At 38.8% G+C, this 137,187-nt stretch overlaps 2 protein-coding genes across 4 annotated transcripts; one reads left to right on the top strand and one right to left on the bottom strand.

Moving 5' to 3' along the window:
• Nucleotides 1–14,672: 14,672 nt before the first annotated feature.
• On the bottom strand, nt 14,673–23,655 carry LOC143882238 (serine/threonine-protein kinase BSK5-like). 3 transcript variants are annotated; one of them, XR_013252142.1, is made up of 3 exons: nt 23,497–23,655; nt 22,271–22,413; nt 14,673–16,289 (listed from the first exon to the last, which is right to left on the bottom strand). XR_013252142.1 is itself a non-coding variant. In XM_077385727.1 (3 exons), exons 1-3 carry the CDS (start codon nt 23,577–23,579, stop codon nt 16,107–16,109), a joined length of 420 nt encoding a protein of 139 aa, XP_077241842.1. In that variant the 5' UTR covers nt 23,580–23,654; the 3' UTR covers nt 14,673–16,106. The 3 variants fall into 3 exon arrangements, 1 of the variants encoding a protein (XP_077241842.1); XR_013252141.1 differs by having other exon boundaries at nt 22,271–22,491; nt 23,497–23,652; XM_077385727.1 differs by having other exon boundaries at nt 22,271–22,424; nt 23,497–23,654.
• Nucleotides 23,656–26,620: 2,965 nt separating this feature from the next.
• On the top strand, nt 26,621–122,862 carry LOC143882236 (transcription factor jumonji (jmjC) domain-containing protein). Its single transcript, XM_077385726.1, has 25 exons — nt 26,621–28,480; nt 30,557–30,614; nt 31,582–31,704; nt 32,018–32,075; nt 32,201–32,337; nt 56,478–56,636; nt 56,756–56,842; nt 61,343–61,540; nt 67,996–68,148; nt 68,418–68,662; nt 68,729–68,738; nt 70,217–70,312; nt 94,397–94,483; nt 94,630–94,746; nt 95,174–95,381; nt 95,695–95,759; nt 96,079–96,137; nt 96,240–96,371; nt 96,460–96,619; nt 97,010–97,342; nt 118,361–118,420; nt 119,547–119,642; nt 119,738–119,833; nt 119,917–120,125; nt 122,462–122,862. Exons 1-25 carry the CDS (start codon nt 27,147–27,149, stop codon nt 122,697–122,699), a joined length of 4,518 nt encoding a protein of 1,505 aa, XP_077241841.1. The 5' UTR covers nt 26,621–27,146; the 3' UTR covers nt 122,700–122,862.
• The last annotated feature ends 14,325 nt before the right edge of the window (nt 122,863–137,187 follow it).

The raw sequence follows: 137,187 nt of genomic DNA, 5'->3' as shown, positions 1-137,187 counted from the left end.
TATTTGCTTCAGGGTGCTCCTATGGAGATCATGCTGCAATATCTTCATATAGCTTTCATGTTTTAGTAATTCATTAGTTTTTAACATTATGTTGTTTTAATGATCTTGCCTGCTTCCTGCATTGATGGCAAATTCTAAGATTCCCTATTTTTAGTAGTGTTGTACGTGGTAGCGAATGTGGTTTACGAAAAATGTTCTACTCACATTGCCTGTCTGCTATTCTGAACTAGATCTGTGTACATTCAAAGTTTATGGGGATTCCTCTATTAGGTGATGAAGTGTATGGAGGAACAAAGAACATGGATTTGTCATGTTATTGGCCAAGACTCCATCGAGTTATCACAACCACCTCTCACTCTTGCTCTCAAAATTACAAAGGCCCTGCCTCCATGCCTTGTCTCTTGGGTAAAGTCTTGTTCCCTCTAAATTTCTCTTAGGCTTTGTTTCTTTTGACGTAAAATGAGCGTAAAACAAATTAATTTTACGCCCATTCTTTCACTTTGGTTTCTAGATGATCAACACAACATGGGTTGATTTTACATTTGCCAATGGAGGTATAATCTTGGAAAATGAGTTTTACTGTATTAAAATTTTAGATGCACAAACATACATCATGTAACTCTCTCGCCTTGCTGAATTACCCGTTTTTTCAAATGATACACTTATGGGGAGAAATTTCACAGAAAAGTCCTACTTTGGTTGACATAAAACAGGTCCAAAGCTACTTCAACTTCATTTTAAAGATCGAAACGAGAAATTTCGCAGCTGTACTAAACCATGTTGTAAAATATCTTGGTCGCACATGCATTTGCACGTGCATCTTTTACTAGAATTCATAAAATTGTCAGTGGTAGAAAAATTATCCATTTAAAATTACCTGCACTTTTATGTCGTAAAATACCTCAGTCTCACCTTATCAAGCAATAGTTTGAGAAAGTACCTGATAATGCAATAACTAATGAAGATTCTCAATCTGTTCTATATGATTCACAAATATCATGTCTTTCTTTATTTGTTAGTTGTGGGAAGCTTGCATAAGCAGATTAACTACATGACATTGGCATGTCAATGATTATTTAATTGCATCGTCTGCCTTTAGCGAAGTGAGAATGATGGGACATCACCAATCATGATGCACATTTTAGAGAAATTTTGTGCAGTTCTCTCCTCGCAAGGATTTTCAGCGATTGAGGGAGGGGTTGGAGGCAATATCACCAATTTTATTGAGTTCTGGAGGAGGGTAGGAAAGAAATGTTGTGTCAGTGATTCCAGGGCATTCTGTGGATTCCAAGAGCGGCAAGGCTGGGTGACAGCTTCAGATTGAATTTCCATGAGTGCTAAAGATAACCATTTGTTTTTCCTGGCCCAAATTGTACTTCTACCTTGTGGAATGGAGCTATAATTTTTGTATGGGGTCATAACCTTTGGACTAATGGGTATGCGTATAAGTGATCGGATTTCTCTAATGTAGCCTTTGCAATTTCATGGGTTCAATGGATTTTTTTGGTTGTGAAACTATGCTTGAATTTAGTATACCTCTGTTTACTGCGAATTTTCTGAAATTTGAGTTAATGGGTATGTGAGAAAGACTGGTTTTCATTGATTTTGTGCTTGCTTTTAAATTTGTTGTATTTAAAATTTATGTTCATTGGGTCTCCTTGAATTTCAAGGGTATTGAGGATATAAATTCATGAATTTAAGTTTTATGAGTAGGCAATATAATGAAATGATATAATAAAAAATACAATGAACTGTTGTTGCGTGTTTCATTTTCATCTCATGGGGAGCTTGTAGAGGAATTGGGGTGAAAGCAATTGGGGAAGGCCAAAGTTTTCGATATTCATGGAGTGGCAGACCAGTTGGAGATGGGATGAGGTTTTATTTCATCGGAGTTTCTATGGGTGGTTATTCTATTGCCTCAAATATATACCGCACACGCATGATAACACTACGTCACTATTGCTTTCTTTTCTTCTTGGAAGTAATGTTAACATGAAGGTGCCCTTACAAATTGAAGAGCAGAATCTATTCACTCGGACGATTTTATATCAATTAAATTGTGAAAATTTCTAGGAAGAAAATCTTACTAAATTTTGTTATCAAATACCTTAGTTTCACATTCAAGCGTACATGCACTTTTACTAGTACAAACAAGAGCAAAAGGCAAAAGGCGACAGTTTCAAGTAGCAGTATCACCCACTATGCATATAATCTCATGCTAAGTTACAAGTTTACAAGGAAAGCTTTGAATCAAAATTGGTGATGTAAGATGGAACATTCACCAACCAATAAGGAAATATTTTATTTCTCTCCATGGATCCCAAGCCCAAGAAATCTGTCTCTAATTCCATGCACATCCTTTGCAACATCTCCCATCTCCATTCGTTCTCTCGGCGATTCTGCAGAACATACAATTCCAATCTTCAACAAAGACACCAAGCACTCTCGCAATTGACACATCATTTCTCCACTAATTCTAGCGTTGTTGGCACCTCTTTCTTCCTCATCTTCCAATGGCAATAACGGATCCACAATCTCCATCACTCGTTCAGGCAAAGCCAACTCTGTAAACTTGCGAATGCTTAGACCATTGTTAAACATGTCATCTGTGGGGCATTTCCCAGTGAATAATTCTAATAAAAGAATCCCATAACTATACACATCCCCGGATGTGGAGGCATGGCCACCTGTCCCATATTCTGCAATTTCACAGATCTCTTATACTTTTGTTATGAGAAAGAAAGCTAGATACTATTTAGAAATTAAAAGAAGATAGGCGATTGGCTTTAAGAGACAAGAGGGGCAGGGGAGGAGCTACATGTAGCTTAAGGGGGGCAGCTGCCCCTCTTGAGTTGGGCCAAACTCCTTTATAGGCCCAACGCAATTGGGCCCAGTCTTATGTATAACCTGTCCCCCTTATCAATAAATGCTGGCTCCGCCACTGAAGAGGAGAAATCTTTTTCCTTAAAAGCATTGAAAGAGTTTGAGTATTAAGAAAGACAAATAATGCATAAGCAGACATAAACTATGGACCGATTGGAATTGATTTAGCACAGTGAAATAAATGATTGTCCATATTTATAATTAATGAGTAGATGGTTAAGGACTCATGACACTGAACTAAAATACACTATATATAATTGAAAAAAATCAACAAAAACATTTTGGGCGTAGCATTTTTGAAAATTTTTATGATTGTCCTTATTTTCTAAAATGCATCTAAAAATTAGAAGGTTTGAGAAACTAAGAAAATTGTTACCTGGAGCAATGTACCCAATAGTTCCCTTTAACCCAATCGTGCTACTTTGATCTTCAGAGGAGTCGCGAATGATTCTTGAATAGAACCTGGCTAACCCAAAGTCACCCAATAGACCATTCGTGTCTTCATCAAGAAGAATGTTGCTTGGCTTCAGATCACAATGAACGATTGGCATATGACAATGATAGTGAAGATAATCCAATGCAGAAGCCACATCAATTGCTATGTATAGTCTCTCAATGAAGTTCAAAATCCTCAATTGATGTTGCTCATCTACTTTTGGATGCAACCACTTTTCTAGACTCCTTTACTGGGCAAAAACACAATCTGGGGATAAATTTCTTCATGCAGATTGAACCGCCCTTTCAGTTTCAACAAACACAGACATTCCAAAACAGCAAGAGACACACAAGTCCACTATGCAGTCCCATACCAACACAGTCAACTCATATGCCATCTAAGCTCACCACACTGTCCCATATCAGCACAACAAACCCATTGTCGATCTAAGCGGCCTTGCCGTCAGTTCCAAGGTCTTTCGGAGGTGACCATCTCGCATGCTCCATAATTATTGTGAACTACCATCCAAGTACTTCAGTCATTGGCCAGCTCTTTACCCTGAGCATGTCTACTAATTCGTCGAGGTCGCAAACACCTTCACCCTGCAGACCCCAGTATGAACACCCTTCTCGTGGGTGCTACCTTGACCTTGGTTCGTTGGTGCTCCATCTTCACCCTGAGAGCATACTGCTAGTTCGTCAAACTGGTTATGCCATCACATTGAGTAAGCAATTTCACTTCTGTAAGCGCTTTAGTGCGAATACGTTCAGCACCTCATTTGGTAGGGGAAGGCTTCTACCAGCAAACCAACCCTTTATCATAGCAAGCCCTTAGGCCATATGCAAACACGTCACTGTTTAGCCAACACTGCAACATAGCATTCACAACTCCCAAACTGCCATTTCCGATCTCACACATCCGTGGGTCATTGAAACATGGCAACCCATTCGCTGATGGTTGCTGCTCTTCTACTGTATCAAAGCTTCGACCAAATCCATTGAGCAATGCTTAAACTGTTAGAAAAACTGATGTGCAAATCTGTAATTTAGGATTCGAGAATAACTTATAACAAATTAATCTCACAATTTGAAGACAGAGATCAATAATACTATTTTCTACAATAATAATCTGTAAAGGAAAAAGAAATCGTTAGATCACTTATCGAATTGAGGCACGAAGAATCTTCGTTGTCCTTAAGGCAAATCTCGCCCCACTATGACGAATCAACGGTGCAGATGGGCGTCTCGGCGTATGCCTCCAGGATACAACAACTCTCGCTCCAGGGGTGTGCACTCACGCAGCCCGGATGCCTAAAAACTCGCTTATATTTGCCAAAAGCCTTGAGCAGAAAACCAGAGAGAAAACCATAGAAGTGAAAGAGTAGAAGAAGAATCCGTGAAGGATATCTTTCTGTTTTCTCTAAAACCGATTTATATAGAAAGGTAATCGACATGTTAGGGTGAAACGTCGCACTCTTTTAGTGCGTGAGAGACGTTTTCCAAATGGTCACTAAACCACGATTAAGGAATCTCAAACGGTAAAAGAAGAGTTAAAACAAAAAATAAATAAATTCTTGACCGTTAAAAGGAAAAAATAAATAAATAAAAAGAAAAGCCTTAGGTCCACGCGCGAGGCCGGGCGTTGCGCGTGTGTGTGGTAAGATCAAAAGTCCACCGGACCCAAGTGGGCGATCCGTGCGCGTAGGATCCCCATGACCTCTTGCTTATTCACAAGGTTAAGAGAGTGAAAGTATATATATGGCCACTCTCATCCTCTCACACTTCCCATCTAGGACTAAAGTTTTCTCATGACTTTAGTCTTTTTGGAGGGAAGCCCAAAAGCATACATGTAATGACTAAAAACACCCCATTGTAAGTTTGAATTACAAAAAGACTTTTTTCACATAAAAAGTCAACAATCCCCCACTAATTCAAAATTACAAGAAATAAATAAATCATAAACGTAAATAGATTTGATCAAGGCAATATGTGTTATGCATCAGTAGAGGTGTCTTTTGGACTTGAACCTTTACTTAGTGTAGGTATATCGAGTTTATCAAGTACTTGGTGAACATACGTCTTGAAACAAGCACTTTTAGTAATAAACTGAGACAACATACCACACACACAACACAGAAGGCATAAGCAAGTTCATACGGTGTCGCACTTTTCGGCCATGTGCTATGTCCTGTTTTCATGAGCGCTCTAGAGAAATTAGCCCATTCTCATATGAAGCGGCCACACTTCCACACTCATATAAGTGTATCTATCAGGAGTGCCCTGTAACTATGCACCCCACTGACAATCAGCTAGTTAGCTAGTCAGCTATAGATAACATTAAGAGTCCTACAACTCATCCTCTTTTTGTTACAGTTTGCACCCACATCATAGGGATAGGCTTAGTGAACTTAATTCACTTACAACTTGGTGCAAAACAGATCACTCAAATAACTTGTTTTTCTCATTGAACCTACTTCTTGGGATCTCCAGTCAGATAGGTTGGGTTCCTGTTATAGGTGATCTAAACAGTGGGCTTCAGCCCCATCCCCCTCGATGTGCTCATGACTAAATTTTTATTTAGTCCTTTTGTAAGACAATCTGATATATTATCACTTGATCTTACATAATCAATGGTTATCACTCCATTCTTTAACAACTGTCTTATGGAGTTATGCCTCCGACGAATCTGTCGAGATTTACCATTATATACATTGTTACCTGCTCTTCCAATAGCAGCTTGACAATCACAGTGGATTATAATACCCGGTACTAGCTTATTCCAAAATGGAATATCAGTCAGAAGGTTTCTAAGCCATTCAGCTTCCTCACTTGCTTTCTCTAAAGCAATAAACTCAGACTCCATAGTCGATCTGGCTATACACGTTTGCTTGGTTGATTTCCAAGAAACTGCTGCACTTCCTAGAGTGAAAACATATCCACTCCTTGATTTGGTCTCAAATCCAGATACCCAATTTGCATCGCTATACCCTTCTAGTACAACAGGATATTTAGTGAAATGCAAACCATAGTCTATGGTTCCTTTAAGATATTTCAATACTCTAATTAGAGCTTCCCAGTGATCACTACCAGGATTACTGGTATAGCTACTGAGTCTACCCACTGCATAGGCTATGTCTGGCCTAGTGCAGTTCATCAATACATTAGACTCCCGATAACTCTAGAGTATTCAAGTGGATTTACTCCACTTCCTTTATTCTTACATAATCTTATACTAGAATCATATGGGATAGCCACAGGTTTACAATCAAATTGATTAAACCTTCTAAGAATTTTTTCTACATAGTAAGACTGAGATAGAATTATTTCTTCTGTGTTTCTATTAATTTTGATACCCATGATTACATCTGCCTTTCCCAGATCTTTCATATCAAAATTATTTGATAAAAATTTTTTAATGCCTTTAATTACACTGATGTCTGTTCCGATGATTAACATATCATCTACACACAGACAAACAATAACACCACTATCCCCACTAAATTTGCTGTATACACACTTATCTGATTCATTTATTATGAATCCATTTGATAGCATCACACTGTCAAACTTCTCATGCCATTGTTTTGGGGCTTGTTTCAAACCATATAGAGATTTTATAAATTTACACACCTTTTGCTCTTCGCCTTGGATTACAAAGCCTTCATGTTGATCCATATAGATCTCCTCATCTAATTCACCATTCAGAAATACAGTTTTGACATCCATTTGATGGATTTCCAGGCTATAGATTGCAGCTATGGCAATTAAGATTCTTATTGTAGTTATTCTGGTTACAGGTGAATAGGTGTCAAAGAAGTCCATTCATTCTTTTTGCTTGAACCCTTTAGCTACTAATCTAGCTTTATATTTATCTATAGTTCCATCAGTTTTTAATTTCTTCCTAAAGATCCACTTGCAACCAATAGGTTTGCAACCATGAGGCAGATCTGTCAAGATCCATGTTCTATTACTCAAAATGGAGTCAATTTCACTATTGACAGCTTCTTTCCAGAATGAAGAATCTGGAAGGGACATTGCCTCTTTATATGTCTTTGGATCTCCTTCTAGAAGATAGGCAATGAACTCTGGACCAAAATTTTTCTCTACTCTTGCCCTTTTACTTCTTCTAGGCTCTACTGATTCTTCAGACACTAGATGGTCTTTATCTATAGATTCAATGGGTCTTTTAATTGTGTTCTCACTTAGACTAGTCTTATAAGGGAATAAGGTTTCAAAGAATTCAGCATCTCTGGATTCTATTATGGTGTTAGGTTGCAAATCAACATGATCTGACATATAAATCAAGAACCTATATGCACTACTGTTTTGTGCATATCCAATGAATGCACAATCAACAGTCTTAGGACCTAACTTAGTACTCTTAGGATCTGGAATCCTAACTTTAACTAAGCACCCCCACACTTTAAGGTATTTAAAATGAGGTTTTCTATTCTTCCATAACTCGTAAGGAGTTTTGTCAAAATCTTTAAAAGTTATCTTGTTCAGAATATAACAAGCAGAGAGAAGAGTCTCTCCCCATAAATTTTGAGGTAATCCTGAACTTCCTAACATAGAATTTACCATGCTCATTAGAGTTCTGTTTTTACGTTCAGCAACTCCATTTTGCTGTGGAGAGTATGGTGCAGTAACTTGATGTATTATGCCTTAGTTTTCACAAAATTCACTAAAAGCATTAGAAGTGTATTCACCACCTCTATCAGATCTTAAAATTTTTATCTTCTTTTCTAACTGATTTTCTACTTCAGTTTTATATGTAATGAATTTATCAAAAGATTCATCTTTATTTCTAATAAGATAAACAGTACAATATCTAGAGAAATCATCTATAAATGTAATTAAATACATTTTACCTTATCTAGATAAAACATTGTTTAAGTCACATACATCACTGTGAATTAAATTTAATAGTTTTGTTTTTCTTTCTTCTACTTTGTGAAAAGGCTTCTTAGAGTACTTTGATTGCACACATACTTCACATTTCTCTACTACTTGATCACTTTTAGGAATTAAACCTATGGTCATCATTTTCTTTAAAGATGCATAGTTAACATGACCTAGTCTACCATGCCATAAACAAGAAGAATCAGTAATATAAGCAGAAGAAGATGAAGCTTTATTCATAATGTTCTCAGTTACATTCAGTTTGAATAAGCCCTCACTAGAGTAACCCTTTCCCACAAATTCACCACTTTTAGTGATTACAAATTTATCAGCCTCAAAAACCAGTTTAAAACCTTTCTTGATCAGAAGTTACCCAGACACCGGATTCTTTCTTATATCTGGTGCATGAAGGACATCACAGAGCTTCAGAACTTTTCCAGATGTAAGCTTCAACAACACTGTTCCTTTACCCGTCACAACAGATGAGGACGAGTTTCCCATGAAAAGCTGCTCTCCATCCCCTACAAGCTCGTAGGAAGAAAATACACTTCTGTCACTACAGATGTGTCTGGTGGCACCAGTGTCCACCCACCAGTCCTTCACGTTACTAACCAGGTTCACTTCAGATACTACGGCCGACAGATATTGACCTTCAGCCACATTAGTCTGAGGCGCATTGTTTCCTTGAGGGTTTTTCTTCTTATCATTTTTCCGACAGTTTTTAGCATAGTGACCTGCTTTCCCATACACAAAGCAATTACCCTTCTTTTTCTTGAAATCCTTATTATTTTTCTTGAAATGACCTTTTCCTGATCGAGATGCAGGTTTAGAAAAAGTTTTCTTTCCAGATGAAGATTCAGTGAGATTTGCCTTAGAGTTAAACTCATAGGCCTTAGATTTCTGTTTTCTGAAACGATTTTCATCTTCAGTTCTAAGATAAACAAACAAGTCTTGAAGAGAAAAATCATTTCTGTCATGCAATAATGTGTCTTGGAATTTTTCCCATGAAGGTGGTAGTTTTTCAATAATTGCACCAATTTGGATCTGTTCTTCTATTTTGATCCCTCTAGCAAGAATGTCAGAAATAATCAATTGGATCTCATTCACTTGATCCATAATGGATTTTCCATCTACCATCTGATATCGAAAATATTTTCCAATTAGATGTTTCTTTGAACCCGTTGCTTCGACTAGGTATTTCTTCTTTAGAGTTTCCCACAACACTTTTGCAGACTCAATTCTAAAAATTACATCAAATAATTGATTACTGAGACAACTCAGTATATGACCTTTACAGAGATAGTTATCTCCTTTTCTTTTCTCAGTGAGATGAGTTCTAGCAGGTTCTTTCTCATCAGGTAATGAGTCAGGATCACTCAAGATATAGTCTAGGTTTAGAAAAGTCAGAAAGAATCGCATTTTTTGCTGCCATCTACCGAAATCCGATCCGTTAAATTTCTCCGGTCTTTCGGTTTGGGAAGCCATGATGATTAATTTTCAATAATCGAAATTCCAAAAAATTACAGATCACAGATCGAAGATTTGCCTTAAGATTGTTAGAAAAATTGATGTGCAAATCTGTAATTTAGGATTCGAGAATACCTTATAACAAATTAATCTCACAACTTGAAGACAGAGATCAATAATACTATTTTCTGCAATAATAATCTGTAAAGGAAAAGGAAATCGTTAGATCACTTATCGAGTTGAGGCACGAAGAATCTTCGGTGTCCTTAAGGCAAATCTCGCCCCCACTATGACTAATCAACAGTGCAGATGAGCGTCTCGGCGTATGCCTCCAGGATACAACAACTCTCGCTCCAGAGGTGTGCACTCACACAGCCCGGATGCCTAAAAACTCGCTTATATTTGCCAAAAGCCTTGAGCAGAAAACCAGAGAGAAAACCATAGAAGTGAAAGAGCAGAAGAAGAATCCGTGAAGGATATCTTTCTGTTTTCTCTAAAACCAATTTATATAGAAAGGTAATCGACACGTTAGGGTGAAACGTCGCACTCTTTTAATGCGTGAGAGACGTTTTCTAAACGGTCACTAAACCACGATTAAGAAATCTCAAACGGTTAAAAAAGAGTTAAAACAAAAAATAAATAAATTCTTGACCGTTAAAAGGAAAAAATAAATAAATAAAAAGAAAAGCCTTAGGTCCACGCGCGAGGCCGGGCGTTGCGCGTGTATGGTAAGATCAAAAGCCCACCGGACCCAAGTGGGCGATCCGTGCGCGTAGGATCCCCATGACCTCTTGCTTATTCACAAGGTTAAGAGAGTGAAAGTATATATATATGGCCACTCTCCTCCTCTCACACTTCCCATCTAGGACTAAAGTTTTCTCATGACTTTAGTCTTTTTGGAGGGAAGCCCAAAAGCATACATGTAATGACTAAAAACACCCCATTGTAAGTTTGAATTACAAAAAGATTTTTTTCACATAAAAAGTCAACATAAACAAACACTGATGATGGTACAAGTCTTTCCAGGCCATCACTCCTCTATTGTGCGACTCAAGTTATATAGGGGAGAATTCAAACTTCAAAGCTTCCATACTTAGTCACTTTGTTTGCCGAGCTTACAAAATAACTCATGCCACCAACACGGCTCAATGATGTCCCACACACAACACTGAGAAAGCTTTGCATCACTTTTCAGAAAGAAATGTCCCCACAGTTTCAGCTCTTCTTCGGCTGACTAATGGACTTTTAAAATGTTAGATTCAAAGACATCTGCAACATAGCACACCAAGCTGCCTCCACTTGGTTAACATTCAAGCTCTTAGCAACTCTACCATAACTGAAAGCGTTTCCCGTTCTTTTGTGCACTGCAACATGCACTAGAGATGCACTAGCCATAGCCACAAACACTGCAATTGCTGCAACTATGCCAGCACAGACACCAACGGTATCATAACTCCTTGACAAACTATTGCATTCACAATTTGCTCTGATCTGCCATTTGATACCATCTGATACCAACCATCAAAGCACACTCTGAATTCAGCTTGGACCAATTTTGCTTTGATACCAACTGATGTGTTTAGAACATGGTTTTAAATTTTGGATTTCGGTGGAGACCGACACCGAAATCGATAAAAACTGAAACGGTCATTTATTTCGGCCGAAATTTCAGTTTTTCCGAAATTTGACCCAAAAAATCTTTTTTTTTTATATTAATTTAATATTTCACCGAAATTTTGACCGAAATTTAATATTGAATAAAATATTGGTTTTGGGTTTTGTACCAGATTTCGACTGAAATTTCAAAATTTCGGGGTCCGAAACCGAAATTTTAAACCTTGGTTTAGAAAAGTCTACCGCCATCGAAAAAAATCCCACCCACGGCCATTCGTTCGTCAACCTCTAAATCATTCAAGAAAGACACAACGAAGTAGCATTGATGAATGCCACGATGAGATCGTTTTAAAAAATGGGGTTGTCTCAACCATTGATGATGACATACCGCAAGACAAAGAGAAGAAGACAATGCGGGAGACGGAAAAAGACTTTTGGAAAATGCGCAAGATCTGATTTTTCATCAATTGGTTCAAAATCTCAACCTTGAGGATCAGGTTGCTTTCAAGGCGGGTGGAATGTTACGTACCAAAATGGGTCCCACTTTGGGTAAAATAATTTAGTTTAGATATTCATTATATTTAGATTTGTTAGGAGTCTTAGAGATAAGGATTATCTAGATTGGTTGGTGTTAGGGAGTTTTAGAGAAAGTGGTCACGTGAGTTTTTTATTTATAAATAAGATGTAAGCAATCTTTGGAAATCAATGAAGAAAACTTATTCAGAAATTGTGTTTTGTGCACAAAAGAGGATTGATCCTTCCTTCTAAGTAGATCAAGAGGCCGATCTTCCCTCCGAGAAGATCAATCAGTTGCAAACCGATCTAGGTTCGTAACAGTACTGTGCATATATGGTTTCCCTTCCAACGTATCTACACTTCAATTTGAATGGGCATGGCAACACCCGAGAAAATCCTTGGCAGTTAGAAAAGTAGCTGAGAGTTTCAAATCCCTCTCTGGGGTTGGCAATAAGATAAAGCTCGCTCACACAATGCTAACTAGGGCTGGTTATTCGGTTATAACTGAACCGAAATACCCATTTTTTTGTTAACCGAAATTATTTCGGTTAGTGAAAATCACTAACCGAAACTGTAACCGAATTTTGTCTGGACCTATAGTAACCGAACCTTAATAATTTTCCGGTTAGTTCAGTTATAACCGAACAACCAGCAAAGTTTGATTTTAGGAGTTTTTATATGAAAAAATGAAAAATGAAAAATGAAGCCATGATATTTTGATCCAACAGAAGAAGCTCCATAATTTCAAATTTTCAACAGCACCTCCATGACCATCATATCCATTTTGAATTTTTGATCAAACAAGGAGGAGTGAGTGAGCGAGCTGTTGTTGGATAATCGGTCCCCAAAATTAGGGTTTCTGATTTTTTATTACTGGAAAAATGAAAAATGGGCTCCACATCCAACAGCAGCTCCTCAATGGCTCAATCTGAAACCCAAAATTAGGGTTTAAGATTCCCTTAAGATGTTGATGCCCTATCTTAAGAACCATCGTTCTATGGAAAAAATTCAAATAAAACCCCCTTCTATTTTCTTTATGAAATGGCAAAAATGCAAAATAAAATCAGATTCCCTTCTTCATAGTTCATACAAATAAAACCCCCTTCAACTTACATCAACATATTGTTGTGCCTGAAAGTTTCTATGACTTTACCTGAAAGTGAATGTTTTTATTCCCTTCTTCATAAAAATAAAACCCCCTTCAAGGTTTGATGGATCGCCGGATTCTCACAAGCTTTAATGGATCCCGAAGTCGGAGAGGCAGAAACGGCGGAGTCGGAGAGGCGGTGACGGTGAGTAGAGACAGACTAGAGAAGAAACATAAAAACTGAAAACCCTACACTCTCACGGTCTCACTCTCTATTCTCGATTTTAGATTTTTAAGTCTTTTATTTACAAACAAAATTTCATCTTTTTTTTGCTCGGTACAACACCCATAAACTGCATAAAGTGAATATGTAAATGAGTGGGGGCTGTCCCGAGTAAAAAAACAGGGTTAAAAGTTAAAACATATTTGTTACCTAGTTTAATAGTTAATGACTTATCCGGTTAGTTCGGTTAACCCGAATTATTTTCACAACTAACCGGTTCCGAAACCGAAAACCGAATTCCAATCTTTCCCAACACCGAAACCGAACCGAACCGACCAACAAATTTCTGTTCGGTTCGGTTATTCGGTTAAATCCGAATACTGCACACCCCTAATGCTAACGCTTCCAGCTTGGAAGAGCTTAGAACTTACTGTAAATTTCTTTTCAAGAAAATATATGGAGCATACTGCAGGGTGTCCAGTATTGCCGTAGCATATGGAGGTGCGGGTCTGTTGCCTGGATGAACTTCCTTGCTACACCAAAAGTTTGATTTTCGACGATAAAGACGATGAAAAAGATAGGGGTCTTGATGGGTTTGAAAAGACTTCAATGGATGTATCAGAGGGATGGGTAAAGCATGGAGAAGACTAGCTCATGAGCTTCTTCAATAGAGATCGAAGATGGTTTCGGACGTCACTGTGATGGGTCAGTCCTTCAAACATTGTTTCAAAAACAGATGATCGTCCATCATTTTCTCTTTATCTCCTAAAGTCACCGTTATGGCCTGGTTGATAATCCTGGTATGGGACAGGTTTAAAGGGCCTAGCCTTATGTGTTCCATCAACTCTAAAGCTTTTGGCATATTGGCTAAGCACCTAACATTTTGTATTAGAGCTGCCACAACGTGAACGAAGGAGAAACATGCAGACTGAAAAAATAGCTAAATTGTAAGTGACAGCGGTCATAATGATGTGATACCAGTATACCACAAAATGGGTTGGAGCAGAAGAGACGACTTGTGGAAAGGGCTATCTGAAATGTTACAGTCCTAAGTAAGGCCCTGCTTAGGCATTGAACTACATGAAACCCACGCTGGAATGAGACATTCAAACGTCTAGCTCAACACTATGAGGCTTCTGGCATATTGGTAGGGTACCGAATGTTTCGTATCAAAAACAGCATCATGTCATGTGTTACGAGTCACGAAATCCGCAACCCATGGATATGACTACTTGAATAGAGCTAACCAGTAAAAGAGGAAGCGTGAACACCATTGGAGTGAAGTAACCAGTTAGCACAGAGTGGGCCATCGCAGACATTCGCTTTTGCCTTACTGGGTAGGTACCTATCTGTAGACACTCCAAGAGCTGAATATAATGCATCAGTTGATCTTATCCCTCCTGAAGCCATTGTAACAAATGCGGTCGTCATCTAGCCGCATAACTCACTCCTCTAAGCGGTTTCCAGAGCATCCGGAGATTATTGATTTGATCAATGCCTCGCCTTTTGTCATTCAATTGTAGAGCTATTTGAGCACTGGAATAATGTTACAAATACATGCACACAGATACATATAGAAATCCAATTCCCAAAAATACAACACGATAGTCACAACATTGGGAGAACACCAAAACAGTTGCTTTACACAAATTACATGTTTCCCCAACAACATTGCCAGCACATACACATCAGATGCTCAGTTAGAGAAACAACTTCTTGTCCGGAGAAAAAAAATGATATTCACACTCCTATTATGTAACCATCTCATTTTTCAAACTGTTGCATCACAGAAGCCTAGAGCCCACTCAATAGAGATGGCACATTTATTTCACTTGGTGAAAAAACGGAAATGTCATTTGAATTGGTTTTACGCTCATTTCTACACTACCTTCTATGTGTTGCGTGTTGCCGAGTTATTCTTACTAGCAAACCTCCGTTGAGAAAGTGAAACCGCCAACTTTCGGTCATCTGAAAGGTAAGTCACAACATTATTTTACTTCAATCTTTCTAAAAATGAACGGGATCGACGGTGAAAAGAGTTCTAATGCAAAAAATCCACTTAAAGTAGTTGATCCAGTATAAAAAATTGTGAAATTTGGGGTCAGCTTGGGGTCGACTCGGTAAAATTTGGGGTCGACTCGGTGAAAGTTGGGGTGATGTTGGTGAAAGTTAGGGTCGTGTCAGTGAAATGTAGGGTCGTGCCGGGAAAATGTCGGGTCGTGTCGGCAAAAAGTGAGGTCGTGTCTGGCACGACCCGACATTTCACCGACACGATTAGACATTTTTCCGACATGACCCGATATTTCACCGACATGACCCTAACTTCCACCGACATGACCTCAACTTTCACCGAGTCAAACCCAAATTTAACTGACTTGAAACCAAGTTGACCCCAAATTTTACTATTTTTACACTGGGTAAACTAATTCGAGTGGATTTTTTGCATTAAAACTCTTTTTCAACATCAATTCAATTCATTTATGGAAAGAATGAAGTAAAATAATGGTGTGACTTACCATTCATATGGCCGAAGGTTATTGGTCTCGCTGTCCCGATGGAGGTTGCTTGCAAGAAAGGCTCGACAACACGCAACATATGAAAGCTGGATCGTCAGGAAAACAACGGTCGAAGAGGAGCAATCGAAACATTGTTGCGACAGAAGGGCGACGGCACGGAGAAAACACAATGAAAGTGTCGGTGAAATGAGGAAGAAAGACGTAAAACCGCATCGAAGGGCATTTTCATCTTTTTTCTCCTATAGACGTGAAATCAAAATATGCTGATTTCAGAAATAAAACCCAATTTCTGGGTCATTTTTTTTGTCATTTCAGAACAGAAGTGACGATCTCTCTTTGCTCAAAAGTAGGGAGGTTCTACATATTCGCCCTTCATTTCATGTTTTCCATTTTCACTACTGGCCCGAATGAGTGTTCTTTCGAGTTTCCAATCACGAACCAACTTTGAGTGCCTCTCAAGATTTCATTTTCCACACAGTGCGAGAGGAGCGGCTGCCTGCAGATAAGATGCAGTTGGCCATGCTGGAGAGATCATTTGGGCTGGCATTGCGTCCTTAATAGCTTCTTGCGGCATGCCATTCATAAGATAGCAAAGGTAATGGCAGACAAAAACAGTTGGAGAAACCATAGTTCCATCATCGATGAACTGCAAATATTACAAAATAACTATCAGCTCCATAACAGATGAAATTTCTTCAATAAATAATACGGTAAGGGTAGGTAATCTAAACAATGCGGGCATAATTCCAGCAAGTTAAAGTCTGAACAATGTGCAAGTCAATAGCTGGACATGAATAAAAAATGGAACTTAAATAAGACATTCTAAACAATGTAGGAATCAAACTGGTTCAAAATACCTATAAATTATGTTGAACTGTAAAATTAAAACTAGGATCATGGCATTGGATTAACATACAAAATATGACGTGATCACATACACAATAGATCTAATCAATACTATTCCACAGATCTATTGAAATCAATCTAATCTAATCTCCAACCGTTCTTCAACACTCCACAGAAAGAAAGCCTAGGATTACAATCCTGCAGAATGCCAACCCATAATGAGCGAAATACATAAAGCCTAACGGCAAAATAAGGGACGACAGAAACTCTGTGGGTGATACTATACTTACATCATCAAATAAAATTCTACAGGCATTAAGGTCATTAATAAGGGCACGCCCTTTTGCTAGAACAATATTCTAAAGCTTGGCCATTTCGTAAGTTGTGCTTCCCCAGCATATGAAGTTATCAAGGATGTCTGGACTCTAGAACATGGAACCACACAACCAATAACGACACAGAAAGATTCTTGATTCTATAATCTGACCAAAATGAAATCTGAAGTTCTAAACAGTGAATGAGCATCTAAAGTGGTGTAAGAGTTTGGGGAGCGCATCCAAGGAGACCTCAATAAAGTTGGCAATCATTCAAAAAAAAAAAAAAACTCCAAGAAGGAGACTTGTGACTTGAAGTTACAGAGCAATTTGCGTCAATGACGCCAAGATTTACACAGTTTGTAGTTTGTTTTTCAGTTCTTTATGACAACTCAACTAAGCCTTTGTCCCAAACTAGTTGGGGTCAGGTCTTTATGACAAATAGAGATAAATAATTGAGCATGGCATCTAAGAAATTCTATTAAGAAAGAGAAAGTTATACAATAGATAACTTGACCAAGCAGGTCATTGGGTTTATCAATTAACCCTCTCTACCTGATGAGTCCACCTCTAAGTTGGCTTCAAAATGCACACATGATGAATTAGTGTGTGTGTCTAAAGAAGCTTCAAGAGGTTTTCGAGTATGAATCCAATTTAGTAGGTGAATTATTCAAATGTTTTCGTAGTGTTCCTCCTAAGGTGCCGGTAAGGATATTGGTCTTTGGAGAGGATGGTACTTTTGTTGGAAGGGTCCCCTTTTTGGATTGGGAGTGAGGTTGTCCGGATAATAGATATTCTGTTTATTGGGGTCATTGAAATCCCTTTGGAATGACAATGTGAGAAAATCAGAAAACTAAACAATGAAGATCCTCGCTAAGCTTGAGTGACTTTTGGTCGTTCGCCTAATGACGCATTTCTTTATGGTTTTCATGTATTTGAACTGAACGACCGAGACGTTGTACTAAAATAGTCTAAGAAAAAGTATCAGGAGTGAATGAAACAAGGTAAATCTTCACTATAGCAGAGGTGGAGTATCAGTAATGACGGAGAGTCCAGTTGCTTCGATAGGTCCGGGTAATTCACCTTTGGAGGCCTATGGAGTTACTGATAAAAAGTTTATTAGTCCAGTAGAAAAGTCGTAGCCTCATTCTTAGTTGTTTTTTGTAGTAGAGTTGAAAGGAGGGCTAAGTAGTGTTATTACTTTTTGAAGTGGCATGTAATTCGAAAGTCTACACTCCTTATGATTCAGGAGTATTTCCTTGAACGGATGTTTAGTGTAAATGTAAGATGGGACCCCTGGTCCCTACTGTAACTCTTACAAATAAATATATAAATTTTTATTGTCGCCTTTCAAAAAAAATGCACATGATGAAAGACAAACTTGCATGAACTGCATAGATGAAAAATTCCTCAATAGGATCCATTTGGAGAAAACTTTTCACCATTATTAGCATGCCTAAAACGAACAGGTCCTAAGAAAGATGGAATTACTTTCAATATCAAACGGTTTTGCAACAAAGTACAAATGGCTCTCTAAAGCCCTAAACTAAGCAATAAAATGATCCTAGACCTTGGCCTTCCCTCCCTAAAAACAACCTAACCTAAGGAATTGGTTCTCTAATCTCTAAAGAACTCAACTTTCTCCTCTCTTATGGAGGCTTCATTTCAATGGAAGTGCTGCTTTTGGTTCAGATACTGGGAGCTTTTCCATCTAAATTGGTGCCCTAGTATTCTTTTATTGGCTCGTTTTGTCACCTTCACTCGCTGGGTAGGACTACTACGAATGACCAGGAACGAGGGAGAGGCATGCATGGTACCGATTCGATTCACCATACCACCATTCTGCAAATGCTGTGGGGTTCTGAAAACACACTTAAAACAATTAGAAAATGACTAAAATACCCACAAAACTTAAAGAGGGCTCACTAAAATTCAGTAGACTTCCTGAAACACCCCAAAAGTATCAAAAGGGAAAAAAGGTCGCAAATTTCAATTGTCTTGTTTAAGAAATGTGACTTAATTGATAACGCACACTTATGTCGCTCAAGTGACAAACACCAATTTTCCCCTCTTCCCTTCTCCCCTTTTTCTTTCCTCTTGTTTTCACTTTCTAATTCATCTTGCCTCTTGGCTTGATGGATACGTGACATCACTGGGTAGCCAAAAGTACAACCGCCAAAGTTAAATTATTGTTCAAAAAACAAACCCGTCAAATTTAAATTGTAGTGGTCAATGGAGGGATTTACCTCTCAACCACAACAACTATGTATCTTCTTCCTTTTGAATATATCATTCACTATTCAAAAACAAAAATGCATGAAGCTCTCCCTAACTTCTCCTAATGTTATTTCCCCATATGCCTTGAAACTCATTACCTTGAATAATACATGTCTTGATGTTCTTTCTTACTCCTATAGTGATTCTCTATTCTATTATAATATCTATTGTTGCATTCTAATTGGCCAAGCTAAAAGTAACTTCCACAGTATATGGCTCTAATTGAAACAATACCTACAAAAACACCATCCACAAAACTCAAAAAGGTTGAAATCAAAGCTCCACAACTTAAACGCTAAAGGGTAATCGATAATCAAATGGTCTTCTGGTTAGAGATGGACAAGTTGGGAGTCCATGATCAACAAAGGGTTAGATGGTCAACTATTAAGACCATGTCCAAACATATAGTCCAACAAAAAGTAACAACTATAAAAAGGCAAGATAAACAACAACATACTACCAGGAACCATGGTTTTAAATTTCAACCGAAGCTGACACTAAACAACCGAAATGTTTCTGTTTCCATCCCCACTTAAAAGCTTACCGAAACCAAAATGCATACTGAAACTAAAACTGTAAGTGTCTTAGGGCTATGCTATATTAATATGCATTACATAAATATATATTATGAACTAATAAATTGAACAAAATATATTATAAAACGCACAGCAGCAAAAGGTTATACCAACAAATACACCATGGTATCAACAAGAAACTAACAGTGAAAAAGGTATTATGCAAGTGTATCATTGGACAGATATTCTGCCATGAGCAATCTCTCATCATCTTCACAACAACAACCAATTAAATTTGCCAACCTATTGTTGCGTAGCTTACCAACAGATCTTGCTTCCTCCTAAAATTGTAAAAGAAAAATAGAGTTATGGACAACGAAGACTGAAAACCAAAGTATATGAACATCCACAGGCAAATCCAGTCGCAACCAACCAAGAATCACAGCCAGGTCACATTGAAGGTAGCCAAGAAATATTTCAGATTACATATCATATATACGCTAAACCAATAGTTAGGCAAACCTCAGCAGATCGGAGGTTTAGGACCATTCAATAGATACGAAGGAGTTTAAAGGTTAGTTTATTCTGTACCCCTTAGGTCTTGGAGCTGCTACTGTACAAAGGACCAGCACTTGTTGAATCCACTTCCACCTAATGAGCTTACAGAACTGTTGAACTTGGGAAACTAAAAACAAATAGAGCGTGTTCGGATCACCGGAATAGGGAATAAGAATCGGTATACCTTTCACACTGCGAATTTAGGAGTTTGGATTGATATTTGTTGTCAGAATGGGGACCACTGTCGGAATTAAGATGGGAATATCGAGCGGAATAGGAAACCCACCCGAGAGGTGGTACTCTCTCTCTCTCTCTCTCTCTCTCTCTCTCTCTCTCTCTCTCTCTCTCTCTCTCTCTCTCTCCAACCAAAAATGTCTCTCGCCATCCGCCCCTCTAGCTTTCACCAAGACCCCCATGTCCCCCTAGTTTGTCACCATGACCATATCAAGAAGCGAAAGACATCAAGATTTCAATATCCAGGATTTGGGGCCGTCGAGAGAGGCCTTCTTATCACTTTTGAAATTGCAGGATGTGAGATAAAGGTAAGGATGGTTCCAAAGAAGATGGTTCAGAGGCAGACTTCCAGTGGTTCTTCTCTCTTTAATGGAAATGTTCCATTTTTTAAAACATATCAAGATTGGAAAAATGACTGAAAACGGGTGAAAATGATAAAAAAAGAAAAAGAAAAAAGCAGAGATTCACATCAATCCGCTTCTCCCTTTAATGTAAAACTTCCATTTTGAAACCCTAACCCTATGTTACTCGAACCTCTTTAATTTGAAAAAAAAAATGATTGCAGATATCGTCTCCTCTATGGAGCTTTTTCTTTCTTTTGATGTTATCCAAATAGGTATGATTTTTCAAGACAGGGAGAAGAAAAATCCTCTATTTTATCTTCTAGACACTGAAACGAAAGAACTCTTCTTTTGTAAAAATCTTGCACTTTGTATCTTTAAAAAGGCAGCAAAAATCAGGTGGAACCATTTCCTTCTTGACGAAGTAAACCAAAACATAGGGTTTTTTAAGTAATCGGGTTTCTGAGCTTGTAAAGCTTGATTACTTCATTGATGTGATAGAAGAAGCTCCAATTCTGCTTTCTCAAAAAAAAAAAGAAGAAGCTCCAATTCTAATATCTGTTTCATGGAAGGAAGCATAATCAACTTCTTCTTCCATTCTCAACTACTCATCCATCAACAATGGAACATCCAATACAACATCTACAGAAGCAGAGACTCAGATAGAAAAAATCAAACCGTACATGAGAAAATGGATCACTGACGACCAAAACGAGAGTTTCTCCTGTTGACTTCACTCGCCAACTAGCAGCCAGAACCTGAGAGTTTTTCCTGACGTATCCATTGCCAGATTTGTTCCAGCCAACTGATTCCCTTGATGAATTCCAATGGCTTACCCAAACGCTAGAATTAGAATTGCCATTCCATTTACAAAGGGAATTGGAATATAAATAGAATGTGATGTCAATACCGACAAGTGATTTCGGTAATCCAAACACACCCATAGTGTTCATAAAAAGATATTAGTCACTTTTTCCTACAAAATCTTTACTTTTTATATCCATTTCTTTATCTTTAGCAGATTTCAACTTTTTATTTCTCAATATTTTAGTTATCAAGCACCAAACTATTTCGGTGCTCGAGTAACAAGCTAGTTACCAAATGAGAGGGAGTTGTCTAGGAAAATGAATGCCTTGCTAATTTAGAGCAACTGCCTTTGTTTAAACGCTTTCAGCAGTGGTTCATACTCTGGATAGACCTTCTATGGAACAACTATAAACAATTCAGTTAAGACTCTTATAATAGGTTGTTTTTTTGTATTAAATTGGTACAGACTTCAAAGAAAAAAATATTGAATAGGAAATTCTGAATGACTGTAATCTCATGTGAGTCCTGACCCAGCTGTCCTGTTGTCTACTTCCAATGTAAACTGAAGATTTCCTACACTAAGATCCGCTTGGTAAAATCCTACTGATACTTATCGTTCAAAGTAACCTAGTGATACTTAGAAATGATCAAACAACAGTAGAGAAAGAAGGAGAATAGATCTCAAAAGATAAACAAAAGATGGAACTGTCAGTTTACATGGTAAGATGGGTATACCAAGAACTGTCGTGAGTCGGGCCAAGCCACTCTGTTAAAGCATTTAACAGCAACACACCTTTGATTCTCCAGCTTGCCTTTATAGACAACATTGGGTGCTTTTTCCCCATGTTCAGACACGAATTTCTCTAAAGCAAAACCATCTGTAGCAACCCTAAGTTTGTCAAAAGAATATCAAAAAAATGCGGGCAAGTTATCAACCTCACTCTTCTCCTCATTCTCTGTAACAGAAAACAACGCCATCATACTCATGCATAGAGAATCAATAATCGCACAAAGAATTCACTTTCAATATCACAAGACAATTGCATTTACCAATATATCCTCCCTAAAAGAAAATTTTCACATCAAATACTCGTTTCCTAATCTCCTAATTTCTAGATGAAGCCTGAATTTAAAAGTTCTCGAGCATAACACACCAAAAACAAACTATCAAGTCCACATAGAATAGTTTCAGTAACAATCCACATCTGAGCTTAATAAACGAACAAATTAAAATAACAGAGTAAATGATTAGCCAAGCAGGTCAATCAGACCACCATTTTTCTTCTTCTTTTTTCAAGTTTGTGTTCCACTAAACACGCATTTTGCTTCTATACAGCATATTAAACACAGTGAATCAAACTACCAGTAGCCCATGAGACACAAAAGGATTTTTTTAGACCCTGTTTGGATTGCAAGAATTTTGTGGAAACGTTTGGAAAGGAAAATATTTATAAAATTTCCTACTATTTTAACACACGAAAAAAAGATATTTGGAAGTGAGCCTATTCAATTTTTATTTAGAGGGAACTTCTATTTATCATGGTATCCCTATAAATTTAAAATAATCATATCATTTCTCTCTCAACTGTGGAAAGAACAAAAATATTCAAGAAAATTTTTTCCGTCAGAAATATTTTTCTTGCAATCCAAACAGGCCATTAGTTAACAAAGGGGAAATACCTAAGAAACCCTAATACGAACATAATAAATCAGCTTTCTGATTCAGCAATTCTTACCCTCGCGTCAAAAACCCTAATAATCCATCTCCAGATGAAAGGTAACATTGAAAAAAAAATACAATTCGAAAGATCGTCATTGATCCAAATAAAAAAGAAGCTTCCATGCCCTAATCCCTCTCTTTCGATCCAAATCAAACACAAAAAAAGAGAAACGAAAATCCGTTTACTAGAAGCTCGGTCGAACAAAAAAGGATCTGCTGTAGGAAGATTTGTAGAGCTTACCAAGAGAGATCAGATCTAATCTCGTATGGATCTGCTGTAGGAAAATCCTCCTGTTTTTTCCATCTTAATTTCACTGATGCCATTTTTTCCAAACCCTAGAACCCCGATTTCTTGGATCGATTTTTTTCCAAACCCTAGACTAGTTCTAAATCATAAGTCATGACATTTTGCAATGTGTGTGTGGCACTGTGGCTGTAAAGTAGTGGCAGGGCCCACTTCATGGGAAGATCCAAACCGTTCATTTGTGGCCCACGATAGAAGATCCAAATTGTGGCCCGTTCATGGGAAGATCCAAATTGTGGTTCACGTTAGAAATCTTTTTCTCGTTGTTTTGGCTTTACATGAAATGACAAAACTACCCCTATATGATCTATCTGTCTATAAAATGGGATTTGCTAGGGACCATCACAAAAAGGCATTTTGCGGTTGGCTGTTCCATGTGAGAAGCAGTCACATAGGCCCACTCACATAGACCCACTTTTCAACAGATTATGTCTCGCGTTCATTTAATTCACAGGTTGCTGCTCTCACATGCAACAGCCAGCTGCGAAATGCCTTTCTGGGATGGTCACTACCATATCTCGTCTATATAACTGTCAATAAGCTATCTATCTATAATCTATAAATACATAAAGGCTCTGTTTGGTTAGATGAGATTTTAGTGGAAGTAGTAGTCAACAAGGAGGTGACAAGGGTGGGATATGTGGACTTGTCTAGAGAAGATTAGAGGGAATTTTGGGGAGGCATTGGAAAAGTAAGGGAGGGGACAATCCCGCTACATAGGCGCCACCTAAGCAAAAAGCTAATAACGATGTCTCTTCCATGTCTAGTAGTCCAATGGGATTTGAGCTAAAAAATGACAACCAAACAACATTTGCTCAGCCGTCTTCCCTACTTTTTGCAACCAAACAGATCCAAAGGAAATTGCTAGCGTCCATCTCAAAAGGGTTTTCACCGCAGGTTTGTCTCACGTCAGACCAGCCACCTCGTTAATGAAGACAACATCTTTTGTCTCCATTCATGAGGCAGCTGGTCTGATGTGCAACAGACCAGCCACGAAAAGCCTTTTGTGATGGACCTTAGCAAATCCCAAATATAAATATAGGGAAATGATACCAACACTCCGGTGTTTTCATATGACACTCTACTAGTTTGTCTTTTAGTTTTTAAAAGGCTGTAAACAAGTTATTACAATTCCCAAAAAGCTCTCACAAGCCCATTAAATACTAAAAGACAAGCAAGGACAGCGTGCATATCAAAACATTGAAGTGCTGATATCATTCCCCCAAATATATACTCATCGGGTGCGTTTGGATCGCCTGAATCAGGAATCGGTAATGGTATCACATTCCAATCCAATTCCAATCCCCCCCTATAAACGGATAATGACTCCAGTTCCAGTATTTGTGTAAGCACATGAATTTATCTAGGGAATCAATCGTGATTCCCATTCCAGTGTTTGGCATTGTCAAAACCAACGCTAGAATGGAACTAAATTTTAAATAATTATTTCAAACAATAATACTTGTTTTTTATTCATTTCAATAACTAGTGCAAGGCCCATTAAGCTATTTGAAACGTACGAGAGAAGGGAAGAAGTGTAGACTGGATTGGATAGAGATGACAAGGGATTAAAACTTGAATGTCGGCCCACCAAGAAAGGGTTCCGGCGAGAGTAAAACATGGGGGTCCCTGTGTCTCTCTCCTCAGACAAGAGAATGTTGACCTGCAAAAGCTCACAAGGGTATTACCAAGACAAAGGGTTGGAATATTAGCTCAATGTGTGGGTCCACATGTACAATGATCCATACCATTTATCTGCCAGACCATGCTAGGGTTGAGCGGTAAATCAAAATTCTCCAACATTGGACTATTCTAAACCAATGATATGTGTGGAGGCTTTCTCGATGAATGTAGACCGAAAGTAAGATTGGCTCAAATGCTCTATGTGCTGTGTGTAGTAGAGAGAGAGAGAGAGACTCATATCTAGGTTTCAACAAAGAAATAGAGTGAGAAACCCATATTTGAGAGTGCAAGACTGAATGAAAGAGAGAGAGAGACCCATATCCGAGGGTGCAAAAACTGAATGGAAAAATAAAACACAAATTTCAAGAATATAATTGAAAAACATAATTTTCCCATTTGACAACTAATTGAAAAATATAAATTTCTTCCCTACAATATTTCAGTGTGACCATAAACATAATTCAACAAAATTTACAAGAAAAATGAATTCAAATAAAAAACGCAGTAAATAAAAAAATTAACGCCCTAGAACTAGAATTATTAATTTCCAAACCAAAACCTTACAGAAGCCCATGGGCTCAAACGTCTATCACTATATCTTCACCCTACCGCGTGCTCGTATTACCATCATGAGTAATTTTCTTTGAAAAACTTATTTTGTATGTAGAAATTTTTTATTATGAAGGAACCCACCATTATACACCTCATATTTTTAGGGAAGTAATATATGGGGAAAAATTTATTCGAAAATGTTTTCCATGAATAGCTGGGGCAAACCATTTTACAACATGTTTTGACAATGTGGGTCGCACAACTTCACTTAAGGCTATGCATCAATGGGCCCCACCATTTAACCTCATGTTTTGATGAGGTGGGTCCCACAATATCCACCTAGCCCATGCATAGGATGGGGCCACAATTTTACACCGTTTTTTGATATGTTGGGGCCCATTATTTTGATGGGCGGGGCCACCGTTTTACACCTCATGTTTTGATCGGGTTTGGCACACCAATTTACACCCATGCATAACATAGGTGGGGCCCATTTCCACATGTGTGGGGCCCGCCATTTTACACCTCATGTTTTCCACCCAAACTTTGTATGGGTAGGCCGACCATTTCACACCAGATGGGTGGGCCCCATCATTTGTTTTACACATAAAAAAGGTAGCTAAAGTTTAATACTCTACAAAAGAAAAATTTAATAGCTTCTAAAAGCAAATTAGAGAAGTGCAAAGTAAAGTTTGGCGTAACGTTATGGCAATTCAGTAAATTCCGGGAAATACCGCACTATTTCCAAAGATTCCGGTCTTCACAGATGCCCTCGTTCTATGCTCTTCACACCACAATCTCTTTCCCCCACGCCTTTCTGCCGTTTATTCGTTAAACTTAAAACACAACCAAACATACTTCTCAACCATCAAACCTCGATTCTCACACTGTCAATCTCTTTCAAAATACAGGAAAAAAAGGTACGCAGAAGAAACCCTAGAATCTTTCCTTTTCCTAGTTTGAGTTCTTAAATTCTATTTCCATCAGTTTTTCCTACTTTTTTGATGGGAAAAGAAAGACCTAGGGCAGTCGAAATAGGGGTTTTAGGGTATCAATCTCTTTGAAAAATACCGAAAAGGTACATAGAAACCCTAGAATCTTGCGTTCCTTTTCGTAGTTTGAGTTCTTAAACTCTATTTCCATCAGTTTCCTGTTTTTTGATGGGGATAGGAAAACCTAGGGCAGTCGAAAAAGGGGTTTTTGGGGATCAATGTCTTTGAAAAATACGGAGAAGGTTCATAGAAACCCTAGAATTTTTTTTTTTTCAATGGTTAGAAACCCTAGAATCTTGCCCTTTTTAGTGTAGTTTAAGTCCTTAAAACACTATTTCCATCAGTTTCCTACCTTTTTGAATGGGGAAAGGAAGACCTAGGGCAGTTGAGAAAGGGGTTTTAGGGCACTGCCCTGGTTCCTCTCCCTCCGCGTCATTAAACATACCCCAAGCCCCTGTTTATTACCCTACAGAAGAGGAATTCAATGACCCTCTAGAGTTCATAGATAAGATCAGATCGGAAGCGGAATCATACGGGATCTGTCGAATTGTTCCGCCGAAGAGTTGGAAACCCCCTTTTGCCCTAGACCTAGAAACCTTCACATTCCCAACAAGATCACAAGAAATTCACCGGTTACAGGCACGCGCGGCTGCCTGCGATCCGGAGACGTTTGAATTGGAATATAACCGTTTTTTAGAGAATCACTGTGGGAGGAAGCGGAAGAAGCGGGTCATTGTCTTTGAGGGGGAGGAGCTGAATTTGTGTAAGTTTTTTAATGCCGTGAAACGTTGCGGGGGTTACGATAAGGTTGTCAAGGAGAAGAAATGGGGGGATGTTTTTCGCTTTGTTTGTTCTGTGGGGAAGATTTCGGAATGCTCGAAGCACGTTTTGTGTCAACTGTATAGGGAACATTTGTATGATTACGAGGAGTATCATAATGGGTTGAATCGTGGAAAATGGGTGAAGAAACGCAAGAGGGTGATGCGTGGGGATGGGAAGAAAGTGGAGGAGATGGTTATTTCAGATCTTAAAAGGAGGAGGAATTCTGATGGAGAGAGCAGTAAGAAAGGGCATTTAGAGGAGGATGAGTTTGACCAGATATGTCAACAGTGTAAGAGTGGGTTGCACGGAGAAGTTATGCTTTTGTGTGATAGGTGTGATAAGGGTTGGCATTTATACTGTCTTTCACCTCCTTTGGAACATGTTCCACTTGGGAATTGGTATTGCTTGGAGTGCGTGAATTCTGCGGAGGAAAGCTTTGGTTTTGTTCAGGGGAAGTATTTCTCTTTGGCGACTTTCAGACGTTTGGCAGATCGAGCTAAGCGGAAATGGTTTGGGATGACTCCTGCCTCTCGATCACAAATCGAGAAACAGTTTTGGGAAATTGTAGAGGGGTTGGCCGGTGAAGTCGAAGTTATGTATGGTAGTGATTTGGATACTTCTTTGTACGGGAGTGGTTTCCCACGTAGCGATGATCCACTGCCATCATCAATTGATCCGGATGTATGGAAAAAGTACTCTGCTAGCCCATGGAATCTCAACAACTTGCCCAAGCTACAAGGATCGATGCTTCGGACAGTGCATGATAATATTGCTGGTGTCATGGTTCCTTGGCTATATGTGGGGATGCTCTTTTCATCCTTTTGTTGGCATTATGAGGATCACTGCTTTTATTCAATGAACTATCTACATTGGTATGCATCCTTCCTTATACGATTCTTTAGCATTGTCCCTTATTGACCATGCACATCTTTAGTAAGAAGTATACCAATGAATAATTTTGCACCTTACTAAGTTAGTAATTTCCAAGTTTTTAACATTAAGGGATTAGCATGTGCTACGATATGATGCATTGTTCTATTTGGGACATCTCATTCCATTTCGTTTTGTGCTGTATACGACTTTACGTATTTGTTGCACAAAAAGTGACTGTTTCTGTTCAAAGAAAAATTGGTTTCCAATTTTGATGTTATCATCCAAAGAAGTTAAACTTGTACGAATATGTTGAAATATTTGCTCCATATAGTTCAACATTTTCAGTTGCATTGGTGATCTCTTCTGCCACTCACACCTTTCAAGACCTTCAGAGGTTAGTGCATTTTCGAGGCATTGCCTTTGTGAATTCTCTTGACTGGGGAAAAGATTGATTTTTTGTGTGGCTCGAATTAGTGTATTTATTAAAGGAAAAAAACCTTTTCATAATTTCGTAGTTTTATTGAAGCCCTTTTGGCTAGTTGTTGGTGGAGACTATTCAACAACGGTGGGGAATTATAGGTTCAGGTTATCTACTCTAAATACTAAAAAGCAGGCATAAACCTTTGACTTTGAGAATGGGTGACCGATGAGTCACCTATGTGGAAGAAATGGAAGTTGGAGTTTCATTCCTTTTCACTCTACATATCTGAATGGGTGACCGATGAGTCACCTATGTGGAAGAAATGGAAGTTGGAGTTTCATTGCTTTTCACTCTACATATCTCTCTGTGCTAGCAATGAAGCAAATTATTTTTGGTTGGATAATTGGTGTGGTAAGCCCTTGGCCTGGTTTTTCCCCAATCTATTTTCTTGGTTCGTCAACACTAGGGCCGTGATAGTTGACTATGTTGATGGAGAGGAAATTCGGTTGGTTATCACCCCATTTTTGCCAGAAGGGAGAGCCCCCCTTAGTGCTTCTAATGATTTCTTGCATTTTTCTGCCCTTGTCTACAAGCATTACTTCTTGACTGTGGATTATGTTGGTGTGTTTGTTTGGATGCCATAGCAAAATGGTACCTTTATAAAGTCCTATGCATTAGCCAATTCTCCTTTCCCTAGTCCTAGTTTCCCCAATATTTGGAAGTCTTTTGCCTTCTCTAGACCCAATGTATTCATTTGGTATGTGATCCATGGTAAAATCCTTACCCGGGATCAGATGGTTAAGCGGCATATTGTCGATAATTGCGATTGTATTCTGCGGTTACCTCTGTTATCTCGATGACTTTTAATAATTTGTCCAATCCATGGATCTAAGTGGAATTGGAATGGTCGAGTCATGTGTAATCTTATCACTTATTATGGAATTTTTTCCAGTTTAACTCAGTTCATAACTTTTCCGCAACCCAAATAAGAAAATTGGGTTCACTTTTGCAAGCGCTTTAATTACTCTTTTTATAAATAAAATTGTTTTGATAACCCATATTGTTTTTTCTTTTGAGGCCTTTATACACCATTTCACTATTTCTTTTAAAATTCAGAAAACTTGAAAATATTTTTTTAACTCTTTTTATTGAGTTTTTTTTTAAAATGGGTTCAAAATGTAACGTCCTTTTCGTGGAGAACCAAAAGATAATTCCGTTTTGTCGACGATCGCCCCAAAGTCGTACTTTGATCTTCGAAGATACTCCTGTTTCGTTCCTTCCATACCTTGGAAAAAAAAGTTACCCTTGCATTATTGGAAGAATTAACACTTGGTAGTCGGTTGTCAGATTTTTTTTTTGATTGGCGTTGGTTGTCAGAACTCAGAAATTTAGAACCTGTCTGTCGAAAGTTGAAACTAGAGGAGTTGAAATTTAAGGATGCCATTATTTGATGGAAGTTAATAGTATATATTCTTTTATTGATCAAATTATCTCACCTAAGACCTACAGTATGACTTGTATTGATTTTCATTTGTTGTTATGGTTTACATAGTAATTTTTGGACTTGTGGAGCCCATTCAAAATTTTGTATTTCTTCAAGATTTATTTTTTTATATGCGGTCGTGACCATCATAATTGTTTCTTGTGTATTCAGGGGAGAGCCAAAGTGTTGGTATAGTGTCCCTGGTAGTGAAGCCCATGCTTTTGAGCAGGTAGTCTACACGTATTTTTATTTTTTCTAAAATGGATTTTTATCAACTTTGTATATTTATGAACATACAATATCCAGTTGCGGATTGGATTTTGTCTCTTTTGGATGTCATTGATTTTTTCTCTTTTCCCTGCCCATGTTATGCTACTGATCAAGCTGAAAAAATGCCATTCTTTTGTTTCCATGTCCATGCATTCTGCTTCAGGTATTGTGAACTGGTATTTGGAAAGAAAGTCTATATTGAATTTCATGGCATCCATCAATTTGTAATAAGTACTCCGTCTTTTCTTTTGATTTACTTGCATGGTATGAGCTGCTGTTTATATAATGCACATCACATCTATTCATATGGGGGATTATTTCTCAGCTTTCTAATGCTTTTATATGGTAAGAAAATGATATTCTCAGAAACGCGAGCCTTCTCTGTAAGTGGTACACATGCACATTGATTTGGAGGGCTGCCATGAGACCCGTCCCATTGACACCGTTCCCATCGTGATTGGATGATACTAGTCCCCTGACCAAGAGTGATGAAAAATAGACTTTTCGGGGCAACGTTTAAGTATTTTTTGTTTTCAGGTATTTGATCTATAGAGTGGGATCTCCTATTGACTTGGGATTAGTCACTGTCTGACCTGGTTGACGCCCACTAGGTCTAGGTTTCCAATCAGCAACATGTGTGCCAAATGTATGGTGGGGACAGACTAATAAGATATCACGAGTGCTGGAAATGATGCAGAGCTCTTTTAGTAAAATAGTATTATGGATGCGGAGGTTTCTTTTATTATTTGATGTGTAAATCCAAAGAACAGTCTTTTTAGGATTAGCGACGGTACATATTCCATATATTCCACTTTCCTGGGCTTGGCGGCAATTTCCAATTGTGCTATATATGTGAAGTATGAATTACACTGGGTTTATGCTTACTATTACAATGGAATTCTGAGTCCGTGTTTCATTTCATGTAGGTTATGCGGAATACTCTTCCAGATCTGTTTGAAGCGCAACCAGATTTACTGTTTCAACTTGTCACCATGCTTAATCCATCTGTTTTGCAAGAAAGTGGTGTTTCAGTCTACGGCGTATTGCAGGTTCGACTTAATATAGCAATAAGTTCATATTTGTATTGGTATATTCTTGTTAAGTAAGTTCTACCTGCCTAGGATATTTCATCCTAAATTATTTCAGAACTTGGCTGGATGTTTTAACAGCTATAGATTTTGTCTTAGACTCTTATTTTCTCAATTTATCTGATATGGACGTTATTTTTTCAAGTGCATTATATATTTGCATTACTTTCTAGCTTTCGGGAATGATTCATTCTTGCACCATAAATTGGTTACCTTTCCTCTTGATGTCAGTGAAAATGCTCTATTTAAATTGTCATTTTGTGCTCTTTGGTAGGAGCCTGGAAACTTTGTCATCACTTTTCCCAGGTCTTTCCATGGGGGTTTCAATTTTGGTAAGCCTTTTATGAGTATATTTGTGATTACTTCAAGAAGAACCTGAAACATTGCATGTTAAATTGATCTGTAACTAGCACTTAAATATGGAAAAACACTTAACCATCTATTTTGGATTTTTCAGGCTTTAATTGTGCCGAGGCTGTCAATTTTGCTCCTGCTGACTGGCTGCCTCATGGTGGATTTGGAGCAGAGCTTTATCGGTTGTATCACAAACCTGCTGTTTTATCTCATGAAGAGCTTCTGTGCGTGGTGGCCAAGGTTTTGAACTTATAAATCTCTTGTTTTTTCTGATCTTAACCATTTTTTCATGCCTATTAGTTCTTGGGACCCCACTTCCCACTAGCAGTTGGTGTATGATTCATGGTGTTGTTTCAAAAGGGACTAATTCTTTCCTCCTCGAGTCATTAAGCCCTAGGGTATATTGGTAATCACATGAGATTGTTTTTCTTGCTAATTAATGAGGTTTTAGTTTTACTCTTTGACAATGGTGTAAAAATTGCTTTAAGATGAACACAAGTATTGAGTGAAATATTGATAAGAATATTGATAAGTGGAGAAATATGAAGTTGGGAACAGTTCTATGCTTTTATTAACTACAGAAATAATGATTACTTTCTCTTTTATACGAATCATTGTCAAATGACAAAAATACCCTTGGACAATTTGTCTATTTTTAACCCTCCCCTTCAGGTTGACATGTCATGTTCAGCTTGTCAACCAGATAGCGATTAGCTGATTATGATATGCTATGAGGTCCTTTGTCAATACGTCTTCTCCTTGTTCTTTATTGGAAACATATATATCCTATGTTACATGGATTCTTCCAAGTGGGCGAAGAATATGTGTCAGACACATCTCGGATTCCACTACTTCAGGATACTCTGAGACACTTCTAGATCTCTTTTATTTCTTTTTTTCTAAATACTGCTAACACAACTTTACATTTACTGCATGTTTTGAGATTTACACATCTTAATAGTAAGTTTCTTAAATGAAAATAAAACATTATATCTACATAACCTACTAAAATTTTCATCATATTATTTTTTTATAACAATATTATTATGTAAAAAATAAAATTTGAGAATTGATTAAAAGATTTTGGCAAATTCACGAATCATTCTTTTTGAGGTTTGCCGAATCCGACACTTGATACCTCGTCGGATTCCATCACTCGTATCCGTACTGATGCAATATAGGGTATATCTCACCATCCTCTTGCCTTTTTCATGTACGAAATGGTAAGTGTATCTCATTATGGTTTGTCACTTTGTCCTTGCCTGAAAGATTGGGTTTTGAGATAGTTTGATAGCACACTGGTTATCGCAGTAAAGCATATGTATTCCTGATGTCAAGCGTGGCTAAAAGGTGTCTCAACCATGTACGTTCGTCTGTAGTGGATGCCATGGGCCTATACTCTATCTATGCAAGCTATGAAATTGACTTTGCTACAATCTTTTGCTTTTTATTGCTCCAAAAGATGAGGCATTCACTATGAAGAATGAAATTTCCTGAAATTGATCTGCATGTACCTAGGGTCACTTCCCATTCAAAAAAAAAAAGAAAGTATCTAGGGTCACTTGCATAGTATGCGTCTGAATAGCCAACATCCTAACTGTCTTATCCTATGTTGCATGGATTTGGATTCGCGTGTCGGGATCCGACATGGATTCGAGGTCTTTGATTCGACAAGCCCCCAAAAGTAGGATTCGGATTCGGTAATTTTTAAATGAAATAAAATTTTCAAAATTAAAAATTTAAATGTGGCTATATATGTGTGTGCATGTATATGCATATGTATATATATTAAAAATTGAGGAAGGGGTTGTGCACTGGGGTTTTTATTAAAGAGTACAAGCTGTGCTTTCGTATAAATTTTTTTAAAAGAGACAACAATGAATCAAATTCGCCTGAAAATAACAGGATTCGTGTGGAAAAGAGACAAAGATGAATCTGATTCGCCCGAAAAAGAACAGGATTCGTGCGAGACACAGCTACGACAAGAATCTGGGTGTGTCCCATGTGAATCCATGTCCGATTGGCATGTGGAGACGTGTCGACATTGATTCCGCATAGGGGGGCAAATAATCCATGCAACATAGGTCTTATCTTGTTATGACTCTCTCTTGGCAGTCTGTAGGTGCTTCTCTCTGGGATTGTGTAGATTCCGACTGTTGGATTAATATCTAGGGTTGTAGAGATTGATATTGAGAAGAAGAAGCAGTATACAAGAGGATAGAGAGAATTCGAGAGAGAGTCACTCCCTCCTCTTGTATACTGCTTATTATATATATATATATGAAGATACATGTAAAAGTACAATAATCACCCTATGTCTCTAACACTCTCCCTCAAGCTGGAATGTATATATCATACATTCCTAGCTTGATACATGCGTCCTTTAATTTTGCAGCTCCTAACGCTTTGGTGAACACATCAGCCAGATGATATGTGGATCTAGTAAACATGGTGCAAATCTCTCATCTTTGGATCCTCTAATGAATGAAGTGACAATCAACTTCAATATGCTTGGTTCGCTCGTGGAAAAATGGATTGTTTGCAATATAAATAGCTGACCGGCTATCACGATACAACCGTGATGGTCCCAAAGGAGTAAAACCAATCTCAAAGAACGCAACCAAATTAAGTCTCCCGTCGTATAGGACATAGCTCTGTACTCAGCTTCTGCACTAGAGTTAGACACAATATCATGCTTTTTACTTCTCTCGGACACCAAATTACCACCAACGAATGTACAATAACCAGTTGTAGATCTCCTATCTCTTGGAGAACCTGCACAATTAGCATCAGTGAATCCTTCTATAGTCTCATTTCCATTCTTCCTAAAGCATAATCCCTTTTTTGGTGTGCCTTTCAAGTATTGGATAATCTAAAGTACTGTAGCCCATTGAGATGTGAGGAGAACTCATAAACTGATTGACCACTCCTACATCATATGAGATATCAGGTCGGATAACAGTCAAATAAATCAACTTTCCCACTAGTCTCATGTATCGACCTGGATCGTCCAATAAATCTCCTTGATCAGGAAGAAGTCTGACATTCTGGTCCATATGAACAGATGCTGGTTTTATTCCCATGGAGCCTGTCTCTTCTAGAATATCTAAAGTATACTTTCTTTGTGATTGGGAAAGACCACGTTTAGAGTGAGCCACCTCAATTCCAAGAAAATACCTGAGAACACTCATGTCCTTTGTCACAAATTCTTCCCGAGGAAACATCTTCAGTCTATGTATTCCGTCTTGATCATTTCCAGTAATAACAATGCCATGTACATAAACTATTAGGAACACATATCCTGTACTGGAGTGATGGCTAAACACAGAATGATCAACTGAGCACTGTTTCATACCAAACCACATAATTGCACCACTGAAACGACCAAACCAAGCCTTAGGAGATTGCTTCAATCCATAGATTGCCTTCCTAAGGCGACACATTGAGGAACCCATCTCCTCCTGAGCAACTGATGTAGGACAATACCTAATTTAGGGAAAATTCTATACTTCTATTGGGATTAAGACTTTAGGACAGTTTAGGGTTACGCGGAAAACTAAAAGAACACTTAACAACTAACCTAGGGTTGAATTAACGCCTAATTAGTCTATGGACAACATCAATAATGAAACTTAAATAGCATAAATAATTGTAAATATTGTAATTAAGCATGAACTAAACCTTATACAAATCAATTGAAGTGATAAGATTCGTAAGATGCATTGATAATAGAAGGATTAGTCCGAAACTAGGCCTACGCATGCAACCAATTAAAAGAGCTAAAAGATAATGTAAGATCTATCAATTAGATGTAACAAAAGCATGAGAAATTAATAATAATCAATGAAGAAAAACAAAAATGAATGTCCATCAACAGGAATTGGGTCAAAACAGTCCAGATTTAGGCCGTAGGGGTATTTTGGTGATTTCTGCAAATCTGGAAATTAAAGGAAACTTCTGTCCAGATCTTACGTCTGATTTGATAGTATGTTTAGGCTATGGATCTTTAAAAAGGGTTTCCGGGCTTAAAAAGGATAAAACTTGCAATAGGGTTCAAAAATGTTTGAAAGTTGAGATTCTTGTGAGTTTTAGATGAGGTTTAATAACTAAAACAATCCCTCAAAATCTCAAAACAAGATCTTGAAGAACAAGGGAGATCTATGGATTTTGGGTTTTTCTAGTTTTAGGGTTCAAGAACAAAGAAAATAGAAAATCTGATTTACTAACCTTGTTTGTGCTGGTTTGATTGAAGAAATAGAAGAGAATAGGTGAGAGGAAATGTGTGAAGATGGTTCCAAACCACCAGAAGAGAAGAGAAGAAGTTCCAAGCTTAAATGGCTCACAAAAAAATGTCAATTTTATTCAATATTCAAAAAGTCCCTTACATTGCTTTCGTAAGATATATTTATAAGAAAAGAAACCCTAGAAGATAACTTAAAACCTAAGCAACTAATCTCAACCATTCATCTAATCCAAAGTAAACTAAATAAAGTTCTCAAAACTTACCAAAAATACTATTCCCGTAATAGACCTATACTACTTCCTAAAAACACTCATAACTTGCTCAAAACACATCCAAATTATGTGATCTCGGGCCCATTAGATAGGTAATTGAAAAACCTTTCTAATAATACAAAAACACGCCAAACAAATGAGATTTGATGCTTAAAAAGTAGGCTACAAATAAAATGACGAAAATAGAAAGTAAATAATAAAAAGACGCCCATGTCTGTGGCCCATGCTAGAGTCTCTACCATCAATCTCGTCTACTTCTGCTCTTGTAAACCTTGAATCCACTCTCATTGTCGATGTCCCCATCAGCAACATACCTAGGAGGTTGCTCATGTGAACTTCCTCAGTTAGGTCACCGTAAAGAAATGCATTCTTCATGTCCAGCTGATAAAGTGGCCAACCACAATTAACTGCAATGTAGATCAACACTCTGACAGAAGGTATTTTGGCTACTGGGGAAAATGTTTCCTGATAGTCCTACACCAAACGTCTGAGTATAACCTTATGCAACTAGCCTCGTGTTGAGGCGCTCAATTGTCCTATCAGATTGATACTTAATAGCAAACACCCATCTAAAACCAACTGACTGCGCACCAGAAGGTAGTGGAACAAGTTACCATGTAGGATTTAACTGTAGGGCATCCATCTCTGCATCCATTACAACTCTCCAGCAAGGATGAGCCATTGCCTTTGTAACTGATTTTGGAATAGAAATAGTAGAAACACTAGAAACAAATGAGCAAAATTTGGGTAAAAGATGATCATAAGGGACAAACTTTGAAATAGGATGAGTAGTTGTACACGAACGAGTACGAGTAGCAATAGGAGAATCAGAGACAAGAAGGGGATTACCTGAAGGATGTTCATTAGACAAAGCAGTAGGATTGGCTGGTTGAGGAGATGGAGGCCGAACCACCTGTCTTGGACGTCGGCTGTATACTTTTGGCGCATGCACGGGAGGAACAAACGGAGAATCTCCCATAGGTTCTGCCGGAGAGGAAGAATCTTGCATCGGCTCAGCCATAGGTGATTTAAGACTGAATAATCTCATCCGGAGCAGGGAGAGGTAAAATTAAACCTGGCGGCTCAGCGGTAGAAACCTGAGAGTCTAAAAAATAGGGAGTATCCTAAAAAAAGGATAAATTTGCCGAAACAAATGTTTTCCGCAAACTAGGACTATAGCATTTGTAACCTTTCTGAGTTTGTGAATAACCCAAAAAGATACATTTTTCCGAACGACGGTCTAATTTATCCAGTCCCGTGGCTAACTTGTGAACAAAGCAAGTACATCCAAACACACGAGGCAATAAAGGGAAATGATTACCCAGAGGATAAATGAGTGAGAATGGGCTGTCACCAGAAACTACAGAGGATGGCATTCGATTCCCTAAAAAACATGCTGTGAGGACGACATCACCCCAATATACCTTTGGAACTTGCATTTGGAACATGATAGTGCGAGTTATATCTAAAATGTATCTGATGTTGTGCTCGGCAACCCCATTCTGTTGGGAAGAATAAGCACAGGAAGACTGATGAATAATCCTTCGAGAATCTAAAAATTGGTTGAAACCACTACTACTGGAAAAATACTCCTTGGCATTATCAGTACGCAAATAAGCGATCGATCATTTAAACTGGTTCTCAATTTCAAAATAAAAACTACGAAAAACAGTAAACACATCAGAACGCTGCTTGAGAAGATATAACCATGTAGTGCGAGAAAAATCATCAACAAATATAACAAAATACCTATAACCATATAAAGAAGTAGTTCGTGCAGGACTCCATACATCTGAATGAATAAGCTTAAAAGGTCTAGACGGCCATCGACCACCACGCGAAGAAAAAGACACTCGATGGTGCTTTCCCAACTCTTGTCCCAACTTACAAGACTCACATAAAAACGACTCAATAGACTTATTAATAAAAGGAGATTTCTGTAATTTGTCTGCAGGAGGATGATCCAGACGACAATGTCACTGATAAGCGTCAATAGATGTACGAAGAGCAGCGCCAGTAGGTACTGAATCGAGGTTATATAAGCCACCCATCTCACAGCCCCAACCAGTCCTCGCCCCAGTCTTTAGACCCTGAAAAGTGCAATGAGGAAAGAATGAAACCGAGAACATCAAAGTTTATGTCAACTGACGTACAGATAATAGATTGGGAAGGAAGGAAACATAAACGAACAAATGATAATAATAGACCATTAGAGGTGGACACCACACCAACGCCAGAGACTGGTGATGTAGTTCCATCAGCTAATGTAACAGTACGAGGTGCAATAGGTGGTGCTGACTGGAAAGAAGAAAGAAGTTGGAAATTACTAGTCATATGATGGGACGCCTCTGAATCAATGAGCCATGATTCAGCGGATGGACGAGAAAGGAAACAAGACGAGCTACCTGGCTGGGCAAAAGTGGCAGCAGGTTGCTTGCCTCTATCACGCATGCGGATGAGATCGTATTCAGCACGACTGACTACCATCTGATTAGTAGCAGGCAAAGTAGCAGGAGGCAAAAATGTAGGAGGAGCAAGAGCAGAACTAGAGCCATCAGATGTAGCAATAAAAGCAGTAGGTTGTGAAGGATGAGGCTCTGGATGTAAGTCATAACATTAATCAATGCTGTGTCCCTCCATCCTACAATGAGTACAGAATCGAGAGCCACATCCACGACCACTCCAAGAGTCCCGATCACGGCCTCGTCCAGTAACATCCCGACCGCAGCCATGACCCCAACCACTCGACCACGGTCAGTGCCATAAGAGGTAGCAAGTGCAGAGCTATCAAGAGTATTATTTGGCGTCAGAAGAGCCCTCATACGTTGAACCCTAGAAAATGTCTCCTGAAGCGAGGGTAAGCTACCAGAACCTACAATCTGCTGACGGAGCTGCTGGAAATCTAGCCCTAAAGAATCCAGATTTCGAACAACGCGCATCCTCTCCTGGCGTCGTGCAAGCTCAAGGGGAACATTAAAGGGCATGGGCAAATCTAACTGCTGACAAAGGGCCTGATTAGAACTAAAATAGTTTTAAAGAGACATCTCACCACGCTGGAATCCTAACCAGTCAGAGAACAGGTCACACATTCGCGTGACATTATTAGCCCCATATTACAAGGTCGCAGCATACTCCCAAACTTCCTTAGAAGAGTCAAACTTCCTTAGGAGAGTCAAGAAACATCATATTCGCTGCCACTTGCGAATCCAACATCCTCCTGTTCCCATCTGTCAAGGGATCCTTAGTGGGCGGAGGAGGACGCTTCAGAAAGCGTACTTTGCCACGACCAAGAAGATAAGTAGGAACGGCTCTCCTCTAGGGAGGATAATTCTTCCCATCTAGTCGAATCGAAGTCAGTAGAAGAGGGGCTTCCGCATGAGAATAGCCAGTAGAAGGACTAATTGCAGAGGAAGAAGCCACATCAGTTTTCAGGGACGCCATCGGCGGCGAAGATGTGTCAATGGGTTCCATAAACAATCACTGAATGGGAGGGGGTGAGTAAAACAACATAGAAGGAAGAACTAAAGATCCAACAAGACAATATCAGGCCACCACAAGTATAGTCGAAGCACAAATCCAACGAGCCACAACCAATATCATAGGTGAAAAACCACCACGTAGTATCAAGACCACAAACCACCAATAAAACTGCGAATCGTATAAACCGACATTAACAATCAAAGTACTACGACCACCAACATGCAGATTATCAACAAGCAACGATCAAGGCGAACAACCACCACGAGCCAACCAACACCCAAAATATCCAGCACACCAAACACGAATAGTATCGAATCACCAATCACAATCCCAATTATCACCACCAATTAAAACCATTAATATCACCATGAATAAAAGGAACCCTATCCCGCCAAAATCAAGGCATAGAAATCCTTCAGGGGGGAAAGGACCACGGTACAGACAGAAAGAGGTGGAGGAGGAAGAGGAGGGGTTGCTGGGGGTTCGCGGGAAGCAGGGGAGGGGGATATGGTGGTATCGGGTTTGGTGTGGGGTGGTCGTAGCGAGGCAGAGGGGTGGGTGGGTTGGAGGGGGGTTACAGAAGGAAGGGGAGGGCTGGAGGGGGTTGGGTATTACGGAAAAGGGGGTGGGGGTGTCTCACGGAATGGGGAAAGGGCTGGGGATATGACGGAAGGGCTGTGGGGTTGGGTATTACGAAAAAAAGAGGGTGGGGGTATTACGGAATGGGGAAAAGGGTATTACGGAAAGGTGGGAGGGGCTGGGGGTATTATGGTAGCAGGGAGGGGGCTGGGGGTATTACGGAAAGGGGGGAGGGGCTGGGGGTATTACGGTAGCAGCGAGGGGGCTGGGGATGTTACGGAAAGGGCTGGGGGGTGGGGTAGGGTTTTACGAAAAATGGCTGGGGGGTATACGGCTAGTAGGAGGCTGGGGTTTGGTTTTTACATTAGGGTTTTGTTAGGGAATGGGGTTAGGGTTTTAAAGAAGGAAAAGTTAGAGTGGATCTACATGGCATGGCTCTGAGACCATGGTGGATTAATATCTAGGGTTGTAGAGATTGAGATTGAGAAGAAGAATAAGAAGTATACAAGAGGAGAGAGAGAATTCGAGAGAGAGTCACTCCCTCCACGATTTATTATATATATATGTGTGTGTGTGTGTGTGTGGAGATACATGTAAAATGACAATAATCACCCTATGTGTCTGACACCGACAAAAGTGATTCATTACATATGTTATGTCCGTCAGTAGTGAGAGTCAAATACTAGAGTGCGCCTACCATACTCCTATAGGTGTAAGGATCATTAACCATTTTGCCCTTCTCTTCCTCTATTTTTCTTGTTTCTTACTCTAGGTGTACAAGCTGAGTTGCAATTTATCATTTAGACTTGTTAAGGAAATCCATGTCATACTTATTTTCAGACAGGCATATCCCTTCCTTGGATCTGTCTCTCTACTCCAATTAAGTATTTCAGCTAACTTAGGTCGTCCTAGTCAAAGATATCCTTAAGGCTTAAGGTCATGCTTGAGGCACTGGATCTCATATCTATCACTCCCTTTTATTGTGATGTCATCTTCATCGACCAACATTAAAACGATGCCCGAGTGAGATTGCTTAATGAAGAGAGGTATCTGACTTCTCTTGTATTCGCTATACTTCAGTGCTTGATGAAGCTTGTTGAGCCACACCCTATGAGCCTATTTCCTTCTTGAGTCTTCAAACAAATTGATTTCCGTTTTTTATGAAAAAAAAAACTTTCCGTTTGCAGTCTCAAAACCTTCTTGGTGCTCCATTTGTACCTCTTGTTTTACTGACTCGTGAAGAAAAGCTTTTTTTGCGTTCATCTGGCTTAGAGTCCATTGAATGGTGTTGTCCAGAGCATTAACATGCCTCACTATTTTACTTTTGATTACTAGGACGAATGTCTCATCATATTCAAATCCCTGTCTCTGGTTGTATTCCTTGGCAATCAACCTTGCTTTGTACCTGTCTAAAGGTCCCATTGGCGTTGTGTTTCACCCTGAGTACCTGCTTTCACCTGACAATGTTCTCTTTCCTATTGGTCTATGAATAATGTCCCATGTGTCATTGCGATACAATGCCTCTATTTCTTCTATTCATGTATCACTGTTCTACCTCACTGAATGTTCTAGGCTCTTATGTTGCCAGTACAGTTTGAACAGTTTAGGCATACTGAATTTGAATGCGCTCCTCACAAATAATATTATATTTCTCATGTGGTGCTACTGAGTGAGTGGCAGCAGTAAGTAGGCTCGTCCACAAATGGCACATCACGAGATGTCTTCTCATTAATATCATGGCGGATAGTTGGTGGGTTGTAGAAGTGGGATTCAGAGAACATAATGTGTTGTGAGATTAATTTTTTTTGAGATATATTGAATAACACATGTCGGCTCTGTGATTACCACTAAATCCCACAAAAATATAAGTAGCGGGAGAATTTATTCCGGGTGGAGTATGGACCATGTACATAATAAATGCAGCCCACAATGTAAGAAAGTGATAATTGTGCCCAATGCAAGAGTACCTGTAACCTGATTAGGTGAGAAATTAATTTTATAGATTGAAAAAAAATGAGTAGGTGACAAATGGTCAAAAGTGGTGGATAATAGGATGTTGATTACACTCACTGTGTTGTGAAATGCCTCAGTCCAGAGATTACTTTGTGGCCCTAGAATGGAACAACATGGATAACATATTTTCTCTTTGCAATGGCTTAAATGGCTGTTGGATATGGAGAAAATGCTGAAGAATAGGTAGGGGAGGCGGTAGCTTTTCCGGCGAGTAAAGACTAATCCGAAGAAGAATCCGTCGAAAGATCAATGAAGAACATGGGACTTAGACTCCTTTCTTAGAGGGGTGATCTTGTTCTTTGGCGAGGATTTGGAGTCTGGTAAGCTGCTCGGAAAGCCTCAGAAGTGGTTGCTTCCGGTGAGGGAGATCGTCTTCGTCGTGGCCTAGTTGGGGTTGGGTTTGTTGATCTGTTTTCTCTTGGTGTCCTATGTCTTTCTTCTTCTGGTTCTTCATTCCCCAGCTCTTCTTCTTCTTCTCCTTCTTCTGTTTCGGTTTCAGATTCCTCTATTTCTGAATCTGTGTCTTCTACCTCATACACATATGGTTCTTCATATTCTTCTTCAGTATCTTCGTCAATTTCTGAGTCTTCGCTCATTTCGGTGTCGGATCCTGAGGAGCTACCCAGTGATATCCCCGGCACATCAGTATATGATGGTCTTTACTTCTGTGGCTAGTGGTGCTAATCTTGTGCCGTTGGGAGGTTCTGGATGTCAGAGCAGTGTGGCTAGTGGTGCTAATTTGGTTCCCCTGGGTGGTGATGGGTGCTCGGGAGGAAAGGAGCAGATAGCTATCCTAAACTCTGGGGGTGTTGCAAATGCAGCTTTTGGAGACAATCTAGGTTTGGTCGGAAGACCTGGTGGTGTATCAGCTGGACCGTTTAATGATTGCCGGAATGATAGGACTCATATACCTGAAGGCAAGATGGTATCCTGTCGGAAGCAAGAGGGCTACCAGAATCGATAATGTGGTTAGGAGAAGAAAGGAGGGGGGTTGTGGCGACTAGAGATGTTGCAGATGCGGGTTCAAAAATTTCCAGAAGAGAGCGGTGTGCTGGGAGTGTAACAAAGTATGGTCAAGTTTTGACTTCAACTTTCCTATTCAGGAGAGAGTGAGGATCCCTTCTAATGCTAGACCGGTTAACAGTCAGCTGGGACTGAGAACTGGGAAGATTGCCCCAGCAACATCGGATGGAGTGGTTTTTAACTTGGAGGTGGTGCCTTTGAAGTCCATTAGCAATACAGATCTTGGTATTTGGGGAAGAATCAAACCAGGATGGTCTATGGCTCAAAAGTATAACCTATGAAGCACGGGTACGGGTGCAGGGTGCGGGTAGGACACGACACGGGTACGTGGGTACGTGATTTGCCAAAAAAACCGGGTGCGGGTATGTTCGGGTACGCCGAATATAATAATATATTTTAATATTTTATTATATATTTATAAAAATTAAAAAAAAATTTGTAGAGCAATCAAATAACAATAACATCACCAAAATGGAAAATTCTAATATTACTCTTCATTTCATAAGTGATTAAGTTCCATATTTCATAACATGAGGCATCAATACATCATTCATTAGAAAAAAAAGTCTGTCACCAGTGTGTTGACCAGTGTGTTGACCAGTGCCTGACAAGATGAATAACTTTTAGAGACCAAATTATGAGATTTTTTTTACCGGACTTTTGGGATTTAATAATGTTTGGACAAAATAGATTTTATGAATTTTTAAAATTTGAAAAATACCCCACCGTTTGGAAGTTAAGAAAGTTAAAATTTTGACCCGACCCTTTTTCTTTGAATTTTGTACTAGAACTAGAGAGTTGACTTTTTTTCCTTTTAGATTTGGGTGTTGAAACTATTTTTAATAAATCCAAAAGGGGGGTATTCCGTTATTTACATGTAAAGACATTTACTTAAATGGTTTACATGTAAATACCGAGTACAGGAAAGTAGAGAGAAGTGCAGGAGAGGAAAGAGAAGCAGCAGGAAGAAGCAGGACGTGTCGGGTATGCGTGGTGCGCACCCGACACGCAAAACTAGTTTTTTTTTTATAAAAACAATGGGGTACGTACCCTGGACGTAGGGGTGGACATGGTTCCGGTTCGAACCGAGGAACCGAACCGAACCGGCACATATGGTTCGGTTCGGTTCGGGTTGGTTCCATAGTTATATGGTTCGGTTCCGGTTCTAATAACCTGGAACCGATGGAAATTCGGTTCGGTTCTGGGTTTGGGATCCCGGAACCGAGAACCGACCCACCTTAAAACCCTTAAAATCTCCTTTTTCTTTCTAATATTAACTTGAAAGTTTTTGGAAGTGTAAGAAGAAAGTGAAAGGCTTTCAAAAATAGCAAAATACTATGAGAGTCGTCGTCCCCTTTCGATCAAGAGTCAATATCATGTAATCCATGTCTTGATGACAAATGAGAAAAAAGTGAAAGATAGCATTCTAACAATCAAAAGCGCGTTTTAAAAATTTCATGTATAACGCCCCCACAAAGTCAAATTCATCAGCTCATTACAGACTTTTGTGCTCTGCTTTTCCCATCAATGATAGGCTGGAAACAGAAAGTTATTCTATCTCAAGAAAAAAAAACCAAACATTCAAAGACAAGGAGGGAAACTGTTGTGAATAAATTCCGTTGATTTGGTGAAGGTCGGGTAAACCCGGAACCGAACCGATTATATATGGTTCTGGTTCGGTTCGGTTCCAAACATATATGGTTCTGGTTCGGTTCCAATTTCAGGGAACCGATTATATATGGTTCGGTTCTGGGTATACCCCAAAACCGAACCGAACCAAACCATGTCCACCCCTACCCAGACGTACCCGCACCCGATACGTGTCGGGTGCGGGTGCGGGAGCCCCGGGAGAGTACCCGTGCTTCCTAGAGTTTAACTCACTGTGAGGTAGTGGTCTACAGAATATCTGATCTGGAGGTGTTGATCTCGCCTGTGATAGGAATCATTAGAACTCAGCTGATGGAATCATGGTTTTCCGCCATTAATCCTCCATTCCTAGAGCTTCTGTTATGGGATGAGAAATTTCCTGTAGAAGGGTCGGTTCAGTGGTGGAATATTGCAGCAGTTCCCCCTGAGGCATGGTGTGAAGATAATTTTACGAGAATTGGGGAAAAAATTGGAAGAGTGGTAGAGATTGATCCTTCTTGCTGTGCTGGTAAGGGCTATTCCAGTGCTAGGATTCTAATATCTACGGCAGGGAAGTTGGGAAAGGAGATTTCAGTTCAGACATCCTTAAATGGGGCTGTTAGATGGGTTCTAGTGCAGAAAGAAGTGGAGGAAGTGGTGTTTTTATCAGACTCGGGTCCTTCGTCACAAGAAGATTCCGAAAGTGAAATAGGGTCGGAGAGTGAGTCTTTGGTTGAGCCTTCTCCTGAAGTAGAAAATTCAGAGGAGGAGTGTTTTCCGGTGGCGGAGGTGGAGGAGGGAGGAGCAGGGTTTGGGGGTTTGGACCAGTCGGTGCAAGTTAGCGCTAGCTTCTGTACGGAGATGCAGGGTGCGCAGATTAGAGAAGAGTTAAATGGCGGTCTTTTCGAATTTCGAAATGAGAATTCACCAGTAGAATACAGGTGGCGGAGTTTGTGTGGAACACAGCACATGGCTGCGGCGGCGGTGGACCCCTCGCATTCGATTAATTGTTTCTATGATATTATCGCAGCGATTTCACGAAGAAAGGATAAGGCTTCCAGATCAGACGGTGTCATTGGGCCCCAGACCAACTAAGTGGGGGACCTGAAAGTGGGCCTTTAGCTTTGTCCCATTTTCTTGTCTCATGAAAACCAGATATATTTTGGGCCTGTTTATCTTAATGATGATAGTTTAGGAGTGAGTCCAAATTCTTTTAAGAGCCCTTTTTGCAACTTGTGGGACCCGGAGGGGTTGTCACCTGAGGAGAGTCTGGCTCTTTTAGATTCTTGGCAGGAGGATCCCCTGTATGAAGTGCTTCCATCTGGTTATTGTCCGTCGGTGCTCCGGGACAGGAGGATGATTCTCTGTGAGGTTGCTATGCGGTTTGATTATGATTTAGGGGAAGAGTCAGATGCTTGGTTGGAGGATTTTGGCTCAATGGACGGAGTTTATCCCATCACTCGGCCGTCTGAATTCAGGGCAGAGATGGTTCGATCCTGTGAAGTAGGAAGCTTGCAAGATGGAGGGTGTATGTTCCGTATTTCATTCCAGATAGGATCGAGAGGGGTCTCGATTGTTTCTTGCAAGGCTGCTGGTTTGGATTTGGTAGGTGGGGGTCCATTATTTAACTGCTCTTTTAGTAATCTGGCGAAAGTTTTTTGGAGGAATTGGTTTAGATAAAGGATGGGTTTGAAGTTTGGAGGGGGGAAAATGGAAGATTTGGCACTTTCGAATATCTGGAGGTGGAGAGACGTTTTTTATGCCCTCTAAAGAGTGTCAATCGTAGTGATCATAGAGTGCAGATCAGAGCTTTGGACTCTGAGGTTTCCGCATATGAAGTGCCTGGTAGCGAGATCTCCCAACACTCATCAGCTGTGGAGGAGAATGTTAGTTGGAAGCCTGATAAACTGGACTCTTCCTGTGAGGTGGAATGGTGGGAGGGCCCTTAGGAGGAAGTGATGGAATTTGTGGTGAACCATACTGTTGGGATTAGTAAAGAGCTGGGTCTTATTTATGTTGGCTCTGAAGATGAGCTCAGAAAAGAGATCAAAATAGCAGAGTTAAGGGATCTGGCAGTTCAAGAATTATCTATGAAACGCTCAGAGGAATCCTCAAAAATGAAAACTCGGGAACTTCAGAGATTAAAGTCAAACATCAACTACGATGGAGGTTTAGCATGTGGGGCTTCTTTGTCGAAGTCGGCTGGGAGGAAGTCTGGCACCAGAAAGGGGAGGAGCATCAGTAACGAGGTTTCATTATGAAAATCCTTTCTTGGAATGTAAATGGTTTGGGGTCCTTGGATAAGAGGATTCAGGTTAAGGAGATTGTAAGGAAGCAGAAACCAAATTTGATATGTTTAAAAGAGACCAAGATGGAGGTTATCAGTAGGAGTGATATAAGTAGTGTGGGGGCCAGAGCAGAATGGGATTGTAGTTGCTTGGGACGAGAATTTCTGGGTGAAGCAGGATGAGTGGCAATTTTTCCCTTTCTGTGGCATTGTCAAAAGTTGAAGACTATTCCTTGTGGTTGTTTTCGGGGGTGTATGGCCCGACCCGTAGGGCAGATAAAGGGCTGTTATGGGAGGAGTTAGGGAGGGTAAGATGTTTGTGTCCTTTTCCTTGGTGTGTAGGGCGAGATTTTAATGAAGTAAAAGAAACTAGGGAGAGATTGGGGTGTATTAGATCAAGTAATAACATGAGGGTTTTTGCTGAGTTCATAGCTTTAAATGAATTAATAGATCTTCCTTTATTGGGAGCTTCCTTTACTTGGTCTAGAGGGGAGAGTCGGAGTCACCTAGACCGTTTCATTGTTTCAGCTAGTTGGATGGAATCGGTTCCGGAAGTTTTTCAGAAAGCTCTACCTCATTCGGTATCAGATCATTGCCCTATTATGCTTCACCCTAGGTTAGAATCTTGGGGTCCTCCTCCTTTTAGATTTGAAATTGCTTGGCTCAGTATTCCTCACATGGAGGATAGATTGGGAGGGTGGTGGGCTTTCTGTTCAGTGGAGGGTCCTGCTGACGTAATTATAGGGCATAAATTGAGATTTGTAAAGAAAAAGCTAAAAGAGTGGGTAAAGGAAAGGAAGGTGCAATTCGGGGGCAGAAAACAATGGCTGGAAAGCAGAATGGTGGAATTGGTTGCAATTGAAGAAAGTGGTTTGGGGTCTGGGAAGAGTTGGGGAGAATTTAAACAAGAGCATAAGTCGTTGCTTCTTCACGAGAGATATCATGGCGCCAAAAATCTAGAGTAAAGTGGTTGGTAGAAGGGGACAAGAATACTGCATACTTTCATACCATGGCAAGTGCTAGAAGGAGGAGGAATAGAATCAAATCTCTTAGTGTGGATGGTGGCATGGTGTCTAACAAGGAGGAGATTTCAACGGCTATCATTAGTTTTTATTCTTCTCTATACTCATTAGAGGAGTCCTCTCAGCCAATCCCAGAGGAGGTGGAGTTTAATTGCTTAAATTTGGATCGAAGTGATAAGTTGGAAAGGCCTTTTGAAGAGGAGGAAATTGAAAAAGCTTTGTTCTCATTGCCAAAAGATAAAGCCCCTGGGCCTGATGGTTTTTGCTTAGCTTCTTTTTAGTCTTGTTGGGATGTTGTCAAGATCGACATTTTGAGATTCTTTAATGGCGTGTTTGGTTGCAAAAAAAGTAGGAATTTTTGAAGCATTTGGACAGGATTTGAAATCCAATACACCGTTTGGTTGCTTTTTCATCCAAAAGCACATTTGACTACTGGGATTGTCAGATCCTTGTCTGCTGACGTGGAATGAAAACGGGAGCCGAATTGTAAACCACAAAATCAGAGTTTTTTTTGTGGAATCTAAGTTGGAATGGGATTTTGAAATGACTCTTCAATAAATGAGTCTTTTCCTACCAAACTTCCACACTTTATCATGACAACCAAACAACTGTTTTTAATACACCCCTAAAATCCCATTTGACTTCCATTCCACAGAAAGCCAGTTTGACTCCCTATTCCACATCCACCCTTGGAGCCATCCAGCAACCAAACACAGCATAAAGAGTTCTTTGATGGTTTATCGCTTGATAGGGGCATAGGGGCGACTTTCATTGTTTTGATTCCTAAAGTGGAGGGAGCTTCAAGGGTGTCAGAATTACGTCCCATCAGTTTGGTGTGTTGCTTGTACAAAGTATTAGCCAAAGTGTTGGCGGATCGGCTCAAGTTAGTGCTTCCCTCTGTGATCTCTGATAATCAAGGAGCTTTCATTAGTAAGAGGCAAATTCTGGATTGTTCTCTTATTGCGAATGAAGTGATTAATTCTTCTTTGAGATCCGTTGAAAAGGGGGTTATTTGTAAACTTGATATGGAAAAGGCGTATGATAGAGTGGAGTGGGATTGTTTGGACTATCTTCTTGGGAGGATGGGCTTTGGTAGTAGGTGGAGAGGGTGGATTAGGAAGTGTATCTCATCGGCTTGGTTTTCTATTCTTATAAATGGTTCTCCAAAAGGTTTTTTAAAGTCTTCTAGGGGGTTGAGACAAGGGGATCATCTATCACCTTTTCTTTTTGTAATCATATAAGAGACTCTTTGTAGATTGATGCTTTGGTAGTAGGTGGAGAGGGTGGATTAGGAAGTGTATCTCATCGGCTTGGTTTTCTATTCTTATAAATGGTTCTCCAAAAGGTTTTTTAAAGTCTTCTAGGGGGTTGAGACAAGGGGATCATCTATCACCTTTTCTTTTTGTAATCATATAAGAGACTCTTTGTAGATTGATGCACAAAGGATCTTTAAGGGGCTTACTAGATGGTTTTTCTATTGGAAGTGAGAAGGTAGAAGTGTCGATTCTCCAGTTTGTAGACGATACCCTTGTATTTTTTGCGCCTGGATCAGTAAAGATCCTGAATCTCAAGGCAACTCTTAGATGTTACGAGTTGATTACTGGGCAGCAGACCAATCTCTTGAAGTCGAGAATGTATGCTATTAATTCATCTTCAGATGAGGCCGGCACCTTCACAAAAATTTTGGGCTGTAAAGTGGATAGTCTCCCTTCTTCGTACCTAGGGCTTCCTTTGGCGGTGGGTAGAGCAAACAAATCTCTTTGGGTCCCTATTGTGGAAAGAATTGAGAGAAGACTGGAAACTTGGAAAAGAAACCTTGTATCAAAAGGGGGGAGGTTGACTCTTGTAAAGGCGGTGTTGGCCAATATTCCGGTCTATTATTTATCTATGTTTAAATGTCCGGTTAGCGTGGCGTTGAGAATTGTACAGATTCAACGAAGATTCCTCTGGGGCGGGTCAGATACCAAAAAGGCATTTCCTTGGTGAAATGGGAGAAGGTATGTCTGCCGATTAAGTCAGGAGGTTTGGGTATTAGAAGAATTAAAAATTTTAACCGAGCTCTTTTAAGCAAATGGCTCTGGAGGTTTGGGGAGGAGCAATCGTCTCTGTGGGTTAAGGTGATTGGAAACAAGTATGGCTTTTTGGCAGGTAGTTGGGAATCTGATGATGCTTGGGTCAAGAAGGGGGTAACAGTGTGGTGTGATATCTTACGAATTTCTCATGATATCAAGAAGGGGATTCGCCTTAAGGTGTATTCTAGGGACCGTATTAGATTTTGGCTAGATGCATGCTGTTCGGTTGAGCCTTTGGGGATTCTTTTTTCAGATTTGTTTTTGGTTGCCTCTAATAAGGAAGCGCTAGTATGTGAATGCTTTGACCAAATAGATCATAAAGTGATATGGAGTCCGAAGTTCCGGAGGAACTTTTTTGATCGTGAAGTTGACTCTATATCTCGGTTGCTAGATATGATTGAAGAGTGTTATATAAAGAGGAGGGGATCTGATAGATGATTTGGATTTGGAATTCTTCCGGCTTCCCGTTAAATCTTTTTATTCTCATTTCGCTCCTCATTCTGTCGATTCTCTGGTAGACGAGGTTTGGAAATTGCAGTGCCCTCCTCTAGTTTGCTTCTTTGGTTGGGCGGTGTGTTGTGGCCGAATTCAAACTATCGATTTCTTGAGAAGAAGGGGTATGATTCTAATGGACCATTGTCCTCTGTGTTTGGAGGATGGGGACTCTATCAACCATCTGTTTATTCATTGCAGGGTAGTGAAAGAGATTTGGGGGCATATCTTATCGAGGTTTGGTATTTGCTGGGTCTTTCCAAAATCTATTCCTGAAGTGGCTGGGATTTCGTTCCGTGGAAGAAGAAATGAAAGGTTTTATGGAGGTTTTGCCTTCTGACGTTGTGGTGGATTATTTGGAAAGAAAGGAATAACAGGGTGTTTGTTGGAGAGACTAAATCTCCCTACTGGCTTTATATTAAAATTATAGGTTTAACTATTCTGTGGGCGAGGAGTCTTCCATTATTTAGATTTGTATAAGCTTTCGATCTTTGGGAGGGTTGGCAAATAATTTGCTCTGAAGCGGAAAGATCTCCAATTATTCAGAATTGGGTTCCCTCGCCTCCTGGATTCTTAAAAATAAAATTTTTTGGGTCATGTTTTGGAAATCCAGGCCCGGCGGGTATTGGAGTTCTGTGTAGAGAGGGTCTTGGTGAGGTGGTGTGGGTTTTTTCAGGTCCAATCGGTATTACTGATTCAACCGAAGCTGAAGTTAAAGGGGCATACAGTGGCATTATGCGCTTAGATAATGATAAGCTTAATTCTGTGATTGTGAAAGGAGACTCAGCCAATGTTGTTAGTTGGTTGTCAGGATTGGCGGCCCCTCCGTGGAGGTTCCTTAGTTTCTTTGAGGAGATTGAGGATTCTTGCTCCGGATCTTCGATAGTATTCAAGCATGTTAGAAGATCGGCCAATGGGGAGGCAGATTCTTTAGCTAGATCCGGTGTTTCTTTGGGGGTAGAGTGGTTTGATTTTTTGTCGCTGTGAGATTTCCCTTGTATTTTTTTGTTACTCTCGTTTGTCTTGTAAATATTTTTGGCCCTCTCGGTTCCCTTTTTAATTCAATCATTTACCACTTAAAAAAAAAAAACATGATTTTTGTTATGCTTGAATACCAAATCCAATTCCCCACTAATATCTAGTACCTGCAAAATGGATTTCGTTAGTCCCTAGACACGATCCAAAGCCCATGATATCACATTTTTTGAATCAATTTCCACCTACAACGCATCATTCAAAAAAAAAGAAAAAGAAAATAAAATTCCACCTACAACGCTCTTGATACTTGTTTCTTAAAAGTATGTAGGATAACAAGGAGTGGTCCAAATTCCTCTTTAATCCGCTTAAATTGATACCAAAGTCATTTCTTAGATACTTGAATATAAATGCAGCCCACAACATACCACTCAAAAAAAAAAAAAAAAAAAAATGCAGTCCACAACATGCACTTCACATTATTTCTCTAATGATCCCTCCCCCCCCCCCCCCCCCCATCCTTTTTTTTGAATGGTTCTCCAATGATTTCTCCATCATTGCTGAAAGGCTTTTGAAGGGCCCAATACAATGAAACTGGAAACACCCAGTAGATGCAAAAACACTTAAATGAATAGCCACGCTAATGTTGTGAACCACCTTGCTATGAATAATGAGATGATCTTTGTTCTTCACTTTCTTACTCAAAATACAGGCTAGCTAGGTAACTTCCTTCTTGCTTTCTTCTAAGCATTTCACATTTGTTTAATTTGTTTGCCACTACCATCCAACAAAAGTTTTATGTGTGGGGCTGCTGATGCTTTCCAGACACAATTAGCAGGAGAAGCAAGACACTCTATTGAAACAAGAGACAAGATTTAATTGGACAACAACCTTTAGAGGATGAAATCCAAATAATTTTATGGGGATTACACATGACATCTTACGAATAAAGAGGAAACTCATACTCATCTTGCTTAAGGTTTCTCCAAGAGGTCCAATGCCCTCACCCACTCCTGAGTATCATTAGTTCGTGCTCCCTGGGAATGCATGGCACAAATGAGACTTTTCCAGCGACAAATTCTCCCAATATCTATTACCCCCACCCCCAACAGACACACACAGTCACTCTCACTCTAAGCCTACCCTTTGAATAAAATTTGACTTGAGACCGATACAGAACCCACAATGCATCCAATCCTCTAGCCTTTGAAATATCCCTACAAACCCAACTTCCCAACGCACCTCTTTTTTCCAATTTTGCATTAAATGACACCCCTCTTTTTCACCAAGCCTACTAAGCCTTTTTATCCATACAATCTTACTTTCCAGTCTTATGTTGATGATGCCAAACGCTCTATTCTCTCTTGTTTACATACCTCCTTCCGCCCGCCGAGGTGCTTTCTTTATTTTCCTTCTTCCTTCCCTTCTCGGAGAAAATCTCTTTATAGATTTTCATGGCTGAATCAGGTCTCTTAAATAGTTACATGATGTGAACCGTTAGATTATCCAAGCCACTTTTGTAAGGATGATTCCTTTGACTGATGGAGAGAGCTTTGTTTATGCGACACCAACTTCTCCTTCGTTCTTTCAACTGTAGGTTTGCAGAGGGCCGGTTAGTGGCATTAATCTTCTTCCTTGTCAACATTACCCTCCACCTCTGAGTTCATTCCCATGTTCTGCCTCAAACCATCCTAAAATGTACATTGATTACAAATTTCATCAACGGTATCTTTGCAAAAGATCATGTCATTTATAAATTTTGCTTTGGAATACAAATTTTATGGATGTTTGTGTTTTATTGCATTGTAGTCGTGTAGCGCTACTATCACCCTTTGGTTTCTGTTTATTATTCTGGTGGGCATTTTAGTCATACAACCTTCGGTACTTCTGTAAATTTTTTTCTTGTCAATCAAATCATACTGGTCGGTCTTGACATCGTATGGGTGCAGTTTTTCTCCAAAGAAACCTTAGATCCTTCAAAGTAAAAAATGCAGGAAAACGATTTACCATCTTCTCATTTCTCCTTCTGTCGACATGCTTTGTAACAATTTTTTCATTTTTTTTCTTACGTTTCCATCTTGAAAGCTTCTTTTCGTGGCTTTGCACCATTTGGGTTCTCCAAAGATGTTGAGGCCTACCAATGAAGTACTATATAGAATCAAGGATGGTTCCCCTTCAACACCCCGGGAAGGATGCAAACCTATGTACTAAATCCATAGATGTTTACCGACATCACGCTTTTGCTAACACTAATCTGCTCTCTTAAAGTTGCTTCTTAGTACCTTAATAAGGCCTTCGAATGAACAGGCTAAAGATACACCATGGTTGAAGTATCTGTAGTTATCAAACTGCAATTGACCCGGAGTTATAAAATTTTCACTTTAAATCCTTCGGTTAAAACCCCGACCGACCTACTTTCTCCATAAGCTTATTCTGCCCTGAGCACCAAAGTGAATATATGGGGTAGAAAGGGATCACCCTGTCTCAACTCACTTTACAATTGCAGTATCTTTTAGCCAAGGTTTTAAATTTCTGTTTCAGTTTCAGTTTCAGTTTCAGTCGCCACTGAAATAGAAACGTTTCGGTTTTGATTGAAAGTTTCTGTGGAAATCATGTAAAATCACTGAAATGTATGAAAACACATACAAATGATATAATTTTAAGATGAAACTTAAGGAAATGCTAGAATAAACATAAATACATGCTTAGAAACCACTGCATAAGCCACACAACCATCCGTAATAGTTTAATAACATCAAACACCTAGTGATATGTGCTGTCGCGCATGTCTGATAATCCAATACATGCCACATGTCACATGTAATTCATATAAATATTTACACATACTACATACACTACAATTCACATACTTAAAATTATGTAACGCATACTGATATAGTAACCCATAAAATTATGGGGCATACCGAAAACAACTTGGGTAGAAACAGTGAGGAAGGACTTGAGGGTTAGGAACACAATAGAGAACATGACCTTGGATAGGATAGAATGGAAGAAAATGATCCATGTAGACGAACCCAACTAGTCTCAGGATTAGACTGGGTCAATTTGAGCTGGGTAGTTTCTTTCACCTTCTTCATGAAATTTTTTCTAAAGGATTCATTAGCTGACCCCAACTAGTTTGGGACAAAGGCTTAGTTGTGTTGAATATATAGTATGCTACTAATGCTCTTACAATTTTGGGTTTGGTATGTGTTTCAATTTAGATATCATATTGGTGGGGATGGAAAAAGAAACAGTTCGGTAGTCTCATGTCAGTTTTAGTGGAAATTTAAAACCACGCTTTTAGCCAGGATTTTAAATTTAGGTTTTTTTTTTGGTTTTGGTTTTGGTTGCCATGTAAATGGAAATGTTTTGGTTTCAGTTGGAAATTTCTGTCGAAATCTTGTAAAATCATGGAAACATATGGCAGCATATGCAAATGATAGAATTTAAAGACGAAACTCCCGGAAATGCTAGAATAAGCACAAATACGCAATTAGAAACCATCACATAAGAATCACAAACATCCATAATAGTTTAAAAACATTGAACAACTAGGACCATGCTTTGTTGCGCATACCTGATTATTTTTGTACGCATAAAATTTCACATGTGATTCATATAAATGTTTATATGTTATACATAATACTTGCATGATGCACCACATTTTTCATGCGATTCATATAAATCTAATTATGTAATACATACTAATATGGTATATCACGATTTTGGTTTATGCATTTCGGTTGTTTCGGATTGGTTTCGATGGGGATGTGAATAGTAACATTCAGTCGTTTGATTTTGGTTTCGGTGGAAATTTAAAACCATGCTTTTAGCAGTTGCATATAGGTCAAAGATGATGTTTGCAGCTCAGGTGATAGTACCATTATGCCATGAACTCTAATCTTGAAGTGACATATATCCTTTGAACTGGCAATGGGCTATTCAAATACCAAGTGCCTGCATTGAGTGATGAGAATCCCTCCATTTTATTAACTGTTTTTGTTTTTGGGTTAGCCATACACTTTGCATGTTTTTAGCGGTTCACATAACGTCATCAATTGTTTAAAGTCTTGGATAAGAATCTACAACTCCCTGGAACGCCTTCTTACAAACCCGTGTTCTAATTTGCATATATGACATGGCCATCTGTTTTACTCTTCATTTGCCTGGGGTGTTCTATGTTAAGTTATTTCGAAACTATTGTGTGCCTTTTGACTTTGCATTGAGTCATGGTGTTCGTTCTGCAGAGTTTGTTATACATCTATTTGATCTGTTTCTTTATAAACCTGGCAGGGGGCTTCCGATAAAAAAGCATTGCCATACTTGAAGGAAGAAATGCTTAGAATATTTAATAAAGAGAAAAGTTGTAGAGAGAAACTGTGGAAAAATGGCACTATCAAGTCATCTCCAATGTCCCCTCGGAAGCATCCTGAGTATGTTGGTACTGAAGAGGTACTACACACTTTCTTATGATCACCACTCTAGTACCGAAAGAATCATCCAGTGGTTTATTTGAATGGCATCATCTAATGGTAATTGCTGACTACTTGAACCCCGTAAATGTTTTATAGGATCCCACATGCATTATTTGTCAACAGCATTTGTATCTTTCCGCGGTTGCATGCGGCTGTCGGCCATCTGCTCTTGTTTGTCTGGAGGTATGAGAAGTAAACTATTTTTTGGTATATTTCATCTGTTGAGAGTTACTCTACTGTACAGTTACGTAATTTGTAATTTTTTCAAGGGAAACCTCTTGTACATCTGCTTGTGAAACAACTTTCAGGAAGCCAAAAACAAGAAAATGAGTACTCTGGCCGTCTCTATTAAAAGTAGCGATAGTTCTTTTGTTGCTTATTTGATTGGATGAGTTTTTATCACCGTTCTTTGTGGATTATGGTTATCTTGGGGGAGCCCATGGGAATGACCAATCAAGTTCGCTTTGATTCTGACATTATATGTGATAGTATATCCTCTGTAATATAATTTTTCATGAGAGGCTTCGTACTCAGGATGGCCCTAGATGTGGTGGGTGGATAGCATAGCTACAAAGTTCGAATATGGGAAAAAGTTGGCAAGGCAAAAAATTGTATAATTTGATAATCATGGACAGGACTCAGAAAAATATCAGATTTTTTATACACTTGATTAATTCAGAAATTTTTTAACAAATATATAAACAATTTTTTTTAAAGATGACATTAATATTTATTATTCGTAGTTATAAGTACATGAGAAAGGGACCAGGAGTCCCCCATAATTACAAGCGTGAAAACATCAGAACAATCTCCAATGTCAGGACAAGAAAACCTTAGCATGGTAAAAAAGATGCTATCTATCCTATTTCCTGAATATTCCATAACATAGCCAGCATACAACTCCTTTGCGATCTCCTCTGGAGATCTTGAACACTTCTCCCTCCTAGAACCAACCCAAACAATCCACTTCACCCCATTGTAACTCGAACTCCATTATTTTCTTCCGATTAGATGAGATTAAAAATACTATACCATAAGGCTCCCTTCAGCAGTGGCAAGATAATAAGAGACTCTACAATAGTTGAGAAACTGCGTCGTTTCATACACACATCTTGCTCCTCAGAACAGAGAAGAAAATACATCCTGAGCGGCGAATAACAAGGTTCCTCAAGCCCATTCCGATGTTGCTTTACTATCTTCCATTTAGCACTACTGTTGAAGAAAGAATTGCCAGGACCCTGCCTTTAACAAATCTCCAACTTTGTTAATACTTAAAAGATTCGTTAAAGTGAGAAGAAACCTTCTCACTCTAGTCCAGAGATACTCCTCCACCACAGAGAACTTTTGGCCAGAGACTTCAACTTCCAAAAAGATCCATACCTTCTTCAAAAACCTTCAAGGAATTTTCATTAAAAAACTATTAGAACCAGAAAAGAGAAAAGATGACACCAAAAGGCCAACCGAAACGATATTTACAACAGTGAGAGGAAGGGGAGCTTTCTAGATACTAGAGTCCGAAGACCCGTCCTTCTTCTGCCCCTGACTCTCGCTTTTTTCCTTTTCCTCCCCTTTGTCCTTTGGTTAGTGGTCACCGGTCCATGACTCAAAAACATCCCCTATCGCCAAGAAGTTGTCCACCTCCTCCCCTGCACTAGCATCCTCCTCAACTCGACAAGACACCCGTTCCTCCGTGAGAATTATATTCAGCCTTTCTTTCGCTCTTTGCACAGACGCCTACCTCTGCCTCCTTTCATCTCTTTCTTCTTCAAGGGCCTTTTGAAAGAAGGGGAGTTTGTATTTTGGAACACAGAATTTTTTGACATCTCTCGTTCCCGATAAGCTGAAAAATTCCTCTATATTTTTTCTAGCATATGCCTTGAACTGTTTCCAATCCTTCTTAAGAATCTCCATTTCTAGCTCTTTTGGTGTCAGAGGCCCTTCGTAAGGCCTTTTCTCTTTGACTTTTGGTGGTTTTTTGTTTACATCTGATGGCTCCTCCCATTCAACCTTCATTTTCCCTTTCCTATCTTTCCCTGAAGAGTTAGGGTTTTTGATTAGACCTTGAGTTGAGGACTGTACTTTTTTCTTCTTGCTCTTTCCTACTCTGAGATGACCCTGAACCTTCCTTTGAAATAGTGATAAACCGCCTTTAAAGGCCCGAAGCGTCAAGAGTTTGTGGTAATGATTATTTATTTTGGATTTACCGCCTCTTCTCGAGATGGAACATTCTCTTTTACGGCAACTCTTCGAGTTCCATACCGAAGGGACACGTTTTTCCCGTAAATGACGCCTGCCCGTCTTGGTCCCATTAACTTTACCACTTGGCTTATCAAGGCTCTCATTAGATTTTCTTGAGCCATGCAAAAGTCTTGTAAAGATATTTTTACCTTTCCATGAAGCGTGTTTAGCCGCCTTCAGTTGAGAGCCATCTATACTGGCCATTACTGTACTCTGGAAATCCTTGCAATTATATTTTCCTTATTTTCCTAATTTTTTTCTTTTTTTTATTTGACGAACGCAACCCTGATTCTTGGAATACGGTCCGGGACCCCCACTTAGTTCAAATTCAAAAACTTTTTGCAGCAGCTCTTTTTTCTCCCATGTTCCTTTCCTTAGAAATTTTTTTCCTTTGCTTAGCTAATTGGGTTTTTCTTTCGCCGTGACATGTTACTGATCTTGTCTTCGGCCTCTTGGGAAGCATTAGGAGATCCGTCTTAGTTGGATAGAAGTTCACTAGTTAGCGTCCCTTCTTCTACCTCCTCAGCGTGTATCAGGAAGCTGCTTGAACCTACTTTGAGACGAATAAAAGCAATCTTGTATTTCCATTCCATGGATAAAACCCTAGCCGAGGCACAACTCATGCAATGATCGTGGCTGCCGGTCAGCTAAACTTCAATTACTTGCCCGAAATACTTTCCCAAAGCCTCGACTGTTGATGAAGTCCATGCATGGAGCGGTATATCGTAGAATCTGAACCATCTAGCTTTCACTGAAGAGGTTATCGATGGATTGCAATGTTTCAGTGAAGAGAGGAAATCACCAGAAGCCTCTGATCCTTAGTGAAGGAGCCTTTCAACTAAGGATTCCGATTCAAAACTGAAAAGGATTAATAACGACCCAATCGAGAAAGGTTTTGGTAATTGAGGCATGTTCCAGAGACTTTTGGCTCTTGCACAAATCTCGTCCAGACTCCATTTACTGTTAGTCATTGCTCCCACCAACCATCTTTTAAGGGCCAACGATCGCTCTTCGATATGCTTGATTGGAATTGTAATCTCTGGCGGTCCTCTGCAGGGTCCAATCGAATGGGTTGTATCTTCAAAACCTCCTAGAGGGTTCCTTCCTTGCGCTTCTTCCTTACGCCACCTCCAACACCTTCGACAGAGACTGCGACCCCCAAAATTCCTATATCCACATCCTGGGCATTTCCAATCCAACAGATGGGAGGCAGAAAAGGTCCTCCTGCTTCTCATCCCCCTCAACCCTGTCTCTCTGTTAGAGTCTTCCCAACCATTTTGAGGAAAAAATTTCCATGCATTCCTTACATCCAAGGACTGATACCGGAAGGGATGGGGCAGCTAATGGAGCTTTTGGCCACTGAACCTAGTCCTAAGCGCTGGGCTTCTCTGAAGAAAAAACCCTTTTAACCATACATCTCTTGGTTCAGCTGATTTTTAATTCCCCCGTCTCTCCCAATACTTTTCTTCTCTTTCATCATTCTTTTTTGACCCTTCTCAATCACAGTTATAACCATCTTAATTGCTTTTTAAGTTTGGCTATCATTTTCAAAAATAAAAATAAAAATGCTTTGTTAGTATAATCTCCCATAGGAATGCATCACAATTTACTGCTACATAAATACAAGGGAAGTGATATGAAGATATGCTTGTTTGAGGATTGTCCCAAACAGCTATCCTAATGTTTCCGTGTGTACCAAAGTAGGGGTATATTTGTTATTTAAAAAAAAATGAGGGTATTCTTGTCATGAAAAAATGGTTATTAATGTGAGTGATCTTGTTTGTGTGCACAATATAGAAGGCTGTTAGGGACCTCTCCCAGTCATGGGTGTGTCTTCCTAGCAGGTGTCCAAATACAATCTAAATAATGTTAAAATGTAAGAGTAAAATAGTATTGAGAGATTTTCTTTAATTGTCTCTGTTGTTCCATGTCAAACATTCCCGTCAGAGAGAAATGCTTTAAGATGACATTTTGTTTTTGCAAGTCATTGTTAATTTTGATTTTATGGTTCCTAGAGTTGGTTAAACTCTTTTTCTTCTGAATAAAATCGGCTATTATTCACAAAAAAAAAAACAAAAAACAAAACCGAGTTGGTTAAACACTTAAAGTCTCGGCATTCAAAAAAAAAAAGGTTGGTAAAGTCTGGACTAGATAATTGTTTCCTTCATTCTATCATTTCAATTTTGGAAGTAAATCATTGAAGAGTATAACATCTGTCTAATCTTAGCATAGCTCGTTTTCGTTACTGATATATTCTAGTTTTCTTTTATATTTCTTTGGTGGTTGTGCTACTATTCGTTGTTTTTGAGAATCAATTTGTCTCTACTGCCTTTAATACTCCGAGTTTGACTAGAAGTTTGACATTATCATGACATTTATTTTTCTATTTTAAACCCAACAAAATGTGGTAACGTATTCTACTCATTCCATTTTTTTCTCTGTCAGCATTGGGAGCACCTCTGTGAATGCAACCCTCGCAAATATTGCCTTCGTTATCGTCACACTCTCGCTGAACTTAACGACTTGGTTCTTATGCTTACTCCTGTGTCTGTGGTTTCATGGTGTTTGGAGGAGAAGCCCCATAGTAGGGCTTGTCGACCCCAATTTTCATGTTCCAATGAATCAATTGCTCTAATGAAAAAGGTCTTCATCTTCCTCATGGCGTCTTCTTGCTACATTATGATAATATTGGCTTCTTGTTTTTAAATGTTTTGTTTGAGTTAATGTTATCTTGCCTCAAAGACTTGAGTTTATTTTGGATTTTTTGCTAAAATGCTTTACCACTCCAAGGCATGGTTATGTGTTTAGAAAAGGGAAATGGGATCCTCACTCCCTTGTTTCAATAATGGCAATCTATTCTTTACACTTTTTAAATTGGTTGCTCCTATAAAAGTTAATTGGAAACCATTAAAAAAAAGCTAATTGGAAAAGTGTTGGGTGCAGTGTCATTATTGAATTAAGGGTGTGACTGTGTGAGAATATCATTTCCCTTACAAAATTTTGATTGTTAATTTTTCTCTTCATTTAAATAATTCAGTCATTGTTTTGAACCTAAGACTAACAGTACCTTGCTCTTCACTTATTTGCTGTCTGAGAGTGTTCTGGGAATTTAGCTTTATCATGAATTGCACTGTAAAAATGCCTGCAACTTTGTGTTTGGATCTTCCCTTATTTGATGCCTCAGCCATGCCAAATGTAGACCAGGTTGCCTCTACTTTTACAAAATAATAAGTCTTCAGAATTAGGAAGTGAGATGTATACAAAATTTAAATGTTAGTAAATGAGAAATAACTTCAAAAAATTTAGCAGTTGCGGACCAGACGTTTTTAAAGGGGGTATCATACTAAAGGGGGTATCATACTTGAGATTGTAACTTCAATTTTAACTTATAGCCACACTGTTAGCTACAAATCTGATTCCCATAGGGAACATAAGAGGAAATGTTCAGCCATGTTGAATGGATTGCTAATTTCTCATGTAAAATCATTAAACCATTATAAAATGCAAATAGTTCATGCAAAAGTATCATTGATAATATGACCCTTTGGCTGATAGAGGAATTCTCTAAAGCATAATTGAGACTATCACCATCTAAATGTACTAATCATGGTTTGAATCTGATGTGGTTGGTTAATGAGATCTGTCGTATTTCTGATATTTACATAATTGAGACAATGACCATCTAATTGGACTAGTCGTGGTTTGAATCTGACGTTGATGGTTAAGGAGATCTGTCGTATTTCTGATATTTACTGGGAAGTGAGGTTTGCCTTATTCTGCTTATACATTGCTTATGTACGTGGCTAAAGTGTGTCTTGTGTTGTGTGTGTGTGTGTGAGAAGTTGGTCTTGTTGCCATGGGGTTTCAATATTTTTACCTTTCTTTTTCTTTTTCTTTGTATATCGTTTTCTTTTTCTGTTAAAAAGTAAAAGAGTAACTAACAACTTGCTCTTCTAACCCTGTATAGGAATTGGAAACCTTGGCTATTTTTTTGATAAAATCCACCCAATAATATTGGTTTTCACCATATCAGCTTTGATGACATGCAAGCCTAGATATTTTCTTTTGGGGAAGTGCTAGCAGTATGCATACGGACACAGCTGCTCCCTACTTTCCATGTGGGCCAGACAGCGTAGGTGGTTGGCCCACATGTAGGGCACACGGGCATTGGCCATCCAGTCGACGATGTCCTCTTGCGTTATCCTCAATTCATTTTCCTCTTTTTTTGAATGTTATCTTTGTTAAAAAACGCACGAAAAAGGCAACAGCTCAAGGACTGAGATGCTTAGTATTACTATACATGATAAGAGCAGCAGAAAAGACTACACGACTGGTTTCAAATGGAAGAATGGAGAGAAAACCACGGAATCATGTTTGACACCATCTTTAGCCTACAAATGGGTAATCATGCTTGCTGATCTACTAACATGCTGTAAGGATATGTCAAAACAATCCTTATAGTCAGTGATCTCTTCAAAGTTGTTTGTAAAGTGCCACAAGCATCAAGGATCCATTTGATAACATTTCTAAATTCACCCACAATGATCAAAGGATCCACGACATGTGCCTCCCATAATCTAAAACCTCAAGTGAGGACCAGGACCTTCGTCTTCCCAGAATCCTTGATTATGACAGCCCTTGGTAAGTGAGCTCATCATAATTCCAAAAGAGACCAACACTTTCTGGTTAGATTCCGAAGGCTGGAACCATTAAAATTCAGCTTAACGACACCTGCAGAGGCCTATCCTTCCCTTGGCCAATGGATATCTGACGACATTCTTAGACAAAAACATAAATTTAATGAGGGGATCAGTTTCAGAGTCTACTTGGGTGACAAAATAAAATTTTAGTTTGATAAGTCGTATGAAGATGCTCCTTTGAGGGAGATGTTTCCATACTTGTTTGCGCCTTTATGGTGACCTGGGATAAGGAAGTCTTCATTAAAAACTGTTTCCACCGGGTAGAAGAAAGGATGTCGTAGAAGATTAATTTTAGGCGCATTTTATTTGATAGGGGAGTGGAGTAAGTGGTCAGGCTGATGGAGATACTGAAATCATCCTACAACAAAAAGAATGGTAATGACAAACGGGTTTGGATCTGGAGCTTTGTATAATCATTCTACGATCAGATTGTTCCTAGCCCTGTGATCTTGCTTCTAGCCAGAGTGTGAAGCATCCCTGCTCCTCAAAGAGTTTGTATGTTCAGTTGGACTATCTTCCTTGATAGTGGGTCACTTGCATAATCTTCACATATCGACTCTGTGTGGAGTTAGGTGAGTCAGTGGATCATATGCTCCTCCGTTGCAGGCTTGTCAGATATGTGTGGAATCAGATCCTCAAGAGATTTGGTATGGTATGGGTTTTCCCAGCTCGGTTTGTAGATCTCTTGGAGTGTTGGTTCTTTGTTCCTTGGCAGAGAAAAGCGTAGACCCTCTAGAATGTGGTCATGCTAGCCACTATTTGGGTCCTAAGGAATGAAATAAATGCTCGGGTCTTTAAAGGATCACTTAAGAGTTTGCAATACATCTTCTCGAAGGTGATAGCCTGAAAGTGATAGTCTTAACCATCTTCTAGGTGAAAATCCTATTTTCTAGTTTGTTTCTGCCAATGGCCTTTAGTATGGATAGAGAGCGATCTGTGCTAGTAGTGGGCAACTTGATACTCTCTCACCCGGGTGGGATCCTCTAGGGCCACGTCAATTAAAGCCCCACTTTGATGGATCTAGCATGGATGCGTTCTCAGAGAATAGAATGACTTGAGCAAATGAGCCTTCTCGGGTCCAATCGGAGTTACTGACTCTAATGAAGCATAGGTGAGGGTGGCCTTTCAGAGAGTCAGGATTATAGGCTAGTGGACAGCTGCTGCACCCAACGTAGAAGAGCTTTCTCCGTCAGATTGCTAGGCTTGGTTGCAGACTTGCAATCGACCATCCTTACAGCATTAAAAGATACACTCTCCACTTGTCTTGGGGCACCAATATCGACTTCCATGCCCAGGGGGGGGAAGAGAAGATGGGGGAGGGAGTGGGGCATCTAAAGTTTGAAGTTGAGCTAGCTGGCCACGTGGACCCTGCCATTTGTTCCTGTTCCTGTTGCATCCTAGGTCTCAATCGTCTTGCCATGATGAATGACACATGAGAGTCCCACCTGAACTCCCTCCACTGGTTGTTGGTGCGCCCTCAAGAACCTTTCCTTAACCACCATTCGTAGGGATCCACAGATTGCCAGCTAAGTGGTGTGGGTCAAAGCCTGCCAGGGCAGACGCTTCATCTGAGGTAGATGCATCCTGGTGACATGTGACAAGGCCAACAAACTGCACTGGTTGCTTCCGAATACTCGAGCTGTTCACCTTGAGTCAACCAAATTTGAGTTTGAATAGGAGAGACGACTATAGGGTATCAAGCACTCGCCCCTCATGTATCCTAGGTGATGGGAGACAATCCAAGGTGCCATGAAGAATCAAGGAGTTATGAAGATGGGGCCCATCATTAATGTTAAAAGAGTTTTATTTAATTTTTAGAGTGTTATTTTGTCTTTTTAAGTCATAGCGGTTAGTGTAGTCTTTTCCCATCAATATCACTTGCTTGGGGTTCCGCTTCTCTAATATTATAATAGAGCTGCCCAGACCTTGCGTCTTCCTTTGCTGGCGTTTTGGGAGGCAATTCTGATTGGTCAATAAAAATACATTTCAATGGAATTCCTTTTATGTTTTTCCTTGGATTAGCCATTCTATCCTGAAAGGTGAAAAAGGTAAAAGTAAACCTGGTTTAGATTGTCCTCTAAATTTATGTCCTCTTCCTACCCATTTAGAAAAGGAATAAATAAATAAATCAAATTACAGGAAGCTTCGTGAAGTGCTTCTTTAGGAGTTAAACTTCCATTCGTCCATATTTCGAGAAAAAGTATCTCTTGTTTCTCATTCCCATTACCATAAGAATGAATATTATGGTTCACATTTCGAACAGGCATGGATACAACCTCTATAGTATAACTTCCATCTTGATCGTTATTTGGGGTTTTCATACGATATCTGCGATCCCTCTCCATTTGTAATCCAATACATAAATCATTTGGTTTTGTCAGGCTAGCTATATGCTGTGTAGTATCAACCATTTTCATAGAAGGTGGCAATATGATATCTTGAGCAGTTAAGTTCTTTGAGTTATGAGTGTTTAAAATAGGTCCCGCACTTGTATTATAAAAATTTCAAGTGGGAAGAGTCTTTAAGTCATTAGAGGGTAATTTAGTGTAAAAGTGTTAGGAAAAGTTAGGGATCGGTTAGGCAGTTGTATTGTAGAGGGAGATTCGCTTAACGTTATAAGATGGCTCAGGGGCTCTTTGATTCCTCCGTGGAGATTTCTTCATTTCTTTGATGAGATAAAAGATCTTTCAGAAGGGCTTTCGGTTTTATATCAGCATGTGAGAAGATCTGCTAACGCAATGACAGATAAGTTGGCAAAAGATGGAGTTTCTAAGCAAGTTTTAGAGCTTTTTGATTTTCTTCCGCCCTAATTGCATATGGCGGGGTTGTAATTGTCTTTCTTGGATTGTATGTGTGGCTTAGTACTGAAAGGGGGACCTTCTCAGTCTTCTTTTAATGAATTCTGTTACCATTCAAAAAAAGAAAAGAAAAAGTGTTAGGTTTTTGTTTAGGGTTTTAGAACTTTCTAGTTTTCTTTCTTTTCTTTTATGTATGTAGCCTCGTGACGCTCTTCTTTGATGCTATACAACGATGGAATGAATAAAGATTTGAAGTTTTCTCTCTTGTGTGGATGTAATGCATTTTTTGAAGTGTGATGCTCCATATCATGTCAGTTTCTATGCCCAAACTCTTATATTTCTTCCTTTCTTTTATCTTCCCTTTCTCTCCTTTCTCACCATCGCCTATCGGTTGAGACTTGGGATTATATGTTGATACCCTCTTATCCTTCTCACTTATAACATCCTTTTCTCCATCTCCCCTCTTTCTTCTCATATCTCTTTCTTTCCAGTCCCATTTTTCTTTTTCCTTCCTTTTTCCATTTTATTATTCACCCTTCCCGACTGGGTTTATAGACCACTTCCCTTTTCTACTCTTGTCACCTCCTTTTCTTGATCTTGATCTTGATCTTAGATCTTTCTTGTTTGTAATCCTGATTTTCTATTCTTTCTCTCGCTTTCTCTTGACTATCACGGATACACATTAATATGTCACCTGCCATGTGCCACATTGATCGTGAGTTGGTGGCCCACTAGTTCAAAGTAACTTGCACCAATGCTAGAGCCAGCTCGCCATGGACCCCACCAGTCATGCAAGTATACACATTACTAGAAGTATGTCACTGGAGACTGCCTGTTCCACCCTTTCAATTTTTCTTTTAGTTGCCTTTGCAAAACTTCATTGGCAACAAAATGCTGATGGGTGGGTGATGGCCTGAATCCATTATGTAACTGTAAGTCATGTGAAGATTTAAGATACAGCTGGAGTTGTGCCCGATCCAATCCTCCATCCCAACCCCTGGGAAAAATGGGCGGCCCAGTGCACGAGGCTCCCGCCATTGCGGGGTCTGGGTAGGGCTAGATGTACTCAGCCTTACCCCTGCTTTGCAGAGAAGCTGTTTCTGTGACTCGAACCCTTGACCACAAGGTCACAATGGAGCAACCTTACTGTTGCACCAAGGCTCGTCCTCTATCCCAACCCTTGGGAAGTGGTCTCAAAATCAAAACAGCTCACTTCCTTGCATCATCTTGCCTTGTCATCTCCGTCGTTGACTTTCTCTTTCTCCAATTTTCACTACACACCATCCAAGCAGATAATGTGTTTAAGCTGCAAATCCTAATATTTTAGTATGTTTTCACTCCTTGTCCAGTTTCATTTGCTCAGTTTCTATCGTTTTAGGTATTGGTTGCTGGTTCTTGGGTCCTGATGTGACCCCATTATTAATGTCTCACAGTATTATATGCCAATTATTTTGTATAAATTATACGTGCAAGGTATTTTATTTTACCTTATTCCCTGACAATGCTAGTGTCTTGCTAGACAATGAAGTTAGTTGACTTTTTTACTATAGAGGCAATTTTCTCTATTTTTTGAGTATTTAAAGTGAGCCAAGACATGCAGGTCAAGGGTGTCCTTAAATCTCATGCCCAACTTGCAGAAGATTGGCTTTCGAGTTCTCGTCACATTATGTCTATTCCATTTTCGGATGATGCTTACACTAGCATCCTGAGGCAAGCTGAACAATTTCTTTGGGCAGGCCATGAAATGGATTTGGTATACTTTTACTTTTTGACCTACCTGGAACTGATGCTAAACTCACAGGCGCCCTTGCAAGTTTGAGATGAAAGGGCGCTCTCATTGGGTGAAAGTCACCAAAGTGCGTTAATAGCAGGTAAAAATAAAACAGCAATATATGCACTTTGGTAACTTTCACCCAATGGGAGCGCCCTTTCATCTCAAACTTGCAAGGGCGCCTGTGAGTTTAGAATCCCTCTTGTAACTTTTATATCATTCTAAACATACTTTCATGCTAATGCTTGTAGGTGCGCCAGATGATAAATAATTTGAAGAAAGCTCAGAAATGGGCAGTGGATGTGAGGAATTGTTTATCCAAAGTTGATACATGGTTGTGTCATCCGGATAATAATATTGAGAAAGTAACCTTGGGTTATATTCAAGAATTGCTTAGCTTTGATCCTTTGCCCTGTAATGAGCCTGCACATTCTAAACTGAAGGTTCAGAAGTTGTGGTTTCCACTATTTGCTGCACTCCTTTTTTTGTTGTTGCTGCACTCTTGTTTGCAAATTTACTCTTTCAGTTAACTGTTTGATTCACGCTCCACAGGCCTCTGCAGAAGACGCAAGGTTGTTACTTGTTGAAATAAATTCGGCCCTTTCGGCCTGTTCACCTGTCACGGTAATGCAGTACAACTGCCTCACGGTTTCAATCTTCTGTCTCGGATGATGTAGAAGTGATCATGTTTTTGCATTACAACTGTTTAATTCCTCATCTGATGAATGATATTTTCTGTCTGTCTACTAATATTGGGTATACATTTGCAGATCTTGATCATAGTGACAAATATTGATTATGTTTGTCATAGTTTCACGGGGTGTGGTTTTCTTGAAAATTTCCTAATGTTTAGAAAAAGTGTAGGTTATTTTCTGTTATTTCTGTTATACTTTCATGGTAGTTTTGCATGATTAAATTTTTTAAACCCTCCTTATATTTATTCTACATTTTTTATTATTTTATCTCTTGCAATATTTTCCCAATAACACCTGTGAAAGAAACCTCAAACTTTAAAAATCTCCCGAGACCTTAGTTATTGATTATGTTTCGTTCTCCGTTTCATTTTTGATTAGGAACAGTTGGTTTTGGCTGTTTTGGGCCTTTTGGCGCTTCGTTCGGAAAAGACGCTACAATCGGATTTGTTTTAATACTTTTTTTTTTAATAAAAATCCAAAAACATCAAAAATTGCTAAAAAATGGTACCACAGGGTCATCCCATGCAACTGAATCCATCATAACATCAAGGTTGTAAAGATCTGAGATTTACGTAAAGGGAAATCACTAGCTGCTAGAACGCCTGTGTTGACTGGCGCCTTACTAGATGAAAATTTTTTAGAGACCAAATCGTGAGATTTTTTTTATCGGTCTTTAAGGATTTAATGACGTTTGGACATCATAGAATTTATGAATTTTTTTTTTTGAATGGTAGAATTTATGAATTTTTAAAATTGGAAAAATACAGCATCGTTTGGAAGTTAACATTTTGACCAAGCCCGAATTGACCGAAGAATGTTGAATTTGTACTGAAAATTGACTTTTTATCCTTTTAGAATTGGGTCTTGAAACTATTTTTAATAAATCTAAACGGGAGCATTCCCTTATTTACGTGTAAATCTTAAGTAAATTAACATTTACTTAAATGACTGCATGTAAAAAAGAAGAAAAAAAAAGTAAAATGGGGTGTTTCGAGCGAAACACCCCATTTCAGCCGAAACGCCGGCCGAAACGAAAAACGGGGCTGTTCGATTCCGGTTTTCCAGATGAAATGAAACGTATCTGCCGAAACAAAACGAATTTAATAACTTAGCCCTAGATATTCCCGGGATGAGCACCACTTATTTACTATGTGTTGACATATTGGATTGTTACATGTTACCTTGCTATTATCTTATAGTGAGGGAGTGACCCCGAGCTAGGGTATACACTCTTTTTTTGTGGATGCAACTCAGATTTTATTGTTGTTTGGTTTTGTATTTTGTAACTAGATACATTTTGGCAATGGTTCCTCATTCTTGCTATTGATGACTCTTTCTACTACATGTGACTCTAGATTGCTGATTTGGAAATATTATTCTCTAGAGCTGAGAATTTACCAATCTATCTGGAGGAAAGCAGAAAGTTAGCGAGAGAGATCGATTCAGCGAAGGTATGTGTTGCTGGCCCAATTGAACTTCAATCTCAGTATGGTTTCCTGGAATTCACTTTTATTATCTAGATATTCTTGTGCTATAGTTCCCTATTCTGGCTAGCTACACATTGAAAATTCATGCCTTTTTTTATTTTGAAAATGGTAGACAAATTGTAAAGTCATGCTTAGAAAATCATTTGCTTGTTTTTCTCATGTTCTCCCAACTTGCGCTGGTTTTCAAAGATGCGATTGTTATTTAGTTGACATCTGTTTCTAATGGTAATTGGGGATGTCCAAAATTTCCATTAATCCAACATTGTAGGATGTTAACTAACCAACTTCTCCAAAAGCTTAAGCTGTTGGAGACAAGGTTACCTGGAATGCGGTTCGTTCCGGTACGCGGTACGGGAACGGGTACGGGGTACGATGGTAGTCTGGTACGCGGTACGATGACGGCATATATATATATATATATATATATATATATATATATGAGAAAACGGTTTCTACACACATGTGTTTGGGTGATCCAAACACATGTGTAGATAAATTATCAACACACTAGCTTAAAATACAATGGAGGGCATATTGTTTGGGTGATCCAAACCATTCATTTTTTGTGGACACCCTATCTATGTGAGGGCCAATCAAATGAATGGTTTGGATCACCCAAACAATGTGGGCCTCCACTGTATTTTAAGCTAGTGTGTAGATAACTTATCTACACATGTGTGTAGAAACCGCTCTCTCTCTCTCTCTCTCTCTATATATATATATATATATATATATATATATAATTTCATATATTTTTACAAGAATGTCATTCCATAGAACACACTACACACATTTAATACACAAAATATAAAAACCTCGTGTATGTCTTACATATTTTTTCAAAAAGAAAGTTCCGGTTGGAATATATGAATATCCTTTCATAGTCCATACTACATCCATTTAATAAAAAAATAAAAAAACCTCATGTGTGCCTTACATATTTTTTTCAAAATAAAGCTCTAGTTCCAATTCAACCCAAAATATATAAAATTTGTAGGTCTCTCCATCTCTCTTCTAGTCTATATGCATCTATCTCTCTTTCACTCCCGCTGGTCGCCGCAGTTCGTCATTTTTGGCGATCCGGGTCGTTAGTGAACCACGTTTCGGATCGTGCGACCCCGGATCGCGGATCAGAGGGCGGATAGTGAACCTGGTAACTATGGTTGGAGAAAGGCGTTATTTATCTTTTATACTTTAACACTCCCCCGCACGTGTGGCCCACTTGGCAAACACGTGGCACATGTGGTCCCACTTTGGGCCGACCATCGCATGTGGATTTTTGCTATTCGGGCTGTTTGAACTCGAGACCTTTGGCTCTGATACCATGTTAACTTACCAACTTCTCCAAGAGCTTAAGGTGTTGGAGAAAGGCGTTATTTATCTTTTATACTTTAATACTCCCCTGCACGTGTGGCCCACTTGGAAAACACGTGGCACATGTGGTCCCACTTGAATCTGTGCCACGTGTATGGCCCACTCATGTGGTCACCAATTCCAGGTATTTAGAATTTTAGATCAAGGCTCAAAATCCCCAGCAGAGTCGCCAGTCTGTGGGACCCGATCCCGCGAGAGGGGAATGGCCCGCGAGCTGCCTCCCTCTCTGTTGGTCTATCGTACCCACGCGATAGGCATGTGCCGTTTTTTATTATTGATTTAATTCATCTTTTTCGTGAACTTGGGATCACTAAGGCGATCTGAATTCCACGCAAAAGAGAATGACATAGTCGCCACTTAGATGAGGGATCTAAAGACTCATAATTGACCAGAAATCTAGACTCGTTACCTGGTTACGAGAATGTAAGGTATGGGGAGTTACCACCTAAATGTGTATCTTAATTTTCTTAATCTGTTAAATCTAAGTGAAAGTTCTCCTAAAATTCTAGTTTCTTGGAAAGTCCTAATTATTTTAATTAATTTAGTTAAGAATTCATAAAAAACTAATATAAATAATCCCACCATTTGTGGTGGGCCGACTCGAGCTTGGTATGCCACTCAAGCATCTAAGTTGCCTACTATTCCAGCCTCATTGGAATAATAGTTGAACGTAGTTCGGTGTACCTAACCTAAGCTACTTATGCCTAACTCATCTATGACACCGATCTAGACTGGATTGACTGTTTCAACAGTTTAAGAGAGATTGGTTAGTTCAAGTTGAAGATTTTATTATCTTAGGACATCATCTAAGATGCTATATGGTCTTATCTAAGTGCAAAACATCCCTCAGACTAATGCAGGTGAACCTACATCCTAGGTAACTAGGCATGTCTTATGGGAAAATTGGGTTACTGGTGTAACTAGATCTATGACACGGTTGCTATTCATAGCAAACTGCCGTGATGAGACTGGACTCTTAACTCTAGGACTCTAAAACCTAAGACACAACGTGACGTAAGTGTTCCTAAGGGGCCCTAAAGGTTATTACGATGGGAAACCGTAATCCAATCGTCCCAAGGACAAGGATTATATCAATTCAGTTTGCTGAAGTTAATGATTTTCAATTCTTTAAAAGTTTTCGATTCCTAAGATCTAAGGAATACTAAAGGCTCTAGGGCTTGATTAGTTTCAGCCTTGGATTGCATCAATGGAAGGGAATAGTGCTCTCAACCCTTGTATAATTTAACACATAAGTTATAGTATATTATTGCCCGGCATGTTTCTCAAGATTTCCATGGACAGTGGACCTCGGAGCCAACACCATACTATAATTTACATGTTCAAATTATGCAGGATCGATCACAATTAGTATATGATTATGGATTGGATCTCGGCAGTTGAACTATCGCGATATAGCGAATTTATATGGGAGATCTATGAACCCTAAGGTTTCTGTTTCAAATAAGTTAGGGATTGAATTCATGATGAAAAGTTAAGATTTTATAGAGATTTTTACTGACTTTTGTGTTGATTTGCTATTAAGTTGTGGTTTATTAACATTAAGACCAGATTGATAGGATTACACAAAAAATCTAAGCAATCGAATTCCAAACCAGTTGAAACTTTTCCAGTAACAAGATATGGTTGATTATAATTTACTGGAAGAGTTTCATGAATTTTAACTAAGTTTAACTATTAATTTCTGAATTTTCAAAATTCAAGTCAGATTATGGATTAACAAGGCAACTCATAGCATATGGCTTTTAAATTAGCTTAAACTTTTACAGTATGAAGTTAATCATGATATTAGGCTACTGTAAAAATTTCAAAGATTTTTATTACGATTTGATGCCAATTAAAATTCACACAAAAATCGGATGAAATCAAAGAATTAATTAAAAGGCAAACCTAATGGGATCCTAAAATCAAAGAAAAATTCCAGTAGATATATAATAGATTATAAAATTTTCTATCAAAATTTCAAAACCTAAAAATTAAGACTTCTCCATAAAATCGATTTGTAAATAGAAAAGGTGAATTTGTTTCCTAGGAATTGAAACCCGTTTATTAAAATAAATTACAAAACCATATTAAAACTTTTGCAAAACCAATTGAAAATTTTTCTCTAACATTCCAGCAACCTAAGTTACTGGTTTGTAGAGAAAAACTTCTAAAATTCACTAATTTAATACGAAAAAGAATTACGACACGTAAAACGGAGAATCGATTAGAAAACATCAAAGAAAACATCTTTTTTCAAAAAAATTTTCAATGTAAAATTCGCTTAATATTTAAACTTTAATTCTGGAAAGTTTCATCAATTTTCAAAACCTTTTGGTATTTATTAAAAATAGGCCGAATTTAAAATAATTTAAATTCGAATTAAAAAAAATCAAAAAAATCTTAAAATTTTAGGGTGAACTGAAAATCCAAAAATCAGTTTGGAAACAAAATTTCCTTAAATTTGGGCTTGATTTGACCCATTTTCTATTTTATTCTTCCAGAAATAATCCTTTGCCTGGTTATCTTTCGAAAAGTAAAACTGAAATCAAGGCGGTCAAACCATGGTCCATGATCTTACTTAACAGTAGTTTTCAAATTTTTATTTACCTAAAAAAATTTTGGTTTTTTAAAAAGACCATGTTTTCAAATACTTGCCTTAGAAACCCAATTTAAATCCATATCGAAGGAAAAAGAAAGAAAATTAATATTTATATGGAGAAAAATTAATTTTTTGGTGAAATTTTAGATTTTGAAAACTTAAAATCTATACTATAACGTACTGGAATTTCAAAGGAAAACTCATTGATTTGATCTATCAAAAGTAAAACCCTCGCATGCTTTTTTTAATTCGCAAAGAAGAGAAATCCTTACCGTTGATCACGATCCTTCTCTCTAGGGTTTGTGATCCGAGATATACACTTTGTCCAACCCTTTTATACGCTCAAGAAGACCAAAATAGTGCTCTAATAATCATTGATTATATGATGCCTTGGAGAAGAAGAAGAAGTTCAAGAACCCCTTTTGTGAAGAACACTTGAGAGAGAGATGAACACCCTTGAAGTGAGATGGGGGTTTTTCTTTTCTTGGAGAGAGAGGAGAGAGGGGTGGATGAATTTTTTGGATCCTTCCTACGGTTGTTTGCTTTGATTTTTATACAAAAAAAAACTAATGCTAAGAGAGATATTAGTTTCCAATATGAGAGCTCACATCTTTGGCTTGTTTCCAATTTTTCCCTCTTGCTTTCTTTCTTGTTTCCAAATTGGATTTGATTCTAATCTTAATTTCTTGTCAAACAAGACATGCTATTCTCATTCCAATCTTAATTTCTTGTTAAATGGCCCACCCATGTGGGTCGACCACCATGGTGGGCGCCTCACGTGGCTGGCCCCACATGGGTTGGGCGCCCATCGCTTTGGATAAGGTGGTGACATCATATTTGAAAAAAATAAAAATAATAAAAAGAATAGAAAGAAAAGAAGGAAAAGAGGAATGATTGCTTAAAAGGGATTTTCCAAAGAAACAATGTGGAATGAGAATAACATTTCTTTTTTGACAAGAAATTAAGATTGGAATCAAATCTAATTTGGAAACAGGAAAGAAAGAAAGCAAGAGGGGAAAATTGGAAACAAGCCAAAGATGGGAGCTCTCACATTGGAAACTACTATTTCTCTCTTAACCTTAATTTTTTTTTTGTATAAAAATCGAAGTAAACAACCCTAGGAAGGATCCAAAAAATTCGTCCACCCCTCTCTCCTCTCTCTCCAAGAAAAGAAAAACCCTCCTCTCTCTTCAAGGGTGTTCTCTCTCTCAAGTGTTCTTCTCAAAAGGGGTTCTTGAACTTCTCTTCTTCTCCAAGGCATCATATAATCAAGGATTATTGGAGTACTCTTTGGGTCTTCTTGAGCGTATAAAAGGGTTGCACAAAGTGTATATCTCGGATCACCAATCCTAGAGACAAGGATCACGATCAACGGGTAAGGATTTCTCTTCTTTGCGAATTAGAAAAGCCATGCTAGGGTTTTACTTTTGATAGATCAAATCATTGAGTTTTGTTTTGAAATTCCAGTATGTTATAGTATAGATTTTAAGTTTTCAAAATCTAAAATTTCAGCAAAAAATCAATTTTCCTCCATATAAATATTAATTTTCGTTCTTTTTCGTTCGATGTGGATTTAAATTGGGTTTTCAAGGCAAGTATTTGAAAATATGGTCGTTTTCAAAAAGCAATTTTTTTTTAGGTTAATAAAAATTTGAAAACTACTGGCAAGTAAGATCTTGGACTATGGTTTGACCGCCTTGATTTCCGTTTTATTTTTCGAAAGATAACTCGGCAAAGGGTTATTTCTTGAAGAATAAAATAGAAAACGGGTCAAATTAAGCCCAATTTTTATGAAAATTTGTTTCCAAGCTGATTTTTGGATTTCCAGTTCACCCTAAAATTTTAAGATTTTTTTAATTCTAATTTAAATTATTTTAAATTCCGCCTATTTTTAATAAATACCAAAATGTTTTGAAAATTGATGAAACTTTTCAGAATTAAAGTTTAAATATTAAGTGAATTTTTCATGGAATTTTTTTCGAAAAAGATGTTTTCTTTACTGTTTTCTAATCGATTCTCCGTTTTACGTGCCGTAATTCTTTTTCGTATTAAATTAATGAATTTTAGAAATTTTTCTGTACAAACCACTAAGTTAGGTTACTGGAATGTTTGTGAAAAATTTTCAATTGGTTTTGCAAAGTTTTAATATGATTTTGTAATTTATTTTAATAAACGGGTTTCAATTCCTAGGAAACAAATTCACCTTTTCTATGTACAAATCGATTTTATAGAGGAGTCTTAATTTTTAGGTTTTGAAATTTTGATTGAAAATTTTATAATCTATTATATATCTACTGGAATTTTTCTTTGATTTTAAGATGCCATTAGGTTTGCCTTTTAATTAATTCTTTGATTTCATCCGATTTTGTGCGAATTTTAATTAGCATCAAATCGTAATAAAAATCTTTGAAATTTTTACAGTACCCTAATATCATGATTAACTTTATACTGTAGAAGTTTAAGCTAATTTGAAAGCCATATGCTATAAGTTGCTTTGTTAATCTATAATCTGACTTGAATTTTAAAAATTCAAAAATTGAGAGTAAAACTTAGTTAAAATTTATGAAACTCTTCCAATAAATTATAATCATCCATATATTGTTACTGGGGAAAGTTTCAACTGATTTGGATTTCGATTGCTTAGAGCTTGTGTGTAATCCTATCAATATGGTCTTAATGTTAATAAATCACAACTTAACAGTAAATCAACACAAAAGTCAGTAAAAATCTCTATATCTTAACTTTTCATCATGAATTCAATCCCTAACTTATTTGAAACAGAAACCTTAGGGTTCATAGATCTCCCATGTAAATTCGCGATATCGCGATAGTTCAACTGCCGAGATCGCATCCATAATTGTATACTAATTGTGATCGATCCTGTATAATTTGAACATATAAATTATAGTATGCTATTGGCTCCGAGGTCCACTATCCATGGAAATCTTGAGAAACATGCCAGGCAATAATATACTATAACTTATGCATTAAATTATACAAAAGTTGAGAGCACTATTCCCTTCCATGCGAGCAATCCAAGGCTGAAACTAATCAAGCCCTAGAGCCTTTGATATTCCTTAAATCTTAGGAATCGAAAACTTTTAAAGAACTGAAAATCATTAACTTCGGCAAAACTGAATTAATTTAATCCTTGTACTTGGGACCGTTGGATTACGGTTTCCCATCGTAAGAACCTTTAGGGCCCTTTAGGAACACTTACGTCACGTTGTGTCCTAGGTCCTAGAGTTAGGAGTCCAGCCTTATCACGGCCATTCGCTATGGATAGGAACCGTGCCATAGATCTAGTTGCACTAGTAACCCAATTTTCGCATAAGACAGGCCTAGTTACCTAGGATATAGGTTTACCTGCATTAGTCTGAGGGATGTTTTGCACTTAGATAAGACCATATATAATCTTAGATGATGTCCTAGGATAATAAAACCTTCAGCTTGAACTAAATAATCTCTCTTAAACTGTTGAAACAGTCAATCCAGTCTAGATCGGTGTCCTAGATGAGTTAGGCATAAGTAGCTTAGTTTAGGTGCACCGAACTAGATAGATTCTGATTCCAGTGAGGCTGGGATACGTAGGCAGCTTTGGATGCTTTGAATGTCATAGCGAGCCCGAGTTGGCCCAACACAATTGGTGGGGAACATTCACTTAGATTGAATTCAAATAAATCAAGAAAAATCAAGATACACATTAGGAAATACATTGAAATTAGATTTCAGGATGCATGTCATATAGTTCGCATATTAATGAAGAATTAAATGAGCCATTTAAAAGAAATTCAAGAGAGTTAACTTTTGAAATTGAAGACCGGATTATCGGGCAAGAATGATGCTTGTGGTGGTAAGTCCTCATACCTTCTATTCTCGTAATCAGGTAGCGAATTTAGATTTCTAGTCATTTAGGGGTCCTAAATCCCTCATCTAGGTGGCGACTCTGTCATTCTCTTTTATGTGGAGTTCGGATTGCTTTAGTAATCCTAAGTTCACGGAAAAGATGAATTAAATCAATAATAAACGGCACACGCCAACCGCGTGGGTACGAGAGACCAAGAGAAAGGGAGGCGCCTCATGGGCCATTCCCCTCTCGCGGGATCGGGTCCCATAGTTTGGTGACTCTGCTGGGGATTTTGATAACTGAAACCTTAATCTAAATACCTGGATTTAGTAACCTAGAACAACAGCTCTCTTGAATATGGAAATTGGAAAGCGTGATTTTTCCTTTGACAGGTGTTTAGATAAACATTTCTTGACCTGGATAGTATTCAACTGACTGGAAGAAAATTATGAATTTCAATAGTCCATCTTTCGGAGAAACTGACCCAACCATTATCACATCCAAAGCTCTCTCAAGCTTCGTGCACCCTTCTGGGGCATGGTCTTCTAATGGAAACTGCACTTCCTGATGTTTTTACTTCAGAATGCTTCGGTGCTGATCTTCTTTAAAACGATTCTCTTTGACTAGATTCTCCAGATCTTTCCTTCAGGATTAACTTGGCGCAGGTACAATCGCAGGGGGCTGACGACACCAGGCTTCTTTCACCGAGACAGTTGCATCATTTGGATACAAGGATGGTGGTTGACTCTTCTTAAAGAGAAAATTTGGGTAAATGACACTATTCAAAGGATTGAGGAACTCTGAAAGAGTGAACTTAGAATGAGAGAGATTGACTAACTACACTGACAGACACAGTGTTGCTTCTGACTTAGTTAACATTTTGTTTGGTAAGTCTATCATTTCAAAGAGTAGTTTCTCAATTGATAAACACCACTGGACTTCTTCCTTAAAACAGTAATGCCTCAAGGATTTGATTACCATTCCTAGGATTGCTTGGTTTCATTGCCCCCAATTTCTAGGATGACACTTGAACTCGCTTGAACTTCTTTTTGATCTTCAGGCTTGATACCGGCTGTAGCCTTCTTATAATGATTCTCTTACTGTGACCAAGTCACCTCTTCAGGGTTTTTAACTTGGCGGACCGTGTTAGCCTTAACTTTTGCCTGAACCGCCTTTTTAGATTTTCGATCCAGCAAGCTATCCCCTTAGCTTTTGCTTAAGCCACCCTTTCGGGTTTTCAACTTAGCAGGGGAATGATCTTAAATTTTGCCTAAACCGCCCTTTCAGGTTTTCAGTCTAGCAGATCTTCAAATTCTGTTCTTTTTTCTTGTTCATTTGTTTTGCGCCTAGATCTTTGATTCTGAACATCTGAAGGACTTTATAGGTAGGATAGGGCTTTTCAAAGAATGGCTTATGGTTCAACAAAGATTTCGACCGAACCTGTGAACAGGTTGCTTATGTATCCCCGGGTAAGAATCAGGTCGCGCGTTGTTCAGGGCGAATGCCCCTAGTTTGAAGGTAAATTGATTTTTTCTTTTTTTCTTGATTGACTTTTTTTTTCCTTTTTTCTCTCTTTTTGGAACGATTGAAGTTCTTTTTGTTTTTTTAATCGACCGAACTCGGTTTGACCGAGCTGCCGACGTACCCCAGTGTAGGGATCAGGTCTCGCGTAGTTTAGGGCGGATGCTCCTAGTTTGATGGGTTTTCAAGAAAATTTCATTCAGGCTCAAAGGGTTTGCAAACCGGTATTCTTTTGACACTGGGTTATGATTTTGGGATTTATTCGGCCAAAGGAGGCCTCCCGATGTTCTGATTGGGAATCAATCTAGTTACTAGAGTCCCTGTGGTAATTATTTTTTTTTCTTTTTTTTACGGAGTTTGACGGCATTTCCCAGTAAGAGATAATGATTCTTCTTCCTTCTGGATATTGATAAGTGCTTTGACTTTTAGAGCGCATACTGGTTTTTGGGCATCTTTCATCTTTGAATCGGCGACTCTTGATATTTTGATAATCGCTCTGAGATGATTGCTCTTGCACTTTTCATATTGAATTCGATGGGTTTATATTATTACTGGTGAAACCAGTGACCATGGCCATTGACTGGAGATATGGAAGTTGTTTCCAATCAATGCCCCTTGTATAGCATGTGACATTCACTTCCTTCATTCTTTCTTGAACCTTCTATCTAGGTCTTTCTCCTGGCATAAATGGGAGCGCTTACTGGACCATCTCTTTATCCTCGAAATGGGTTTACCAATTCTTCACACTCTTCAGAGGGCAATGTATTTCCAATAGGCATTTACAAGAAATGGGAATAACATGTCTTGTTCAAGGTGGCCCACTTGGCAAACACGTGGCACATGTGGTCCCACTTTGGGCCGACCATCGCATGTGGATTTTTGCTATCCGGGAGGTTTGAACTCGAGACCTTTGGCTCTGATACCATGTTAACTAACCAACTTCTCCAAAAGCTTAAGCTGTTGGAGAAAGGCATTATTTATCTTTTATACTTGAACATAGGAATAGTCATGTCAGTTTAGATTTTTGAGTGTTATTTTGGGTTCCGTCTTTTCATTTCCTTTTTTCCTTTATTTATTTAGCACAAAGTGGAAAAATGCATTAAATAAAAAGGGAGTGCAATCTTAACTGGAATTCTCTCGTCCACCACCTCTATAACTATTATAAGTAAAGCAGGAAATCCCCTACGTGTAGCTCTCTTCACACCTAGCTTGCCAAAGTATCTGTAATGATAGCTTTGCTATGCTTTTCAGATATTCTTCCATATATATATATATTTGAGCAAGATAACACCAATTTATTTCTAAAAGAGCAAACAACATAGAGGAAAGTGGGAGGAGCAGTCCTCTGACAGAACAAAGAAAATAGAAACAAAGAGATCATGTTCTCATGGCCCCTTACAACCCTATTCTCGCAGACATCAACCTTATAGCCCAGTTTAGTCTTTTAACCCAGGATTGACATCTTTAGAATGTCTTGAGCTATGGGCTATGTTGATTGGCTATAGGTATGAGTATTGAAATCTGTCACAATTACCAAGTTTTGGATTTGGAATACGTCCAATTTTTTTTTTTGATGGATTCACTGATATGTTTATCAATTCTAAAATTTTAAATCTTTTACACAATAATGTGGTTATAATATATGATATATTGGGAATTTCGACCGGTCACGTAATTAGTCTTTTGTTTCCATATAAAAAGCTTACTATTATTTTTTTGAAAATTGACAATTTCATTAATACTATGAAGATTACATTGGGGACCAGGGGTCCCTACTTGCATTACATGGAATCAATTGAGGGTGGCCTTGAGCATACTCCTAGGCCAGTAAAAACTGAAAGAAAAGATCTTCTGGGTCAACCGCTTCATGTAGGTCCACACTTCCATACGCTGTCACCATGCCGAATAACTATTTCACTTTCCTTTCAAATTCTTCACCTACTACCACAGCCGGGGAACCTTCACCATTTCCCCTTCCTTTCCTTTACACTGCTCAATGGTCTCAATTGATTCGAATTCAACAAAAAGTGCCATATTTGTGGGCCCATCAAGTCATGTGTGACCTGCCACGTCACATTGACTTTTCCATCACTTCCTAGTTGGCAAATTCGATTTTCAAAAATCTCGCTCAAAGGCCTGAAGCTATTGTGCGCCCCTAACCGTGCACGATAGCCAACCGATTGAATCCGATTTTCGGCGGCCTCCACCTTGCGCCAACCTGTCCCGGGTGATCCCCATTAAACCACCAATCCAAAAAATCCTAGTGTGACCCTAGTGACCACCATTATTCACCCTAACTTCTTCCTCTTCACCTCCACCAGAACCTAAAACCCTAACCCTACCCTTCCTTCCACCTAGCCCTAGAAACCACCATTGTTTACCCTAACATTCTTCCTCTTCACTTCCACCAAACCCTAAAACCTAACCCTACCCTACCTTCCACCTAACCCTAGTCGTACCTCCTCCCTCAACCACTACCTCTCCAGCCACCGCCTTCCACTACTCCAACTAACTACTAGCAACCCAAAACACTTATACTAACCTAGCACCTCGGCCCTTCTAGCCCCAACCTTGCACCTCGATTAAACCCATCTTTTACCCCCGAATCTCCAGACAGCAACCCCAACGCTATCTCCGGCTACCCGTCACCCCCGCCACTCAACACGGCCCCCAGTTCCGGCGACCTACGGCTTCCCAAAGCCCTTTGCCGGTCAATCGCCACACCATTTCCGACGTTCCACGTGCTTTCTGCGTTTCAAGAGGGGGATGAGGGTTTGGAATAACTGGCCATCTCAATACCGCCGTCGGCATCCTTCATCAAACTTTTTCTCCACCACCACCACCAACACCTCAACATCCAATCTCCTCCTTTTTTCCCCCTTGAATCCGGCCACCATTTTTCATACTCATGCCATGTCCACCACTTTCGACGACTCGCCAGCCTACTTTCTCCGTCCACTCTACCCTGTTCCTATCCTTTCCCCATGAAATCCGGCCCACTCGGACCCAGATCCAGCCATTCCACACCTCCAACCACCATTGCTGCAACCCCTACGAGATCTGCCCAAACCCGGGCATCATCCTGCCGCCAACACCTCCCTTGCCTATCAAGGGAGAGAGAGGGAGATCAGAAAGGAGAGATAGATCTAAGAGAACGAGGGACCAAAGAGATAGAAAGAGGGGGGATCAGAAAAAGCATAAAGAGGGATAACAGGGAGAGATCTGAAAAATGAAAGAAAAGGAGGTACGGGGAGAAAGGGAGAGATCAGGAAGAGAGAGAGAGAGAGATTTGTGATCTACAAAACTCAAAACATGTGTTAATTGCTATGATTTGTGGACACGGACACGAGCGTCGTGTGTCAACAAGGACACAGAGTGTCAGACACGGCAAACCTCCAAAATTTAGAAATGGGGACACGGATAAAATAGAAAGTTTGTATAATCATTATTTGTGGATAATGAAGTTCGTACTCAATCTTGCCACGAACATATCGAAGAATCCTTTTGGCTGTTAAAGAGTTCTTCTCTGGGGTCACAAGGTACTGGCAGTCCCAATTCACTGCAAAGTAATATTAGGTCAGGTGAAAGTGAGTTACCGTGAGGTCACAATGATGCTGCAATATGTTGTATGATCCATGACTCTCCTTTACTGCTCGTCTTTTTTTGAAATACTGCTAGAGCACTGAATTATTTACAGTTCATCATCCTAAATCTATTCGAAAGATTAGTTGCATACTTGCCTTATGTAAACACATTCCTTGGTTATCTAAATCTTTGCACCAAAAAAATATTTTAGCCACATATCCTTCATATCAAAGTCTTACCCTAAATGCAATTGCGATTTTTGAATTTCAGCGTTATCCCTGCCATTAATTATGAGCCATCGACATAGACCAAAACCAACACCATACCTACCCTCGTGTGTCAACAAAAAACGTAGTCATATTTGATACGGCTTGTAATCTCGTCTTTTGAGGGATTGATGAAGTGTTTAAAATCTTTTTTTTAATGAATGCTCAAAAGATTCATTAATGAAAAAGACGAAGATGGTCAAGAACAAGAACAGAGAGAAGATATGCAAGCTATACAGACAAGAAACAAAAATACAAAGGATATAAAATCAAGGCGGAAGGAAATAGAACTGCTCTAAGTCCTCTAAGTGAACCCCGATTCTAGCAAGCTTGTCCGCCTCACTGTTCGCTGATCTCCTAACATGACGGAACTTAACGCTACAGTTGCCCACAATATCTTTAATCTCATTAAATTGATCCGCAAAGAGCCAGGGAAAAACATGTGATCCAGCTTACCATCGAATCACATTGAGAGAGCCACCTCCGCCACGACCCGATTAAGATTTTCTCTCACTAGAAGCTTCAATCCTTGGTGCACTGCACAGACCTCCGCCTGAAGTGTTTAAAATCATGCATGGGTAGCTTGTTTGAGGCTGCAAATTGCCTTCTTCAAGCGACATACATAGGATTCTCGATCATCAACTTTGAACTACTCATGCGGCTCCAGGTAGACCTCTTCCTTTACTTGCATATGTAATGATGCATTTTTAACATACATTTGACTTAGCCGCCACCAAAACGTGTGGGATCCTAATATCAATTTAAATGTGCTAGTGTTGACAACTAGGCTAAATGTTTCATTGAAGTCCCGCTCATGTTTCTGATTGTATCCTTGGCCACTAAGCGAGCCTTATACATGTCAATGATTCCATCTGGTTAAAGGGAAATGTTTCAGTTTCTTTTGGAAATTTCAGCAAAAATCTTATAAAAGAAACTGAAATTTCCAAAATCTCAAACGAGTCAATAATCGATAAAGGCCCCACCCTATTAGTGGGAGGAGTTGAGTTCTGTCAGGGACCTACGTGCATATCCTTGGTGGCTTGGGGGTGACTTTAACGAAATCAGAATAGTGGGTGACAGATTGGGTTGCATCAGATCTAACCATAATATGAGGTCCTTTGCTGACTTCATTGCTAAGTATGAGCTTGTTGAACTTCCTCTTTCGGGGGCTTCCTTCACATGGTCTCGTGGTCAGAGTAGAAGTCGTATTGATCGCTTCCTTATTTGTCATGGATGGCTTGATTTAATTCCTGAGTTTTTCCAGAAAGCCTTGCCCCACTCTGTCTCTGATCATAGCCCACTTATCCTTGATCCTAGATTGGAGTCGTGGGGGCCTCCTCCTTTTGGATTTGAGTTATCGTGGCTTTGCATTCCTAATATGGTGGAAAGAATGGGTGATTGGTGGTTGTCTGTTTCTGCAAAAGGTCCAGCTAATGTTTTGATTGGCCTCAAATTGAGGTTTGTGAAGAAAAAGTTGAAAGAGTGGGTTGGGGAGGGGAATCGGCAATATGGTGGAAGGAAACTATGGATTGATAATCGCATGGTTGAGCTAACTGCCTTAGTGGAAAGTGGCCTTGGTGATGAAGTGGGGTGGGAAGAATTGGGAAGGTTAAAAGAAGAGCATAAAAGTGTGCTTCTTCAAGAGGAGATTTCATGGCGTAAAAAATCTAGAGTGAGGTGATTGTCGGAAGGGGATAAAAATACGGCATATTTTCACGCTATGGCTAGTGCTAGAAGGAGGAAAAACAAAATAGAGTCGTTTAAGGTCAATGGAAATATGGTGAATAGTAAAGAGGAGATCTCTAAAGCTATCTTTGATTTCTATATGCTCATCAGAGATCATGGTTCGACCCATTCTTGAGGAAGTTGAGCTTAGTAACCTATCATTAGAAGAGTGCTTGAGCCGGGAAAAACCTTTTGGGCGAGGAAGAGATAGAAAGAAGGATTATTTTCTATGGGTAAAGATAAGGCTCCTGGGCCCGATGGCTTTTGTTTAGCGTTCTTGCAATCGCGCTCGTCGTATGTGAAGCTTGACATTCTCTACAGTTTTTTAACGAATTCTATGATGGATTCTCTCTGGATAGGGGAACCGGTGCTACTTTTATTACCCTTATTCCTAAGGTGGAGGGGGCCTCAAAGGTTTCAGAATACCGTCCCATTAGCTTGGTGGGATGCCTGTATAAATTGTTGGAAAAAGTTTTGGCAGATAGACTGAAAAGTGTTCTTCCATTAATTATCTCGGATAGTCAAAGCGCTTTTGTTAGCAAGAGGCAAATATTGGACTGTTCTCTCATTGCGAATGAAGCAATTGACTTCTATCAGAAGTCTGGAAATGGTGGTGTCTTATGTAAATTGGATATGGAGAAAGCTTATGATAGAGTTGAGTGGGACTGTTTGGATTACCTCTTTGTGAGGATGGGTTTTATTTTCGAGACTTTGAGCAGGTTAATAAAAAAGGGTAATAATTTGGGGCACTTTGAAGGTTTCAAGATTGGCCGTGAATTTGTGGAAGTGTCATTACTCCAATTTGCAGATGATAACCTTCTCTTTTGTGGTCCTGAGGAACATCCGATTTTGAACTTAATAGCCACTCTCAGATGCTACCAAATGATTTGAGGTCAGAGAACCAACTTCCAGAAATCTAGGTTGTATGCCTTGAATTCTTCACAAGATGATCTATGTGGTTTTGCTCGAATCTTGGGTTGTAAGATGGAGGCCCTGCCATCTTCTTATCTTGGTCTTCCCTTTGGAGTTGGGAAACCCATTAAAGCATTATGGGAGCCTATTGTTGAAAGAATCGAGAGAAGATTAGAAACTTGGAAAATGAATTTAGTATCTATAGGAGGTCGGCTAACACTGGTTAAAGTGGTGTTAGGAAACATCCTTATTTACTTCCTATCTCTTTTCAAGTGTCCCGTGAGTGTGGTGTTGAGGATTGAGCAAATTCAGAGAAGGTTTCTATGGGGGGATGTAAGGATAAGAAAGGAATTCCATTAATTAAATGTGAATCAATTTGCCTTCCATTCGATAAGGGGGGTCCATTCGATAAGGGGGGTCTGGGCATTAGAAGAGTTAGAGACTTCAATCATCATCTTTTGGGAAAATGGTTAGGGAGGTTTGGGGTTGACGAATCTTCATTATGGGTGATAGTGATAGGGAGTAAATATGGTTTCTCGGCTGGTAAATTTGGGCTCAGAGGATTTATATAATAAAAAGTCCTTAACTATGCGGCGCGATATTCATAAGATGAGTTACCTTTTTGATGTTGCTATTAGATATAAAGTCTACTTCGGTGACCGTATTAGATTTTGGGTTGATGCGTGGTGCTTGAGTGAACCACTTATGTCTTTGTTCCCTGACTTATATGCGGTCGCTTCCTAGAAGGAGGCACTAGTTTGTGAATGCTTTGAGCGGGAGGGCAGCAGTGTGAATTGGGTGCCGAGTTTCAGAAGGAATTTTTTCGATAGGGAGTTGGATTCAGTTTCCTTAGCTATTAAAGTTGATTGGGGGACGTTACATCAAAAGATCTAGATTTGATAAGAGAGTATGGATTTGGAATTTGTCTGGCCTCTTTTCTGTTAAGTGATTAGTGTTTTTGTCACCTTCTTTGAGCTATTTCACTCTCGACTTTTGTCGCCAGCAAATTTCCTTTTGTAAGATGATATACTTTTGTGTTCTTCCTTTAGCTTGCCTATTTCTTCTATCTCCTCAACACTCGCCTAGCCCGACTCATCCTTTCTGGTAATTTCATTGATTCATGCTGTTATCCATACTTTCCTCTTGGATTTTTCCTTAATGTACTCCTTATTCCACTCTTTAAGCTTATGTTTAACAAATCTAAGTTTGGAACCAATAACTACATCAGCCTTTCCAAATACCGAATGCTCCTTCCACCACTGACCCAACTTATCTACCATTTTAGGAGTTTCCAACCAGGCTAATTCGAATCTCAAAGGTGGAGGGCCCCAAGATTCTAGTTTAGGATCTAGCAAAATTGGGCAATGATCTGATGCAGAGTGAAAGAGTGCACTTTTACATAAGTCCGGAAAGTTATCAATCCATGAAGGGGACATGAGAAACCTATCCAGCCTGCTCTTACTTTCGCCTCTGGACCATGTAAATTGGGCCCCCAACAAAGGAATATCGATCAACTCAAGTCTAGCAATGAAATCTGAAAAAGCTCTCATATTGCGACTGGATCTTGTGCATCCCTTTCTTTCCTCTGCTGATCTAATCTCGTTAAAATCCCCACCGAGACACCATGGATGAGGCCACTTTTCTTTTACCAGCTCCAATTCCTCCCACAACAGATTTTTTTCCGCCCTTAAGACCGGGCCATATATGCCTGAAAAAAATCCAGCATGAACCCTTTTTTATATCCTTTAGAACAACTGATATAGAAAATCTTCCACACCACGAATCTACCAACTCAAACAAAGTCGTGTCCCATGCAACAATGATTCCCTCTGATGCACCCACTGCGCCTTTTGGCAGGAAATCCCAGCAACTCGGAACACCCAAGACCTTTACAGCTGATCTGCTAACTTCAGACCACTTCGATTCTTGAATACTAAGAATATTAGGTTTGTGCTTTCTCATAAGTTCCTTCACTTGGGCCTGTTTATCCAGGGTGCCCAACCCATTGCAATTCCATGAGAGGATCTTCATAAAGAACGGATGTGACTTTTTCCTACACCCGAAGAGGAGCTCTTACCGCCGTCGCCCATAGGTTTACCTCGAGTCTCACATTTTGATGAGCCATTGTAATTGATATCAGATTTCAACCTGGCCAACTCTCTCAGAACTTTCTTGGACACTTCCCTTGCAGACGAATCTACTTAACAGCGTAAGGACATTTCTCTGTTTTCCGCTTGTCGAAACATTAGTTCCAGTCTACCAACAAGCCCCGAATATGATAGACCCAATTCTCTACTCATATCCATAACGTGAGTTATAAAGGATTCCAAAATATCTTCCACCGATCCAGTACTGACAGTAAAATCAACAGCTTCTGCCCCATGCATGACAATTTCCATGCCACTCTGAGACTCGGACCTTTGCCTTACATCTTCTTCCATGTTGTTATCATCCTCATTACACCATAATCACATCTGTTTTCAGAAGATCGAGTGCTCTGGATCTGATTAGACAAACGGATAGGATCTGTAACTGGGGCCTCAGTACAGGGGAAATTGGTAAGAAATTCATCCTCTGGAGACCAAGGTTCTGCAACCTGCAAAGCATAAGAGGATGGAAACAAACCAAGGCAGGCATTATGAGGGGTTAATTCAGAGGTACCTGATGTCTCGCCACAATTTTCAAGAAAACTTCCGAGTTCTCCTTCGAATTCAATCCGCTCCACCTGATATAATTCCCCCGCCCCTCCCCCGAGACACCTCCTCAGTCTGAATCTCCTCCTGCAGATCCGTAGCCAATTCGATGGATTTCCCTTGAGCAGAAACCCTACGCTTCTCTGTGTCATGCACCTCAACAATAATCTCCTGAAAGTCCGGCCTCATTGCCACCAATGAATCCAGTTGGAACAAATATTGATTCTGCTGTGTCTCACCTCCCAGCGGACGCCGCACTCCTTCCGACACATAAGACCTGAGCCGCCGAGTCTCTCTAACCGAAGCCAACGATGGATATCGAACCGAATCCTTCTCCACCTCTGGAGAAAAAGAGATTAGTGGAGATCTTGGCTTCCTCGCAAGGTCGAGACTGTCTTGATGGAGTGGGCCATTTCGCTGGCCCCAATTAGATTTATTGATAAAAGCCGATAGCTCATTCACCAAACTTATCAAAAAGCCATTTGATCCATGGGCCTCATTATCTGATTGGGCCGAGATCCATTGGGCCAGACCCCTTGGATTGAAACTGAGTCTAGGTCCATTTGAAACTGGTGACCGACATCTGTAGCCCCTAGACGGTGCGTCACTTACGGTAGCCTGTTAAAAATTTAACGCGGTATTGGTCCCTGAGATTACGTGTTGAAAAGACGGAGGATTCGATGATTGTCTTCTCACTGGGGTAATCTGCGCCGTCTCATTACTCACCGACTGCTGTGATTGCTCCACGTGTCCCAATCCAATCTGATAAGCAGGGGCGAGTGGCTCGAGGGTTTGAAATTCAAAACCATTACTATCCTGCGCACGAATGCTATCGTGCGCTGAATTAAATGCACCAAACTTGAACAGGCTATCCTGCGCCTCAGATGTCTTCCCAACATCTTCTTCCTCACTGGAGCTAGCATCTGTGTCATTCTCCGAACTCTCCTCAGACCCCACCCGATTGAGATAACTCCCTTCCGCCTCAGCATGTGGTAAATCTCCCCTCAACCTCCCCGCCTTTATCCATACTGTGCAATCTTCAACACACGCCGGTATCGCAAGGGAAACTGGACAATTACCAACAGTCTTAATCTTAACCTTTGCTGCTTTATAAACTCTGCCCGCTTTACAGGAAAAGTCTAGCGCTTCCATCTTCCCAATTTTCCCGGCGATTCTCTCAAAATTTTCCCCGCACCAATCGTGCGGAGGAACGCCACTGATTTGCCACCAGCCAGAAGAATTCTCAGGTGAGAATTTGGCAGACCATGGGACTAACTCTCGAAATGGAGAGTTCCTGGCTGTTTTTCACACAGTTTGAGTTCTATTCATGTTCAAGCCGAATGGGATTACCACCATCACCTCCAACATGTCGATTTTAAAAACATTCAACGTCGCCCGCGCGCCACTTCTGACTCTTAGCCATTCGTCCAGAGCCGAAACGTTCCCCGACCATCCTTCTCTGATTCTACCCCACAAACTTCTCTGAGAATTTGTAAGGGAGAATAAAGACACAATGTCACTCGATTTTGATTTTGCTTCTGTAAATTTATGTGAAAGAGATTCAGAACCATTTAAATCTTCTTCAGCGGAACCACCAGAAGTTGCCTGTGGTGCCGATGGATTCGTCCATGGGACATTCATATCCGTCCCCGACCAGGTTTTGCCACTCTTCAAACAGACATTTCTCCGTCGGAAGTTAACAAAAGAACATTTCCTGTACTTCCAGTCCCCCATACCTCCTTCTCTTCTCTGTTGCTTCGCTCGTTCAATCCTGTGAGTTCTCTTGTTCACCGCTCGTTCCCACGCCATCCATAAAGCATGACATGGAGTTATTTATTTATTATTTTATGAATTTTTCATTTTTTTTCTTCAAATCCAAAGTTCATCAAGAATGTTCTCAATCACCTCCTAGATCTTAAGGAATACGGTAGTCGATGAGAGCGGGTGATGTGGTTGTATCGTTGACTTGTTGACTCTAATAGGTAGTAATATCCTCTACGTTGAGGATGGGACTAATTTCCAAATCATGAGGGAGTTCAAGAACATATGCATATAAGTTATCCTCACGATTTTGTAAGGGCCTACACATGGAATTAAACTTCTTGTTGGTACCTTCGGAAAACCTTTCTTGCCGTGATCGCACAATGATGCAAGTCCACCCTCTTCAAATTCTACAAAGCTACGATGCAAGTCCACCCTTCTTGTGTAAGTTTCATTGCTAAGGTTGATTCATCTAGGTATCTATCTCATCATTTAGTTCATGCATATGTCAAGCAAATCCTTCCGTTTCTACAGTGCTTCAAGCTTCTAGTGGTAAAGGCATGGTGATCGATTGGTTGCCTTCGCTGGATCACCGTGGCCCACTTCAACGTTTAGACTTAAATATACTTGCCCTTGAATGTAGAACATTGGTCACTCTTTTTTTAGAAGGTGCATTTGCAATTTTCAAAAGTCTTACAATTGACGATTTGCCAATTTCCTTTTGTTCATTCTATTATCTTTTACAAATGCAAAAGATTTAGGATATAAGATCGGTAAATTGAACGTTATGCAGTGTAGAATGCTCCACCCCACCTTTTACTTAATACAATATAGGTGGTGAGCCACTTCCACTTTGACTTACAACTTATGGGTTGGAACTTCTCTACTCTTTTGACATAAGGACTAGGTGAGCACATGGAAATATGGTACGAGTCTCCCTGACAACATATGGATTAGTTCAGGACAGTATACTATCAATCAATTAACGCACAAAACTAACTCTTGGAATTAGCTCTGTTGAACAAGTAACAGAGCTAATTCCAGAATGGGCAAAAATGCCAACAAACAGAATATAAAATATTCCTAGACAAGCTATCCGTGACAACAAGCAGTTCGGGACAAGTGCCTGTTCAAGGAAAACCTATCCTCCTATCTTGCAATCAAAATATGCCCTTAGTGGCAGAAAGCCACAACCTCTAGATAAGCACAACAAAACTTAATGGCAGAAGTTTCACAATTTGGTGTGTCAATGAACTTGTTCGTTGGAGGCATCTGAAGCTTGGATGCAAGATTTTATATGCTGATCACCACGAAAATGGAAACAGGTTGGTTCAGTCAGAAATTTTGGTGGAAATCCTGTAAAGACAGTAGTTTATGGAATCATTTGCAAATAATGGAAAGTCGAAGTGAAGCTTCATGTAATGGTAGAATAATTACAAATACATACTTCGAAACCATCACATAAGCTTGAAAATAATCTATAATTCTTTGACAATAAGAAACACCTAGTGACATGTGCACATGTATGGAATAGTAAGGTTTATTATAAACTCAAAATGTATTCAATCTATAACAATACAATAATATCAATTATGCTATTTATATAATTTTATTTTTTATGATTTTAAAATTTATTTATTATTTTTAGTATGAAAAGTTTATTATTTTTCCTTTTTAAAAAAATAATATTACAATAAAATAAAATAAATAATTAAATTTCAAAATGAATAAGTTGATACTGCCGTGCAAGATTAAGTCACATATAAAAATTAGATCCTAACATTCATAGATGATAAAAATTTTCATTGAAAGTATGGTTTTTGCCAATTTTAAAGAATAAATCCTTAATATTGAAATTTAATGCATTAATCCATGTGCAAATGCTTCAAATTGACAATTAATTGATGCGATTCCATCTTAGTTGAAGAAACATGCAAAACAAACAAAGAAAAACAGAATAAGCACACCTAAGAAGAAGTCGAAAGAAAAGCTTATTTATATAGACTTCGATTGGTATTTTTCCATGTAGGCCAAAATGTGAATCGGAATCCACACTGATATACTACGTTTATAATTTGGTAGACATGACTCAAATGACACTGAAACATCATCGACATGATCAAAATTTTGTACTGATTGGATTCATTCCTGTTGCCACGGAAATGGAAACCTATCGGTCGAAACTGTCATGTTTTGGCGGACATTTGATACCATGCTTGGATGCATACAGTGGAATGTTTAAAAATCATACACTTTCAATTCGAAGTTCCGAGTATAAGGCAAACTTTTTTTTTCGTTTATATGATGGCTCTTACCTAGATCCGGGTAGATCCTTCACCTTCTTCTTGTAAATTTTCTAAAGGATTCATTGGCCGACCCCAACTAGTTTGGGACAAAGGCTTAGTTGGGTTGAGTTGAGTTGAGTATGTCTCCTTACCTACAAGGAGTCTCACAATAATGGCTTATTATCGACTTGAAAGAACCAAAGAAATCCTGGGATTGGTGCCCGAGTTGGTCACAACATGGTTTGAAATTTCCACCAAAACTGAGATGAAACGACTCAACCATTTCTGTTTCCATCCTCACCAAACATATACCGAAACCGAAACACGTACATAAGCCAAAATCTCAAATGTATTAGTGGTACAATGTATCATTATGTGTTATTCAATTATATTTATGTTAAATGCATATAAAATGTGGTGCGTCTATTATGTATAAATCTTATATGAATTGCATACAGAATGTAGTATGTACTAAATTATTAAATATGTGCACCACCATGTGTTCAATTTTATTTAACCATAACTCTTGTGATGGTTTCTAAGTGTGTATTTGTTCTTATTGTAGTATTTCTTGAGGTTTCATCTTAAAAAAAATTCTATCAGTTGCACATGTTTTCATATCTATCTATGATTTTAAAGAATTTCCAATAAATTTCCAACTGAAACCGAAACATTTCCATTTTTGTGCCAACCGAAACTGAAATTTAAAACATTGGTTCTCACAAAATAGCTACATTGCTCATGAGTGTCAGCTCTTCCATTAATTTGTTGACCATTGTCAAAGTGATTTAATCATAAGCATGTATACTGACCTTGAGAGAATGCGAGTTGAGTAGTGTATACGTGCATGCTTTTTTTTTAATTGGGTACAATTCACCCATAATTCACATCCAATATCATTTTGTAAAAGGCCTAGGAAAACTAAGTTTCCTACCTGGGTTCAATAAGAATGTGTGTTGGAAGTGTTTAATATTGGCTCACACGCGATTGAGAAAACATTTGGCAAACATTATATAGCGCATCCCCCAAATTGAAGTACAACCCATTCAGTCGTTTAATTGTCAGTGGTGCTGAAGCAAATACTGATCTTCTTCATTGTGGGAGCCCATATTTTTTTATTTGTATTTATGGTTGAAATTATTGCCAAATTTCTCTCCACTACTTCCTTTTTCTTTCTACTTCTCTTGCAAATCATCATATTTTATTTTAAATTCACTAACAGGATTGTTTTAACCATTGTTTTAAATTTCAGCCGAAATCCGATTCGGTTGGGAGAGAAATCTGAAAATTTCAGAGTTCAGCCGAAATGACCGAAATTTGAAAAAAGAAATCGGTTTCGGTAGCGTCCCAAACCGAAACCGAAATTCAAATCCATGGTTTTAACTGCACTCCGTGTTTCTCTTTGTTTTCCCCCCCCTTACAAGCCTTCTTGGTGGTAACCTGTTGACCTGATGACAGTATTTTCATGGTGCTCTAGGTTTGGATTAATAGCGTAAGAGAATACCTCTCGGTGAAAAAACCTGCTCAAATTGAGTTTGATGTACTTTACAAGCTACATATGGAGGTGAGGAGTCATGCTATATTTATATTTCTTTTACACTGTTACATTGTTCTCTGAAATTTATTTTCCTTTTGATCTAAAAGTTGAGTGATTTCTAGGGGCATTAAGCTGTTTTTTCAAGCTTAACACTCACCTTTTTTTTATAACAGATGGGGGAGCTTTGTGTTCAGCTCCCAGAAATGGAGTTGCTGTTGGATACATTAAGTCAGGTCAAATCTTGGCAAGTTCGATGCAGTGACATCTTAGAAGGTCCTGTCACTCTAAAGGTTGCAGTATTTTATCAACTTTCAATGATTTTATATTCCTTCGCACCATTCATAGAAGTACAACTTTTAGGGGCTGTTTGGATACGCGGATTTTAGAATCCAGGTTTTAGTTTGAAAGCGGTGTAAAATTCTGGATTGTACAATCCATTATCATGGATTTTAAGTAAGAAATCCAGGTTTTAGAAATCTCTCCCCAATCCTGAGATTTCTAAAATCTGGAAACACGGGACGATCTTCTACTCTCTTGCTCGACGGAAAGAACGGCGAGAAATCAGAAAACGACGGACGGTCTCCTTCTTCTCTTGTCTCCCATCCATGATTTTGAGGAAATCCAAGATTCTAAAATCAGCGTATCCAAACGACCCCCTAGTATTTTACTTTCGTTTGTGGAAGCGGGTATAGACCTGCTAACATTTCACCGGTGCAGGAACTTGATGTTCTTCTACAAGATGCAGATAGTTTCACTGTCAGCATTCCAGAGTTGAAGCTTCTAAGGCAATATCATTGTGATACTCTGTCCTGGATATGCAGTTTCCGTGATGTTATTTCACACATTCAGGAACGGGAAGATTACAGCAATGTTGTTAAGGAGCTAACTTGCATTTTGAAGGCGGGAAAATTGTTGAGAGTACATGGTTTGATTGCTTCACAGATCTCTTTACTTTCCCTTTTTGATTGATGGCATGGTTTTAAATTTCGGCTGGGACCGACACTGAAACCACCTGAATCTGAAATTTCGGCCAAAGTCCAATATTTCAGAAATTTCGGCTGAAATTTTGGGAAAATGTAATTTTGTAATTTTTTTTCCAAAATTTCGGTAATTTCGGCAATGTCCGAAACTGAAACCGAAATTTTAAACCTTGATTGATAGGAATGCGTAGATGGTTGCATCTTCTTTTTCTTTTATTATGGTCTTGACTCTTGAGATTTATTTATTTTTTCAAACAGTGGATGAGTTGCCCATTGTTGAGACAGAACTCAGGAAGTCATGTTGCAGGGAAAAAGCTTTGAAGGTATCCAAATGCAAAATTTTGTCTCTTTATGCCCTATGTTCTCTAGGACCATGACTTTTATCTATGTTGTAAATTTGATATTCCTTTGTTTCTGTGCTTTTTGCGGTATGTATTGTCATGCCAACTTTTTAAATTATGAAATGCTTGTAGCTGCGAAAGAGTACATTGGGTTCACAGTTCACCGTATAGGTTAATACTTACATGTGGTGGTTGTTCACTTACTGAATGAATTTTACCCTTCTTACTTTGTTTGGGTGCTGGTTTAATGACTTCACTAATAGGTGTTCTAAGTTTTTAAGTATCTGCAATATCTCTACAGGTACTTAACATTCAAATGCCCCTGGATTTCATAGAGGAGTTAATAACAGAGGCTGCTTTGTATGTTCTCTTCTTGACACATTGGAGCAATTTTCAACATAAGTAATGTCTATGCGTTGTCCTCTAATGCTCTTTGATCCATGAATGTTACTTATTTTGCAGATTACAAATTGGGAATGAGAAACTCTTTGTTGATGTTTCTCGAGTACTTGCAGCAGCTATATCTTGGGAAGAGAGAGCTAAAAAAGTTCTTAGGGACATGGGTCAGATGTCTGAGTTTGAGAATGTTATAAGGTTTGCTGTTGTTCAGCTTTTCCTTTATCGTCTAATTAATTGAACGATGCCCTCTGTTTATTATGGTCTTTGAGTTTTGATATTTCAGGGCATCAGAACACCTATTTGTGATTCTGCCTTCTCTCCCTGACGTCAAGGATGCATTGTCAATGGCTAAATCTTGGATTAGGGCGTCTCAACCATTTCTGATGTCTACTGTTTCTTCTGGGCATTCTTCGCGTCCTTCACTAAAACCTAATGTCCTGAAGGTTCTTATTGTCTACCTTTTCAGCTCATCTTTTCCAAAAATGATGCTTCATTATTTATATTTTATTTGAACCAAGGTTTTAAATTTCGGCCGAAATACTGAAATTTCGGTCAAAGTTTCAGATTTTGGTTGGGACCAAAACCGAAATCACAAGAACCCAAAATTTCAGAAATTATCCAAATTTCGGCCGGAATTTCGTATATTTCGGTCGACATTTCTGGAAAATGATTTTTTACAAGTTTATTATTTTTCTGAAATTTTGGAGGCATAATAATGTAATGTTTTTTTTTCTTTTTCCCGAATTTCTGCCTAAATTTCTGGATTTTGGCCGAAATTTCGAGCCGAAACCGAAACCGAAATTTAAAACCTTGATTTGAACTACATTTTGTAGGACTTAGTCATACAGTCAACGCTTCTGAAAGTCTATTTGAAAGCCCCAGAGATGCTAAAGAGTATTCTGAATAATGTTGAGGCATGGGAACGCGATGCTTGTTATTTGCTAGAAGTTGCAGATTCTTTGTTTAATATGACTGATATTGTAATCTCAGTAGATAATGGGTTTACCGTAAGACTTGAGGAGCTACTATCTAGTGTTAAATCTGTTACAGAAGCCGGTCTAGCCCTAGGTTTTGAATTTTATGAGATGCAAAAGCTCAAAAACGCTTCTTTGACACTGGAATGGAGTCTGAAGGCCCTCTCGACCTACTCTGCCCCTTCGTTCAAGGTAATAACTTCCACCTGCATAACCATGACATGGTGATGTTACTTGTTTTTCACTTGAGTTTGGTCCTTGGTTATCTTTCATTTTGCTAATGTGTATAGTGATTGCAGATGATGCTTTACTAATTTCAAGTTACTTTTTTATGCTTTTTGTTTATATTCCAGATTTCCCGTATGTTTGGTTGCCTGAACACCGGCATTCATTGGAATTTCAAATGCCAATGAATGCCGAATCCATATTTGGTTGCCAATATTACATTGAAGTTCCATTTGACTCCCAGATAGGTTCTAGACATCATTATTGCCTTTTTTTATACACCTGGCACCCATGTGGCACTAATGTCCCCTCTCCTCATTTTCCAACCAAATTCTACCAAAAATATAAGTTTTTGGTAGAAGAATGGTGAAAAGGTTTGACTTTTCTATCCTTCTCTCTCTTCCCTATCTCTCTCTTCCCTCTCTTTTTTTTGGTAATGACACCCCTAATTTTTTCCACTACTCTTCGAGAGAACTGCCGTGCAACCAAACACTACTTGCCACTATTCCACCATTCTTCTAGACAAATCAAATGCTTGTCTCCTCCCCTTTGGCTTCTTATTCTACTACTCTCCGAGCCACCCCCAAGCAACCAAACAGGCACTAATTATTCAACCACAGTGCCTATTACTTGATTGCATACAATTCATCAGATTCTGATTTATTATTAAACCTGCAACAAAGTATGGTGGAGAATATGTTTTACGTTATGATACAAAAACTGGTAGAGGCACCGATCTATGCTATAAAGAATACCTACTTAAGTATGTGCTGTTGTAGAGGTGGAACAGGCTTCTTACATGGGATTGGATCACTCAAGCTCAATAACATTTAGTGTTTGTTCAGTGATCTGGTCCTGGCCGGAGTATGAAGTTTTATTTTAGTGTTTTCAAAATCATTTGAGGCATACTCCTCAAGATGGTGTTCCAAAAAAGGAATGGGGCAAAATAAAAATTTGCTGATGACTCAAGGGGAGGTGTTCCGAGGTATAAAATGCTTTTCCCTTTCACTTGAGTCGTACTCCCCTGACGAAAGGCGTACACCTTTCGGGCAAAATACTGGAAGGCATGATTTTAGAATCCCGAACCTCCCTGTTTTCAATTTTGGTCCTTTTTTGTTTTTTCTTCTCCCTAATCCCCTATCATTACTTAAAGTTATATTAAATCTACCGATATCGGCACAATTTATGAGGGTTTTTGTGTTTTTAGAAACCTTTTTCCCCATACTTTGTGATCTCTCCAACCGTTCAACTGAATCAAAATCTGTTGCTACCGACAGTTTTTTTTTATCAAAACGAAGGTTGTGGTGGTGGAATAGTTTTGATTGTGCAGTCCTTTTTTATATAGGGTTCGCCCCTGAACACCCAAGTGAAGGGCGCGCTCCAGAGGGTACAATCCACTCCTGATGATCAATCATCACAAAATACAAAATACATATATGTTCCAATTGAAACACTTGGAACTCAATCAACAACTTAGGCAAACCTTTGACAAATCATGCACTCCGTTGCATCTTTGCCTGCACCATTCCCTCTTGAATCTGTTTTTTTTAATTCCTAAATTACCCAATGATAAAAAGTACCGGTATCATAAATTCTTCTAACAACCAACATGGGGAACTCGATATTTCTACATTAATATTTCAATAGATAGTGTTGAAATCAAATCAAATATCTCCTATGCATACCTGTACAAAATATGTAGCTCATCATGGCTTCGTCTACATCATTGTTGGAAATCTTTCTATCGAAATCTTAAAATATGTCCTTGCGTTTGCTTGTATTCTTTCAGTTCAATTTTTTAAGTTCTCTTAGCCTGCAAACCTCTGTTCAACTATGCTGCAACAATACCATTCAAAAAAATAATTCTGCCACAATGTTTTTAATGCCTTTTGCTTATCCGAGATACTAGCTAAACTGTCTTGTCTGGTCTAGTGGAATCATTGTTAGGCCATACCTTCACTATATTTTCTTACTTTTTAAATTTAATTAGACATTCCTAGTTGAAGCATTGGATCTTTTTATTTTTCCATTAGGTAGCAATTGTTTCATCCATTTGATGGACAAGTAATATAATATTAGGTTTTGCAGGAAACTTGTAGCTTGATAGAGGATGCCGAAAACCTTCCTATTGCTTGTGCCTGTAATAGTTTATTGAGTACATTAATTGATGGAGCTAGATGGCTCAGGAAAGCACTTATGGTATTTCTGGAGCCTCACAATCCTAGAAAGTGCAAGTTGAAAGACGTTGAAGAGGTCTTGCAAGAAGCGCAGGTAGTTAGTTTGTGTGGTTATTCTTACAGCTGATTCAAATTCTGCTTGTCCTCTTTATATCCCATGAAACTGAACTTCATACTCTCTTTACTTTTGTCTGATATTGGTTATCATTGATACTTTTGTGGATTACTTATTTTTTTGTACTTGAAAATTGCAGATGATTAAAGTCCAATTCCCTGTAACAGTTGGTCGACTTGAAAATGCTATTGAGAAACATAAGTGAGTTTTCTTATTATTAAGTGAAACTTTTTACCCCCTCGTTGCATTGCTTTTATTCTTTCCCAGTAAACATTATTTTTTATTACACTCAACTTCCATATATTTTTGAATTTCTTTTTCTCAAAAGAATGCTTACTGTTTTATATATGAGGAAAAGGATTGTACGCTGGAGTGTACCAAGCTTAGGGTACGCTCAAGTGCCCAATCACATGGGTCCCACCTTTTTTGTGGTGATCCAAAGCATTCATTTGCAAGGACCTATCATAGATAGGGTGTGTACCAAAAATCAGCTCCATTGAATCATCCTAACCCCCCTCCAAAAGTGGAGGGCAAAAATGGGCAGATTTGTGGTCTGTTCATTTTGCCCTCCACAAATGGATGGGTTAGGATGATCCTATGCAGCTGATTTTTGGTACACACCCCATCTATGTAAGGGCCTTTCAAATGAATGCTTTGGATCATCCTAACAAAGTGAGCCCACATGTGATTGGGCACTCGAGCGTACCATAAGCTTGGTACGCTCGAGCGTACAATCCTTTTCCTCTCTCTCTCTCTCTTTATATATATATATATATATATATATATCACATTTGTGAGGGGAGAGCACAACACTCTCTCATTCTGATTTCTCATCCAACATGGTATCAAAGACCTAAGGTTTTCAATGCCCTTGGGACCAACCTTGGAGGCTCTCACCACTACCCACTGCTACCACCATCTTCTATCCACCCTTATGTTGCCGCAACCCAAACCCTAACCCAAGCCTTCTCGCCCTCACCCTTGTGTTGCCACAACCCAAACCCTAATACTTCTTTCTTTGTGGCCATTCAAAAAAAAAAAAAAACTTATTTGTTATTGTTTGGTTGAATCATGAGAATTGTCATTTTTTTTCTTTTTTGAAATGATGAAATTTTATTTGAGAGAAACAAAAGGGAAACACGGCCGAGGAGGTCGAGAAAGCAAAGACTACAAGAAGATACATAGAAGGAAATAATTGAAGTCAAGGAGGTAGAGTGTCAATTATCTCTAACGAAGGCCGCTCGACACCAGCTCGAGCATGTCTGTCCGTCTCTCCAGTAGCCAACCTTCAAGTGTCGAGCTGGAGCAAGTCTGTCCGTCTCATCATTAGTCGACCTTCAAGTATGGTGGGACCTAACAAAATGACCTTCAACAGTATCCAATATCTCATCGATCATCACAGAGAAGCGCCAAGGGTGAGAGAGCTTCCTGTCTAACGATCTTATTACCTTAAGAGAATCACCCTCCACAATGATATTATCCAGGTCACCTTTGGCCATCAACCTAATGCCCTGAAGGACCCTTATTTCTGCCTCTGTAGAGTCTTTGAAATTCACATGAAGTCGTTTCTTTACAAGATATCGGCGATATTTCACCGAAATTCTGAAATTTCGCCGAAATGTCACCAAAATTTCGACCGAAATTTTAAATAGATCCACTGAAATTTTAAAGAATTCCACCGAAATGTTATAATTCCCACTGAAATTTATGAAATATTCACCGAAATAGCCAAAATTTCCACTGAAATCGCCGAAATTTACATCAAAATTTTAGACATTTCGGTTGAAATTAAAAAAAAGAAAGAAAACTAAATCATAATCATATTTTTACATGATCTCGGCCAAAATTTCTGCCTGAAACCGAGATGTTTCAGTTTCGGTGGTGATCGAAACCGAAATTTAAAACCTTGGTGATCTCCAGGTCCTTGCTAGCACAAATCTTCCTTCAACACCTTCTAATGTTCATTGCTGAATACAACTTGAAACACAGAAGGATCTTAGCCCAAGAGATTGCTAGTGTGAGAATCGTCGAGGAGTACGAGGCACTTCTATCAATGTTCTTGAAAGTACGAGTGTTCCATTCTTTCCATAGTACCCAAATTGTGGCCAAAAGAACAAGCTTCCAAAGAATTATCATTTTTGAGTGGTGATGTGAGAATATAAGATGTAACAGGATATCACTTTTTTAGAAATTAGAAAAAGAAAAAGAAAACAAACAATATATCACTTTTTTAGAATATGCAGTTCCTTTAATGTTTTGCATTCTTTTTGGGACCTATAGCCCGGAATGACAAATATCTTCAAGAGTTGAATAGGATTCAATATTTAATGATATTATTCTTTTCTGATACGTATGAAAAATGATATTGTCAAAATACTCTTGATATTTCTTACGTTTTGGGATAAATTTCCTTTTCTTTTCTCTGTTTAAATTCTCCTTTATGGTTTATATTTTATTTATTTATTTTTGCAACGTGATTTTCCTAATAGCATCCCAAGAATAACCTCAATATTTAAACATGCCCCAAGAAATTCCACACATGAGAACTTCTCAAGGATGTTATTTGTCACTATGGTGGTCGAAAGGTTGAGTTCCTAGTTCCTGGACTGAATCATTAACTATGATGGGTTGTGGGAGTACAAATTTCTAGTTAGGGCAAACTCCAAAGTGTGATGGCTAGTTTGGGTAGTCCAATGTCTGCTTTAAAGATTGTTGGTGTGAAAATGAGAGAATGAGAAGAGTTAGAGACGAGCTCCCCCTTTCTATCATATTTATATATTAGAATTGTGTACAATGAGTAACTGCTCTCACTTATTACATATGTCTAACACTCCCCTCCAAGCTGGAATGTAGATATTATACATTCCTAGCTTGTTACAAATGTCATTGAGTTTAGCTTTTGCTTAAGGGTTTGGTAAACACATCTACTAGTTGATCTATAGATCGAGTGAAGGCAATTTGTATCCCCTCGCGAATGAAATGACAGTCTACCTCAATATGCTTAGTCCTCATGAAATACAGGATTAGTAGCAATGTAAATGACACCTTTATTATCACAATAAAGCTGTGCTGGAAATGACGATGAAAGACCAATCTCCGATAGGAGAGATCGTAGCCAGAGAAGCTCTCCACTCGTGTGTGACATAGCTATCTGCTTCTGCACTAGACTTGGAAACTATATCCAGCTTTTTACTTCACCATGATACAAGGTTCCCTCGAACAAATGTATCTCCTATCTGCTTGAATAGGAGACCTTTCCCTGGTGCCCCCTTTAGATAATGAAGGATCTAAGCTACCGATGCCCAGTGAGAAGTGTGTGGTGCACTCATAAACTGACTAACCACTCCAACTGCATACGAAATGTCTGAGCGAGTAACAGTAAGGTAGATAAGCTTTCCAACTAGTTGGCGATATCTACCAGGATCACCCATCAAGTCTCCTTATTCTGCTATAAGTTCAATATTAAGGTCCATAGGCACAGTAGCTGGTTTCATCCCTGTGGAACCAGCCTTCTCTAACAAATCTAGTACATATTTTCTCTGTGAGAGGAAAACTAGTATTGGAGTATGCAACCTCAATCCCCGGGAAATATCGAAGGCGTCCAAGATCCTTTATAGCAAATTCTTTTTGTAGGAACACCTCCAACCTCTGTATGCCAGCAGTATCACTCCCTGTAATGATATCGTGTGCATAAACAATGAGTAGGACATGCTCTGCATCTGAATGGCAGCTGAACACAGAGTGATCTACAACGCACTGTTGAATACCAGATCCCATAATCGCATCACTAAAGCATCCAAACCATGCTCTTGGGGATTGTTTTAGTCCATACAAGGACTTAATGAAGTCTGCAAACTGAGGAGGACATCTCCCCCTAGCAACATACCCTAGAGGGTGCTCCATATACACCTCCTCAGTCAACTGTCCATGAAGGCATTCTTGACATCTAGCTGATATAGGGGCCAACCTCGATTGACAACGAGGGAGAAAAACTCTGACAGATGGAATTTTAGCCACTGGGGAGAATGTATCTGTGTAATCGAGTCCATATGTCTGTGTGTAGCCCTTAGCTTCAAGGCGCGCCTTAAGTCGCTCAATGGTTCCATCTGGCAAGTGTTTGATGGCAAATACCCAGTGACAACCAACAACTTGAGCCCTAGAAGGAAGCGAAACCAAATCCCAGGTATGATTAGTTTGAAGTACAGCCATTTCAGCATTCATAGCAGCATGCTAGCTAGGGTGAGCAAGTGCCCCTTGGACATTCCTGGGCAAAGAGATAGAAGACAAGGAGGAGACAAAATTGCGAAAGCAGGGGTTGAGATGCTCATAAGAAACAACAGAAGAAATAGGATGAGCAGTCTAACGAGGTCTCGTACGAGATGCAATAGGAGAATCAACTGAAGTAACAGGGGTAGAAATAATACGCAGGGATCTTTGTCTGAGAGGAAATCTGCTTGGGCACAACATCAGATGTCGTCTGTTTCGTTCGATGCTGATAGACCTTAGTAGTAGGTGGTGGAGGACACGGTGTATCTGTAGGAGGACAATGATGATCAACAGGATCTAGGACATGTATAGGAAGTGAAATCGGCTGCATGGAAATGACAGAAGTATCTCCTGTAAAAGGAAAGAACGGCTCTGACTCAAAGAATGTGACATCAGCTGATACAAACATACGTATCAACCATGGACTATAGCAATGATAGCCTTTCTAGGTACGAGAGTATCCCATGAATACACACTTTTCTACCTTGCGATCCCATTTATCAAGATCCAGAGAGTGATTATGGACAAAACAGTCACATCCGAACACTAGTAGACTCACAGGAAACGGCTCACTAGTCAGATGAAGGATGGAAAAAGGAGTAGATCCATTCAGAACGGAGGAAGGAAGGCGGTTAGCCAAGAAGCAGGCAGTGAGTACAACATCACTCCAATAAGGCTTAGTACTCGCATATGGAAGAATAGAGCGTGTGATGTCCAGAAGGTATTGTAGTTTGCGCTTAGCCACACCATTTTGTTGGGAGGTATGAGCGCAGGAAGATTGATGCACAATACCACGACTGGATAAGAATTCTTGGAACTCAGTAGAGAAGTATTCCCTAGCATTGTCAGTGCGCAAACATTTAATACTACACTTGTATTGATTAGCGATTTCAGCATAAAAGGTGCGGAAAACATGAAAAACTTGAGAGCGATCTTTAAGCAAATACAACCAAGTAACACGAGAATAGTCATCCATAAACACAATAAAATATCTGTAACCAGAATTTGACATAATCCCTGAAGGACCCCCCCCATACATCTGAATGAACTATATCAAAAGGACTCATAACACGACTAACAACCCTATAGGGAAAAGTAAGGTTTTAAATTTCGACTGAAATATGAAATTTCGGGTTTTGTTAGAGGACGAAACCGAAATCAGGTTTACTCGAAACAATATAAAATTTCAACCGAAATTTTGAAATTTCATTTTCCTCTCAATTTCGGCCGAAATTTAAGGAATTTTATCCAACAAAAAAGGAATTTTCCATTAGATAATACTTTTCCGAAATTTCAGCCGAAATTACCGAAATTTCGGTCTAAATTTTTTATGGAATAAAATATTATTTTATTTGATTTCATGGATTTCACCTGAAATTTCATAATTTCGGTTTCAATGAGGACCGAAATCACTCCCGAAACCAAAATTTAAATCCTTGGGGAAAAGACACACGACGGTGCTTCCACAAGACTTGCAATCAAAAGACTGAATAGTAGACGGAGTAACATACGACTGGCGAAGCTTCTGCATAGTGGGGTGGCCCAAGCGACAATGCCTAAAGTACGAATCAGTAGAACTGTGCAAAATATGACGAGGCGGGCTACTGTCTAACAGGTAGAGTCTATCATGCTCATGGCCCGAGCCAATCGTCCTCCCAGTTGAGAGATCCTGAAAGACATAATGTATTGTAATTTGACTAACAGAAATAAGATTAAAAGGAGATTTAGGAACACATAAAACCGAAGACAAAGTAAGCCCATAATGGGGTGAAAGATTATCAATACCCGAGATCGGGGTGGACGTCCCATCGGCTAGAGTTACCGAGTGGGAATCATATAAAAAGGACGCAAAGAACTAAGAGAAGAGGAGATGGTGAATCGACCGGGAGCTACCTGCAATTTCTAGACTCTTTGAGATTCTTGAAGGCTGTTATATTAAGAGAGATGGTTATGACGTCAGGGTTTTGATTTGGGATTCCTCGGGGGAGTTCTCGGCCAAGTCCTTCTATAACCATTTGTTAGCTTGTCCTGTCGTTTCTCATATTGCCAATTTGTGGTCTATCTATGCTCCACCTAAGGTTTGTTTTTTCGGGTGGGCCACGGTTTTGAAGCGAATCCAGACGGTTGATTTCCTTAGAGAGAGGAATTTGTTGATTGTAAATCACTGTGCTCTGTGTCGAAGATGGTGAATCGGTAAACCACCTTTTTATTCATTGTAAGGTGGCTAGGGTAGTTTGGGGTAGTGTGCTCAAGAGGTTCGGCATTTCTTGGGTTTTCCCGGGGGAGAATTCTCAGTTATTTGACTCTTGGTTTTTTGCTCCGTGGAGTAAAAAAGGCAAAACTTTGTGCCTTATTTCCTTATTGGCGGTATTATTGGTGTTGTGAAAGGAAAGGAATTTTCAAAGGGCTGTCTAGAAATTCTCTTGTCTTAATTTCTAAAGTCATGGCACTTTCTGTTTTTTGGGCAAAGTCACACCCGAGTTTTTCTTTCGTATCCGCATATACTCTTTGGCATCAATGGAGAGAAGTGTGCTATGGTGTGGTCAATCCTTCTCCCATTATTCAAGCGTGGGAACCGCCGCGTAGAGGGTTAACTTTGACGGTTCTAATCCGTGTAATCCAAGGCCGACCGGCATTGGAGGTATTCTTAGAGATGAAGGAGGAGCGATTAGATGGGCTTTCGCAGGCCCATTAGGGATTACGTATTCTAATGAGACGGAAGTTCGGGCAGTTTTCCAAGGGGTCAAATTATTGGAGGGGGAGTATTTTAATCGCATTGTGATCGAAGGAGTTTCATAGAATGTGATTCGGTGGTTATCGGGCTCTCATTTATTTCCTTGGCATTTTGCGGATTATTTCAATGAGATCAAAGATATTATTGGCTCCTCGAAGGTTTCTTTTCGCCATGTCAAACGATCGGGAAATGGAGAAGTTCACCGGCTTGCTAGGAGGGGTGTACATTTAGATTCTCTGGATCAAATATGATTTCGTTCCTCCTTGATACCTATTTGTGGTCATTCTTTTGTACTATATTTTAGCCATTTTGGTCCCTTTAATGAATCTTTTCACCATTAAAAAAAAAGAACTAAGAGAAGAGGAGTTACCAGTAAGATGGTTCGAAGCCCCAGAATCAAATGACCCAGGAGCTGGAGGTACTAAGTAGAGATGCCTGAGAACTACCTGGCTGGGCGACTGCTCAACCGAAGACACTGAAACTCATCATAATTAGCCCATGAAATGGTAAGAGAATCTGTAGCAGGGGCCAAGGTTTTAAATTTCGTTTTCGGAATGCATTTCGGTCCTCACCGAAACCGAAATTTCGAAATTTTGGGCGAAATCTATCAAAATCAATTTAGGTAATATTTTATCCCTTACAAAATTTCGTCAAAACGCTGAAATTTCGGGATAATATTAAATAATAAATAAAAAACAGATTTTTTTGGAGATATCCCTTAAATTTCGGCCTAAAATTTCGAGGAAAACGAAAATTTGAAATTTCTGTCGAAATTTTATAACGTTTTGATTTCACCCAATTTCGATTTCGGTCTCGACTCTCAACCGAAACCTAAATTTCGAATTTCGGTCGAAATTTAAAACCTTGGTAGGGGCAGGCGTCGAGTCAGCTGGGACAGAAGTATCAGGCAGATTGGCATCAGTAATGTGGCCCGAAGACGACTGAAGCTCGGGTGCAGTTGAAAGCAAATATCAATATGGTGTCCCTCTCGCTGACAATGAGTGCAAAAAGAGTGGCAACGACCGCCACTAAGGCAACCACCACCACGGCCTTCCACGACCAAAGGAGGCACCACCAAGGCTCGAACGACTACTGTTATTATATACTGCGAGAGCTGAGCCATCGACATAAACATCTACTTAGGAGTCACCAGGAGAGCACTGCTGAACACGGGAATAGACCTCCGTAAGTGAAGGAATAGATCCAGATCCTATAATCTGCTGACGAAGATGTGTGTACTCGGGACGCAAACTCTTAAGGTAATGAACGACACGCATCTGGTCCCTCTGGCGAGCTGTAAGATCAGACGTGAGAGGCATAAATACATCAACCTGGTGGCAGAGGGCTAAGAATTGACTGTAGTTGGCAGCAGTAGACATGTCTCCATGGCAAAATCGTATCCACTCAGAGTACGTGGAGCAGATACGGCTGATGTTGGCCACACTAGTATAAAGAAGGGTAGTCTGATCCCAGACCTGCTTTAATGTAGGAAGAAGCATCAAAGGACTAGCAATATGAGAGCCATACTATGCCAAAGTAGTGTACGGACTTTGGCGTCCTGCTGTTCCCACCTATCATAGGTAGGATCACTAGTAGGAGGAGGATCAGGATGAATGATGTGGGCGTTTCCGCGAGCAACGAGATATGTCTCGACTGCAACCTTCCAAGTCACATAGTTTGTCCATCTAATTTTACAGTGGTAATCTGTGGGAATGAACCATCTATGGAGACAAAAGAAGAAGCCGAAGGAGAGGGTGTCACACGGACCCCATGGGTTACGCCGGTAGATGGATTCTCAATATCAGGATCTATAACGACAAACAAGAAGAGATAAATGACAACCCTGACTATGTGCTCATAAAACAAAGATAAATGAAAAGAGGGACAAACTAAATGTGGAAGAACACGCTAAAAGCAGCTTTGATGAGAACAGACACATGAAGTAAAGCACAATAAGGCATCCATAGGGAACCAATACGAAGCCGCGAACGAGAGAAAAGGAAAAAGGGATGATAGAATGGCAATCTAGAGCATTAGGGCACTAGAAAAAGATAGAAATAGCTGCGAAGGAATAGAAAATAGGCGATTTAAATGGTGGCAGGGTTAGGGTTTTAAGAACAAGAAAGTAGAATAAGGTGGGGGCAGGGTTTTAGAACATGTGTTTGGGTAGGATAGACGATGCGGTATTGATTTGGGTAAAGGGAGAGGGAATGCTGCACTAATTTGGGGTTGGAAGGGGCGGCACTATTCACAGTATTCACTATTCACGGTACTATTCATGACACTATTCGTGGTACTGTTCATCATTACTGTTCGCAGCACTATTCGCGGTGCTGTTCACGGGAAAGGATTGATTGATGGAGTGGAATCGTCAATCTTCAATCCGGAGCTTCGCTCAGGTTTGTGGCAGAGACGGGGATGGGTTTGTCCGAGAGAGAGAGAGAGAGAGAGAGAGAGAGAGAGAGAGAGAGAGAGAGACGTGGTCCCTAGGGCATCGTAACCCTAGGGCTCTAATACCATGTTAGAGTGGAGATGAGAGAATGAGAAGAGCTAGGGACTAGCTCCCCTCTATCATATTTATATATTAGAATTATGTACAATGACTAAACTGCCGTTAGGCTTATTACATGTCTAACAAAGATTATAACCAATTCCACTGTTATTTTAACCATTTTATCTTCCATGAGGAGTTCCCTTTGACCATCAAGTCTTCAATCTATAACAGCTATGTGAAGTCGCAACTTGTAGCATAAGGAGTGAGTGCATGGACAGTTTATGGGTGATTTGTGCAAGATCCAGAGTATAATGGCTCTACTACTGCATAAGGAAAGCAAAAAATCACTAATAAGGAAGACCAATATTAAAAATAAAAAATAAAAATAAACTTAATATGTTTGCAATAAAAAGCCTATTAATTATAAATGTCAATCACGAAAAGTATAAGGACTCAATGGATCCCAAGTTACATGCGTATGAAATAAATAAAAAGCTGACACACCACAACGAGAAATAATCCTATCACAAAGGACATGTGCCATAGATTCTTCCAGAAAATGTACTCCAAGCTAATAAACAATAGAGATTGCCCATATTTCTCCCCATTAACTCATGGCCCATTTGGATCCGCTACATATAAAAACCTATGAGAAGTTTCATCTAAATCACTACCACAAGATCAAATGTATCTGGAGTTGTAGACATCAGAACAATTTGTGGAGAGGCATTCAAAAGCAGTTTTATGAATTTAAAACTAAATCTAATCTAGGTCAGAATATGTAATATTTTGAAACAGTATAAATAATAGCAATATAGGTTACAGCTGTTAAGGTGCCACTCTTGATATTTGATCCAACAGCCAACTTTTTAAGAGGCTTCTGTTGGATCAAATATTAAGGGTGGCACTTGTGTCTCACCCCCATTTTATCCATGTACGTGTACACACCATATATTTCACTGCTTCATATAATGTGCACTTCATGTACCATCTCATATAATGTGCACTTCATGTACACACCATATAATTTCACTGCTTCATATAATGTGCACTTCATGTACCATCTCATATAATGTGCACTTCATGTACACACCATATAATTTCACTGCTTCATATAATGTGCACTTCATGTACCATCTCACAAAGACCTTTTTGCTTGTTTTGCTACATCCATTTTTTTTTTTTTTTTTTTTTTTTATAATGTAGGTCTTGGCAAGTGCAAGTGCACGATTTCTTTAACTCTGGATCAGAAAATCAAACTTGGCCGTTATTGTTGCAGTTAAAGGTAAACCATGTTGAACATGTTCTTATGGTTGTACCATCGGTCGAGAATCCGGTAATGCAATTCGTTATATTATTGCAATTAATAGTTTCTTTACTTTTTGATGGAATTGTATATCATTAATAGTTTCTTTACTAGAAAATTATAATGTTTCTTATCCACTTTTTAACTCTTCAACCTTGGGATTTTGCTTCAGTGATAATCATGATTTTAAATTTCTACTGAAACCACTTCCTGGGAAGTCCTCGTGTTGCACCCCTGTAATTTTCACTTTCATAAAAAAAATTCTGCTGAAACCAACTCGAAACGACCAAAAATGTTTTGATTTCCATCTCCCGCTGAAACTCATACTGAAATCAAAGCACATGTTGAAACCCAAACTGCAAGTGCATTAGTGATATATTAGATTACTATGTCTTATATTTATATGAATTGGATGTGAAATGTGGTGTATGCATCATGTATAAATCTTTATATGAATTACATGTGAAATGTGGTGTGTACTGAATTATCAAACATGGGGGACAATGCATTTGATCTTATTCTAGGCTTTCCTGAAGTTTAATCTTAAAATTCTATAATCTGCATATGTTTCCATACATTTTCGTGATTTTACAGAATTTCCACTAAAACTTCCAACCGAAACTGAGACTTTTCTGTTTCTGTGGTGACCGAAATGGAAACCGAAACTAAGATTTAAAACCATATATGACAATTAAGGGATTCATGGCAGCGTTTCTTTTGTCAAAATGCCTGATCTTATAGTGGAACATAGAGCTTCCTATCCATTTTATAGCTCCCTCATTTGATGAAAGTTTATTTTGAGATGTTTGTGAATGGAGCATTTATATCAAAGGGTTTTATTAGATCCTTGTGATCCATAAAATATGAGCATCCTTATACTTGTGTGGCCAAAAGCATTCTGCTATGAGCCCAAAACTGGGGTTGCTATAAATTTCAGTGGGTGGTATTATTAGGCACAGGATCTCTCGTACGGATCGTAATTAGCTATTGAGATAAGACATTCTCTATCCTCACTGCAAGAATTATTTTATTTTCATTAAATGATGTGTGAGGCTGGTCTTTGGGTTGGGCAGACTTAGAGGTGGTAGGATGGGCAGTTGGTCAGATCTAGTGTGGATCGTACATGGACGATAGTTGGAGTCAGCGGAAAATTCGTCCACAGGGTTTCATAAATCTGCAAATTCTTATTAGCTAGTTAAAAGAATGAAATTGGCTGATACCATGACAATACTACGTAGATTGTTGTTGCATATTCAACTCCAGTTGCAGCTGCTACTGCTGTTTTCTTGATCTACCCTATGGGTCAAGGAAGCTTCTCTGATGGTATGCCTCTAGGAATATCTGGTACTTTCAATTTCATGATTCCGGAAATACCGAAACAACATAATTCCACGGTAGTTCGACCGGAATAGCCTAGAAATCTGATCCCTAAGTAATTCATTTTTTTTATTGAAAACTAGGACTTCAGGGTTCTTATGGACCTAACTCATTGAAATTCCATCCAGTAAAACGGAAGAATTATAAATCTCCAAAATAACAGATAGGAATATAAACAGAGCCATTGCGACACCCATCAAAGGAGTAGTTTCCCATCCAGGGGCTACTTTACCATATTCCGAATTCAATGGTTTCAATAAATTCCCCGTAATAGTTCGTCTTGGCCTAGCTCTAGAACTACCCTCAATGGTTTGTGTAGCCATAAATCCTATTGCATATCCGAATCAAATTGCAAATGAAATAGGATTTATTAATTTAATTTAAATAGAAAAAATTAGTATATGAATGAATCCAGATTATTGTGTGTACCAGATCTAAATGATTGGAATTTGGAATCTGGGTTCTTCTATTTAGTATTATTTATTTTCTTTGATTCTTTATTTCGATTTTCTTTCCCTCTCTTTTCTTTTTATTCCCTTCCATCATTCCTTAAGTCCCATAGGGTTGATCCTGTAGAATTTAACCCATTTTCTATCCCATTCCAAAAATCAAAAGTTCGAAACAATTGGGACTTTTTCAGAGATTGGATGCAGTTACTAATTCATGATCCGGCATATAAAGAATGGAAACTTCGTTATTGATTCTATGAGAATTTTTATGAAAACGTTTCATTTGCCTCTCTTCCATGGAAGTTTCAATTTCCCAGAATGTATCCTAGTTTTTGGCCTAATTCTTCTTCTATGATCGATTCAACCTCTGATAAAAAAGATATACCTTCGTCAAAACTTCATGCTGCCAGTGGGTCCTTCATTACCTCTGACTGTCTTCCCAGATCTTACACGTGAGAATATTCTAATTATCCAAATCATTCACTGAAATAGCCTCCTTTGATTAGTGCTTGGTTGGGTGCTTGGTCGGGGGAAATTTTCGAGCTTTCAGAAGAGCTACAGATTCATTTCAATCGCATTACATGGTGTCCCAAAAGGCTAACATTACTATGTTTCACTAGGAATTCCTCTTATTGTCTTAAATACATGTCACTGCACATTTTAAAAATCCCCTAGTCAATCATTGACTTGCTCGAGTGTGAGTTTTGACCCTACCGAATCAATCAAGTACCACTGACTCATCTGAGTTAATGATAAATTGACCTCATCAATTGAGTTAGAAATTACCATTTTTTGTTGTACTTGAATTTTGTAAAACATATAAAGAAAATATTATATGAACACTCCCAGGACGCTCCCATCCTTAGACTCTTCTTGACCCCCACTCTCCCCGCCCCTGCCCCCGCACCCGTTTCGTGCTTCTAAGGTCTAAAAAATGTCATTTATTATCTGTACTGTTTCTAGTACGATCACAATTTTAAAACTTGCTTGCTCAATCATCGTCTCGTCTTTAGACCAATCGGTTTTACTTAGGCGAAGTTATCCACCAATTCTGGGTTTGGCCCTCCTGAGTCAATCTAAAACTAATTTGAATTGCCCGAGTTAATGAAAACTTGATTTTTATTTTGGCCTACTTCTATCCCGATTCCAATTTTTTAAACATTGAGTAGGATGTTATTATGTGAATGTTATCCAAGGCCATGTGAATCTAGGCCATGTCAATCAGAAACTCCTTTGACTTGGTTAAGCACTGATTCAGAGCAGCACGCTGAATTATGGCATTGCTTTGAGGTAGAAACATGGTTTTAAATTTCGGGCGAAATACCGAAATCAGATTTCGGTTGGGACCGAAACCGAAATCACCCAAACCAGAAATTTCGGCTAGAGTACCAAATTTCGGCTGAAATTTCAGAAATTTCGGTACAATAGTGAAATTTGCTTTGATTTTTTTACCAATTTCGGTATTTCGGCCGAAATTTCAGTTTCAGTTATGTCCGAAACCGAAACTGAAGCCAAAATTTAAATCCTTGCGTAGAAAGGAGGTAGAAAGAGTTAGGGGCAGACCGAAAACAACTTGGGTAGAAACAGTGAGGAAAGACTTGCTGGCTAGGAACATAACAAAGAACATGACCTTGGATAGGAGAGAATGGAAGAAAATGATCCATATAGACGAACCCAACTAGTGTCAGGATTAGACTTAGTCAATTTGAGCCGGGTAGATCCTTTCACCTTCTTCATGGAAATTTTCTAAAGGATTCATTAGCCGACCCCAACTAGTTTGGGACAAAGGCTTGGTTGAGTTGAGTTGAGGTAGAAAGTTACTTGTAGCTTGATATCTGGTTAATCCTTCTCTATACTTCTGTTATTTATTTCCTTGATTTTGTATTATTTCAGGAAGTTGGGGAATCGGTTGCCCTTGATAGTCCAGAACTGGATAAGGTTGCATCTGAAATTGAAAAGGTTCACAAGTGGTTCATGCATTGCAAGGACATTGTGGGCCTTTCGGCTGGTGATCTGGACTCGTTGTCTGATGGCCTTGTAAAGGTGAGTAAATTTCCAATACCTTTTCCTGCGCTGTTAAGTGACAATGACTTGCATTTTTCTTAGATGCTTGAGAGGTCATTGCCTTCTTTGACAGATTAAAGGAACACTGGATAGAGCTTTGTGTATATATCGTAAATCAGAGGACTGCAGAACTTTCTGTGTATACTGCTCGAGTGATTTGGAAGATGAAGTATTGGCTTGTTTAGCATGTGAAGACCGGTAAGGAACTTTTTCTTCTTCTTTTTTAGTTTAAATGTCTGCAACTCACCTATCGGTCAGAGATTGTTTTTAGTGTAAACTCTAGTGAATTAATAATTTATGTACCTAAAATTATCACCATTCTCTGGATGTGGAAGCTTTCTTAAAGTTTTGTTTGTCAGTGTAAGGATCTAATTTCTTATTTCTGATTTTGATTGTCTAATAGCAATTGACACGGTGCCGGTTTTACTGTGAAATTTCTTCTTTATGACATGCTATTTTGTAGAATCGAATGTAGATTCTAGATTATGAAGTATTCAGAGGGAATTATTCTGTGGTTAGAGGGTCTTAGAATTTGAGTCCAGATCTTAGATTTTTAGTCCAGATGATTTTGGTTTATATGCAATCCACATGAGTTGAAAAAGAGAAGAAAAAACTTTGCTCTTGAGAATGTAGTCTCATGTTCAGACTCCTAGTTTTCCATTTAGCTATGTTTTGATTTTTTTTTTCTTATGGGATTGATTTTAATATACTAGTGTGGCCTTCATATAGGGCCAATAGCCAAAAAAACGATGGACCCCCCATGTATGGTAATCAATGATCTACTAGTGGGGCTAAGATGGAGGGTCCAATGATCAATAAACAATGGGGCCCATATATATATATATATTTATTTATATCATAATAAGCTATATACTAATAGCCAAAAAAGAAGGACAACACAAGCCTAGATGCTGCGAAACATTTATTTCCAGATAGAAAGAAATGCTGCATCCGGGGTTTTAAGTTGGGAAACTTTTGGGGGCCTTTCCACTCTGGGACGCCTTTCGGTGCACAACCACACAAAGGAAAGTCGTGAAAACTTGGAAAAGGTTTTCCTATCTTCCACTTTCGGCCCAACCAAACATGCCCTAGGAATTACTAGAAATTACCAACCAGATTTACAGTCCAGATATCTTAATAAGATTCCCAGCCCAGTACCCTTGTGCTGGAAGTAAATGATTAAAAATCTCAGCGAATTGTTTGTGAGGCTGAGATCAAACTCAAAGAGTTTATGGGATTAGAAGAGGGAAGAAAACAGTCCAAGATGACTAGGAAGAAGAAAACTGGGAATCGATTGGATGATAAAGATTTAAGTCAACCAGAAATCAAGAACTGATATAATAATAGATTAAAATGCCTTTTTGATAGATAGTAGAAAAATGACAGATTAGAGCCTTGAGACACTTGTGCGTTAATGTGTGGAGAGTTTGGGGAGTGCGGACCAAAAATGACCATAGAAAATGGAATAAGATTATCTATGGAAGGAATCCCCAAGAGAAGAAGAAGCCAAAGTTTACAGCGCCTCTCACGATGAAATTAAATTTTAGTGCTTTCTCTTCAGGTAATGAGCTGGATGGTGCAGGTGGTGCCTTTATGGGTGACAGAGATGAAATTCTGAAAGCTTTCTTGGGTTATATTGGCTTCATGGATTCTAGTGACGCCGAGGTGTACTCTTCTTACCAGTGTTCATGCATTTCTACTGGCACTGGGTTGGAGATTATGAGTTGAAGGAGACTCAGCTAACATCATATAATTGGGCCCTGGAACGTAGCTCATTTTGTAGATAAAATTTCGGGAGTCCACAGGGGCTTCATGTTTTTTTTAATGTATTGAAAGAGGCCAAGATTGTTGGCGAATGGGGTGTTCATACTATTATTCTCACCTCAGGGCAATCTATTCTCCCTTTGTAACTCTGCTTCCTTTCTTCCAATAAACTTCTGTTATATTTCGAAGTAAAAAACATAAAATAATGGTGAATCAAATAATCTGAATAGTGGTTATAGATGCAACCTTTATGGTGAATACTTATTGAGTTGGCTAATGTTGCAATATTTTGTACTTTGCCAATGTTTCTGCCTTCTATTTAGTTATTTCTTGTGAATTTTGTCATGAGCAGTAGATTTGGCTCATCTGAACAGGTACCATCCCTCATGCATGGAGCCATCACTTGCTAATGGAGGCATGTCAAAAGAATATACATGTGCTTTCTGCCTTTTTATGCAGAGTGGAGTTATTTCTAAAAATGGAGGATTTTCTTTGGTATGTGCTTTATTTTAAAATATCATTTATTTTAAAATGGTATCATTTCTTTACCTATTTACTTCACTACTTATTACAGATGTCTAGAGGAAAGCGCCCAAAACTAAAGATGCTTATGGAACTTTTGCATGATTCCGAGGATTTCTATTCACGGTAATAAACAACAGATCTCGTATATTTTTTTGGGTGTACAACCTATACAATACCGTTCTTTGTTGCTTTTCCATTATTATGAGTTTATGACATGAATTGTAGGCATTTTAAAAGTAATATTTTTTATTTGGATAATTTTGGTATGTAGTGGGTTTCTTGATCAGCTAGGCTCTCTTTGTCATGGAAATCACCAAACTTGGTCGTAGTGATTCTTCTGAAGTATCAATAATGGGCCCTACAAGGCTCTCTTTGTCATGGAAATCACCAAACTTGGTCGTAGTGATTTATGATGTCGTTTTGCTAATTTTTCTTTAATTTTATCACTACAGTTTAAGTAGGGCTTTGATGGACATGGTAGATGGAAATTGTTAGTGTTTTTAGGTCAGAGCTTGGATATTTTCTAACACAGTGATCTAGAAGCTGTACTTTTATAAAGTTGATGGCATGGATCAATGAGATATAGAGAAGGGTATTTTATCACATACAATCAAATGATTAAACACGTTAAGTCACAAAAAGATGGAATTTTCTAGGGGTGCAACTCGGGTCTGGTTGAGGCCAACCTGACCCAACCCAAGGAACCCTTTTTTCCAACCCGACCCGACCCGACCCGATTTCTAACCTGACGAACTTCAACCTGACCCAACCCGACCCGAGGGAGCCTTTTTTCCAACCCGAGTTCAACCCGAATTCAACCCGACCCAACCCGAGTTTTTATGCTTAAACAAAATTGATTAAAAATGTCAGGTTTCACTCGGGTCGGGTACCCAAACCCTCAGCCCGACCCGATTTCTAACCCGGCTTGGGAAAACTCAACCCGACCTGAGTTGCACCCCTAGAATTTTCTACCTAACAATAAGTAAAATATGGTTCCAACATTTGGTCCGTGATCCAAAACATTGAGAGCGTATGCCTCTTGTTATTTATGTAACAATGTTTATTATTCAGTCATGATACATTCATAGGATTTATTATTCCAACATTTGGTCCAGAGTTGGGTATTATTCAGTCATGATACATTCATAGGATTTATTGTTCAATTCTCTAGTAACTTTTCTACTTCAGTGGATACCCCTTTGTTTACTTGTATCGATATTTCTAAAATGTCATATTTTTTTTTTCTCATTTCTTCTCAATCACAAGTGTTTCAATAATTGATATTGTTTTTTTAGCAGGATTATAGAAAGAGATATAATTCAGGAACTGGTGGAGCGAGCTCTTGCTTGCAGGTCACACTTAACGAACATAGTGAATTGTGCCCTTGGCTACATGGATAAAGATCTCACCTCTGTCTCTAAAGCTCTTTCGATTGCTATGAAGGTATTGATTTCTTTCGTTGTGCTACTGTTAATTTGTTTTCCTTATAGTTTCTGTGGTTGGTTGTTTATATCTTTAGGCAGCATTGGCTTTCAATTAGTATTGATATTCGTTTTAGTTTTGGGATTATGCACCTTCATAAAAATCGCTCTTGGTGAATTTTGAATGGAAGTGGTTGTCTTGTATGTAGGGAGTGGCACTGGCTGGGTTCTATGAGGATAGCTGCAACCTCGAGTTGGCATTGACCAGAAATTCATGGAAAATCAGAGTAAAGAAATTGTTGGAGAGTTCAACAAAGCCCCTTATCCAACAGATTCAGCATATATTGAAAGAGGTATACTAGCAGTGATGTCCTTTGGTATTTAGGAGTTTCGAACACACTTAATAATGGATGGAAGTTTTGCTCAGGAACTCATTTCTGAAATTTGCTTTGCTAATCTAACATCAACTGAACTTTTCAATCCATGGAAAAATCAGCTAGAAATCGGGCATTGTCAGTGGCGTTTCCACCTTTCCTCTTCTTCTTCTTCTTGTTTTTTCCAAATCTTCAAGGAATGCTTTGTACTGTTTCAAAACACATTTAAAAATAGATGCCCAATGCATCAGTTGGCTTCCATTGGAGGATTCTCTCTTCTGGATTTCTGGCTAAATACTTGATACATTGGTAAAATCATTAGTATACGGCTGATCCACTGTTGTGCAAGTCTTCGAGTTGTCTATAATTTTCATGTAGGCCTTTCTGATCTGTTTGGGAGGTCATAAATTACATTTCTGCTCTGATTTGTGGACACGGACACGTGCGTCGCGTGCTGTCACGGGCACGAAGTGTCGGACACGTTAAACCCCCAAAATTTAGAAACGGGGACACGGCTAAAATAGAAAGTATATATATGATACAACATCAAATATTAGTTAAAAAAGAGCTAAAAAAGAGTTTATAATAAAAGAAGAGTTAATAATAAAAGAGGTAAATACAATATGTAATAATAAAACAGAATGCCACACTCGACACGGCACAAAAATGTGTCCACACACCCACATTAAATCTAAAACTTATAGCAGCACATTTAAAAGTGTCGAAAGAAGTGTGGACACGTGTGGACACGCGTGTTGTGTCGGACACGGCAGGACACGTGTGTCGGCAATAAATTTGAACTGTCGGCTAAATCATAGCATTTCTGGGGGAAAGGGTTGGTAAAGTTAAATACTATTACTGTTGATATGGAATCGATATTCCTTAGCAGTTAGGGCATTTGTTGTTTATATAGTGTCAATATCCCTTAGCAGTGAAGGCATTGTTTATAGTTGCTCCCCTCTCCCCCCCCTCCTCCCTCTTCTCAACACACACACACACACACACACATCCTTTCCCTGTTTTATGTTAACTTGGAATGCACTTGAATCTCTATACATTTAATGAAATACTGTAAAACTAAAGCAAAATGATGATAATGTGGCAGGGAGTGGCAATTAACATACCATCTGAAGATCACTTTATGCAAAAGCTTACAGAAGTCAAGTGCATCAGTCTTCAATGGGTGCATCATGCCAAGACAGTATGGAATATTACTGCGGCGTTGTTTTATATTACTTCAAGTTAAGACTTTTTACTGCAAATTATTCTGAATTTATGTCTTTTTCCTTTATGAAGGTTGCCTTAGATTCTGGGGCATGTGAATTGGATGAAGTATTCAAGCTAATTACAGAGGGAGAAAACTTACCCATCCACTTTGAGAAGGAGCTGAAGGTAACTCCCACAATTATATGCATATGTGACTTATTTATCCTAGCATTCCCCATTTATCGACCTTTTTTGCTTGGCATATGCAGTTATTAAGAGCTCGGAGCGTCCTTTATTGTATTTGTCGGAGGCCTTACGACCAAAGAGCAATGATTGCTTGCGATCAGTGTGATGAGTGGTATCACTTTGATTGTATTAATCTCCGTGAACCACCGCCCGGGACCTACCTTTGTCCTGCCTGCAAACCACCAACTGGAGAATCCATGTCTGTTTCACTGTCGATGCACTATGAAGAGAGGTAGGGTAGACAAAAGCATCGTTTCTCCTGTTGACCATGGTTTTAAATTTCGGGTGAAATACCGAAATTTTGGATTTCGGTTGGGACCAATACCGAAACCACCTAAATCCGAAATTTCTGCCAGGATCCAAAATTTCGCCCGAAATTTCTTAAATTTCAGTACTTCGGCTGATATTTCAGTTTCAGCTATTTCCGAAACCGAAACCGAAACCGAAATTTTAAACCTTGCTGTTGATACTGTGGTTTCACGTTCATCATCATGGTATCTTGTTATGCATCTTGGCAATGCTCCATCCCTCATTATTGGCTGCAAAAAAATTTAATATCTTTCAGATGCAGAGGGTTAGCTAAGTTCGGTTGAGGTCCTTGAATGCATTATAAATGGTTGTGTCACATATAGAAACGAATTTCAGATAATGTTAGTCAGAACTTAAAGTTAGTTACTTTATAATATGCTACAGTGCTTATCTGTGACTATCCTCTTAGGCAAGAAAAGATTAAATCATTAAAATATAGAGAAATTAGCCTAAAATCGCGTTAATGACCAAACTAGAAGGCAATTGAAAGCCAAATTGATTTTACATTCTTCTTTCTTTTGAGAATTTATTGGTTAAATTACTGGTGCCACAATCTTGACTTGAATTCTGTGACAAAATTCCTGCATGAAATTTATGTTTCAGTAAAATGAATTATGTCATAGTGTTTCATGATTGATAATGGTTTTAAAATTGTGCTTAACTTTTCATTTGAAAGGAGATAGAATGGAGTCAGTACTAATATTCTAGGACTACATGTTCTTAGTCTTGTGTTTAGTTTATTACTACATTGAAATACTATAAAAGGGTATCAAGAGGCTAACATTTGATGTGTGACCCTAGAATATGGCAGATTTAACTGTTTTTTTTCTTCCTTCAAATATCTTATAAATGTTGAGGATGTTGTGGGGAGACAGTGCAAAGAGATTGAAGTAAAAAATGTAAAGAAAAACAAAACAAAAGACGAAACAGAAAGAAAATTTGCATGCGACTTTGATTGCCCCATACAGCAGGGACAACACATGACATCAGCTTTTGTTTTTTGTTGATTTTGGGCGTATATGACATTAGCCACTCTCCCTACACTATTCTCCCATTTTGTTTGTTAAGCGTCTAAACAGATTATATTCAAGGGTTTAAATTTCGGTTTTGGTTTCTGTCATCATGGAAACCTAAATGTTACGGTTTCAGTTGGAAATTTTGGTTAAAATTATGTTAAATCACGACAACATCTGTAAACATATGTAGATGATAGAATTTTAAGTTGAAACTTAAGAAAATGTTAGAATAATCACAAACATACACTTAAAATCATCACATAAGCAAGACAACATCCATAGCACTTGGGGCATGTTTGGAACCATGTGAAATTACTCCATGGAATATTAGTGGGCCCAAGTGTGAAAGAGGAGTGGAGAGAGCATGGAGAGAACATGAGGAATCCCTGAAAAGTAGTGAAAAATACCCTACTTTAAATTTGGTTTTTGTTTTCCTGTTTTTCAGGGGGTTTTTCATGCTTCCCTTACTCCCCATCCTATCAAGTCTCTCCCTTTCAAATCTCTCATAAAACAGTACATACAACATTTCATATGTAATTTATATGAATATTCATACTAACAAGAAAAAAATATATATTTAAACATAATGCATACACTTCATTTCAGATGCAATTCATATAATTATAATTTTTTTCATACTGACAAGGTGTACAAATATATACGGTTTTGCTTTCACTATACTTCTCGGTATCAGTATACATTTCGGTGGGGATGGAAATGGAAGCATTCGGGTTGTTTTGTGTCGGCTTTGGTATAAATTTAAAAATGTTGTTCGACTTTCTAGAGCGTTTAGCTGCATTGGGCATGTCTATAACCAGGCTTTAAAATGGTGGTTTTGATGACTCTTTCGGTTTTGCTTCACTATACTTCTTGGTATCAGTATACATTTCGGTGGGGATGGAAATGGAAGCATTTGGGTTGTTTTGTGTCGACTTTGGTATAAATTTAAAACCATGTCTGTAGCCAGGCTTTAAAATTGTGCATTTGATTACTCTTTCTACTTGATTCATTTTTCAGAGCATAGCATAGAAGCATAGAACAACCGTAATAGACATTGTTTTGTTATATAAAGTTACTCATGGTAGTGTAGATTTTAAACTGTGTATATTTCCACTACTTCAGAAGAATACATAAGCTACTTGTATGTGTTCTTAACATTATTTGTCTCTTCTAATCATACACTCATCATCTAAGTATGCACTCATGCTAGGATTTTGATCACTTGATTTTCTGATTATTACAGATCATGCACCGATGGGGACCCACAGACACCACCTCCTCGCCATTCAAAGTCAAAGAGAAGAAGAGTAATAAAAGCTAGGTCTAGTTTGCAGCGTAAAATGCTGATTACTACTGATCTAATCAACATCTTGAGGTGTTCTAGTGAAACTGATCATTTGTGGAGAAAAAGCCGCAGACCTTTCAGAAGAAGAGCTAGAAAACATAGCAAGCTCGAAAACCTCTTTCCATTAATCTGTTAACAGCATTAAATGAAAGTTTTTATCATTCATTCAATTAATTGATTTATCTTTTTCCAATCCTTTGCCAGCCCAGTAAGCAACCACTAATTACACCTTATCTTGGTTGTACAGTTAATTGCATAAATTGATCTTTTCTGGAGCAAAACCCGTGGATTAACCCGAACTTTCTGATGTTAACCTTTTTCCTCTTTTATGTGGTTTGTTAGCTGAAGAATATGAAATTCCAGGTGTTTCGTGGGTAATTTTCTTACAGCTGATCTTCCTTGAGATCACAGTTGGCTTGCCTACAATCCTTTGGACTATTTACTAACTTGAATTCTGAGCTGTTTAGTGGTAAGATAATGGTTGTTGAAGGATCTGAATTACCCTGCTTGGAAAAATCGCTCTAAAGGTCAGTAAGGTTACGTTCTTCAATGCTTCTTATTCTACATTTTCCAGAGCAAGTGAAATGGGCAGAACAAAATCGGGCAGAGCTACCATTTCGTTCCAAAATATTAATTGGTTTAAGCTTCTGTGAATCAGGTAAACACCATGCCCTGGTTATTTTCAATCTTTCCATTCTCTGCAATGAATAAGGCTTATAAGCGCTGCGTGAAGCTTTCTTTCAAAGGTTAAAGAGGGTAAACTAAAGTTCCAGAAAATGAGAATGGGGAGCTTCAATAATTGGATAGGTATTTTGCTTGGTCTTTCGTTGGTTGGTAGTCACGAAATTTCCATTTTTTTCTCATCTGTGTTCACTCTAGATTATGGAAGCTGCTATTTTTATGTGATGCCCCTGATTGATTTTATGACTATTGAAACGTATGCTAAGATGAGAACCAAAATGCTCATGCTTGCCAGAGCCAAAACGGTTAGGATGATAAGGGTGTACTGTAACGACCCAGATTTTTGGACTTTTTTTTTTTTTTTTGACGGTCAAAAGTCTGAATCGTTATCTCAAGATTAGAGACAAAATATAACTACAAACTGAGCAATCTTATTCTAATAAAAGTTTATTACATTGATTAATAGAACATATTTCAGAAATACAATAAACTAAGGAAGCCTTTTTGCTAAGGCTACCTGGCTACACCAAGGACTCGTATTCGACTATTCACTCTTCCGAGTCATCCACTGTTGGAAATCCTGAAATGTTTGAGCAACATTAGATACAACGATCTAGCAGGGTCATTTAGTGACCCAACTAAGTATGGAAGACAATAAAAGAGCAAGCAATAATATAATCTACTGAATAAAACTTCAATTTAACAAAAGTAGAAACAAAACTTAAAAGGTTATTTGGAATATGAGAAATATGAGTAACAAGGAGAATAACTAGAGAGTGCAATATGCATGAAATATGGAATGGCTACCCAAGGTACTCCGGCTCCTACTAGCTTGTTACCTTTGCCTGCACGGTCGGTTCCGTGAGGGCTTGTTATGGCATATCCTACCGCCTCGGGACTTATAGTCTTAGATGTTTCCGCATCGACAAGGGTTAGCGCTTATCACCCTTGACGTCTAATATCCGGAGATGGCTCGTTGGCCTCCCATCCCCCACCCATTAATAATGTTCATATAATTGTATAACACCATATCAGATCTAATCATATATCATATTATCATTCAATAAACGATATTATTGCATCTACTTCCCTTATTGAAAACCATACAGAGTTTAGGTCAACTGTCACCTGCCTTATCAAAGTTGAAGAGTGTGGATCTGAAATGACTTGAACTGCAATCACCCTGAAAATAAAGAGTCACAAACATATTCTAATTTTTATTTACGAATACTTTATTTATTTATTTGTTAGATCCCTTTTAATCACCTAATATGCCCAATTTGTGTTCATCAAATAATGTTCATTTTAGTCCAGGTAATGTCCTTTGTGTTCCAAGATCGTGTCCTTTCTGTCCAACTTATGTTGTGTCCAAAATAGTGTCCAGAGTGTCCCACAGACAATGTCATTTTTGTCTGGTTTTAGGCTCAGAAATTACTCATTTAGTTAACAATATATTTGTTCAAAATTTTAAACATATCGTACACGTACATATAGGCATTATCTCTGTCCATTTTTAGACCGAATAATGCTCATATTATGTCTGTCCTAAATAGAGTCTTGCATAGTTAAATCGTAATTTCTGCCTTATTTTATTAGAAAAATAAATAAAATTAGAATCTTACCAGATGAGGGAAGTAATTCTCCCTAGCCTCCTCTCTTCTCCTTTCTCCTTCACCCTTCTCTCTCTCTCTCTCTCTCTCTCTCTCTCTCTCTCTCCCTTCTCTATTATGTATTTTTCTTCATTCGCTGACTATTTATAGGCAAAGTTTAAGTGAGCAGTGTATCTCGTTATTAAATTCGGACAGATATAGTTATTAAATTCTAATAGATACCGTTAATATATTTTATTCATAAATAAATGAATAGTATATGTATAAAATTTTGAATAGTGAAGGCTTTTAAACAGTGTAAATGACTAATATTATTTTATTATAAATTTTATTATATTTTTATTCAAACGAATTCTCTCGATTATTATTTTAATATTCAAAACCGAACGGTTTTCGTCGGTAATTTATTATGATCCAACAGCTTCGTCGGTGATTTATTAAATTAGTTGAGAGTGGTTGGGAGGTGGGCCCCGCTGGCGATGGGACCCGCTGGTAGTGTGACCCGCTTGTGGTGGGGCTCGCTGTTTGTGGGGGGCGCTTTTAAATAGTACTCGGTGAGTCCTACTATAATGAATAATTGTTACTATTACGTTGCATAGTACTTTGAATAGTGTTTTGTAAATAGTATTTTTGAATAGTGTTAAATAGAGTCTGCTGACATTATGCAATACATATAATATATTTACTCATTTTCGTCGACATCTGGGGCGGTGGCTTAGTGGTCAGAAGCCGTTTAATCTACACTTAGCGTCTGAGGTTCGAATCGCGTAAGCCCCATTATGCCAGATGTCATTATGCCCTGATTAACTCGGGAGAAAATAAGTAATTGTCGATGATTACCCACCTATGAGGCCACTATGCTTTTACTTTTACCTTTCTACTGCTAAATTTTTATCCGGGTATTATGATCTACCCCCCTTAAAAAAACAGAAATAGGTAAAATAGTACCTTCATATAATTCTGGAAATTTTTTCTGAACATCAGATTTCCGTTCCCAGGTAGCTTCTTCGACACCATGATGACGCCAAAGTATTTTGACCAACGGAATTCTTTTGTTCCTTAAAACCTTCCTTTTTTCGTTCAATAATACGCACTGGCCCTTCTAAGGACCAATCCTCCTGCAGTTCCACCTCGTCTTCCTCCAGTACATGGGACGGGTCGGGATGATATAAGTGAAGCATTGAAACATGAAAGACATTATGTATTCTTTGAAGGTTTGGGGGTAACTCCAGGTCATAAGCTCGAGTTCCAACCCGCTTAGTGATGAGATTAGGCCCGATGTAACGAGGACTCAACTTTCCCTTTTTACCATACCGCATCACTGTTTTGAAGGGCGAGATCTTCACAAACACCATATCATTAATTGCAAACTCAAGCTCCCTACGCCGCTGATCTGCGTAACTCTTCGGCCTATTCTGAGCAGCTTTCAATCTTTCTCTGATTAAAGCTACCTTCTTTGTAGTCTCTTCCACCAACTTTGGACCCAGCAACTGTTTTTCACCAACTGCTCCCCAACACAAAGGGGATCTACAAGCACGACCATACAAGGCTTCAAAGGGAGCCATCTGAATACTCTGCTGGTAGCTATTATTATATATTGCTCCCAGTCTCCTCCAAAATCAAGAATGCAAGCCCTCAAGAGATCTTCCACAATTTGGTTCACCCTCTGTTTGACCGTCGGTTTGAGGATGATACGCAGTACTGAAATTCAGAGTCGACCCCAAAGCTATATACAGACTTCGCCAAAATCCAGAAGTGAACCTAGTATCTCTATATGAGATAATAGATGTGGGCACCCCATGCAATCTAATGATCTGTTTAACATACACCTCGACCAACTTTTCCAATTTCCACTTTTTCTTCATGGGAATAAAGTGAGCCGACTTGGTTAAATGATCCACTATCACCCAGATACTATCAAAACTACTATTCGTTTTGGGTAAACCCATGATGAAATCCATAGATAAACTGCCCCATTTCCACACAGGAATCTCTAAAGGCTCAAGAGTGCCTCCAGGTTTTTGATGTTCAGTTTTCACCTTCTGGCACGTTAAGCATTTGGAGACATAGTCAGCTACTTCCCTCTTCATCCCATTCCACCAGAAGTTTCTCTTCAGATCTTGGTACATCTTGGTGCTACCCGGGTGAATGGTGTAGCGAGACTTGTGAGCCTCCTCCAAGATGCTCTTCCTGAGGTCCTCCGTAGCTGGTACACAAATCCTGCCTTTGAAATATAAGCAGTCATTGGTACTAATAGAGAAATCTTGTCTGGAATCTACATCAGCCCGTAACCTTAAAATTTCAGCATCATCAGCCTGAGCCGATTTAATCGACTCTAGGAATCCAGACTGAACTCGAAGGTTGGCTATGAAGGAATTTTTACCAACCTCGCAAGTTCCCAAAGTCAAATCCTTGAATTGCTCCAGAAGCTTCCATTCTTCTAGCATCATACAAGCTATCTTCTTACATTCATGTCTGCTACAACATTAGCCTTCCCAGGGTGGTCGCTCAAAGTGAAGTTGTAGTCCTTAAGGAATTCAAGCCATCTCCTCTGTCGCATGTTTAACGCCTTCTGGTCAAAAAGATATTTAAGGCTTTTGTGATCTGTGAAGACCTCAAACTTCACTCCATACAAGTAGTGGCGCCAGATTCTGAGTGCGAAGACTACGGCTGCCAACTCCAGATCGTGAGTAGGGTAGTTCACCTCATGCTTCTTCAACTGTCGTGATCCATAACCGATCACTTTTCCAGACTGTATAAGCACACACCCCAACCCTTTGATGGAAGCATCGTTGTAGACCACGAATTCCATCCCTTCAAAAGGTAGTACCAATACTGGTGCAGACGTGAGTTTTTTCTTCAATTCCAGAAAACTGCGCTCGCACTCCTCAGTCCAGATGAATTTAACGTTCTTTCTTGTTAGCTTCGTCAATGGACCAGCCAAAGTAGAAAATCCCTCCACAAACTTTTGATAATAACCGACTAATCCCAAGAAACTCCATGAATATAGCCGGAGCATTTGATAATCCAAACGGTATCACCACAAACTCGAAATCACCATATCGATTCCGGAATGCTGTCTTAGGAATATCCTCGTCTTTAACACGTAGGTTATGATACCCGGACTCGAGATCAATCTTTGAGAAGTGGCAAGCTCCTTGCAGTTGATCGAAAAGATCGTCAATCCTAGGCAAAGGATAACAATTCTTGATGGTAACTTTGTTCAGTTGCCGGTAGTCAATGCATAGACCAAGACTGCCATCATTTTTCTTAACAAATAGTACTGGAGCTCTCCAAGGTGAAGAGCTAGGCCAGATAAATCCTTTCTCTAGCAGTTCTGTCAACTGGTCTTTCAATTCCTTCAATTCGGCAGGGGCCATCCGATAAGGTGCTTTAGAAATAGGTCTGGTCCCTAGCTCGAGGTCAATAGTGAAATCAACCTCTCTCTGCGGTGGTAAATCGGAGAGGTCTTCAGGGAAAACGTCGAGAAATTCAGCCACCACAGGAATTTCTGTCGTCGAGAGTTGATGACTATCGTCCTTCTTCTTCGCATAAGCAAGGTAGCACTCTCAACCCTTGCTTATCATCTTCTGTGCATTGATTGCAGCAATGGGTTTGAAGTTCCCAGGGCGCTTCAGACCCTAAAAAATGAACTCTTCTTCTCCAGGAATGGAAAATCTAACTTATTTGTGGAAACAATCAACACTGACATGGTATGAGGCCAGTCAGTCCATGCCAATGATGACTTTGAAGTCGTTCATATCTAACAACATGAGGTCTCCTAACAGTTCTCTGTGTCTAATCTTAATAACACACCCCTTACATATTAGATTGGTAATTACTACATCTCCTAGAGGTGTAGTTACTCTCAAGGAATTTAATAAAGGCACGGGTTCAGATTTAATTCCTTAACAAAAGTAGGAGATATGAAAGATAAAGTAGAGCCAGAATCAATCAAAATATGAGCAGGTATATTACTTATAAGGAGTTGACCTTCGATAACTGCATCTGAAGCCTCCGCATCTTGCTGGTTGAGGGCAAAGACTTGGTTTACGGATGTCGGTGGTGCATTTCTCCCTTGATTCTGAACACGGTTCTGATTTTCTCTCCATTGGTTTTGTTGCTGCACAAGTGGAGGTCGAGGTCGAGGCTGAGCCTGTTGCTGTGGAGGTGAAGGGCGAGGTTGATTGTATTGTTTTGCCTTAGGACAATCTTTCCTCCTATGGTTAGGATCTCCACACTGATAACATACGTTCATAGTTTTCCAACACTGCCCTGAGTGAGTCTTCCCATAGTGAGGACACAACGCATTAGGCTGCCTACCTTCAGTCCTAGGCTTTTTCAGTGGGGGACCCTGATTTCTGTTTGCCAATTGTTGCAACCTTGCTGTCTGCACAATCTTCTCAGTCCGTTCTGCGACTTCGGCCTTTTCACAGGTCTCAACTACAGTGCGTGATCCTAAGTTAATGATATTTGCCATGATGGTGGGGCGAAGACCACAATGAATTTCCTGACATTGTCCCTTTCTGTGGCGGCATACCCCTGCGCATAACATGGCAACTCTCTGAATTTGGACCCATACTGAGAGACAGTCATGCTCACTTGCTTCAAATTAGCGAACTGGTTTGCCAATCGATCCTTAACATGAGCTGGAAAATACTGCTCGTCGAAACGTATCTTAAATTGCATCCAAGTCTCTTCTCTGACAGTAGGATAGGCCTGCTCCTTTGTCTGCCACCATACGCCGGCCTCTCCTTGAAGTAAAAAGGAGGCAAGGCAAACTTTTTGTGCATCAGTGCACTCCATAACAGCGAAGATTCGCTCGACATCCACTTGCCAACGTTCTGCCTCCATCGGATCGCCCGTCCTGTAAAACTCAGGGGGATGATAATCCCTAAATTGTTTGTGGATCTGAGAAGCTTCATCTCTAAGTCTCGGTTCTTTTCGAGGCCCTAAGTTTGCTGCAATAGTTTGCAAAGCCTCTTGGCTAGCTGCCTGTGTTTACTGCTGGTTCCTTAATATCTCTGATAATATCTGGAATCCTCCTTGATTGTTAAGAACTTGTTCAGGTTCAGGCACACCACCATTGCTTGAATTTCTCTCACTGCCGGCGTTTCCTCGACCATTGTTATTCTTATTCCTCCTCTGATACATCTGTCAAGAGAACAAATAGGTGAAGTTCTGTATTTATTATCTTATAACTTAGAAAACATTTATCGTTCTTTACAAGTGACAAATTTTCTATTTTATTTATTCCATTTATGTTTTGCGAAACTTTATTGATGATGTACTATTTAATATCCATTTAACTACTCTTTTCCTATGACTTACCCATACTCACAAGCACTAGGTTTTACGTAAACGTAAGCTCTGATACCAACTGTAACGACCATGACTTTTGGACTCTATTTTTTTTTTTGACAGCCAAAAGTCTGAATCGTTATCTCAAGATTAGAGACAAAATATAACTACAAACTGAGCAATCTTATTCTAATAAAAGTTTATTACATTGATTAATAGAACATATTTCAAAAATACAATAAACTAAGGAAGCCTTTTGCTAAGGCTAGCTGGCTACACTAAGGACTCGCATTCGACTATTCACTCTTCCGTGTCATCCACTGTTGGCAATCCTGAAATGTTTGAGCAACATTAGATACAACGATCTAGCATGGTCATTCACTGACCTAACTAAGTATGGAAGACAATAAAAGAGCAAGCAGTAATATAATCTACTGAATAAAATTTCAATTTAACATAAGCAGGAACAAAACTTAAGAGGTTATTTGGAATATGAGAAATATGCGTAACAAGGAGAATAACTAGATAGTGCAATATGCATGAAATATGGAATGGCTACCCAAGGTACTCCGGCTCCCCATAGCTTGTTACCTTTGCCTGCACGGTCGGTTCCGTGAGGGCTTGTTACTGCAGATCCTACCGCCTCGGGACTTATAGTCTCAGAGGATTTCGTATCGATAAGGGTTATCACTTATCACCCTTGATGTCTAATATCTGGGGATAGCTCGTTCGCCTCTCATCTCTCACCCATCAACAATGTTCATATAATTGTATAATACCTTATCAAATCTAATCATATATCATATTATCATTCAATAAACGATATTATTACATCTACTTCCCTTATTGAAAATCATATAGAGTTTAGGTCAACTGTCACCTGCCTTATCAAAATTGAGGAGTGTGGATCTGAAATGACTTAAACTGTAATCACCCTGAAAATAAAGAGTCACATACATATTCTAATTTTTATTTACGAATACTTTATTTATTTATTTATTTATTGTTAGATTCATTTTAATAGCCTAATATGCCCAATTTGTGTTCATCAAATAATGTTCATTTTAGCCCATATAATGTCCTTTGTGTTCCAAGACCGTGTCCTTTCTGTCAAACTTATGTTCTAAGATAATGTCCTTTGTGTCCAAAATAGTGTCCATAGTATCCCACAGACAATATCCTTTCTGTCTGGTTTTAGGCTCAGAAATTACTCATTTAGTTAACAATATATTTGTTCAAAATTTTAAATATATAGTACACATACATACAGGCATTATTTCTGTCCATTTTTTAACCTAATAATGCTCGTATTATGTTTGTCCTAAATAGAGTCATGCATAGTAAAATCATAATTTCTGCCTTATTTTATTAGAAAAATAAATAAAATTAAAATCTTACTAGATGGGAGAAGTAATTCTCCCTAGCCTCCTATCTTCTCCTTTCTCCTTCACCATTCTCTCTCTCTCTTTTTCATTCTTTCTTTCTTTCCGTACTTTCTCTATTATGTATTTTCCTTCTTCTTTCGCTGACTATTTTTAGGCAAAGTTTAAAGTGAACAGTGCATATCATTATTAAATTATAGTTATTAAATTCTGATAGATACTGTTAATAGATTTTATTCATAAATAAATGAATAGTATATTTATAAATTTTTGAATAGTGAAGGCTTTTAAACAGTGTAAATGACTAATATTATTTTATTATAAATTTTATTATTTTGTTATTCAAATGAATTCTCTCGATTATTATTTTAATATTAAAAACCGAACAGTTTTCGTTGGTGATTTATTATGATCCAACAGCTTCGTCGGTGATTTATTAAATTAGTTGAGAAGTGGGCTCCGCTGGCGAAGGGACCCGCTGGTAGTGGGACCCGCTTGTGGTGGGACCCGATTGGGGTGGGACCCGCTTGCGGTGGGACCCACTGGTTGAGGGGCCCGCTTTTAAATAGTACTCGGTGAGTCCTATAATTAGTAATTGTTAATATTACGTTGCATAGTACTTTGAATAGTGTTTTGTAAATAGTATTTTTGAATAGTGTTAAATAATGTCTGTTAACATTATGCAATACATATAATATATTTACTCATTTTCGTCGACATCTGGGGCGGTGGTTTAGTAGTAGGAAGCCGTTTAATTTACGCTTAGCATCCAAGGTTCGAATCGCGTAAGCCCCATTATGCCAGATGTCATTATGCCTTGATTAACTCGGGGAAAAATAAGTAATGGTCGATGGTTACCCACCTATGAGGCCACTATCCTTTTACTTTTACCTTTCTACTGCTAAATTTTTATCCGGGTATTACAGCAACTCGGGCCGGGTTGGGTCATGTTGAGGCCAACCATAGCCCAACCCGAGCCTCGAGTCGAGGATGGTCAACCCTAACCCAATCTGCTTCTAAATCTCTCATCCTTGACGTGAGCCAATTATAAGAACGATTTTGTAGAATGAGGGTTTTTTTTTTTTTTTTTGAAATGGTGAGATTTATTAAAGAGAAAGGACTCCCATAAGTAATCGAATACAAAAATTAAAAGATCAAGAGAACATATACAAAATTCTTAACGGGGGAAGAAAATCAAAATATTCAAGACCCGCTCTAGTAACTCCGCTCTAGGATTCAGACCATCAATTATCTCCGTCGATGTCGGTTTTTCATTATTGATCATTGTGCCCTTTGTGTCGAAGCGGGCGTGTCGGTGTCCCATATTTTAATTCATTGCAGGTATGCTATAGAGATTTGGAGAAGGATCTTGGATCTTTTTGGAATCTCCTGGGTTTTCCCTGTTCAAATACATGAGGTTCTGGACTGCTGGTCTTTCGCTCCTTGGCCATCCAAGAGTTAAACTTTGTGGATCCCTCTCTGATGGCTTCTATTTTGGTATTGTGGAAAGAAACGAATGTCAGAACGTTCATGGATGCGGTCAAAAGTGCTTCTGTATCTTTCTCTGAGATGATCACTTTGGTTATCTCATGGGCTAAAGTGTTCAGTGTTTTTTCCTTTTTATTCTACCTCAGACATTAGAAGAAGTTGGAAAGAGATTTGCAATATTAGGGAAAGGAGAAGAGATTGTTGCTCCCAGTTGTCCCCTCCTGCCCTTGGAAGGTTAAAGCTAAATTTTGATGGTTCTAGCTTGGGAAACCCGGGGCCTGCAGGTAATGGAGGTATGCTTTGAGATGATAGCAATTCCACAAAGTGGGCGTTGTCAGGTTCGATAGGAATTGCAGACTCTAATGAAGCGGAAGTGTGGGCAATTCTCAAGAGTATCAGGTTAATGTCGGAAAGAGATGGATAATCTAATCGTGGAGGAAGATTCCCTAAATGTCATTAGATGGTTGGATGGCCGATCTCCACACCCTTGGAGATTCTCAGAGCTTCTGGATGAAATTTCAGATCGGATCGAGGGTCATGAAGTTTGTTATCATCATGTCAGAAGGTCGGCAAATAGTAGAATGAGTTCATATTTTAGCAAGAAAAACCAATTAATAATCTGATCTTCCACTGCCCCAGGTGAGTCTTTTTTTTTTAGCATTTTCATGATCACGCTTTTTTTTCCTGGCATTGAAACAAATAAAACACTAAACCCATAATTGCTTAGGTCTGATTCCTCATTAGATTTTTATTATTTTAACTGTGTGGATGCCACCCAAATTGTTCCTTATTTGGACCGAAGATTAGTTTAATTTAATCTTATTCACAAATAGGAAGTGTTCTTTCAAAGCCATTAGCAATATCTATAAAGGAAATCTACATCTATACATCTCTAAGACATTTAATATCAATAAAGAGATTTACATTTGTAAGGTATTTAATATTTATAACAAAGTTTACATTTATAAGGTTTTCAATTACCTAGTGGGCCACCCTAGTTTCCCAGTATGTAAAAGTAGGAAAATGCTTGCAAGTTACTTTTTTGCTCATCCCTAAAAGACACTTACTGGCCCCCACTTCTATGACATTTACCTGATCGGATCCATTGATTCAAATTGTAACCATACGGCCAGCTAGATGGCTTTTAGATTTCCTTAATCAGATGATCCTTCCTTCGAGCCTTGATTAAGCAAAAACCTTACCTGTTGATTTTTCCTAATCTTTTGCCTCAAGTATTGTCTTTTGCCTCAGGATCTACTACAAGATCTATGGTCTCGATCTCACATACATGCCCCCCTTACTCTCAATGTGGGACCTAAAAATTGCCTTTTATAATTGATAAAAATGACTTTCTGCATGCTCGTACTCATATGCCCCCTATGCACCACCCTTGATATTTGATCCAACAGCAGCACAGTTTTTAAGATGCTGCTGTTGGATCAAATATCAAGGGTGGCACTTCCATCGCACCGTTTACACGAGCATGCCTGAGCGGGCACCATATAATTTCTCCCCTTTTGCACTATATGGGTGGCTCAGGGAAGAAATTAAAAAGGGGTGAATATGTGTAGTCAACTAATTTTATTGTTTGTTGCATAACGTGTTTAATATCAAGTGAGGGATTTAAATTAACCTCTTTGTGACCTATGGGCTTATTAGTTTGTGACCTAACAGCCAAAGTTTTTTCTACTTATGAGAGAGAGAGAGAGAGAGAGAGAGAGAGAGAGAGTGGAAATCTCACATTATAGGAATAGACAACCTAGTAAAGTTGCACGAAAGACAATGTGGGGATTTTCTATTTTCGTATGTAGGAGTGCGTAAGAGTGGCCCCATGTGTGGTGAATCGAGAGGACATGTTGTGGTAAGAGCATCTCAAAGAGATTGGGCATGTCCCGTGTGTGGGTCGAGCCATGTTTGAAATCGAGTCATGCTCTTTTATTACCAATTGGGAGACCCCACATGAACATGTTTTTGTGAAGAGCATGGCTAAGAATAAAGTCACTTTTATGATCAAATAGTAAAAGGCATTTTTTTTGGGCCCTACAGGGGCATCTGTTGTTACGTATATGAAATCATGATAGTTGATCTTGTAAAACATTATGGGGTGATTCAAATGGTCTTAGGCCCATGGTTTTAAATTTAAACCGAAATCCGAAATTTCGGATTTTGGTGGGGACCGAAACCGAAATTTGCCGAAATTCCAAATTTCTCCAATTACCAAATTTCGGCAGGAATTTCGGTCTGAAATTTCAGAAATTTCATTTTAATGGCATTTTTTTTAATAAAAAAAAATTGCTACAAAATTTCGGAGTCTGAAATTTCGAAATTTCAAACCCAAATTTTGAAGCTTAATGCCAAATTTCGGATTCTGGTGGAGTTCGAAATAGGTACCGAAACCGAAATTTTAAACCTTGCTTAGGCCCCGTCCTAAATGGACATCTCATGTGCAAGGTAAAAGACTATAAAATCCAAAGGTTTAGTTTTTTCTTGGAAGAACCTTAAATGAGGATTGATTGATCAAGGGCCCACCAATCAAGATTTTCACAATGACATTTGGCAGAATTTATTGTTTCCGTGTTGATGGATGAACTTATCTAAATGTGGCAGACATGGGGTCCAATAAATATCTTTAGGAAGGAGTATAAAAGTGACTTTCTCTTTAGCATTTTCCTTTTGAAAAATATAAGTTTCTTTTCTTTTCTTTTTTGTTTGTTTCAATATTCATATTGTGAGCACAATGTAATATTCTATATTCTCTCTAATTTAGTAAATTTGACTTTTATTTTTATTTTTTTCTATCTTTGTTAGTAATGACTGAGCTTTATGAAAAGGAAAGAAAAGAGAGATGGTGAAGATGGATGAAGTGCTCTTTCTCTTCCTATCAACATTCAACACTAGCTGTTTGATTGCAACTATTACCGACCTTATGCCCTTGGAAAGATCCCATTTCTTCTCTTTCCTCAAAATTACTTATATGCCCCTATATTTTTTTTTCTGCACTAAAAATCTATATTTAAAAAAAAAAAAATTTATTTTCTTTCTCCCTCAATTACTAACCCATGGCGGCCCACCAGATGAATGGTTTAGATGAAACCAAAGTCTTTTTTTTCTTCAAATGAGTTGAATTATAAGACATCATCCTCAATTGAAAAAATCTAACATACTCCTCACACAAGTCCTTGAATTATATTATTATTACATGAAGAAAGAATAAGGGAGGAAATTGACCCATTTGCTCAAAGGGGTCCCAATACCATCTTTTCCACATGATACACTTCAATGGGCCCAATTGTATGGTGCCAATCACTGCATTTCTCAATGACGCCATTATTTTGGCGCAATTCTTTGGATGATTGGAGATCCAGCCATTATTTTGGCGCTTTTTTTTTTTGGATTATGGGAGATCCAAAGTAAGGCCTATCAAATGGACGGTTTAGATCAATCCAAGGTTGACCCACTATGTCGTAGCGGGCGTGCCTCATTGTACTGCAGCGAGGTCGAATCACGATTGGATCATTCCTCATCCTGTTTCATAAATATGTGTTTTTTAGATTAAATCTATTGGAACAAGCATCATTTAAACTAATTTCAGATGATCGTGACCATTCGTGCAGTTTTAATGGACTCAGCGATCAGATGATCCTAACCATTGGTCTTGTGGACCGAGTTCAAATCACACCACAAATGTCATGTGCATGGTGGAGATTGCAGGGGACTACCAACTTTAGTAATCTACAGTATTCAATTTTTTTTTTTTTTTTCTAATTTCCTAAATTATATCCATTTTTTAAATAAAAAAGAAAAAATAGTGAAAATCATTAGTTTGATAAGGAAATGTTTTAATGAATAGGGGTATTATTGTAATTGCAATAAAACCCTCCATTTTGGGGAGAGCAGTTGTAATGGTATTGAAAGGATGACTGCAACTGCTCTTAAAAATGGGATTTAAGGGATGAGAGCGACTCGGTAAGAAGAGTCCACCAAGAAATCAATGAAAAGGGGTTCTCAGATTTTTTCTGATATTCTTAAAATGTCCCTGTAATTTTGACAATTTGCCTAAACAGAACGCTCTACTTTAAATTGCAAATAAACCCTCAAATAATATTCTTCAAAAAAAAATAAAAATAAAGGGAACTGATAAAGGCACAACCGTGTTTTGATA

Source organism: Tasmannia lanceolata, unplaced genomic scaffold, assembly GCF_043159265.1.
Source record: "Tasmannia lanceolata isolate RefF3 unplaced genomic scaffold, GAP_Taslan_0.1 ptg000007l, whole genome shotgun sequence".
NCBI classification, from domain to species: Eukaryota; Viridiplantae; Streptophyta; class Magnoliopsida; order Canellales; family Winteraceae; genus Tasmannia; species Tasmannia lanceolata.
Note: the sequence above shows the minus strand (reverse complement) of the source record. Positions and strands in the feature narration are given on the sequence as shown.

Bases quoted from the DNA above. Each gene is read 5' to 3' on its own strand.
- LOC143882238 (XM_077385727.1), bottom strand. From the start codon at position 23,579: ATGGCATCAGTGAAATTAAGATGGAAAAAACAGGAGGATTTTCCTACA. The intron at 22,425-23,496 runs GTAAGCTCTACA...TGACAAACTTAG, and splicing joins ATTAGATCTGATCTCTCTTG to GGTTGCTACAGATGGTTTTG. The intron at 16,290-22,270 runs GTATACCCATCT...TAATATTTGCAG, and splicing joins CCGACTCACGACAGTTCTTG to TTCATCGATGATGGAACTAT.
- LOC143882236 (XM_077385726.1), top strand. From the start codon at position 27,147: ATGGGGAAAGGAAGACCTAGGGCAGTTGAGAAAGGGGTTTTAGGGCAC. The intron at 32,076-32,200 runs GTAAGCCTTTTA...TGGATTTTTCAG, and splicing joins CCATGGGGGTTTCAATTTTG to GCTTTAATTGTGCCGAGGCT. The intron at 56,843-61,342 runs GTATGAGAAGTA...TTTCTCTGTCAG, and splicing joins CTGCTCTTGTTTGTCTGGAG to CATTGGGAGCACCTCTGTGA.